General features: G+C 29.0%; 1 protein-coding gene across 5 annotated transcripts; it reads left to right on the plus strand.

Annotated features, from left to right (window-relative positions):
* The first annotated feature begins 2,527 nt into the window (after nt 1-2,527).
* Nucleotides 2,528-119,245, plus strand: LOC107445688 (dual oxidase maturation factor 1). 5 transcript variants are annotated; one of them, XM_087165745.1, is made up of 10 exons: nt 4,462-4,660; nt 16,518-16,681; nt 25,776-26,062; nt 43,612-43,669; nt 102,618-102,752; nt 109,867-109,929; nt 111,387-111,543; nt 113,004-113,215; nt 116,514-116,898; nt 118,344-119,245. In XM_087165745.1, exons 3-10 carry the CDS (start codon nt 25,895-25,897, stop codon nt 118,435-118,437), a joined length of 1,272 nt encoding a protein of 423 aa, XP_087021871.1. In that variant the 5' UTR covers nt 4,462-4,660; nt 16,518-16,681; nt 25,776-25,894; the 3' UTR covers nt 118,438-119,245. The 5 variants fall into 5 exon arrangements, with proteins under 5 accessions (XP_087021874.1, XP_087021872.1, XP_087021870.1 ...); XM_087165747.1 differs by having other exon boundaries at nt 4,468-4,660; nt 111,390-111,543; XM_087165748.1 differs by lacking the exons at nt 4,462-4,660; nt 16,518-16,681 and adding an exon at nt 2,528-2,611 and having other exon boundaries at nt 111,390-111,543.
* Nucleotides 119,246-144,179: the final 24,934 nt, after the last annotated feature.

Here is a 144,179-nt window from a genome sequence, read left to right on the forward strand (position 1 = left end):
GTTGCAAAGATAATATCGATTAATCGATGATAGACAATATGAAAATTAATATCTTTTATTGTCAAGCATGAATTTTAACAACAGAAGACTTGTTTTTTCATAACACACAGGATCTTCTATTGTTATTTACCTCTTTAACTTCTTAATTGGCAAACATTGAAAGATTTAGTAATTTGAGACCGATTCATATGAACGAATGCAGCAATTTATAACAAATACGAACGAACGAAAAAATAGGGCAATTTTTAATTATTTTGAAGATTATATATATATATATATATATATATATATATATATATATATATATATATATATATTTATAAAAAGAGGAATATGTACCAAAATCAATGAAAACTGTTAAATCAATTTAATCAATAAAGTATTGTTCAATATCACTGTACCACCTCAATCATTATTATATTACAGTAATTAACAGTTTTAAAGTTGTACTGCATTATCATTGTTGAATCAAATTTTAACTCTCAAACTTACTAATTCATTTTGAAAAAATGAACAGCTCAAAGCACAAATTTATTATCTCCACATTTTGAAATATCGTAAATTAATTGTGAAAAGCACCTGGTTCAGTCATAGCTCTTTACATTAAATTCCACTAACAATAAAGTCTGTGGTGCTGTGCATCACAAGTTTTATTGTTTTTAAAAAAATGATATTATGATTTGTTGTTTATTATAGTTCATAAGCTTGCTACCGAATGTATAGTGCAGCAGCGCAACCGGTCGGCCATGGAGGCATCCCCATTTTTTATTCTTTCATTATTGCACATGCATATGTCCAACAGTGACACGTTTCCCTGTAGATTATTGAACTCGAGCATCAGTGAGTGTCTCGGAGGCCATTTTGATCGGCCCGAAAAGGAACCGAGGGTCCGTGGTATTGCTCCTTGTTAAAATGTTCCATCGTAACATGCTTGACTAGGCATGCAGATCGCTTATTATTAAAGTAGAAGAGTCATTTCCCCTTTGAAAGGCTCAAATTGTGATGGTATGTCTTTGGATCATGGTCAGGTATGTCTCCATAGCCCATTATTATAGTCAGGTAATTGCCCATTCTGTAGCTCTAGTGTGACAAAAATAAACACCAACACTTATATATGTAGGTATCAAGCGGAAGAACAAAGCATAATTTAGAGAAGGACGTCGTAAAAATATATGCATCCGGGGTTACAGTAGGGTTCGAACCCGCTACCTTTCTATGCTTTATTTATTTATTCACGCACTTATGCAAGCTTGTGAACTCAATAAAAAATGGCTTTCAAGCCCTTTTGAATTTGAATAATAAATAGCAAACATTAGAGAAGAACATCACGACGTCTTATGACAAGATTCGAAACCTCTTTAACGTTCAAGTGTCCAGCAGTGAACTGATCGTAAAGACGCGGTTCTCAGTAGAAGAACGAAGTCGAGCATCTCTGACTGCGGCCAGTGAGCGGACAGGTGACCACTTTGATCATCCTACGTATGGACCGTGAGTGTACGGTATCAGTCCCCGTTGATCTGTTCTACTGTAAAGTGATCGACTTCACACGCAAGTCATCGGGCTACCAAAGCGAAAGAGACATTGCGATGTCATGTCTTCTGATCATCCTCAGGGATGTTTACCAGACCATCGCCAATAGCCCATTGTGAAGCTCTAGTACGACGTAAATAAAATACCCACCTACCTATTACCGCTTTAAAGCGTTTGCGGCAGGACAATACTCTACGGAATCCTCATGGAATTACGAAAATTTCATAACAGAGAACGTAAATGATGAAATTGGAAGATATGATGCAATATTTGGATCAAATAAATATTATAGCAAATTTAAGTTTGGACCAAAATGTGCTTAAAACAAGAAATAGTTAGGATTTTTTAAAAAAGAAGTTTCAAAATCGTTTATTTGCTTTTAAGCTTCAGATTCGAACCCGTTACTTATTTTGTCGCTCTTGATAACTCTATTCGACAGCCACAAAAATTAAAACTTTTTTAAATACTGGCGCATTTGAATGCGCTACCGCAATTTGGAGCGGAAGATGAATGGTGGTAGTAATCACCCGGCCTCCGTCCCATGATCCGTCACGGCCTAACCATGAGTGGATTTTTCAGGAGCTGAAACCACAAGAAACATTGCATTAGAGTGGATCGTGAGCCACTAAACCATCGGAAAAAATGCAGTTGTTGTAGTTCATTTACGTCACACTAGAGTTACACAATGGGCTATTAGCGACGGTCTGGGAAACATCCCCGAGGATGATCCGCAGGCATGCCATCGCAATTTTGATCTTCTGCAGAGAAGATGGCTCTTTCGCTTTGGTAGCCTGATGACCTGCTCGCGAAGTCGATCATTTTACTATCCCTACGCAAGTTGATCAAAGTGGTCACCCACCCGCTTACTGACGGCAGTCAGTGATTCTTAACTTCGGTGTTCTACTGGGAACCGTGTCTTTTACTATCAGTCCGCTGCGGGACTTGTCTTAGTAACATACCCAAACAAATTTTAATTTCATCGTACACTTGCCAATAACCCATCAGTTAGCACAACTAACGTCTTTTAATAAAAAACAGAAGACACAGTTCAGTATTTCAACGTTTGTACGTTTTGATAGAAGTAAGTAGTATCCAAATTAAGCGTTTGTTTGGTATTTGCTTATAAGTGCTGACGTTCCTTAGTGATTTCAAGGTGCAAATCTACGATATTCTTCGTCGCAGTGTGGAGCCTTTATTGTCCTGTTTGTCCCCGTCCCCTTGTTTTTGATTCTCTCATGCAGGCAATGAGGTTTTTTAGTTATAATGAGGCATTAATTCACGTCAAGATAGCTTAGAGACTAAGATAATGGATTAAGTTACAAAATGTCGCAAGTCCTGTTCCAATTCTTTCAGATAGTCACTGTGTTTGAAACTAATATCATACACGCTCAAGTTATTAAGGTTGATAAATATAAATTAACTATCTTTAATGTAATAACCAATCTATTATAACTGCTCCAACAACGAATCTATTTTACGAGTCACTTGTTGATACGATTTCGGCTTTGGAGACGGTGCTTTTAAATCTAGAGGTAGCTGGTTCGATTCACATGTCAAACATTACTTTATTAATCCCTCTTAGTAATTTATGCTATATTTCATTCAATTTGACAAGGGTAAGTAATTCTTTACATTAAATGTACAAACCTGTGGAACAATGACTAAAAAATTTAAAAAATATAAATGCAATTTATTTTACCACTGGCCTAGAACCATCATTCTACAGTGGATTGCACTGAATGCTACTCTAGGGTTAGTATGAGTCGGGAACAGAATACGAACGGACCAGTTATTGCTGGAATTTGAACATGGTCTCCTCATTAGGAAGCGGATGCTGTATGATTTGAACTATTTTGACAAAATAAATATGAGCCAGAATGACTAAGAGATTGCCAGTACTATAACAAGATTATGCAGGTTTATAATTCCTGTCATAGTGAAAAAAAAACAGTTTTGACATTTTTAAGCGATAGTCACATAAGAGATAGTCATATAGTTTTAGAAATATAAGCTGTAAAATTGTATGTGAAACTGTAAAAGATCTCCAACTGGAAGATCAAGGTCACGGACAGAGTTGAATAGAGAAATGTTGTGGGTTAGGCTGAGGCCCACCTTGGGCTTTAGTGTCAATAAAAAACCAAAAAAATTGTAAGTACAAAAGACAAATTTTGAGAAAAATACTAACCGCTCTTTAATTTTAAGAGTAACACCAATTAAAAGACAGTTTCAATAGTGTTTGAAGTATCTAATATTGCGTGTCCGATAAAATGATTTTGTGAACTTGATTCAAAATAAGTTTTTTTTCTTTTCAGTTTCATGTTAAGAAAAAGGCGTTAAGATATATTCGATATTGGAATCTTAAAATGTTTCCAAAAATAAATAAAAAGTAATAAACTATTTACGGGATATATACATAACAAGACACTGACAATAATTAGCTCTAAGATTTAATGAGCACTGCTAATGAGTCATGTTATTCGAAAGTGTTCTTTTGTTGTTTGTCTTGTGTCCATAGGCTGTTTCAAATAACCCTGTAAGTATAAGAAATTGGTGGACTCAGACGTGAAATAAAAAAGGTAAAGTTACAAAGAACTTTTCATTAGGTGTGCAATCGAAAAAAGAAAAAAAAACTTCTTAGCTCTCCTAATTATTGACTTTTGAATAGTGTACAGCATCCGGTAGGAAAACCCTACTATAGCAGACGACCTTTCTCAAAATTACTGCCATTTAAAGATAAATAGTGAAGGAAAAAAAATCTCAAATTATTGAAGATTTTTTATTCTTACCCCGTCTTCTTAAAATAAAAATTGATCCTGGAGCGTTACCTCATATCCGTTTGAGGGGAATTTATTTAATCTTGACATTTATTGTTGTGGTTTGGCATCACTTATCGAGTTGTCACACCCGAGATTGAGCGTTTGTCTGTCAAATGTGGAAAGATTGGCGGGGCCATAAATTATGAGTGTTTATCACTATCGTAGCGAAAGTTTTCAACATTTTCTAATAAGAACATTTATTTTTATCTTTATTACAATTTATATGTACTGATCGAACGTTTTAAGACGCATTTGATCCTAAAAAGTGTTGGAAATAGTTTAAGATCCGGTTTCAACTTTGATAACGAAATCTGGTATGTCGATGATTTTCTTAGCTTTTTTGATTGTTAATAATATTTAAATTTAAATCATGGAAAATTTGTTGAGAATAAAATTTCAATAAACTATAATTTTAATGACTAAATGAGAATTTGTAACCGTTTGGATGTTAAGTACATTGAAAATCATAATATTTTATCAAGCTCATGAAGTAATTATAAATATGAAATAATGAAATATAAATTATGAAAAATTTATTTCAAGTGTAATAAATACCTTTTCCTAATGTAGTAAAATTAATTTTGTAGTCTGGGATCTTTAATAGTGTTTTTCTTACGTAATTTACAGTTTAAACAAATGGTATAAAGTTTTTTAACCTTTTTATCATATAGTAAATACTTTCATGATGGTATTAATATTTTCAAGATGGTATGAATATTTTTGAGAGGGTATGAATATTTTCATGACGCTAATGAATATTTTTCATGACGATATAAAATTTTTCAAGACAGTATGGAAATTTTTTATGCCAATATTAATATTTTTATGGCAGTATGAATATTATTACTGTGTAAATGCTTTTCATGACAGTATAAATACTTATAATGACAGTATAAATGCTTATAATGACAGTATAAATACTTATAATGACAGTATAAATACTTATAATGACAGTATAAATACTTATAATGACAGTATAAATACTTATAATGACAGTATAAATACTTATAATGACAGTATAAATACGTATAAATACTTATAATGACAGTATAAATACTTATAATGACAGTATAAATACTTATAATGACAGTATAAATGCTTATAATGACAGTATAAATGCTTATAATGACAGTATAAATACTTATAATGACAGTATAAATACTTATAATGACAGTATAAATACTTATAATGACAGTATAAATGCTTATAATGACAGTATAAATGCTTATAATGACAGTATAAATACTTATAATGACAGTATAAATACTTATAATGACAGTATAAATACTTATAATGACAGTATAAATGCTTATAATGACAGTATAAATACTTATAATGACAGTATAAATACTTACAATGACAGTATAAACATTTTTCATGATTGTATGAATATTTTTTCATGATATTATGCACATATTCATGACAGTTTGAATATTATTCATGGCAGTTTCACAATATGAATACTTTTTTATGACAATGAGGATATTATTTCGAGATCGAGAATATTTTTTGCAATAATGTGAATATTTTTCATTAATTTTGAAAATCATAATGCAGAATTATTTATTGATTAATAATTGAAGTAGTTTAATAGTTATATAATACCATAAGCGAACTAGCAAGATTTTAACTTTTTAACATAACGTTTGCCTAAATGTGGGTTCGACTGTTATTTTCTTTGATAAATAATAGTATTGAAAGAACGAAAAAAAGCAAAAATTTTAGTTAAAATTTTAGATTTTGGAAATCTTTGCTTTAGGGGAAAAAACCTACTTTGTGAAGTTCGAAAACAAGGTTATTAATCTTATACAAACTTTTATGAAATTCAATGTAAAAATTGTGTCTGCAGTTATTTTCTAACTTAAAACTATACCAGCAAATGAGGCACTTAGAATTTTATCATTTTTTTCTCACATTCGGTTTAAAAAAATCCGTATTTTTTAATTTTTATTAATAAAAATAACCTTGTTATAAAGGTTGTAAAAATTTTTATACTTGTCAAAAAACTTTTTTGGAAAGTAAACACATTATTAAGTTATAAAAAATAATCAATAATTAAATTTTTTTTATTTAGTATTTTTGAAAAAAGTAATTAAATTAATTTAATAGTTATGTGCGATATTTTTAATTTAAATTATTCAAGAAATATAGTAAAAATGAAAAAAGAAAAATTAATATTACAAGGGATTTAAACTTTCGACCATTCTCATGACGAAATATTTGGAATTATATCTTATAAATTGTGGTTGTTTTCAAATCTTGAATGTAAAAAAACGATATTTATTCTGAAAAAATGCGTCTTAGTATTGATATCTCAGTTTAAATACTAAAGTACTCGATTTAAGTACTTAAAATATAATTTTCATTAATTACTTAGTATTCTTAAAATCTACACTCCATTAAAATTGCCATCTATTAAAAATGCACATAGTGAAGTTCACATGTAAATCCGATCATTAAATTAAAAGTTATACAGGAATAATATTCGCATTGTGTGATTTATTTATGTGCGGAATCAAGAGTTTTTCCAGACTAGCGCAGATAATGTTTACGCTAATAAGTATAGTTACGCAGATAATGTATAGCATTAATGGTTTACGCTAGCGTTAAAGTTAAAAAATTTGTCTCTCTCTCCTTCTATATACTAATTTGGTGATTGCTTCTTTATATTTATTGACTTGATTCATTAAATATTGTAAATTAAATGGCATTACGGTAATTTTCTAAAATGAAATACTATAAACCGCTTGATTATTTGTATAGTTCTAAAAATTACTGATTGATTCTAGCAACTGATTTGTTATTGTTTTGATAGTAGTAACTTGTCTTTATAGATAACGATAAATAAATAAATAGCTCCAATTCAAGCATACAGTTTGCATTGATACAAATACATGTTCTTGCCGAATTGGGGTGTCGGGGGTTCCAAATCTGAAATTAGTTTTGCTCCTAATGCTAAAGATTTTTTTAATGCATTTTAAGTCAATTTTTTATAAAAATGCACACATTTAAGAACGTTATGTGTAACAGGGGGTTGCATAAATGTTGCGAATGTCGACGAATAGGGGAGCATCACCAGGATTAAAATTGCATAGGAACACAGGCGTGTAAATGTCATCATACGCGGCTAAGAAAGCTTCCCTAATATGAAAGGCACACGAATAAACAGTTCATATTAGGGGAGGGTCCCTAGTGGCGTATGACGACATTTCCGGTGCATGGATTCCTATGCAATTTTTTCCGGGTGATGTGCCCCAACAATCATAGAAGTTTGTAGCAACATATACGTGACCCTCTGTTGCATAAAACGGTTTTAAACTTTTACATTTGGACAAAAAATAGATTAAAAATATCAGTTTGAAAAAGAGCTGTAGCTTGGAGGAAAAAAAATTGGTTAGATATTTAAAATCGTGGATACGGAAGTATCTAAGAATTTGTTAAAAAAAAAACTGATGCAACTGAAAATAAAAACAAAAGATTGTTTCCTAGTGTAATCTGTAGAATAACCTTTTTTACACTTAAGTGGTAACATATTAATTTAATAATAAACTGTAGAATTCATAGAAAACATCAATGCATGTATTCTTTTTAAGTTTGAAATTTAGAAGGAGAATTATTTTAATTTTAGGGGAAATTTTTCCCCCTTCTAGGGTAGACTTATACGATTTAAATTGCAATCCACGTTCTTCAGTTGATAAAAAAAAATCAATTTTCATTTGTGTAGATTTTTAAAATAATTTATTCACTGCTAAAATTTATGTATGTTCTATAAAGGTGCTGAAAGGTTTATGTAAATGATGCGGAAGAGCTGTTATATATGTATCTTGTTAAATCGAGCATCTTTAATCTTTTGATGGCGCCCTTGAAAAGTAACAATTCTTTATATATAGACAGCTGTTTCACACCTAAAACGTGACCAGAGAAATAAAAGCTTAGATTTCAGACATGCATCGCTAAACAAGGTTAAATTAGCAGCAAATGAGATATAAGCTCTCGATAATGTTTCCATTATCATTGTTTCTACAGAGAATGGAGTGCACAATGAGAAATCAGAATATCACAAAGGCTTCACATTTAGTCAATAAAACTTTGCTGAAGCTCAGATGTCAAAAAAATGTTGCAAATTTGTTTATTAAATATTTATTAAAATGTAAATTATAGAAAAAAAACTTGCGTAACAGAGTTTTAAGAAGTTTAACATTTTTAAATAAATCCTACATTAAAAAATACGCTTTTTAGAAGAAACGTTGCTATCCGTTTTAAGGCAATATATAGTTATACACTGTATATCCTAATGTAGAGTATATTAATGAAGTTACTCATAAAATTTCGGTATTAAAATTGTATTTAAACTAAGGTTTTAGTTTTATTTGCTGCTAATTTAATTAACTTAAACTTTAGGAATTAGAATAAATTGACTGTGTAAATTGCTATCTATTTTATGTTAAAGAAGCGTTTTTCAATGGATTTATTTCATTAATTATCATTTTGTCATTTGATTATTAATGAAATCGATGCAATTTATAAATTATTTTAACTGACAAATGTTTTTGCTTGATCAGAAAATAAGTTAATGAGTTTAGACATTTAAAAAGTTCATCTAAAAATTAGAATGTATGATAATGCGAATTTCGATGTCACAAATCGTAAAATTTAAAGTTTTGTTCAGATTTTTGATTTCGTTCATTTTTTTATCGCTTTTCAATTCTTGCAAAATAATTTGGCTAAAATAATATTGCAAAACAAGAAATGTTTTTTTCCCCAAACAAATAATGCAGTATTTTCAAGTTCCTTGAATATTAAATATTTCTACTTAATATGTGGCATCAGGCGTTTCAGAGAGTTCCTAAAGATTTAATATTTCGAATCTTTTAATTATGTGACAAGATATAGTACAAACCTAAGTATTACTCTTTAAAAAACTCATTTGGAATTAAGTTCATGTTCTAAAACGTTTAAATTATCGATGTAATGGTGGGTTTGCAGTGAGTACCAATGCATTAATTGCAAAAGCGCTCTTAACATGATTTTTAGAAATCTACGTTCCGCGCTTGCGCAGAAGACGCAATACGTCGAAACGTTGCCATGAGCACTTACTGTAAACCCACTCTAACCACGGTACTAAGTTTGTTTATTGTGCTGTGGATGTCAGTCGTTGCAAGAGATAAGTTATATATACGATTTTTCTTATTTGTTTTGTAATCATTGTCAAGTTGCTGGTGGTGCGTAATAAACCTAGAAAATAAAAAAAATATAAATAATAAATATGTTTAAAATTCCCGTGTTTAAAAAATTACTTGATTAAAATATTTCCTTGAAACAATATGTGATAAGATTTTTTCTCTCACTTGTAACAAGAATGAGTTTTATTATTGTAATAAATTATTAAAAAAATTGTTTTAATTTCGAATGATAAGGTTCAAAACCCAATTTTAAAATGTATCGATTAGTATTTTATTTCAAGTTTCATTATTCAGTAATGATTTAAATATTTTTTTACAAAGTATTTATTTTATTTGCCCATTTAATAACATGAAAATCGTTTTCTCTTCACAATTATAAAAGTGTGAACTAAAAGTTGTTATCGTTTTCACTTATGCAAATTTGTTTGCAAATATTTTCTATCCACTTTTAGTAGATAAAATCTTTTAAATTGTTTATCTTTTTCTAACATTGCTATTTAAAACAGTTTTTCCATTTGCTTTTTTTTTGTTTAAAATATTACTTTTTATTGATGAAGTCTATTGACAAATCTCAAATAGTGTTGCGAAATAAGCAAAACTAAAAGCAATTTTAAACAATAATTCCAGGAAACTAGAATTATTGCTTAATATTCTTTTTAAGAAAGGTTTGTTTCGGAGAAAGCAATAATAACGGAAATTAAATTTTATATCTTTATTTCATTTTAAAAGCAAACGATTTTTGTTTCATTTAAAAGTAGAAGTAATATTTGATAAAATGATATTTGAAATAAATCGGGTTATTTTTAGCTTTAGACAATGAAGACATCTCTACGAATTATATTGTGCTTTATGTTTTTTTTTATTAGCTTGATATTTTAACTTTTTAAAATAAAATCATGAATAATATTTTTTTCCGTAATAGGGTTTGTTATCACATTTCCTCCCATTTTTCAAGTTTCTATTAAACAATAGTATGTAGATTTTACAAATGGTGGAATAATAAATTCATATTGATAAAATGAGATGCATTAATGTTGTGAAAAACTATATCTAGTTAAAAGTAGATAAAACATCTTAAACGCACTTCAAGAAAAGTAGAGAAAAACCATTTTATGAGTTGTAATATAATTGAACAGGAAACAAAAATCGTCTCAGTAAGTATATTATTTTAAATTAAGTAATTGAGAATAATTTTTAACCATCATAGTTTTGACATTTTATACTCTCTATTAACAAATAATTTCTAGTTTATAAAATTAGAAAAATGTAATTTAAAAATTATATTGAACTAGATAAAAAAAATTTAAGTAAGCCGTTGAAATTGTTCTCTTTCATTTATTTCTGAACATTGTTTTTGTCTAAGACTTCATAAAATTAAAGTGTTAAAAAAAGTGTTGGATGATAATAATTTAATCATTTTAAAAATTTCAATTTTTTTGGAAGCACATCACAGTTTTTATGTTGGTAATAAGTTGTTTCAATGCATTGAATTGCTATCTAATGATAGTTCTGGTACTTATCTTGTTTGTCAAGTATTTCTCTGGAAGCAAATAATAAGAATAGCTTGGTGTAAAAATTTTGCCATAAGAAAAAATGAGATTTATTGCTGTATTGCACTAGATCTTTCAGTTATGTTCCGAAATATTTGCAGATTGCAAATTACTGCTAAAATTTAGTTTACATTTTCTTAATTAAAATTTCAGAAAAGCTATTTTTAAGCAAAATTTCAAATCGAAGGGAATTGAATTAAAAATCTACGTTTTCATGTGCACCAAATTGAAATAATAGTTAACGAAAGATTAATTGATACTTAACGAAAAATAAATGTTCAAAATTAATTTATGTTAAATTTAAAATATAATTTTTGCTAACCTTTAAGGCTATTTTTACATTGTTAACCGAAAATTATCAAGTTACTTTATTTTCAAAAACGGCCTTTTGCTGAGGTTGTTTTTGCGGTCTCGTGCTCCATTGTAAAAATGAGTGCAGAGGTATTCTAGTTTTGTTATATAAATGCAGATTCCACAATACAGAAGTATAGTTTTCCACTTTCTTTTTCCTGTTATATTTAGGCATTGTTACTTCTAAAGCATAATGATGATCAATTTTAGCGCAGCATAACCACTTTTGGCTGTATTCATCAATCAATGTATAGTAAAAACGTTGATTTAAAACTTATTTCGGTATTTAAGTTCAACATTGTATCAAGGATAAAAAAAAAATTTTGGCATCTATATGGTAAGAACAACTTCTTTCGGTTCTCAATCAATCAACCAATAAGTTTGCTTCTCTACTCATTGAATCATTCACCAAATCAATGATAAAAATTTATTTCAGTACCCTAAACTTAAACTTAAATTTTGTAATCGCATTAAAGGGAAACCTAGAGCCACTAATAAATTTGGAAAGCATTTAAAATTATTCAAATTGAAGAAAAGAAAAAAAAAAGCAAAAATCTGTAAGAAAAGGGAATATAAATTATGATTCGTCTGATAGACAAGTTTTTTTTTTACTCCATAATTTATGAAGATAAATTTATTTTATGTTACCGAAATACATATTTCAGTTAATTATGAAGCATAAATTCATTAAATCCAATTTTAAGGTAGAAATATTAAAAATAAAAAAAGTAACATGTCGAAATCGAATTGTTACATCTTCTGTAACCTTGACTTTGTAAAATTCTATTATGATATGTACTGAAGAAATATCTCTGCATACTCAAATCGGCAAAAGCTTAATTTATGACTGCAAGTCAGAGGGAAAAATTGAAACTGGAAATTGATAGTATAAACGCTAGCTCGAAGGTTATTCCAATTATTATTAGCTGATTCATGAATTAGTTTTTTTTACTAGAGTTATATAATTCTAATCTTCTCTTTTATGATACCTGACACACAGTTGCTTCCTTGATTTATTATATTAAAAACATTCCTCATACCTTTTTGCACTTTGAAAATCCCATACCCGAAATTTTGAAATTAGCTGCAAAATTATTTAATCAGTTATGTGGTGTAAAAAAATATGGAATGATGCATTTTTAATGACAATCTGTGAAAACTATTTGGAACTAAATAGTTACAGGTTGTAAATAACTGAATAAGAAACGCGAGCAAAAACAACTGAATAAAAATTAAATATAAACGAAAGGAAGCCTTTAGTTTTTAAACAATTAAAATAATTGTTTTTTTTTTTTTAGAATTTAAGATTTCTATTTTTGAAAGTTTAATAAATTTACATTTCCTTGAATTATTCCAAGAAAAAATTTTAGTTTTGTTGAAAGTTTTTGATCTATTTAAATATACCTTTTTTAATGCTAAAATATTTCAAAAATTGAAAAATATTTTTTAATAGTTATATTTTGTATTCAAATGTATTAATTTGAACTGAGCTTTCCGCAATTACGAAAAGTAAAATTCTTTTTTGTACAAAAGTAAGGCATTTTTTTTCTATGCATATTATAATTTATTAATCCATTTACTAAATCGATTAACTATATAAAAAATGAAAATAATGATCTAAAATATTCCTAAAATAAATTGTTCATTATTTAACGGCTAAAAATATATTTTTATTTGTGTTGTGTTAATACTTATTATTAGATATTTGTTTTGAATAACATTACAATTAGTTGTAAATTAAGAGTTTTGATGCTGAAATTTTAGTTTTTAATTATTTCATCGATTTGACAAATTCAATAAAATATATATTTCACATTTTATTAAAAGTAATATTGTTGATTAATATTTTAAATTTGTCAAAAATCGTTTTTATAATCAGTTAAAGTCAGTCAATTGAACAATGACGTCAGTAACAGGTTTTTTGATCAAAAGTGAAATAAAAATAATTTATATGTGCTACTACTTAAAGAAGTTCTAAAAAAAGTATAAAAATATAGTCAATTTTGGAAATTAGAGTTTTAAAAAATCTACCATTTCATGTATTTTTTTTAAAATTTCGAAAAAATAATAAAAATGGCGGAAGTGCAGAAAATAACTATGAATGTTATATTAATTCTATTTTGTATGATAGCTGTTAAATGCATTCTTTTATGCATTGCTAATTAAAGACTAATACGATTTGAAATTCGGTATACATCGGAAAAACAATTGTCTTAATTCCTTAGCTGAATTACTAATTACTTTGTCGGTAATTATAATTTAGCTTTATCTACCATTAATTACGTTAATGGCTATTAATATTAGTCAGTTAATTTCAAGTCATATAGGGTTTATAACATGCTTAGCGAAAAAGTTATTAACTGAAAACGAGCAGTGAAAATGTCAGAATAAATACCGTAAGTAGAACATACAAGTAATTTACTGCTCCATTAAATTTATTTATCAATAATTAAAGTTTATACACACTTATGATGATTTGGGAAATTAAACAATGTATAAGATGTAATTAAGGTTTGCCTGTGAAGGAAATAATTTTAAGTTTAATTAAAAAAATTAAATGATCCTTATAGATTTTTTAAATTTTATAGCTGTTAGCTATATTTACAAAACAGGTTTTTTTTAATAAAAATTCTTATCTCGTAATATTTGCCTAAAAAAATAATGAAATTCTGAAAAGATTTTAAAGCATTTATATTTTTCCATAAATGAACTAATATGAATCTTTTAGATGAAATTACTTTCCGAAATCAAATTTTCAGCTTGGTGTATTTAACATACATTGCACAAAACTTACATCGCATTCAAAAGATGATTTTGTGAATTTTATCTTCATTAAATGTGTCGAAAATGCAACAATTTATTTTAAATTGAGTAGAAATTTTTAAATAAGCTGGCTGTTAAAACTTCCCTGGATCACACTTTTTTAAATCAAATATTAAATTGCATGCAACTGGAATAATTAAAAAACGTCCATTTCAAATTATTTATTAAAAATTTATCATAAATATAACTTATCCCTGATTTTTAGTTGGTGTTCTAACCAAAAAACCTAACTATAACCCATTTCGGCCCATTGAGAACCGAATAAATCGCTTTCAGCAATTCGCTACAGGTACCCTGAATTTTTAAATCCATGGCTTCTCGGGCGACCTAGCATGTGGTAGGTTTAGATGGATGCCTACTATGGATTGGCCTAAGGTTCGATTTCTCGTGACAAAGATTAGGTATCTGATCGGACAGCACTTTTTTCAGTCGTGTGATAGTAGTGGTTTGGATTTCCCATGTGTTCAGCAGCTTCGGAGCAAGAAAAGTTTATACATAGTACGGAAGACGGTTGATTATTACCACCATATGCTCTTGGATTTACATCAGGTCCATATTGTGGTAGTGTAGTATACGCATGTGGACATCTGGATCATCATAATAGGGGAATTCCAAATCCTTTCCAAAAGTCAAGTGTAGCTTTAAAGTGAGATTAACAAGCAAATCTAACAGTGGTTTCTCGAACAGAGTTGTTCTGGCGTATCTACTTCATATCTTGTACGTACTTTCTGTCTTCCAATCTATCTAGCTTCATCAATTCACTATACGTTTTTTCTTAAGCGTAATGTTTTGAATAGTTTTTGATATTTTGAGTAGGTACTATCTTGAGCTTGAAGTATCATACCCGTATTCGAATCTTTGGATTGTGCGTCATTTTACATTCAATCCAACTACTTTGAGTTTTTTTTTCTGGAATATTTCGTGTCCGGAAGATTTTGCTTATCAATTAGTGACACAATTGCATGAGTACGATTCATTAATCAGAGTTAATTACGAATTAGGTAACACAATTGTTAAACAATCAAAAAAAGATTTGCATAACCCTGAAAGATCTACATACTACTTGAGCAGGACAGGCTAGTTGATAAAAAATATGCTATAACATTTAACCACTAGACTTTCTTCCTTCAAAAGTATTATACGAAGCATTTTCTTTCAAAAATCAATAATTTATTTTCATTTAATTTATTTAAAGGGCCGTCAGTATTTCCAATCATTACTTAATATTGGATTCTGTTAAGTTTATATATGTATTGATTTTGATTAGGAAAAAATATTAAAAGCGTTAATAATCTATTTCATTATATTATTATTTAGTGTGAGTATGAGGGATGAAAAATCGTGCTATACTTTTATGCAGATTATGGGCATATTGAGTTTGGAAAAAATGGTCCATGCATTGATGTATGTTTGATCGTTTGTTATTTATTTTTAAGTATGCGTAGCCCATGTCTGTAGCATTAGTTAGTAAACTTTGTGTTTTCCTTCTGCGTCTGATGCAAATGTGGGAAAGTTTCCTTTATAAATGTTAATTTTTCTTTATACTCTACTCAAAAAGCCCTCTTGTTTTCTGTATTAGTCTAAAAACTGCAATGATTCGAAAATGACCATTATTGCCTCAATTCTACTATTCCCTAAGGGATTTTCATTGATAGCTTTAAAGTAAATTAAATAATTAAAAAACAAATTCTGGAAATGGGTGTGTATAAGAATTATTATAAATGTGCAAAAACAATTGCTAAAAAATGTTTTCTGTTGTATGGAAATTTTTCACTCTTCATTATTATACATATATTTCATTTCAACTTTATTTCTAAGATTATGATCGATAACTCTTCTTTTTCTGTATAAATCCAGTTCTTTTCATCTGGTCAAGGTAGGGTCTTCGAACTCTCAGGTCCAGCTTTCGCAACTATGGATTACCCGATGCCACAACGAGCCAAACAGCTATTTAATCAATTGAAGAACCAAATGGCCTTCTTCATCAAAATTGTCCATTGCAAACTACCTGAAATCGCGATGAAGAGTTTAACTAAAAGGTTCGACAAGGCTAGACTGTCGTCAGGGGTCATTTAACGCCGAGTATAGGCTTCTGGAGCCCTTGACCCTATTTCCCTAATACTGCTCACGCACGCCTATTCGGAAGTGGGCCACTGCCGACCACGTGATTTCGAATCTTGCATTCCCCCTTTTTTCAATTTTTTTTCTTTTTGTTTTCTTTTCAATTTCTTGACTTCACTTTCACCTGTTGACGTTTCTTGTAGCAGACCACTTTCCATGCCCCGGTGAGCACAGTTTGGTTGTTGAGTCTCTCTCGCTAAGAGAAGTGGTTAATAGATCTTTGCACGCCGCTTGAAGTTTGGGGGATTCCCTTAAAAGATATTATCCATCTCTTATCATATAGGATTTCTTTTTCTCAAAAAAAAAGGTATGTGTAAATTATTTTAAAATTTGGTTAGTGAGAGAATTGTCAGCTTTTCTATTTTGTGATATTTAAAACTGTTGAATTTTATAATTTCCATTTCTTTTTTTATCGACTAATATTTTAAAAGTTATTATTAATTCTATAAATGTAAAGTTTAATAATTTTTTTTAATATTTTAATGAACGTATTACCTATAATATTGCAGTACAACGATTTCCGGTTCTAAATTTGATTTTTATCAAAGCTATACAATTGTAAAATAATTTTTTTTTAAATTCATCTATTTCCTTATTTTTTTTTTCCCTATAGATTGGCAAGTGATATTTAAATGTTTCAATAATTATATCCACAAATGAAATAAACTAATATCGTATTCTTTCCTTTTTATTTTTTATTCTTAATAAATAATTTGCTTAATTCTCTAAAATAGTAGTTTATTAATTTTTTAAATATTTTAGTCGACGAAACACCTGTAATATTGCAGTATTAGGATTTCAGGTTTTAAATTGGAGTATTTGTATCAAGGTTAATCAAATATAAAATATTATTTTTTAACTCATCTATTTATACACAAGGGTTTTTCAAGAAACGACAAATGATGTTTCTATAATCGTTTCTAAAAATAGGTTTTTATTCTTTTCCTTTTAAATTTATTTTTGATTCTTAGTTGATAATTTTTTTTTATTCGTCGTTTGAATTTTCTCTCTTTATATAATTAAAAAGTTAATATTGATCCACTTTAAAATTGTTAAACCACTCTTATAATTTTCAACTGCTCTTGATATTTGTTCAGCTTTATAAAGATAACTCTAAAATTTTTATACCCTGATATAGTACTAGGATTTAACATAATATAAAGAAAGCTGTTTAAAGAAGTATTTAAGTTTCTTCAAATGAAAAAAAATGGTATAAATAAAGACATGTTTTGTTTTTGTACCGAATGAATTATATGTTCATTATTTTCATGATATCAAGATTTTAACATACCTACCTATGTTTAGAATTAAGAAAAAAAGGTTACATTTGACAATGACTTTTTTTCATTTCTTACTACATATATATTCTTGTGAAATACAAAAAAGCTGTACTTTTTCAATTTTTTGTAAAAATATGGTCAGTTCATAATAATCTTTAAGCATAGTAGTCACGATAAAAATGAAAACAGAGCATTCAAAAAGTACCATACTTTGTAATATTAATTGTTAAAACCACCCGCGGGGATCATCTTTGAGCTCTGTGTATACATACATTCTATAAAAAAACCTGCTAATTGTTTTAATGTTATTCGATGTTTAAAACTTGTTGTTTTGAAATAAGTCTTCAAGTTGTATCAAAAAGGTATACAATAGGCAAAATATGTTTCAAAGAAACAAGTCTGTATTTATATAAATAGCACATTGAGCAGTATATTAACTTGTTATAATTTATAGTTTTTAATTTATTCTTGTTTAAACTAGTTAAAATGTAACTAAATATGGTATATTTAATATGGTAATAGCAAAGTTTATAATAACCATCAGTAAAAATGTGCATTAATTCGGCTTTTTTACAGCGTACACATGTCCCATATGAATTTATTCAGAAACCAGAAAAAAATTAATTTTAACGGATGCAAAAAATTAAATAAAAGTTGCCTGTTTGCAAAAAACACTAACCATGCCAACTATTCGAAGGACTAAGAATATTTAAATTTTGAAAGTTAATTTTTGCTAAGCAATTTTATGATTCCTTATCAAAGAAGAAGTAAAATCATTAAGATATAATAGAAAACAACTTAAGAAAAATTCTTTTTCAAGTTATCTCAAAAACATTTGAAATTTTAACATACCATTTAGTTAACATTGCGAGTTATTTTGGTTTTTTATATAAGAAGTTAGGTTTTTGTCTAGAAATTTATAAGCTGGAAAAAGAAGCTTAGTTAAAAAACCGTTTTGTCACCCATTCTGATTGTTTATTCTACATCTCCAAGAGATATATAATCTATAATGTATATATATATATATATATATATATTCTATAAGTGAGATATAATCTATATGTATATAATTCAATTTGAAATTTAAAAGTTTTAAAACGTGGTAAATTTGAGTTGACCATCGAAAAGTTGTTAATCATAAATATTTTCAGTTATTTTTCAATCATTTGCACATGCCGATAAAAAGGATTTCATAGTTTGTGTTTTTACCCTCTACACAAAACAATAATGGCAACACATAAATTTTTTTTTCGTATCATCCTATTGGTTATACGTTTAAAATATTAAAGAAAAATATGAAATAGGTTTTCTGTACCGTAAATGTAGATTTTCGCTGACCAAAAACAACTGACCAAGGAACCTGCTAACATAAATTATGGGTGATTTTTTTTTATGAAATAGAATTGAAATATTAATATCCCAAGTTTATTTTAGGAATTATGTTTTATGTTCAGTTTTTTAGTTAAGTTTTTTTAATTTATTTTTCTTCTGCATTTTTTCTTTTTATCTTGAATTATAAATTGAGTACCATCATCAAGGGATGTGTTTTTAGTATTTTTTTTTTAAATGGCATATATAAGCAAAACAAATTTTTGGTTGCTCAAACATATTTCAAAAAATCTAAAATTTTTTTATTATTAAATATGTTTGACTCTTTTATTTTATAATTCTTCATTCTTTACTTTAATATTAAACTTACAAGTGCTCCACAGTTAAACAAAAGTAACTACTCAGTTCCGTAAGAGTAATGTATTTTTAGTGAGATAGGGTAAAAACAATTTTTAAATTAGAGTTGCTAAAAATCCATAAATCTTGAGTTTTCAGTAGCTATTACTGTTTATTTGGAAAACAAGAACAAAGCGTTTTTCATCTAAGATCACCGAACTTTCTGACAACAGCTTTCATTGTAACCATGTTACTAAACATGTACTGTAACGTTTTAAAGTATTCTTAAAGAATTATAAACTGTGTTCAACCTGTTTAAGTTAATGGTCTGCCCATAACAGTTAGAAATATAAGTAAAAATAAGTAAGCCGTTTGTTTCTTGATGGTAGAATTAAACTTTAAAAATACCTCTCTTCAATAAAAGTTCGAATGGAACAAAAACTTAAAGTATTCTAACTACAAATTCAGCTTACAAATTACATTTTTACTAATAAGAACAAAGAACAATGGAACTCTCAGACTGTCATTACTAGTTACAAAAATACGATAAATGTAATTAATAGATAAAATGCAGAAAAGAAAGCCATAAATTTTGAAAATTGTAAATTGCATTTTTCACCGCACACCTGAAAATTTCTTATTAACCTCCAGTAATTACTGTCTGCTTCGCAAAATCTGCTTGTCTAATCATATACACCAAAAACTTTCTTTTTTCTTTCCGCGGCTTTTATCCAGTTTCACGAGATATGATTGATAAAAATCAATTCAAGGACAAAGCTTTCACGACATTTGTTTTTTAATCAGATATGCCGTTATGTGGAAGAAACCTATCAATTATTCTAATGAAAGACAGTTTTGTTTAAGGAACAAATAACCTGTGATTTAAAACTCTGATTTCTATCTTACCTGACCAAAAATAACTGTTATTATAACTGAAAAATAATTTTTCATTCTCAGTAGTTAATAATTCTCAGAAAAAGGTTAATAAGGTGTCCTACAAGCAAAGATATAGCTTACCTTATGAATCATATATTTTCGCATTCGACTTAACATTAGAAATTTGACTAGTGTTTTATTTCTTTTATTTTTCCGCAAAGTAAAAATTTTTTTCGATTTTTTAAAGCGAAGAATCATTGTGCTTGGTGATTATTTAATTGTTTGATGCCCTTTTGTATACTCTAACTTAATTTTAATTCCCACAAGAGGCAAACGCAATTCCGAGTAAAGGAACAAACTTTGCCCGGACATGCTATTTGGGGAGTAAGGTGTGGAAGCAGAACCAGTGATTATAATCATATTTATGAAATGTTTATTTTACGCAGTGAAAAATTGACGCAATCTTATTAAATTGTTCAACCCTTTTTTAGGCTTAGAAATTTTATAAATGTGGCATTATTTTCTTTGAAATATGTTAAAATTACAATCATTAAGACATAAAAAATGTTTTGCACCTGAAAAAATATTTTACTTACGAAAGAATGGTGCCTAATGCTATGGTGAACCATTGGACAAATCAATGTACAAAACATTTAGTTGAAAGCTAGTTTTTAAAGAAATTTGTTTTATTTTGATTACACGACTTGCAACTTCAATTCACCATAAAACATATGACTAATCTCAAATGGAATAATTATAAATTTTCATAAATTCTAAATTGTCAATAACCGTTTCAAGTTAAGACACTAGAGTAGTTAAAAAATTTCTCAACAGAAAGTGTTTATTCTAATTGCAATACTAATATTTTATGGATGTCCATAGATTCCTTGACAAAAACCGAAAAATAAAATTAGTGAAAAATATACAGCGTTTAGGAAATTATTTATTTTGTGCGATTAAAGTTTTACGTGTGAAAAGTAGGGAATAAAACTTTCCCTTTATTTTCTGTAAATTAACTACTTGAAATTCATTTGAGATGCATTTGTTTGGCACATTTGTAAGATTTGAGTATTCTTTCATCTGATTTCTTTTATGGAACTTTAAAAATTGAATTTCTCCAATTATTTTTAAAATCCCAATTTTGAACTTAACTAAACTTTTAAGTTAAAGACATATGCTGTGCATTTGTATTATGAAAGAAATTCTTAAAACATGTAAGAACGTGAAATACTAAGTTTAATATTTAAATTAATTTTTATGATGAATAAAGATAACTATTGTAAATGCCTATATTATACTGTAACTAAAAAAATGGAATTTCCTATAATATCTAAATGGGTTAAAATGGAAATATTCCATTTTTATTTTCCAGCTAATAATTAATTAAACAATTCTATCTTTAGTGCAAAAAAAAAACGAAGTTTACTGCTATCAGGAATGGTTTTTAGATTTTTAGTATTAAATTTGTAATAAAAATGATTAATAATAAATTTTTAATCATACCAGTATAAATTTAAATTTCGAAAATTTACCATTTTTTTAAAAAAAAAGTCGCGAAAACTGAATGATAAGCATGCTAAATTTTTCATTCAATTTGCATCAATCATAATAAAAATGAAGATTAGGAACAGAGATGATTGGTAATTATAAGTTTTGTCCATAAAAAATCAAACAAACTCTGAGAAGCCATCACAATGAGCACAGGCGATTTGGTTTTAGCTCGTTGTTGTCCCGAGCCTTTAGGAGATATGGGATCTTGTGTGAATGGGTAGATTACTGAGGAGTACTAATATTACTGAGTCTAGTATTTAAGATTTAATTGCCTGGAACATAAAAAACATTAAAACGCATAGAAATTTCGGAGGGCTGTAAAAATTAAAAATAAATATGTTTGCGGAGTGTCTCAAAAGTGTGACAATTTTTTAGGCAACATGCGTAAGGATTGAGGGTGATTGGAAACGAAGGTGGTCCTTAAGCTCACCAGATTTATTCACCTCGATTTTTCTCTGCTTGAAGCTCTCAAAGCTATCGCATACTATGAAAGTCGTAGTAAGACTAATCTGAGTTGCTTCTGAGATGCGATCAAAGAAACTCCCGATGTGTTTAAATGTGGGTGGTAATCAATGCTACGTCTGACTCTCCTGTATGCATCACACTTGATGATGAATACTTCGAGCATGTGTTGTAACATTATGAATAGTACTAACCTAGTACGCCATTTGAGCTTATATGAAATTACTTCCCTTTAAACGCTCTCGTGCGTGTTCTCTCAGATGTTCGTCTCGCGCAACCACTTTTTTCTAACGTCTCCGTTTAGAAATTGCTGTGCAATTCGTATTTTTTGCATGTCCTACACCCTTCAAAACAATTTGCCGAGACTTTTTTGAGACATCCAGTATTCTCCTGCACTTTCACTTAAAGTTACTTAGTGCTGCTGTTAGCTTTATTTTTTAATTAGAATTGTTGAGGACGTAAAATAATAAGTTAAAAACCTACATGAAATAAGTGATACAAATAAAGTATGCTATAATCTCAATTCCATAACATATTATATCATCATATACACAATTACCCACGCCTTATTAAAGTATTTAAACTAAATTTCCTATAGAATACAGAAATTGTAGACGTCTTATGTTTTATGCTGTTGTGGAAAGTCATTTTTGATAAGTTTTTTTTTCTTCTTTTGATAAATGCCTGCACAGCAGTTATGCTTGTAAAGTTCAACAAATAAAAGTAAAACTAGTTGACGTTTTAGTAAAATTCATCGCTGATTGGAGTTTTAATTAGTATAGATCAGTTAAAGACAACGGATAAAGAGAATGATGAAACTGGATGTTTACAAAACACAAAGTATTTAAGAAGTGAGAAAACGTGTTATAAGATGTAATTAAACCTTTTTTTGAGTACAATAGTAATTGTAGTAGCTATTCTTTTTAAACTTTGTAAATTATTTCAATCGTGACTTGATTTAATATGAGGGTTTTGTGATAACAAATAAAGTTAAGCAAGTTGTAAATGAATAAAAAATGAACTTTAAATGATATTAAAAGGATAATAACTAGAAATATTAGATTGTCATACTAAGATGCTTGAAAAGTTTCATAAAAAAATCATTAGTTATCCCTACGCAGCAATTTATAATGATTTTTAATTAAATATAAATACTATATCTCAATACGTTTAACAATTTGATTAATTTAAAGTTTTTTAAAATGCTCTTATTGCAGTTACATTTTTTTAAAAAAAGAATCAATAAGAAATTACAAAAGTCAGTATTTTAGATACATTGGTTTGAAAAATATTGTACCCTGAGATGTAAAAAAGTACAACCGAATTTAATTTTTCTTTATTGTTTGTAAGAAATAAAATATTTATCTAGGCATTTTTTCTTTTATTATACAAATATTCAGATAGAAATAATTATTTTGTTTCCACCCTATTTGAAAGATTTTTCTTAAATTTGAAATATTAGCGAAATATGTCCCGAATAAAGAGCTGAGAATTGTAAAAATTTAAACTTTGATTCACCCTTATTCTAGATAAAAATATTTTAATATAATTTTTCTTATTTATTTTTAAACGAATGCATTCTTAATTCTATTAGATATTCGTTTTCATATTAGATATTCTTAATGAAGTATGAACAGTTAGAATAATGTAATATTAATATAACAAATTAAGAATACATCATAATATAAGAATTATATTATTTATTCTTAATAATAATGCATGATTTAATTTTATTATTTCTTATTTATATATTATAATTTGTTCTTTTCTTCTTTATCATTTCTAAATTTTATCTTTTCCCAATTTTGTCTTTTGATTTTTATCGGTTCATTGCAAATTTACAAAAAATTTTATTTAAAAATAGGAATAATGGGTAAAAAAAAAACAATTTTCTAAAAATATTTTAAAAATTTCTTTTTATTTATAAAATTTTATACCTAAATTTTGATTTCCGATAAAAATGTTTTTAATCATGTAACGAAATTCATATTAAAATATTTTTAAATGATTAATAGATATTTTTGTATTTAGTGAAAATTTGCGACATTTTATAATAGATTTTGTGCTAAGAAACAACTAAAAGTTGCATTTCATTGATGAATCATTCATAGAAAGTATTTTATAAATTACTGTTTTTGCCTCACTGTTTATCATAAATTGTTTATGTAATCAACTTGAATAATTTAAAATAATCTTAAAATTATTTTTGATATTTTTCTACATTTCAAAAACTACTTATTTATATTTGTCATGTCATTTACAAATAAAAACGCTAACATTTCACAATTTACTTGATTATCATTGCCATTATCCTGGGAAAACAAGAAATAAAGTAATATCAATTAACAAATCATATAAACTGGAATTTGCTGTTACCTAACATTTAAAATATCCACTGCGATATTCAATTTGGGAAGAGTTCGGCGTTAAAATTACTTTTTTAAAACTTCAAAAAGAAAGTTATAAAAACTGACATAGAAATTATTAAAAGAAAATATAAGAAATGTACCCATTTATCTTGTATTATTTCATTGCATACAAAGATTTCTGTTGTTTAGATGTTTTCTTAAATAGAAATCTTACGTTATAATTTTAATTAATTGTAAGCATGCTGAAATTCCTTTTTGATAAAGACTGTCATCTATATTCATCCTATCTTCATAAAATATTCTCTTTTGACCTATTAAATATAATTTCAGTTAATGATGTATTTAGTAAACATACATTTAAACAAGACATACTTTTCATCATTTGGTCAAAGATAATGTCGTCAGACACTCAACTAAAAGTTTCATTTCTATTAATGAATCACTAATCGAAACTATTTCATAAATCATTGGTTTATAGATTTTGTTTGTGCAATCTATTCAATTAATTTAAAATAAACTGATTATTAAGATTATCTTTCATATTCTACTACAATTTACAAACTCGTCATCTCATTTACAAATAAAGCATTAATGTTGTAAAATTTACCTGTCTATCTTTGCCACTATCCCGAGGAGACAAGAAATAAAGCAATATCAATTAACAGATCATAGAAACTAGAATTCGCTGTTACCAAACATTTGAAATATCCATTGCGATATTCAATTTGGGAAGAGTTCGGCATTAAAATTATTTTTTTTACAACTTCGAAAAGAAAGTTATGAACGCTGATATAGAAATGGTAAAAAGAAAATAAAAAAAATATACCTATTTTTCTTGCATTATTTTATTTTCTACAAAGATTTCTCTTATTTAGATGTTCTCTTAAATAGCAATCTTACCTTATAATTTTACTTAATTGCATCTATGTTGAAATTCTTCCACGATAAAAACTACCATCTATATTCATACTATCTTCATAAAATATTCCCGTTTGACCTATTAAATCTACTCTCAGTTAATGATGTATTTAGTAAACATACATCAAAACAAGACATACCCTTCAGCATTTGGTCAAAGATAATGAAATACTTCTCCAGATACTCATTAATTGAATCATTTAATGTCACAATACTTCTAATAATGGCTTATATACTAAATTCACCTTCTTTTGACACAGTCTTTTACTTTCACTTTTAGGAGGATGACCCCATATGTTTGGTACTGAAATCGGTCCTTCAAGAAAGTGCCGAACAAGGAAGTTGTTTTGTGTTAAGACTCACTCACCTTTGAGAAAGTGAGGCTGATAATCAATCAGCATGCTCAAAGGTTGGTTTGACGCCTTCAGGGTGGACGGTGGTCCTACTTTGTATTCCAACCCGAACAGAACTCCTGTCGTCGAAGATATACGGAATATTCTCATCTATGTCACGTTTTCGACGCTCTTCATTGCTTTTCTGCTCATCTTTCCCGGTATACGGAAAGAGGTGGGTCTACCTTTCTTTTTATATGTTACATTTTTTAAAGTTTTTTTACGTCAATAGTGTCTGGAAAAAATTGCAAAAGTTTTTACTTCGCTTAACTTTAAGTCATTTAAGCAAGACAAAAATTAAATAAATATGATTTGTTGAGCCTTACTTCTATACCTCAAATCTGATTCTGATCATAGTTATAATTTTATTTCTGTCACTACTAATAAAATATTTGAACAAAAAGGTCTGTTCTAACCATTTAACTTCCTTGGCTAGATTCCATCTCAACACTATATTCAGAAATTCGCATTTCTCTTATGGAATTGGCATTTTTAATGAAAGACAAAATGAAAAATGAACTGTCCTTTCAATAGTACAAAGGATTGTGAAAGAAATTTTACCAGAGGTAACATTTAAAATATCTAAATTGTGACTACTCATGGATATCGAAAAATTATGCGTATTCAGAGAAATATTACATATATGCAGAGATATTCTTAACATTTTACAGCAAAATTTATGTGAATATGGAATAATAATCTTAATAAAGAAGGCAAAAACATTGATTTGAAAAGGAATGTAGTTCTAAAATTTAAACCAATTTCGAAAAAATGACGGATTCTAAAGGTGGTAAAATGTAAGTTTAAAGTTTAATTTGACTGAGTTGATGAGAGAAGTGTTCAGAATAATTTATTGAAAGTCCCAATTCATTGGAAGTAATAGCTTTGAAAGGAGAGGGTTTAAATTTCTTTTTTTTTAAAAATAAATATCAAATATATGATTCCCAGCGAAATGTTTGAAATAAAACACGTAATGGTCTTACAAAAACATTACATACGTTTTTTTCTGTTAGATTAACAGTTAAGTAAATAAAGAACGGTGAAAGCGAGACGTAGAAATTAAAAAGTTTCTTTTTACAGTTCTCTTTTTTTTCTTTTTTCTTCAATTACCAAAAGTATCTTTTTTTAAATTACCAAAAAAACTATAGATTTTAGCGAAAAAGTTTGGTAGACAAAATACATAATTTCCTTCTCAGAACTAAACTAATAGTTTAGTAGTTAACAAATAAGGAACATCCTTTTCCATTCAGAAATATAACTACTTTAACATCATATTTCCTTAATATGAAATTAACTACTTAACAAAGTGGAGAAAAATGTAATTGATTAGTTACAAAATATTTTGTAATCAAACTTTTGAAAATAATTCGTTTAATTTATAATTAAAATAAAAAGCAAACATTATTACTTTATATCAGAAACCCTTGTTATTGATCTAAAAATACAACCAGTCATAATAATTAGATAATTGTTAATTACTATTACTATTAGATAATTACTTGTATTCAGTTTGAGTACAGAGACAGAGAGAGAGAAGGGTGGCAAAAGGGGTAACAGCCTCATGCATCCAGTCGAAGGGGGTCTCCAATTAACGATTTAGCACATTTAAACTTAAAATTTGTTATTGCTCGTAGATTATTAGTATTACTTATATTAGGAATTCAAATGTTTCATTAGGTAAACGCTCTGTTTAGCTGCAATATTTTACGAAGAATCAAAAGCGATTTTTGATTTAAGGGGATTTAAGTTATTAAAACTTCAATATTTTTGCAATTAAGAATATTTTAATATTTACACAAAAATAATATATTTATAGAAAAATCATACATTTATGATGAAAATCATATATTTATATCAAAATAATGTAGGATTTTTTAATACAAATATCATTTCAATGCTTTTATCTTAGAATTTAATAAGATTTATTTCTGCCCCCTCCAGACATTGTAACTCTCTTTTCCCCGATTCATTTTTTCCCCAGGTAACCACACCCTTCTGCATTCCACGGCTTGCATTTATAGTACATTTGATTGCAATTTTAATCCTAAATTACAATTGCTTATAAACATACTTAAATTTGTAATAATAATTATCATAAATTATAATCAATTACATGTAATTATAATTATTACATCTAAGTAATTAAATTTGGCATATTTTTGTTATTTCATTTTTATTACGGTAAATAAATAGTAAACTGCTTTACAAAGGATTAATTTTCAGTCCAATAATTTTATATTAGTTTCGTTAACTTAATTGAGACTAAATTTATGAAAAAAAATGTTTAATGGACTTTTTAAAAATCGCAATTATTACAGTCAATAAGTGTTATAAACTGTATTTTAAAAAATAATCACTATTAAGGGATAATATATTTTGTAAAAGGTTATACTTGATCTAATACACTTACATTTCGATCAATCCATTTAAATTGAGTTGCGTTGACGTTCATAATTTAATGATTTGAACCCTTTAGTTCCCAACTGCCAACATTAATCATTAGAAACAGTCTCATTAAGGAACAGAGAGGTGTAATTCTCGAAGATGACTTATGTAATTTCGCCAGTAGCACGCATATACAAAATAGAATCACCCTAAATGCTTTTGATGAATAAAACATAACTATTATTCGTTTCATCATTGCAGGCAAATAAGGTCAAGAAATGTTTATTAGGTCCCTCCCTGTACTATAGAATCGGAGAATATTTTTACAATGAATAATAGTAACTTAATTTTACTTCGAAAGAAGGAGACTACACTTAAATGTTTCACATTTTCATTAAATTGACACTGCTAGGTTGCAATACAGTATAAGACAATTTCGCATTGTACTATTTTTATTATTTAATTCATTAGATTAATTATATAGTTTTTGATAATGTGTTTTTTGTACATTGTTAAGGCAAAGGTAGTCAAATTTTTTTTCATTTCCCACTTCTGTATCTTTGTATTATTTTATAACCGTCGTTGTACAATCGACCCAATTCTGAATTTACAACCATCAATGTTCCACTCCGTAGTCTTAATTTTCAGTTCAACCTAGAAGACAATTAAATTGCTGGATTGAGCATCGAGACAAACTAGCCTTCAAGGAGGATTTTTTGATGAAACTAGCCAGCAGTTGTGTTACATTTAGAGGAAAATCGCGAAAACCTCCTACAGTTAGCCCAACGGCAGGGGGATTCTAACCCACGATCCGTCTACCACTGTGAATATTTCAAGTTAGTACTGCTATAGGTGAGAGCCGAGGACAGAACACGCATCGACCAGCTATCGCTGGGACTCGAACCTGGGGCACCTCATTGGGATAAGGATGTTCCATCCCCGGAGCCACAGTGACTCTTCGCCTCTTTGTTATTATTTTTTTATTTAATAACAGTCGTTGAACACCCGAACAAATTTTCGAGTTTACGATTACTAATGTTCAAATTCGTAGTTCACTAATGTTCAAATTTTGTTTTCATTACTACTGTTCAAATTTTGAACCCAATCCAGAAGACAAGAGAACTCTTAGATCTATTATTGGGAGAAATTGCCTTTGTGGAAGACTTTTTGATGGAACTAACCAGCATTTGCGTTACATAGAGAGGAAGACCGCCAGAAACTCCCCCGTTTAGCCTGAAGGCAAAGAGATTCTAACCCATGATCAGTCTATCACTGAGGATAATTCACGTCAGCACTGTGGTCGATGCTAGCCGGATGCAGATTCGTATCGAAAAGCCATTGCTGGGATTCGAACCCGGTTCACCTCATTGGAAGGCGAACGCTCCATGCCCTGAGCCATCGCTGCTCTTGCATCTTTGTTGTAATTCTGTATGTTTTACAGAACCAAAACATAAATTCGTTAAATCTTTTGAACAAATTTTAAAAAAAAAAGTTTTATTTTATCATTAGCCAGAATTTAGAAAATATGCTATAACTATTTTCAGATTTACTGATAGATAATCGAAAACTAAACCAGTTACTTTTGCCCTTGTTGAATCATATTAAAGGTTTTTTATACAATTTTTCACAATTTTGTATAAAATTTTTTTCGCTATAACCTTTTAAAAATATGCGTAATTTGCAGTTTATGATACTATGCAGTATAAAAGTTGCAGTTTATGATACTGAAATCTTATATGAATCTTGTGAGACATGACATCTCAATACAGTATACATCAATTAAGTTTAACACATTATAGCCAATTCTAGCTCTTTCTACAGTAATTTGTATTCTCCATCCAACTCATTTCTTTGTGTCTCTATACTCAAATGTTTTTTTTTTAATAAATAAAACAGCCAAATTCTATAAAGAAATATGTCCATATTTGGAAATAGATCTTTATTTTGATTCCTACCTGCCTTTTATTGAGTGACACAGCAACAAATGACCTATCGCTAATGAGATTTTTTTTCGAAAATGAGAATTCCAAAATTCCCATTAATATACTTCATAAATATATACATCAAAGAGTTCAAACTGCATAATTTTCTCTGCCGATCATTTCAACCCTTTGGGCGAAACTTTTTCATCATCCATAAAGAAAGAAATCCTTGGCAAATTCACGCTCCAATGAACACTAATAACCCTTCGACCACCGTTATCTGGGCTGTTTTAAAAAAACAAAAATGTAATACAAAATGCGATGGGCATTAAATTGAGCACTCGACAGTTACGAAAGAACCACAATAACGTTATGATATAATTGTTCTGATTTTTGCTTATTCAGTCAATATCAATTGGCTTTAAATAAATGAAACGTCAAAGTTTGCCATGTTATTGAATTTTATTGTTTTTGTTTATTTTATTTGTGTAGCAGCTGATATAAAGTTTCATTTATGTGTTTCTTTTGTGGTCTATCGAGGATTAAAAACTCTTACATTTAAAGATGTTAGTATCATTGATCTTATTCGATTTTTGTTCTTTTTCGAATAAATGAAATGACTTTTTCAAGTAATAAAATATTAATTGTAGTTGTTTGGGAGACGCAATTAATGATATATTCAATGAAGGAATTTGGTACAAATCTGGAGGGTGGAATCATTGTTTCTTCCATATTTAAACCAGTGCTACAGCCCTTTGTGGGCCCTCGCTTTCTTTAACAAAGAGTTTCACTCACAATCTCACCGACTGTCTTTTTCCAGTTCTTCCTAAGATTCTCCTCAAATCGGTCCATATATCTCAGTTTTATACCATCTTTTTTCTTTTAATATCTTTCAAGATATTATTTATTTTCCTTACATGATTTTATTGGTTTGGTGGATGGAATCATATTTTTAATAATTATTTCAGAAAGGTAGAAAACAGATTCTTTTCCTACACATCGATAACTCTTTCTAGTTGTTTGGAGAAATATCTAGGACAATACTATAAAAATATTTTTTTTAAAATTTAATGACGGAATTTGATAGAAATTTAAAAGGAAGCTTTATAGCTTTTATTTATACCACCTTCTCACTGACTGTCTTAACTCCGGTTCTTGGCTTTCATAACCCTAAGATTCTCCTCAAATTGCTTCATACATCTCAGTTTTGTATGATCTTTTTTCTGTTATCTCTCAAGATTTTATTTGTTTTCTTTTCCTCATTTTATTGGTCTCGATTACAGAATCATAATTTCTAATTTTTATTTTATGAAGGTGTTAGTTTCTAATAATTATTAGTTAGTTTCTAATATATATTTCACGGAAGAAAAACAGATTAAAATTCTGAAAAATGTTCACAATTTTCAGTATTCACATTTTTAAGCTTTAATATAAAAATATATTTAAACATATATGCAAAGCCGTAATAAAACTAAATAAAGCACCAGTTTATTGATTCCGTGACTTTTTTGGGCTTTTCCACCCTCCTACTATTATTTGTATTATTTGATTGTGATCTTTTTCAACGATCGGATATTATGTAATCTTTTCCCATCAATTTTTGAGGCAAAATTATTTTTGCAATAAGATAGCTTTCTCCCGTTCTTATTTGGGGAAAAAAAGATTAAATTTCAAAAATATGTTTATTTGAGAATTAAGTCCAATAAGCAGAATATAAAATTTATGTTAAAGAAAAGGTACAGCTCTTATTGCATTGACGAAAAGCAATATTTTCAAAAACGTGAGTTCAATAACTTCAATTTTCAATTATTTGATTAAAAATTTATCGAAGAGAATATTACTCATGCGTTACGTTACAAATAGGATTTTTATTGAATTTTTGAAGATTGTCACTCGAAAAATCAACAAGAAATCTGACTTGAATCACCCTAAAAAGAATTAAATGCCCCCCTGATCGGTAATTGATATAAAGGGATGGCATGCTGTTTTGGTTGCTTGATTGCTTAATTTTCCGCTTTGGTCACTAGTAATTTCACCAAAATTGCGTACTTTACATATTCTTTGCATTGTAAAGATTGTAAATTTGATTCCCTTTATTCTTTTTCTGAAAAAAAAATCTAATAGTGACTTCTATACTGAAAAAAAAAAATGAAAATATGAACAGACTAGATGCGTCTTTTGAGTTACTGATCTTTTGGACCAATAACTTAATTCTTACTTCTGTATTATACTAGGTATACTTCCTATTCTGCATAATTTTACATATCTAAATTTTATATTTTTTTTTCTTTTTCACACGCTAGTAATTTTTTCTTTTTTTTCCCCTTGCTGTGAAAGACGAAATACTAGCAAGTTTTTTGTTCACTTTCGCTGCGTCTGGGGCGCTTCCCGAAATTAAATAAATCTATGAATATTCGACGAGGTTGAAATTGTCACGAAGCACCAAAGGAGTTCACGATAACTACAAATATCGTTCCAAGATCTTATTTTCCTCTTCACGAAATCTCCAATTGTTTGAAGATTTATTGCAAAAGTTCTAGAACACATTACATAAAACTGATGTTCTCCCTCCCCTCTGAAGCTTCTTTGCTATTCCTAATAAAAAAACAAAAACATTTCTTTGAAAGAAGCATCACAACGTAGAATCATTTTAGAAGCTGTTAAACTTTATACCTCGTTTTGCATTTTATTAATCTGTTATAAACTAGCGTAAAAAATCGTTTTTGTTTAAGAAATAGGCAATGTAAGTACAAATGTATTTTGCTATAAACTTTATTATTGCTAGGAATGTAAAAACTTCCTTTTAGCATATATTTCTTTCTCACGGAAATAGTTATATTTTCACAGTATTTGTAAGCTTAAAACTAGTCGTCTGTATGTCAATCGAGTGTAAATCAAGTGCTAGTGCAAATCAAGTTGTCGTAAAGTATAGTTTCATGATTTTTAATAAAAAGTTTTTAGATTTCACAGCAAAAAAGGGATGCACATTACGCAAAAAGATTTTTTTAATAATTTTTTACATTTTTTTAATTTTTTAAAGAACACTTTTTTAATAATTTTTGATCTAAGGTGGTGGTGGTCACATTAGTGTGACTGCACTGAGTATAATATTAGATGTTTTCATCGACATTACATCTTTGTAAGTATTAAATTTTTTCTAAGAATACCAGTTTTAAATCAAATCGTGAGGATTCTGCGTTAGTATTTAAATAAATATTTCTTATGGTAAATACAAAAAAATTGTAAACTTTTATTGGCAAAACTTTCAAAAAAGGGAAAAAATTGGTAACCTAGTTTACCCCCCCCCCCAAAAAAAAGTTATGGATTGTTAAATTTGATACATCTCAGACATACGTGCTTCATACAGATATGTACAATGCGGAAAAAAATGAATCACCTTGAATAACTTTTGATCTAATGGTCAGATTAATCTTTTTGTTTCGAGCGCCTAGCTTTAAATTTGCAAATTTATTTGTGCAGAAAATATTTTTAATTTTGCAATCAGACACAAAAATGTACTTTCTCTTATTAAACGCAACTTTTTTTCTACAATTATTTGGATATAGTATTTTCGAAATATGAAGGCTAGCCACAATCTGAAAAACATGGTTCCCATAGTTAACGCAGGTGAGCAATTGAAATTTCCGGTGCCTTAATGTCAATTTTGCTTTTTGTGTATTTCGCAATATCTCCCGAACTAATAAAGGAATTTAAAAATATGTTTAAACTTTTTAAAATTATTTATCCAATCATATAAAATATATTTTTCAAAAATATTTAATTCTTATTCTTAAATTTACTAACGATTGAAAAAGTTTTAAATGTAGTTTGTACAGTTTTTGCAAATCAATTAAATCGCTTTACACTGCAAAAACTGTGATGTATCTGTTATTCGAGTTCGGTGTTGGACAACACAAAACAGTTGTGTAAAATAACACAAATTAGCATCACATTGAACATTCATATACATTTTAAAGGGTATAATTAAATCTCAATATCTATAATTGAGATGCTTACACCGAATTCGCGTGCATTTACATAATTCATAAATCGTTTTTGCTTTTTGAAAATGCCAATTTCAACGACTTTGGTTATCTTCATTAGATTGTTAATTGCCAGTAGTTGTCATTAGATTGCTAATTGTCAGTAAATTGTTAATTTCCAGTAGATTATTAATTGTCAGTAGATTGTTAATTTCCAGTAGATTATTGTCAGTAAATTGTTAATCGCGAGTAGATTATTGCCAATAGTTTAATTTAAGTAGATTGTTATTCTAGTAACGAAACGGCGTAGTCACCTATTGCGGTTATAAATGTATTAATTGTCATTTAGTAATGGATACAGTAGATACTTATTACAGTTTTTCAAACTGATAGTTTTATTTGTGATAAGATTTAATATAAAGTGTGCAAAAAAAGTTATTAAATTCCTTTCACACATTGTGAAAGTTGCACACTGTCAATTGTATCTAATCCAGCACAAATTCATTAAATTCTTGCAGCGTTTTTGGTATTTGAGTTTTATGAAGTATCGTAACTTCAGTAATTTGTGGAAAGTGTATTAAAACATGATATAACACTATGCAAAGAAATTACTTAGCAGCCAACTTTTACGACTTTTGTTATATATTTCCCATAGTGGTAGTTGAAAAGCAGAGTAAGAGCATCAAAGTTATTAGCATTTTTTAAGACTTTTCCTAGCTTTTGCATTCATGAGTCATAATTTTCAGTTTTTTTCATGAATTCTTTTCTGATGTGGTGATAAAATAATTTTAAATTAAGCTTTTCAACCCTAAATAATCTATTAAAATATGAAGATGGCTACCATTACACAGTGAAACATTTTCGTGTATAGTTACCACTATTTTTCGTGGCGAGGTAAACTAACACCGATTGTATTATTAAAAACGTGCTTATTTTTTTTAAGCAAAATGTTTTAGCAATGAAGTCATTAAATTGATACTAATGAGCCTGAAAATAAGTGTTTTCTGTAAACATATGAACAGAAATGAATAAAACTGTAGCAGTGAAAAATAAATAAACATGATCTGTAAAAAAATTTTTATTTTATCTCAACGTCAAAAACGGCTACAACAATATTTTGAGTAGAAAATATCGTTCGCAAAAATCACAAAATTTGGCAGGAAGGAAATCTCATATCGTAAGATCTGGGAAACTTGATGGCCATTAAGAGTAAACCACTTTGTATCACACTCGTTTTCAATAAAACTACAAAACTTAAAACTGAAGTTACAAATTGTGGAATGAACTTGATTATAGATTAGATGTTTGTCATATAAAAGCAAAATTCACGTATCGAACAGTTATAAATGGAAAAATGGCATGTTCTTTTATTTTGTGTAATAGTATTTAGTAATAGTATCATGTAGTTATTGTTTCGTATAGTAGTATTTCGTGTATAGTTGCAATGCGTGTAATAGTATTAAAAATATCAATTTCTAAAATCCTTTTATTTATTGTGTCAACCCTATATTATATGACTTTTAGGAGAACTAAACCATCCTACTCCTTATTTTTATCTCAAACAACCATTAAGCCTTTTTCTCCAAACTCATCTCTTGAGCAATTTTAAGAAAATTGAAAAAAATGATTTTACTAATGAACTTTTAATGCGTTAAACCTTGAAACCGGCTTAACGCCTCGAATTTAATTTAATTTTACTCTTTTACATTATAGTTTCAACAGACGTTCGTCTCGAAATATAAATTAATCCGTCCGTTTCTAAATAAAGCTTCGAAAAAATTATTCCAAATCAGCAGACCACTCAATCTCTTTGTTATGATTGCGTCGGTCTCCAATAGGGTATCCCTTTCACTTTAAAGGGAGACCGTTAAGGTTCGTCAATGAAGCGCTGGATGCTCTTACGTGCTGCTAGCTCACTTTGGCCTTCAATTTCTATTCCATTACCAAACGATCATTTTCTCGTTGAAACGCTTTCACTAGTTTACGAAAATCGTCCTTCGGAAGAATTTGTAGAATTGATTGATAAGCGACTCGTTTTAAACAGGAGCAACTGGGTCAGTTACAGTTAATGTTGTGTTTGGGAAGTGAAACAAAAATAGGCGATAATTTTCAACTTATTTAACACTTGCAAAAGATAAATAGAACGATCATTGTATTCAAGGGTGAGAACTGAAGAAAATGAAATGTTTGTTAATTGGAGTTAGGAATTCTGAAAGAAATTCTTTTTGGGAAATAAAAGTAGCTAACCTTGACATTTTTGATGTTTAAAGTTTTCTTTAATCAGTAAGAAACTAAGTTTATCAGTTTCGCGGTATTCATTTTTTTTATAACTTATTAATGATTTACAATTGCTCTTAATGTAATCTTTTTGACTGACTATTGTAAAAATTTACATAACAGTATAAAGTTAGTTGCATTTGTCAGTAATATACTTTCCAAAGTACTTTTCATTTGTTTAATCGAAGTCAAATGTTTGTGTAAATCAAAATGTGTTGGTTTCCCCCCTTTTTTTTATTCTTTTGTTTTAAAGATTTAAAGTCAAGTTAACTTAATGGAAAAAGATAGTCTTTTGTTCAATCAAGTCAATTGATCAATACAAATGGATGCCGAATTCCATAAAAAATAGTTCACTATTAATTTAAATTGCTTTAAAATTAAGCTTTTTCTTCTCGAGCAAAATAAAATATAATTGAAATCAATGTTATAGATTGAAAAGTTTGCTAAGAAATTTGCAAAGTGCCATCCTTAAATTTTAGTTTCAGACAAGTTATGAAAATTGCATAATGAACCAAAAAAAAATTTTTTTTTTCTAGGTGAATTTAAGAGTTTTTAATAAAGTAAGGCATTAGTTAAAAAAATAATTTAAAAATATTGACACTGCTTACCTGGTATGGGAAATTTTTAATAAATTAGAAAATTCAGAATGTTTTTGCTTACCCGTCCGCATTACTATTCTATATTTTATTTCTATTTCCGCTTAACTAAATAATTTCCATTTATCGAAATTGATGTTCTAGGAAAAAGTTGTTCGCTAAACGTAATAGTGTCTGAACTTTGGATAAATTAAATTGTAAAAAACCAAATTTTTTTTATTTTATTATCTATAAAGCGCTTTGAAACCCCCTCACGACAGACCGAAGACAGAAGTGCTGCACCAGCGCAGTCATGAAGAAGGAAGAATCACGTGATTACGTTTATGTAATCACGGCTCTGAAGGGATTAGCATGTCTACATTGCGCTTTTTTTTAAGTCTTTCATTCAAATTTAATCTTAAGCATTGTTCATTATTTTGTACAAGTTTATAAAGATAATGTTAAAATATTAAAGTTTCAGTACCGACTTTTTAGTGTAGTTTAAGATATTGTAAATTAAGTGAAAAAGTATATTCAAAGTACCGATGTAATCAATTAATTCATTCCGAATGGTATTTGAATACGAAGCAACTATTTTAGATTTTACTTCTATGTAATAGAACAGTGATTTTAAAAGCCATTTTGCTACAATTCTTCGAACGTTATTTTCAATAGCTCATAAAAAGAACTGAAACAAAATGTAAATTGTATCTATTAGATTTTTAACTATCTGTATGACTCAAAACATGTAATATTTTGGGAATTTATATGAACTAAAAGTGTTTGCACTTTTTCAAGTGAATTTTACTGTGCAAATACTGCTATTAAATATCAAAGCGTGAACGCGGAAAGAAAGTAGTTTTAATTTATTTCTTGTTGCGGCATTGCTTTAAAAAATAAAATAAATTTTAAATTGTAAAAACAGTTAAAAGGAAAAGGGATAGAAAAACTATTTTAAAAGCAATTTTATTGAGTAATTTAAAGTAGCTTGCTTATTTGAGGAAAAACCAATCTGAATTTAATTGAATGAGATGTTTGAGTGTAATTCATTATCATTATTATTTATCTTCTTAATATTAAAATATCAATGCCTTAAAAACTGTGCAATTCACAAAACAATCAAAAATTATATTTGGGCATTACCATCATAACTTGTAACCAGAGGCGATAATTGGATTTTTGAAACACATCGGTACACTCGAAAATTTTATTTCCTTTATTTTTTTATAATAATAAAAAAAATGAAAGACATTTTCTGTTTTGGTCGAGTACTTACGATTGTCACTTTATAACTTGTTGAATCAACGATGAGGAATCCACAAACTTGATCTTCACAAATTTAAGAGGTCCTGAAGAGGTATTTTTTTATTCTAAATTAAAAGTAACTATTAATATAAATGTACTCAATTTAACTAAATGCTCTGTCAATTTTTCATTTAGCTTGAAATATTTTAAATTTTGTTTCTAAACTGAGGAAATTTTAAGAATTGATTAGTGGAAATAAGAATCGGTGCGTGCGCACCGGCTGAATCCCTTCAGTGGTCACATTTGGTTCGCTAGATATATCCCTTAGATTCGCTGCTAAACTATATTATAAGATTAGATTCACCACAAAGGCAGCCAAGTAACTGTTTTGGTAATGTACTTTTCGAACTTTTATTCTTTGGCTGAGTTAAAAAGAATCATGCTGAATGGATTTGCTACAGTGATTACTGATTTACCGGAAACGTGCAACAAAGCTTGAATCATAACCAATTTAAGAAGTTGCGCAGACGATGTCCTTCACAAGCATCACTAATCTGCAGTTTCCATGTAAGAAAAATATTTATTTTTATGCGTAATTGGTAAATTACCCGCTATTTTAAGACGTAATTTGCATTTAGTCACTATTTTGGTGTTTTTAGAAAATTAAATAATTTAAAAGTTCACATTAGTCGTAAAACGATGTTTGAAAGGTTTTAAAATCTAGATTTTCTAAAGACAGGAATATTTATATTAATTCATAATTTTTTTTAATGAAAAATAATACTTTTTATGTTAAAAAGATAGTAATAAATATAACATTTTCTTTAAGTTTGTTTAGGGAGGCTGTGTTATTAAATGAAACTAATTTTTAATTAGTTTCATTATTGGACCGAAGGATAGCATCTCAAAATGTAGGAGTTATTCGAATATTAACATTAATATATTTTTTAACATTTAAGTAACATGATATATCTAGCATTATATTATCATATAATTATGACATTATATATAACATATTAATATAACATTATATTATGAATATAACATTAAGTACATTTTGTAAGCATGATATGTAAGATGAAATTATTGCTTTCCCCAGTGTAACCACCCTGCATTGTGGAAATTATTGAAGGAAAGAGATATTGTCAATCTAATTATAACACTTTAGGAAAAAAATGATTATAAGAAAGATGTCTTTGTTTTTATTCCAACAGATGTTTGAAATGTAATATTTTATGTTAAAGTGAGATTTGAAGTCTAGCCATTCTGATTAATTACTATAAATTGTAAACTATATTAATGTTTCATACCTGGAATATTAAACAAGATGAAGGTAGATAGAGAGTGCTAAATACGATGATCTCGGGGTTTTAAAGCCTTCAGAAAAGTATATTTAATAAACAAAATCAAGGAATGATATTCATGGTACAGTATAATTCGGTTTTCAGGAGAACTCCTCCAGACATCAGTCTCGCGTCGTGGCGGGTACCATGGTTACGAGAAAGAGTCACTTACAATAGGGGCGTGGGGTGAATAGTTTTGTCTTGCTCTTGGCACAGGTCAGCGTGAATAAACCAATCGACACCTTCATTCCTCCTTTGAACCCCCATTAGAAATGTGCTCTTGTTACCATAGCAGCAGACAGCCCCAGACATTTTGTCTGGAGGAGTTCTCCTCAAAACCGCTATATACCATAGAGGAAACTGAATACTATTATTCCTTTTACATTACTGCGTATAGCGCCATCTGTTGAGTTTTAGAAATTATTAACATTGAGAAATATTATTAACAGAGAGAGTGAAATGATTTGAAATAAACAGCGCAAGAAGTTCCGGGGTAGACAATCGATAGAGAAAGAGCTCCATAGTTAGCTAAAGAATAGTTACTCCATATATTTTAAGTAAGAAATAAAATTTATCATCTGTTTTGCGTGTAAAACAAAAAATGTTAGACGGATAAAATTTTTTATAGAGGAAGATTGGGTAAGATCGGATAGCTAATATTTGAAGGCCATTGTAGTTAAACTGTTTGACCTAAAACTATAAGATTTAATACTGATAGTCATTGTTTAGTTGTATCATTCTTTGAAAAGTCATGGATGTGCTACTTTTTTTACATAAATGATTTTTTTTCTTAGGAAAATCAAATCACCCGGTTTTTTCCCACTAGTGGAGTAATGCCGGGCACACATGTTAACTGTTAGGGAAATTTAGAAATACTAGAATTTTAACGAAAAAGTAGCTGCCATTTCTATTTTATATGACTATATTACATTTAAATTGCACGCATAAGTAAGAAAATTATGCGTGTAAATAACGTGTGATGTACATAGCTAAAGTCGTACTTAAGGGGGGATGAAGGACAGGAAACTACTGAATAAGAAAATAAAAAATAAATTTCTTTATCTCTCCATTTTTTTTATTTCCAATGTCCACCTGCGTTAACGTTTCGTCAATTCAGGCATTTATACGGCAGATTTGTTGGCCACTCTTTCAGGAGCACCATATTAGGTGGGCCACCGTTGCAAGGACACATAGTACAGAAAATGAAAGAACATCCATGCCTCTCCCGGGATTCGAACCTAAAACCTTTCTGATGCAGGATCAGTTCCCTGATCCTTACTAAGTCCAGTCGGCTCTTTGTATCTATATAAAAACTACAATTCTGTGTAAAGGATTTTTAAAACTTCTACCTAATATGAAAAGAAAATAAGGCTTTTTGTGCTTCGAGAAAGGTGACCGCAGTAAATTTTGTCCCGTGGCTCGTAAAACTTTGGTTCAGCATTGGATTTGTTTTCTTCCTCCGTTGCATTGCAGCTTTCGTGAGCTCAACATAGACTCACAAACAGGATTTGGGGAAGTAAGACTGAGTAGTGCTAAGTCTTACCCTCTCCTCGAATGTTATTTATTCAAGAATATTAGAGTGTTTATATAGTAAAGCAAACTTATCTACACAGACGCCGTTGATTAATCAACAGCACGCCACTATAGTAGATCTTACTTTTTCATCTATAAATTGCAATTCTGCTTTTGTCAGCTGTAAAGAAAACTAATTTTGACACAATCGAGTTACAGGATCTCAACCCACTACCCGGTCTCAATCCACTAGCCGGTTTCACCCAACTCTCCGGCCTCACTCCTCTATCCGGTTTCTCCCCACTATGCTCTATGTGATTGAGTCAAAGAAACTAGAAAGGAAAAGAAGTCCAGATTTTCGAATACGTTACTAACGCTAGGAACTGCTCGGTGTAATATGTTATACCAATAGAAGAAAAACTGACAGGGAGAGAAAATACTCAGAATTAATCTAGCATCATATGTACTAAGATCTAGCCCAAGCTCATATGAAGCAAAGTGATAGTCAAGAGATACGTCACCTGTGAGCTGGTTGTTGGACAACTGAACATGTATGGTTGGGTACGCTGCCTCCCGCCTTTTTATTCCTTTTTATGCAAAAAGTGTATTAGCATATTTAATCAAAATGGATAATATAAATAGTTTTGCAAGGAAATAATTTAGTTAATAGAACGGTACTGTTTATCAATTATGTAAAAATGCAGAACAAACCATTAATAAATAAAAAGAGAAACTTTTTTCTTCTCCCCACTCCAGAAATGGTTATGAGAAGTGAGTGTAAACCCGTTTCAAAAACATCTGCTGTGTCCCTAATGTTGTTTTTTTCCTTCTTACACAAGGACCGCACCAAACCAAGACGGCCTGGTTTACATTATGTCTATGGAAGCTAGCCTTTTTCTCTTACGAATATTCTTTGATTGAGTTACCTTAAATTTCATTCTAACTCAATTTTTTTACTCTTTACCGACAAAAATTCTTGAATTATGAAAAGCATTTCATTTAGGGAAATTTAAATTTCCGAATTTCTGCGGACAATAATTTTCAAAAATGTAAAAAAAAGAAAAATTTTTTTTGTATTACTTCCCATGTAATAAAAATTGCCAAATTCGGCACACATATTTGGACTTCTTGAATGAAAACATAAAAGAATAATACATTCTTCTCTAACATTTATAATAGTTATAATGACCCTATTGTGTTAATTATAAAACTTGATTTAAAGAGAATATGACATAAAACTGATCATATAAACCTTAAAAATTTAATACTTTCAAGCTCTTTTTTGTATAAACTTTCTTGCTAATGATTATAATAAACATTTTCACTTTAACTAACAAAAAATTTTGCTATTTGCTTTTGACTTAAAGAATATAAAATATATCTTTGTGTTCATTTAGTGAAAATTCAACGAAAAGAAGACTTAGCGTTATTTATTTTGAATAAAAGTGTTTTCTATTTTATGTATTTAAAACGCATCAAAGTTTGAAAATTTGAAACGAAATAAAATTTTCCAATTTTAATTGATTCTCATTGTTGATTGTTAGAAATGTATATTTCTGGTTATAAGTAAAATAAAATATTAAAATTTGTCAAGTTGTGAACAGTTTGCAGAAGTCTGAATTTTAAAAAAGGAATAAAATTTCCGAATTTTAATAGATTCTCATAATTATTTTCATTCAATGTTGTTTAATATGTAGAAAACAATAATAAAACAAATAATGAAGAAAATTAGTAAAATTTACAATTTTTTTTTTTTTTTTTTTTTTTTTTTTTTAATAACGGCAGGCACTGAACTTTTCGTTCTTCGCCATAGAAGATGCCGGAATTGTTACTCATTTAGCGTTACCCAGTGGGCACCTGTGAACCAAAGTCACGGAGGCGAGCAACGTTACCCACGCCATACTGCCACAAACCCGTTCATAGGGTGGGCCACATTCACTCATTCACACAACAGAAGACAACACAGAGAGAGAAACATCCATGCCCAGAGCGGGATTCGAACCCGCGGCCATTGGCTCCGCAGTCAGACACGCTAACCACTCGGCCACCTGGCCGGCGTAAAATTTACAATGATTTGGACACTTTGTAAAAGTCCGAGTTTTAAAAAAGAACAGTAATATATTTCGCCCTTCTAGGGTGAAGTAAAATGTAACTCATTTTTGTAAAATTCTCGAATAAAGGAAATCATATCATTATATAACTATGTCACGAAAATTTCAAAAAGGAAAAAATAAGATTCATTTTTTCTTAAACATATCTGCATTTTTGTGCTATAGAAATATGAAACCAACTGTGAAAACTAAATCTAAAACATTTTGAAAACATAAAAGAATTTAACATTTTTAAACAAAACACTCCTTATTTGAAAAAAATTAGCAAGCAAATATTATATTAACACTTGCAAGCAAATATTATAATATTTATGAAATGCTTGTTACATTTTTAAATTGTTCCAATACTAATTTTTATATTTTTTTTACAGAGATGTTCAACATTAATAACAGTAACAACCAGTCTGTTCGTAGGAGCCACTATTTTACGTGAGTACAACCATTAGTTTTTTTTTCCTTTTTTTGCTTGTTTTTGAACACATCATATTTAAAAAACCTAAATATTTTATGGTGGTATACTATATTAAATTACAATTATTATACTACTTATAAATACTATATTAAGTTATTATACAACTTATGAGTACTACATTAAATTATTATGCAACTTATTGTCAGGAAAGAATTTTGGTTTTTGAGATTTATTAACTTATAAGATTTATAATAGCATCTAAACTTTTAAAATCACTTTTGCATTATCTACTTTTTGTTCAGTTTCTTCATGAAAAATGTTTTACATTTCTCTGTAAAAATTATATTTGAATTTTACTTTGAAATACACTATTGGTGCAAATCTCGAATACTTTGCAGTACAAATTTGAATATATTAAGCAATTTCTTCACATCATAATTTAAATTCTGTGCAATAGAATCAAGTACTCTCCATGATTTGAATACTCTACATTATAAATTCATTTGCATTATATTTTAAATGCTTTGTAGTATGAATTAGAACACCTTGCAGTATAAATTCGAATATATTGCGGAATGAGTTCGAATATATTGCAGAATACGTTCAAATATATTGCAGAATAAGTTCGAATATATTGCAGAATAAGTTCGAATATATTGCAGAATAAGTCGAATATCTTGCAGAATAAGTTCGAATATCTTGCAGAATAAGTTCGAATATCTTGCAGAATAAGTTCGAATATCTTGCAGAATAAGTTCGAATATCTTGCAGAATAAGTTCGAATATCTTGCAGAATAAGTTCGAATATCTTGCGGAATAAGTTCGAATATCTTGCAGAATAAGTTCGAATATCTTGCGGAATAAGTTCGAATATCTTGCGGAATAAGTTTGAATATCTTGCGGAATAGGTTCGAATATCTTGCGGAATAAGTTCGAATATCTTGCAGCATAAATTCGAATATCTTGCAGCATAATTCGAATATTTTGTGGTATAAATTAGAATACTTTGCCGGAAAATTCAAATTTTTGCAGTATTTATTTCAAATTTGAATAATTTTGCAGTATAAATGCGGATACTTTCCATGATAATTTATAATTTTTTACAGTATTCTATCTTAATTCGAAAGTATGTTTTTTGAACTGTGACGATAAGTGAAAACAACCGTGTTTGTCATGTTTTAACATTCAAAAAGTGTATTCGAATATTATTTTACAAAAGTAAAAATTATTTCTATTTAATGGGAAAAGCATCTGTTTTACGGGGAAAAAAACCTTTTATTAATAAGAGGCATTTTTTTTGCTTCATGTATTATTTTTTAAGGGTCTTTTTTTGTGAAGAAACGTTAAATATTTATTTTCGAGTGTTGATTTAATTTGTGTTTAGTTCTACAATCATTCTATTAGTTTCATTCCATGATCTTGCAATGTGTGATATAGCTGACATTTTACACTAGAGTTAAATGTAAGAGCTTAGTACTAATATGTCTATACTTCAACATAACAAGAGAAATAAAATATTTGATTAATTTTATACAAATTTAGACTACTTTTACATGATGAAAAAAAATATTTATGAAAATGAAAAATAATATAAAAAATTGAAAATTTGACTGTTTGACCGCTGAGCTACATTTTCTCAATTTTTTGGAAATATTTCGTTCTAATTTTTCTATTAAAGGTCTGAATAAGAACAATTTGATTAACTCTTGAAATTTTGCGTATTTCAAACGCAGCAAATCTAGCGCAACCTAAGAAATTAAATTAGATTCCTCTGTTATTTGAAGGTCAAACACTAAAATTTTAATATCTAAAACAATTTCGCGCTGAGATAATTAATTAAAAATTTAAAAAAAAGGCATTTATTTTCGTGTGTGTATTTAAAACTTTTTTTACTTATTTTATGTTTTATTTACCTTTTTTATTATAGCCAATGGCTTTTTATTAATAAGATATTGTTCATTGTATAAAAAAAAATCAGTCAGTGCAGGTCGATATTGTTTATAACTTACTTCAATCATTGCATAAGCCACAAACATAACTAAGTTGTTTATTAAATGCCTCCAAACGATGATCAAATTCGCGCCAACGCCCCTCCATCTCGATCTAAATTATTATTCTCGATTGCATTACTAACGAGTAAAAAAAAAACACTTCGTCGCCAAAGCCCGTAAGGAATGCAATCTAGAGAATTCAAATCATCAATTAGCGACAAAATTACAATAAACTGCCCATATTCAATCAAATCAGACCTACTACTAGCCTGGGGTGTTTGCCCTCATTGAAATCGTTTGGACTTCCGGCTTCATCCTCCTTGGCCAAAGTCACCCATCGGTGAGTGGCGTCTGGTCAGTTGATGACACCTTTACCTAGTTCTGGGTGCCCTACCCAAAAGTGTATCAACGTTTATTTTAACGTCAAAGTGAACTTAGTTAATTTCGTTCGATGCTATTTGTAATGAATGAATCTTTTTAAAGAGTTGGATGAAAAATTTTTGTGTAAAAATGTTACTGGATGGAAATATCTGAACAAATTTTCTTTTTTATTGGAACCGGATATTGAAATTTAGTTCTGTTTTCTCACAAAGCAGCTACTGGTCGTATAACCTGTTGTGCTGATGATCTTTTGATCTTTGTATACGAGTGTATTTGAAAACATAGCATTAAAGGAAGTGCCTTCCACCCGTCTATTTCTTATAGTCGAATGCATTTTTTTCCAGGTTAAATGCAAATGCATTTCTTGTGGGTATTCAAATTACGTTTCCACAGTATTTGCTTTTTATTTAATATGTTCTCAAATGATTAATATAATTTGTAGTTATCGGGTAATGTATCTTTTTTTTTATAAAATGACATGGGTCCTTAAAAATAAAGATTTTCGAATTTTTATTTTAACTGACATGAAATTTTTTAGTAAATTTTAAACCATTTTTCAGTTTAATTTTCAAATTTATGTATATAAAACGATTTCCATAGATAAAACCTTCAAAATTGTGTATAATTAAGTAAAAAAGATAGCAATGCTCATCCTTCTCCTCTCAAATTAAAGCAGAATATTTTCAATATTTATCTGCGGGGAGTATAATAAGAATGTAAGTTTACACAAGAATAAAATTTTGTTTGACTTCTGCAGTGTTCAAGAAATATAAATTAAAAAAGCCTTCCGGGGAATTTTTTCCTTATACCTTTCAAAGAATTTAAGCCACATAAAATGTAGTTGTAATAATTATTTCAATCAAGCAATACTAAGCAATCTTTCAAATCATTACTTTAATATTTTTGATGGTTTTAAGAAAGAAAGAGCATCAGTATAAACAGTATTAAAAATGACAAAAACATTTCTTATACTTTAGACGAATTAAAAATCACTTTATAGTATCCATTTTTGAAATTTATAATATCTATTCTTGCAAAGCAAAAATGAAAATAGTTAAAGTCATGTAACAAAACCTTATTTTTGAAAATAATTAAGCATTTAAACACATTTTACAAAAGAAGTACTATTAATACAGCTACTAGTATATAAAATACAGTAATAAAATATAAACAAATAAAACATAGTGACAAAAACTATAAGAAATGCGAACATAATTCAACCTGTAAATGGGGGCACAAGCGCATTTCGTGATTCAATAAAACTTTTTTTATTTAAGAGAAAAAATTAGTTTAATTTATGAACATACTTTTTAGGCAACAAATTAGCAACTTAAATATTGTATACAAAATAGGTTTAAATCAATAAGTTTATTAACTCTTTCACGCAGATTTTTTATTAAATATATTTTTCATAGTTTTTTCATTATTTTGTATAGGGGGTCGTTCAAAAAGTACGTACACAAAAATGGAGAAATTTTAACCCCCTCCCCCCTTCGTACATTACCGTACATGAGGTCTTACGTACATTTAATTAGTCTACCCCCTTTTTCATAAAAATTAAAATAATTGAAAAAGTCAAATTTAAATTTGGAGTATGCTTATAATGTACGTACTTTGTATAATACCTCCTCATCGTACAAAATAGCAAATTCCCTCCCCCCCCCCTTCGGGATGTACGTACTTTTTGAACGGCCCCTAAGTTATAGATCGAAAAAAGAAAAATATTATATTTAGCATTTCAATGGTTTATGATTATGAACACAACATAAAACATCGATGTCTTTTTTTGCCGTTAAGGTAAAATCTTCCAAACACGGCTCACTTCCAGCAATAAATTTTCAAATTTGCAGTTATTTAGATCTGAGTGAAACAGTTCTTCGTAATTGAAATGTCTTTACTTTACACAATCAATTATTGATATATTTTTGAATATGAATGAACAAAAAATTTTCAAACTACATTTTCGGATTTTATATTTTAGTACAGATATAATTCCTTTAATATAAAAGTTTTTAAAGAATACCGAAGTATATTTTTACTTGTTTAGAGCTTTAGGAAAAAAAATATTTAAGAGTCACCTGTGACTTATCTGAGTCAAAGGGTTAATGTTTTAGAATTCTAAAATTTCTAGCATTTAGAATGTTTTTTAAAACTCTTGTAATCTATTTGTAATAAACGAGAAATTCATTTTATATTCAATTATAGGACGAGCTTTTACGCTCTTTAGTAAGACCCCCATTATAGTAATCTTTCAATTATAACGACTTATGCATAAAGTACTTTTTACTGTTCCATAGACATAATGTTATTTTAATGTCCATTAGAACGTTCACACTGAACACCTTGCAATATAAATTCGAATACTTTGAATAATAATTAGAACTTTTCGCAGCATTCATTCTAAATTCAAATATCTTTCAGTATAAGTTCGAATATCTTGCAGAATAAGTTCGAATATCTTGCAGAATAAGTTCGAATATCTTGGAGAATAAGTTCGAATATCTTGGAGAATAAGTTCGAATATCTTGGAGAATAAGTTCGAATATCTTGGAGAATAAGTTCGAATATCTAGGAGAATAAGTTCGAATATCTTGGAGAATAAGTTCGAATATCTTGGAGAATAAGTTCGAATATCTAGGAGAATAAGTTCGAATATCTTGGAGAATAAGTTCGAATATCTTGGAGAATAAGTTCGAATATCACGCCTTATAATTCCGATGTAGTCACCAAAATGTAGTAATTTTATATATAAATAGTTTCAAAGAAATTACTTAAGCCATTTTTTTACGTTATTACGCAAAAAATGTAAAAAATACCTTCAATCCCCTTTGAATGAACCAAGAAAAAAATTTACCCCCAATATTCTTACCGTAAGTGCTATGTAATTTATGGTCATTCATAAGTTTCTTTTCAAGTAATACAACTAATTTATCAATCATACATTTATTCTTGAAAATTGTATTTACTTTCTCTATGAGTCTCCTTGCATGGTTTTTTTTTTCGAGTTAAAATAAACCATCTCAGCAATTTGTTATTTATCGAAAATCGCAGCCCCAAACCAGCATACTACAGCTTCATCAATGCATTTTGCATCTACGAATATTGTTTTAAATTTTTTTTATATTAATGTAGAGAAGTCGCGTTATTACCAATTTTTTTGTTAGTTACCAAATTTTTATTAAAGCAAAGCATCACTTTGTTAAAATTGTTGCAGTATTTTTCTTTTATCTATGAGTTAATATTTGCGGTATTTTTCTGCACACTCGCTTTAACGACTTCTCGTTATAACGTCCGTTTTCAATCTGACCATGTAGGTCGTTATGTCGAGCGTCGACTGCATTTTCATTTATGCTACACCAAACCATAAAATAACTATTTGAAATTCTTTTCATAGCTAACGAAAATAGGAAGGTTTCAAAAACTAGTGTGAAATATTGAAAGATTTAACAATTTTAAAATGATTTTGCTTAAGGGAATTTCAAAATTTGTTTAAATTGTAATATTATGAGCATGACTAATGGATATAATTATAAAAATGAATTGAATCAGTGTATGAAACAATGCATTGAATCAATACCGATTTTTTAAATTTCATTAAAAATATTCATTAATGAAATTATGTAAATTTATCTTTGTTTTTTTTCTCTTACACGGCGACAAAAAAGAGCCTCGTTACAACTACCCGAATGGCAACGCTAGAAAATCGACCAATGATTGCCGCTAAAAATGTCACATGCCAAAACTAGCTGATGTGGCTCAACATATATCGCTTTTAAAAACGGAAACTGAAATAACCAGAGAGAGCATTCTCATCAAATGTGATCTCTTCCGAAATTCACCCTATCAGCTGCGGCAATCTCATACTATTAAGCTAGGCAGAAGTGAGTAGTTTTTGTCGATAGATCTCTACTTAAGTATTTTGTCGAAAGCGCTTTTTTTCACGAATTCATATATTACGAATTTATTTGACGATTTTTGATTTATATCACGAATTTATTTGTTTTATTATTGTTATTAGTTATTCATTGAAAAATGAGTCTCAGTTGTGCTGTTACTCTTTAAGATTTTATACTATAGCACATTTCTAATAGGTTTAACGAATTACATGTCATTTATTTGAATTCAAATTTATTTTAATGACTTAGTATTCACTAAAAAGATGTAATTTTTTTTTTAAAAAAAGTTGTTATATGGATTTAAATGATTGTTTTGAATTCGTAGAATTTTGTGCATTTGCAATGTACCTAAGTTAGTAGCGAGCGAAGCAAACCATATAAGATTGCGTAGCAATTTTCGAGGGTTGGCGAGCGTTAGCGAGAAGGGGGCGCAGCCCACTAGTATTATTAATTTAATACAATAAGTAAGGCACATTTTAAAGGTGATTAGATTTTATCTATTATCCTATCGTAGTAGATCGTTATAAAGAAAAATATTTCATATATCAAATTTTAAATCTTAAAACAGTACAGTAATCGAAAATAATTACTAATATTAAATCGAATAGTATAATTAATAATTACAAATATTAATAATGACTTTAGCAATTGCGGCACATAGAAAAAGAATTGATCCCTTTTGTAATTTATTAAAAAGAGCTATTAAATGATAAGCATTAAGTATTTTATTTCTAAAGTAAATACACTATTTCTCTTAGTATGCAGGTCACGGATAATGTTATTTGCTTTTATTTATTCGCGGCGTTTTGAAAGTATGCTAAACATTAGTGTTTATTTTAAGCTAATACAGTTTAGAAACTTGATTATCCTTGATTATTTCAGTTGTGAATACCACTTCGTTTCGCTCAATCACCCATTTTCGAATTCTTTAACCGAAATTAAGCTTTTCAAAAGCGAGAATCACGTCCTTGACTCAAATTTTGTGAATACTCTTGTTTTTTGAAACAAACAAATCGTGGAACATTGAATTACCATAATTTCTCACAAAAAGTATATTTCGTTTGCCGCCTGTGTGAAAAACCTCGCTATAATTTCACTTTGATCTGATTTTTTTTTTGGTCTTAATTTGGAAGAATTTCAAAGCTGCAATTGTCATTTTTGTTCGGCTTAAACTTAGAATGTATCGCCCTTTTTCATAAATTCTGCTTAGAAAGTGCTATATAGCGGTACTATTTAGCAAAAAAGCGAGCTTTTGTTGACCAATTTCAGAAAAAATGGATCTGATTTCTAGGTCATTTATGATTTTGAACCAAAAGAAATGAATGATATTTTCAAGTTATTACTTTTAGTAATTTGCGATTTTTTCGCAAATAAAATTATTCTCCGTTGGCTGAATACCCGTTCCTTATATAGGGTAGAAAAAATACATTTTGAAGAGTCTTAGAACATATGATATTGTATGATATTGTATGTTCTCCAGTACATACTTAAACTTCCTGATTTTGAACGAAACAGAATAAAATTAAAAAAAAACAATTTCTCACGATGGAAGTTAATTACCATTTTTTTTATCTTATTTTATAACCGTCGTTGAACAACCGATCCAAATTTGGGTTTACGACTACTAATTTTCAACTCCGTAGCCTTGTAATTTTGAACCTAATCCAGAAGACAAGGGAACTCCTGGATCAAGGATTGAGAGAAATTTGCCTTCGTGGAGGACTTTTTGATGAAACCCACATTTGCGTTACATGGGGAGGAAAATCACTAAAGCCTCACACGGTTAGCCTGACGGCAAGGGGGCTCTAACCCATGATCCATCTACCACTGAGGATATTTTACGTCAGCACTGTGGTTGGTGCAAGCCGGATGCAGAATTCGTATCAACCAGTCATCTCTGGGATTCGAACCCGGCATACCTCATTGGAAAGCGAACGCTCTGTCCCCTGAGCCATTGTTGCTATAATTACCATTTTTGCCATGTTCTGGAAATCAAATAAACAAAATAAAATAATAATAAAAAAGCGAAATAACTAAAATAAATGGTCTAACAACAATGCACTCTTTAAAATTACTGTGCATTCCATATTATATGTGACATTATATATGACATATATAATATCATATATAATATGGAATGTATGAGTATATATGACATTCCATAAGGTAGTGCCATGAAATATTGCATTAGTTGAAGTTAAGCATTTTATTAGTATTTTGCATCATTGTTACTAAAATAAAATAAAATCATTCCTGTCTAACCACGGTGCGTTTAGTGGTAAAACGCAAAGGTTTTGAAATCATATTAATTAGAGGTAAATAATGTGCAGACGAAGAAAAACTAAACATTACTTTAATTAAAAATATTTTCCTGCCTTTTAATACCATACTGGAAATAAATAAGGAAAACTATTAAATTTAAGCAATTTTAAGCTTTTTAAAATACTGTGTACTTAGAAAAAGATTGTCAAAGGGATAGCAGAAATTTTTTTAAAATTAAAAATCTGTTTTTTTTCTTCTTTCTTTTCTTTCAAATAAAACAGTTTTGAAATTGATAAAAAAAACAAGCTTGGTATTTTTAATTGACCTATAACCATGAAATATGATCTGATAGGTCCATCTGCTTTTCAGAAAATGCTATTTGAAGGAGTGCGCTCTAAGTTTACAGTCAACAAATTTCTAAAATTTCAAATTGCATGACTCATTACATTTCAGCAAAACTTAATCCTCACAGTAAAAACGTAAAATGGAATTAAAATGATATTTTTAACATGGAAATAGGGTGGCATGAATGATGGTGCTAGGCAGATATGAAGAGGGCAAAGTGTTTTCTTCTTCATTTCAGTTGTGGGATTAATAGTTATTTCAATAGTCCTATTATTATTTTAATAAAGATGAATCGTTGACACGTTGAATAAACTCTTTATTCATCTCTGCCTAGTATGGTCACTTTCCATGATAAAACTATAGTTTCGCTCTCTTTTAAGCTCTTTTACTGCGAGGTTTACGTTTAGTTTTTTAAAAAAATGGGTGCTGATACCTTTAAAAATTTTGAAATTTGTTAACTGCTACAGCAAGTGTTATAATGTTATTAATCGTCAGTGGCATACTCGCTAATAACACTAATTGGAATTGCATTTCGATTGGTAAAGCGGATAGGCCTTTAGGGGCTTAAATAGCCTTTAATTTACATATTAAATATAAACAATATATTCAAATGACTGATATATTTGGTGGTATTTAGGAAATTATAAAACGTATTTACGTTAAAATTTTACTTTGTGTACGATAATTATTCATAATAAGTTAAAAATATGATTTCAGTCAAATTTTGAGATTTTTTTCTGGTCTAGTGAAGCTTTCAAAAGATAACATACGATTTCAAAAAATGTCCTTCCCTTTTTAGACCTTGCTTGTATTTTTCCACTCATTTGAAATTTGGTTGCATTAAAATTTTGAATTTAAGGGAACCGTAAAACAAGGATTCTCAAAAATAACTCTTTTACTCGTGTGTATTCATTAAAAATTTAATTTGAAATTTACTTGAATGGAATGATTAATGGTTAAATTGCATTAGTATGAATTAAGTACTAAATAATACTTAAAACGTTCACAAATATAAATATGTTTTTGTAGGAATGCCCACGAAAAAACAAAGAAAAGTCTAATTCTTTTTAAAAAATAAGTTTTCTTTCTAACAAAAGGCAGAAAAAAACAAATACTAACCTGAATAATTTTGGTTCGAATGATCGGATTTCCGCGACTTAAATGCAAATCTTAATGGTTCAAAGGAGTGACTTCAAATATGCTAATTAATTAGTATATAAATTTTAAATAAAAAAATATGCCTTTTAAACCTTTTTCAATGGCTTTGGATTTTAACCACCTTAATATGAAATTTGAAAAATATGGTTTGAATTCTTTAGTTAGGAGAGTGTTCTAAAATTTTAGATCCTCAAATTTACAAGCCAAACAAAAAGATTTAAACATGTTATTGTGAAATTTGTTTTTCCAGAGATCTATAATTTTTTTAGAAATCTTACTGCTTTTATTACTTTATTTTATAGAAGTAGAAAGTATTTAGGATTGTATGTCATACGAATTTTTAAATTATTTTAAACATAATTTTAAATGGTGAAATAAAAATTTTAATGGAATCAGCACAAAAGTTCTTGAGAAATAAAATTTTAAAAGTACATTTTTTAAATTTTATTACTTCTAATCTGCTGGTCTGATTTCATCCTAATTTTTTGTTTTGTGATTTGAAACTGCGTATTTTAAAATGATGTAAAATTTTGTATTGTACTCCACAATTCAAATATTTCAACGATTATTAAATAAAACAAAAAATAATAAATAAAAGAAAAATTTCTTACTCAGAATTATCTTCAGGCAAATGATTTAATATTTGTGTGTAAAATGTGTTGTAAAATTTCCAAAAATATCTGATTTTAAAATTTTATATCACCAGAATTGTTTGACCAATTCTGTTAAAATTTCTTGCTTTAAAATTAAATTAAAAAATCAATACCTTAAAACTAAAAAATAATGCATTGAATATAATATCATTCTAGGAAATATTATTATTTATAAGGTAAAAGATAATTATTATGAAAAAATATTTTTTATGCAAGTATCTTTATGTAAACAAATTTTTTACTCATGCAAAAAGTTAATTAATATTTAGAAATTATTTGTGCAAAAACTTTTTGTAGATATTTCGTGATATAAATTTTTTATAACTGTGAATTGAATATTTTACTTTAATTACAACCGATTTGGATTTCCCAAAAAAGGCAGACATATTGGATTGTAAAAATAATTTAACTGACTCTTATGTGTATCTTATAATACTGCAGTTATAAGTCATAGTGCTATTGAATAACAAAAAAGTGGCGGCTACTTTACACCAAGTAGTGTAAACATTGGTGTAGTAAAACACAACGCTGCAAACAATTTTTTTCATAGTTGCCACCATTTTTGGTGTTGATGTAGACTAAATACATTTTCAAGTGCAGAACTGTAGTTATCGTGCAATAAACTACATATAATCGGCAAAATAACAATTCTTTGAAAGAATTAGTGCAAATACATAACGAAAAATGTGTTATTTTTTAAACGAAATGTTTTCGCAGTGAAACTATAAGATGATTCGAATAAGCATGAAAATATGTGTTGTCTATAACCAAACAAACGAAAAATGACTTAATAAATAAATAATATTATAACAGTTAAGAAGTAAATTAAAATAATATCTGTCACTATATGCACTGTAAAAGAGCTATGTAGGGCATTTCACTACACCAATTTGGTGTAAAGCGGTTGCCACCATTTTTGGTATTGAGATAAACTAAAATTCTTTACAGTATAATGAAGCCAAGACTATTCTTAGCCAATTAGTTATATTCTTGAAATTAGTTACAAATTAGTAGTTTTTAAAGAAGTGAAAGACGCTTCTGCTGTGGAACGCTCCGTACCAATGTGTCAATAAATACTTTGCTCAATTATTCAATATTTAACCGACAATTTGAAATTATGACAGTTTTGGAAATTATTTGCATTGAAACGCTATGATGTCAAATTACACATTTAGCTCGAATTATACACACAGTCACTGTAGTAATGGTGTTAAAAATTTTCGAAATTATTGAAGGTTATTGTAATATTCTATGCATTTTTCTGTATTTTGCCATACACAGTTGACATTTAATGATTCAATGGTCATAGTAGCGCAGTTAAGGTTAAGGTTGAAGTATTTGACCATGAATGTGGTTGTAAAGACGATTGTCAATGTCAGTAAAACCATTTTATGTGCTATGTTCGCTCCAATGCTGAAAGTGGGATTTAGAGTTCCGGTCTACTGTTTCTTAAGTCGTAAAAAGTTTAATTTTCACTTTGATTGACATCTATGTCCTTGTTAACAGGTAGTTTTGAAGTAATTGAAATGTCCAGACACATTAACGATACATTTTAATGTGGGATTAGCCTTCAGTACAGGATTTTATATTCGAAAGGATTAAAGTTTTTCCGTTCTTTTTATTTATCATCCATTTGCACAAATTTTAATTGGGTAAAGCTTTTGAGGAATTAGGCGAATATGTATGTATAACTCATGCAGCCTCTTATTAAAAATTATTCTGAATTTTTAAATTTTTCTTGATGCAATGTGCAGTAAATTGCATTAATAATAACTCCTACAAAAATTACTAAGTGTTCTCTTTGAAAAAAAATACAAATTAAGCTAAAGTTTCAAAATTTTGAGAGTTTAACAGTAGTCAATTGAAATAATTAATATTTTAAGCAGATTATTATAATTGCTTGCAATTTTTTATCATCCCTTAATTTATTTCGACTTTCAAAAAGAAAATTTAATACGTGTAGGAATTAAAAAAATAATTTTGCATTAAAAATTAAATTAATAAGTTTATCCGCCTACGCATACTCGCCACCTCATGGCTCCATATTCACTTCTACATTCATGAACTCAACTTCTCGTGGTTCGAATTCGATACCTTCTGTAGTTGGCAGCGTTGTTCTGAATCTATGAGATAACTATTTTAAGAAGAAATCTGAGTTGAAAAAATCGATCCTGTATAAAAATTTTTTTTTTCTATTTTGTGAAAAAGTATTACATTAGTCAACGATAGAGAAAAGGTAATCGCACTTTCCAGCAGCGCTATTAATAAATAGTATTCAATTATACTTAATAAATTCAATAAATTACTCATATCAATGACATTTATTAGTTTTGTCAATTCTATTTAAATTAAATATTATTTTTTTAATATGAACCAGTTTAATTTCATTAAAATTTAAAATGTGGGTGGAAATTTCAATTTAAAGAATAAGAAGGCTTTAAATTAAGGAATTAAATTTTTAATAAATGCACATTTTTTAATAGAAAAAAATAGCAAGATGATAAAGATAGCCCCATGCATTGCATTTTGAAAAATAATTTGAATTTAGTTAAAGAAAAAAAAATTCTAAGCGATTTGTTAAACAGATTGAATTAAGCATTTTAAAGTAACCCCATAACTCTTCTTTCTTATTCATTTTATACAAATTAATTTTTGAGTTATCAAAGGTGAAATTCAAGTTTTAGGTTGGTTTTAGTAACATTAAAAATAAATTTAAAGATTAGAACTGTCAAAAGATAACTCCAGGAAAAAGTTTGAGCTTTTGGATTTTATTAGTTTCTGTTACAAAATTATGGAACTATAAAAATAATACATTTGCTTTCAAAGTGTCTCTTGGGCACTTAAAATAATCATTTTGAAAATTTGACTTATTTCTGTCAGATTTTTTCTTAGTCATGTTTTGTTCCGTTTTCAAAATAAATTCCTTGTTAAAAGCTTTGGTCAGTTTCTGTGATGAGTTACGTTCTTCAGTAACGTAAATAATGCGGAAACTAAAAACTGTTATATGATCTTCTTGACAGATTGGGCACATGAAAGAATATTTTCTAAAAGTTTTTTTGGAACATGCTTCTAATTACTCATTGTCCTTGATCCTTTTTGTTCCATTTTACAATCCCTTATAAACTCGCAATACTCTCAAATAAAGACAAAGTAATAAAAGCCAGTGAAATGAGTTATAACCCTTTCAGTTCGTGGTTTAAATTGTTAAGCAGTGAAAAACTAATTCCACTTATAACTTTGTTAAGGTCAAACTATTCAAATCAATACCGCTAGCATTGTTTACTACAGGCAATTAATTGAAGTTTATGATTTCTTATTCAACTGCTAACTAGTTTAATGGCAGCTCTTTTAAGTTGATGAGGAATAAAAATAATTGTGTGCAAATAATATATTGCAATTTTTATGTTAACATGTCACATAAGTAATCAAAACTGCAAACTAAATAACTCAATGTTATTCATTTTCTCAAAGTACGACACTATTTTTATGGGCCATTAATATTATTGATTTGATAAGGACTTCATAATATATATATATATATATATATATATATATATATATATATATATATATATATATATATATATATATATATATATATATATATATATATATATATATATATATATATATATATATACACACACACACCCGAATTTGGCCACTTCACGAATTGGCCGGCCAAATCGCGAAATGGCTAAGAGCGCTGTAAATTGGCTGGCCAATGTCCAATCTTTTCCTGATTTCGGGAATTGGCCGGCCAGATCGTGAAATGGCATGGAAGGATCAGCCAATGTTGGAAGAAAAAATCAATGGCACGTATTACTGGCTCTGTATAACCATAACTTCATTCTTTGAAAATTACTAGCTGCTGTACCCGCAGCTAATTACGGTGGGATGAGGCCTAAGTAAGAAATTAAATTTTTTAAATTTTAATTTAAAAACTTGTCTATTTTTTATATTTTTAAATTAGAAGATTTATATTTTTGAATTAAAAAAGAAAACAAAAGGGGCAATATTAGCAAATTGACTTTTTAATAAAAAAATATTAAAAAATTATGGTCCCACCGTACCACCTGGTATGTGAAAAAACATACCACTACAATTTTTTTCTTCTGTAAAGTAAAAGTTATTAGAAATAGCACATTCCCGCCGGAATTGCAGATGCGCCGCCTGCCGGGCATTCTTGAACGAGCACATCGCGTTTTGACATCGCGTTTTGAATGAGCACATCGCGTTTTGACATCGCGTTTTAATTGAGCACATCGCGTTTTGACATCGTGGCCACTTCGCGAAATGGCCGGCAAAAGTAGAATATTCACTGATCGTTTCAATTACATCATGTTTTGGCCGAGAGGCATGGCCAAAGTGCGAAATGACCGGCCAATTCGCGAAGTGGCCGGACTTCGGGCTTTGGCCGTAACATATATATAAATAAAATAAGAACACAGAGCTTCTTCGATGGCCAATTAATGAAACTTTCAAATGCTGGTGGGAACCTAAGAAAAATTTATTGCTTTTCGCACTCGTATGTTGTAATTTGTCTTTGTATGTTGTAAATTGTCTGAATCTAATGTGTATTTATTTGGTTTTGTATTTTTCTGAGTGTTAGCTCATATATATATAGTAAATCATATTTCAAATTACTAGCGTCTTGATTTATAAGTCTTGTGTTGTCTTAGATAGCATCATTCAGTGTTTCGCAGCAGTATGTTTTTCAGGTATATCAATTTCCATATATAGATACATTTTGATATGAATGAATTTGTTTCTCACTGTGAATAAGTTTTGAATATGTATTGCTGTAAACATGAATTGAATGTGTATTACTTTAAACATGCATTGTGTGTTGCTGTAAGCATGAATTGAATGTATGTTGCTCTGAGCATTAACTGAATGTGTGTTGCTATGAGCATGAATTGAATGCGTGTTGCTGTGAACATGAATTGAATGCGTGTTGCTGTGAACGTGAATTGAATGCGTGTTGCTGTGAACATGAATTGAATGTGTTTCTCTGAGCATGAATGTTTGTTTCTCTGAGCATGAATGTTTGTTTCTCTGATCATGAATGTAGGTTTCTCTGAGCATGAATGTTTGTTTCTCTGAACATGAATGCCTGTTTCTCTGAACGTGAATGTGTTTTTCTCTGAACGTGAATGTGTTTTTCTCTGAACGTGAATGTGTTTTTCTCTGAACGTGAATGTGTGTTTCTCTGAACGTGAATGTGTGTTTCTGCGAACGTGAATGTGTGTTTCTCTGAACGTGAATGTGTGTTTCTCCGAACGTGAATGTGTGTTTTTCTGAACATGAATGTGAGTTGCAGTGAACATGAGTGTGAGTTGCAATGAACATTAATATGAGTTGCAGTGAACATTAATGTGAGTTGCAGTGAACATGAATGTGAGTTGCAGTGAGCATGAATGTGAGTTGCAGTGAGCATGAATGTGAGTTGCAGTGAGCATGAATGTGAGTTGCAGTGAGCATGAATGTGAGTTGCAGTGAGCATGAATGTGAGTTGCAGTGAGCATGAATGTGAGTTGCAGTGAGCATGAATGTGAGTTGCAGTGAGCATGAATGTGAGTTGCAGTGAGCATGAATGTGAGCTGCAGTGAGCATGAATGTGAGTTGCAGTGAGCATGAATGTGAGTTGCAGTGAGCATGAATGTGAGTTGCAGTGAGAGTGAATGTGAGTTGCGGGAACATGAGTTGAATAGCTGCTTCTGCACATTAATTGAATTTGTGCTGCTCTTACCATGGAAGAATATTGCTGGGAATGTGAACGTGGGTTACTACGCCCATGAATTGAATATACGTTGCTGTGAACATAATTGAATGTACGCTGCTGTGAACATGAATTGAGTGTATGTTGCTGTGAACATGAATTGAATGTATGTTGCTGTGAACATGAATTGAATGTATGTTGCTGTGAACATGAATTGAATGTATGTTGCTGTGAACATGAATTGAATGTATGTTGCTGTGAACATGAATTGAATGTATGTTGCTGTGAACATGAATTGAATGTATGTCGCTGTGAACATGAATTGAATGTATGTTGCTGTGAACATGAATTGAATGTATGTTGCTGTGAACATGAATTGAATGTATGTTGCTGTGAACATGAATTGAATGTATGTTGCTGTGAACATGAATTGAATGTATGTTGCTGTGAACATGAATTGAATGTATGTTGCTGTGAACATGAATTGAATGTATGTTGCTGTGAACATGAATTGAATGTATGTTGCTGTGAACATGAATTGAATGTATGTTGCTGTGAACATGAATTGAATGTATGTTGCTGTGAACATGAATTGAATGTATGTTGCTGTGAACATGAATTGAATGTATGTTGCTGTGAACATGAATTGAATGTATGTTGCTGTGAACATGAATTGAATGTATGTTGCTGTGAACATGAATTTACAATACGTTACAGTCAACATGAATTTACAATGCGTTACAGTGAACATGATGGAATGTGCGTTGCTGTAAAAATAAATCTGTGTTGATGTGAAAATTAATTGAATGCATGTTGCGGTGAATATGAATCGAATGTATGTTGCTGTGATAAAATTTCAATGTGTGCTACTGCTAACATAATTGCTTGTTTCAGGGTATTAAATGCGTGTTTGGGTGAACTAATTGCGTGTTTCTATGAACTGAATGCGTGTTTCTGTGACCTGAATGCCTGTTGCTCTGTATTGAATCCGTCTGTGTTTTGAATGTGTGCTTCTAGGAAATGAATTTGTGTATACTGTTGCGAGAATGAATTGGTGTATGCTGATGCGAGTTTGTATTGGCGCATGTTGATGCTTGAATGAATTGTTGAATGCTGATGCGAGTATGAATTATTGAATGCTGATGCGAGTATGAATTGTTGAATGCTGATGCGAGTATGAATTGTTGAATGCTGATGCGAGTATGAATTGTTGAATGCTGATGCGAGTATGAATTGTTGAATGCTGATGCGAGTATGAATTGTTGAATGCTGATGCGAGTATGAATTGTTGAATGCTGATGCGAGTATGAATTGTTGAATGCTGATGCGAGTATGAATTGTTGAATGCTGATGCGAGTATGAATTGTTGAATGCTGATGCGAGTATGAATTGTTGAATGCTGATGCGAGTATGAATTGTTGAATGCTGATGCGAGTATGAATTGTTGAATGCTGATGCGAGTATGAATTGTTGAATGCTGATGCGAGTATGAATTGTTGAATGCTGATGCGAGTATGAATTGTTGAATGCTGATGCGAGTATGAATTGTTGAATGCTGATGCGAGTATGAATTGTTGAATGCTGATGCGAGTATGAATTGTTGAATGCTGATGCGAGTATGAATTGTTGAATGCTGATGCGAGTATGAATTGTTGAATGCTGATGCGAGTATGAATTGTTGAATGCTGATGCGAGTATGAATTGTTGAATGCTGATGCGAGTATGAATTGTTGAATGCTGATGCGAGTATGAATTGTTGAATGCTGATGCGAGTATGAATTGTTGAATGCTGATGCGAGTATGAATTGTTGAATGCTGATGCGAGTATGAATTGTTGAATGCTGATGCGAGTATGAATTGTTGAATGCTGATGCGAGTATGAATTGTTGAATGCTGATGCGAGTATGAATTGTTGAATGCTGATGCGAGTATGAATTGTTGAATGCTGATGCGAGTATGAATTGTTGAATGCTGATGCGAGTATGAGTGACTTGGTGTTTGATGATGCGTGAACGAATTGGCATATGCTGATGGGAGAATGAATTGGTGAATGTTGCTGCCAGAACGAATTATCCTTGTCAAAAGTCTAGGCATAACCGTGCTTTTTAAGAGATTTCCAACAGAAGATGGAATAGTGCTTCGGGTTTACTTTAGGATTACGATAAAAGAACAATTTCTTTGATCTACAAACATTAAAAATATTGCATATCGAGGGGGGGGGGGTATAAAAACTGGACAAAGTGCAATGATAAAAGATTCTCAGACCGACGAATCTAACTTCAAATTTTTGATTCCAATCTGATTAGCCACCACAATCTCCTTGTCTAATGTCTTGTAGGATGAACTAAATAATCATTACTGTAAGCAGATGACGATAAATAGAAAAAATCTCGGAAATCCTCTTCAAACATGCTGAATCCTCATACATAGTCAATTTGATCAAACAAATGACTCAAATAGAGCCCTTTAGGGTAAGGGTGGGTTCCATAATGAATTCAAACTACCACAATTATTAATTAAACAATTTATCGGTAGTTTATATGAGAATGAATTAATCTATGTTACTGTGAGAACGATAATGCTTGTCTAGTAGAATGTCCAGATTTCCGACTTGTTAAGTTTTTGAATGATAAACGCCTGATTCTTAAAATATTTTTTACAATGTGACGCAGTAAACAATAATTGTTAAATCAATTGTTGGTCATTTCAGCAATTTTTAAACAGCTTTAAATTTTTTCCTATTTTTTCACAAAACAAAAACTTTATATTGATTGTAGTTTTTTTCAAGTGGAATATCGTAAAAGTTTTTTTTTTTGGAGTTATTTAATTGCTAATGCGAATTTAATTTAAAGAATTACACTATTTATTCAAATAGATTAGCTGAATAATTGACTAAATTTATGAAATAAAGTTTAGAATTGTATAAAATTCGAATTAATTGCATGAATTGAGTGAAATATCGATTGAATTGAGTTACTGAATTGTACTAGTTAGTCCACTAAATGAAATAAAAAATTAAATAGTTAAAATAATCAATTTAGACAATGAAATAATGAAGTTAATGAATGAAATAAAGAGGTGAGTGATTGAAAGAATGAAGTGGTCGAATGAAATAATGTGGACGGATGAAATAATTAAATGAATGAATGAAATAATTAAATGAATGAAGGAAATTATAAAATGAATGAACTGAATTATAAAATGAATTAATTAAATGAGAAAATGAATAAGCGAAATAATATATTGGAAGAGTAAATTAAATAATAGAATTGAATGATTTTAATAAACTAACGATTTGTAAGAATTGCTGTTCAAAATGATTTCAATAAATTAGTAAATTATCTGAATGAGTTGAATAAAGGATTCCAAATTTGAGGTGATACTTCCATTTTTTTTCTCATTAAATTGCTCTATGTTTAATGCAGATGATTTTCATGTTTTTGAACATTGCCCGTCTCATAAAAATTGAAAGGGTACATGCTTTTATAAAAGTGATTCCTAAAAGTGTGTGCCTGTTCGGATGAATGAATGGATGTTGCTTTTCCGTTTGAGATAGATTCCTTTGAGAAGTTCAATAGTAAAGTGAATAAGTTGTTGCCTGTTTTATGTAAAAATTAATTTATGTGTATTTTTCTCAGAATTAATTCTTAATAAAAATGACAGAGCTTGAATGTAAACGAATTGATGCGTGTTCGATGCGTGTTTTGGTTTAAATTTAGTGGAGCATGTTTCGGTTGAATGAAGAGATGCTTGTTTCGGTACGACTGAATAAAAATGTTTGGTTTCATTGTGAATGTGATACGTGTTTCAAAGTGAATGTGGGATGCATGTTTGAATGAGCCAAGTGAAGCGCACTTCAGTATGAAGGAAGTCGTGAAACGTTATTCGGTGTTGATATTCGTACGTGCATATGTGCATACATACGTGTTCCAATGCTGCTGTATTGTTACATATTTTAAACTTTTGAACTTTATCTGAGAACTTCTCTCTAGAAATTAGTCTTACTAAAATCGTAAATTAATTTAGGTAAGAGTGATTTTTTATTTTTTGAAATATTGTCAATGTAGTGCAAGAATTTTTTTTTTTTTTTTTTTTTTTTTTTTTTTTTTTTTTTTTTTTTTGCAAAATTAGTACGAGTGAGCAGCAGTACGATTCAATGCAAATTAATCGATGCATGTTTCAGTGTAAATAAATTAGCGTCTGCTTTTGTTAGTTTAGTTAGTAGTGTGCTTTTGTTTCTGCTTGAACAAAAAACTAACCAGGAAGCATTATATAATTACGGAAAAAGTAAAGCTATCTTTATTTTTTTAAAAAAAAAATGCTAATCACTTTAAAAAATACTTAACATAAGTATACTTCATAATGCGGCGTAATTGTATATTTTATCGAAATTTGTAATTCTTTAAAAAATAGACAACTTTTAAAAACTTTTTCTCAGTTATGATGTGCTTGATTTTTGGTTCTTTTACGTTAAGCGGCTCAATTACTTCTTTTCTGCGCGAGAATTAACTGCTTGTTTCCTTGAACTGGGATTTTTGCGACCCTTAGCGCAAGTGAACTAATGCGCCTGAGTGTATGAGTTAATGTTCATTTCAGTGTGAATGAATTGATACGTGTTTTGGGAATGCAGACTTTCCAATTCTTAGGCTCTTCGAGAAATGTGTTTCTTGTTTGTATAATAACAATTTACTAACAAGTAAACGCTTTAATTTTTTAAATATTAAGAACGTCTTGAAACAAAACTCCCACTGGTGTTAAAAATTATGAGAATTTTTAAATTGGTCGATTATATCAATAACTTCTTAGCAGATTTTAATAAAATTTAGTTTGAACATAAGTTGTTGATATAATACAAAATAACTATTCAAGAGTTAAAATGTACAAGCATGATTGTGCGTAACACATACGAGGTCAAATAATATTAAAGCGTATTTATTATTCGGATGATATCAAATCGCAACATTTTTTAATAAATCAGAAGAATTTATTAGTGTGAATGAAATGATGCATGTTTTAGTGTGAATGAAGTGATGCTTGTTTTAGTGTGAATGAAGTGATGCTTGTTTTAGTGTGAATGAAGTAATGCTTGTTTTAGTGTGAATGAAGTGATGCTTGTTTTAGTGTGAGTGAAGTGATGCTTGTTTTAGTGTGAGTGAAGTGATGCTTGTTTTAGTGTGAATGAAGTGATGCTTGTTTTAGTGTGAATGAAGTGATGCTTGTTTTAGTGTGAATGAAGTGATGCTTGTTTTAGTGTGGATGAAGTGATGCTTGTTTTAGTGTGAATGAAGTGATGCTTGTTTTAGTGTGAATGAAGTGATGCATGTTTTAGTGTGAATGAAGTGATGCTTGTTTTAGTGTGAATGAAGTGATGCATGTTTTAGTGTGAATGAAGTGATGCATGTTTTAGTGTGAATGAAGTGATGCATGTTTTAGTGTGAATGAAGTGATGCTTGTTTTAGTGTGAATGAAGTGATGCTTGTTTTAGTGTGAATGAAGTGATGCATGTTTTAGTGTGAATGAAGTGATGCTTGTTTTAGTGTGAATGAAGTGATGCATGTTTTAGTGTGAATGAAGTGATGCATGTTTTAGTGTGAATGAAGTGATGCATGTTTTAGTGTGAATGAAGTGATGCATGTTTTAGTGTGAATGAAGTGATGCATGTTTTAGTGTGAATGAAGTGATGCTTGTTTTAGTGTGAGTGAAGTGATGCTTGTTTTAGTGTGAATGAAGTGATGCTTGTTTTAGTGTGAATGAAGTGATGCTTGTTTTATTGTGGATGAAGTGATGCTTGTTTTAGTGTGAATGAAGTGATGCTTGTTTTAGTGTGAATGAAGTGATGCTTGTTTTAGTGTGAATGAAGTGATGCTTGTTTTAGTGTGAATGAAGTGATGCTTGTTTTAGTGTGAATGAAGTGATGCATGTTTTAGTGTGAATGAAGTGATGCTTGTTTAAGTGTGAATGAAGTGATGCATGTTTTAGTGTGAATGAAGTGATGCGTGTTTCAGTGTGAAGGAATTAAGAATTGCGTGAATGAGTGCGTGAATGAATTGCGTGAATGAATTGAGCATGTGCATTGCGAATAAATTCCAGCGTATTTCAATATGAATGAATTATTGCATGTTTCAGTATGAGTGAAAGTATGTGTGCTTCGGAATAAATGTAATGGGTACGTTTCATAAGCCCATGGTTGTTTTTTTTTTATTTCAAAGAAATCAATGTGTGCTTAATAGCCATGTCTAGAATCAATTACTATTTTCTGTGAACAGGAGTTAAAGGCTATTTCAAATATAATTTATTCGAGTTTTTGCTTGAATTAATTGATCATTCTGAACCTTTAATGCACTGGCTAAATTGAAACGAATTTAATTTTTTTCTCTTTTGTGTGAATGACTTCCTACGTGCTTTTATATAAATGACTTTATACGTGTTTTGGCGGGAATGAATTGATGCTTTTTTTCTGATCATTTATTATTTTTCTTAATGAGTTTTTTGTAGATTAAATTGATGCATGGTTTTATAAGAAGGAATTGAAGTATGCTTCCATACGAATGAAATTTTGTATTTTTCTGAGTAAATGTATTTGTAAAGTGCGCAAAATAAGAAAGACGGACCACCCTGAATAACTTTTGATCTAATGATCAGATCTTCATGTTCTAGGACTCAACCTTAATGGTTCGATTAAATGATCTCAAATATGTCAATTAATTAGTGCAGACTACATTTTAAGTTACAAAATCAGACTAAAAAACGTACTTTATATGAATAAACATACCTTATTTTCCGACGGATTTCACTTGCTCCCCTCCAAAATATAGGACGTAGCCTTAATTTGAAAAATATGGGCCCAATCACTTTGTCAGGAGAGTTGTCCAAAGTTTGGACCCCTGAATGTTTTATTTTTTGCGCATTTCACCATATCTTGAGGACTTTTTCAATGAATTAAAGATCAATTGCACACAATTATAAAATTCGTTTATCCAAAGATAATTCCATGCAAAAAATAATTTTTAGTAAGCATTATATATTTTTTATTATTTCATTTAATGATAGTCGAAAAAATTTTTAATTGTAAGGTACACAATTTTTTACATAATTTTGAAGAATGTAAATTTGTAATTTTAAGTAACAATATACGAAAATTTAATTTCAAAAATACGATTTGTTTGAAAAATTCGATTTATCAGGAACTATTCAACAAATTTCGCTCAGACTTTGTATTTTGCCATGCAAAATTACGTTCTTTAAAATTATGTAAAAAAATGTATACCTTATTATTCAACAGTTTTTGACTTATTTAACGAAACAATAAAAAAAAATTTTAAGCTTATTTTTTACATAGAATTATGTTTGGATAGATGAATTTTATAATTGTGTGCAAAAGCTCTAAATTTTCTTAAAAAGTTCTCAACATAGGGTAAATACGCAACGTAAAACTTTCAAGATTTGGTCCAAACTTTAAACAGCTCTCCTTTCAAAGCAATTTTAACCATATTTCTCAGATTGCTTCTATTCCCTATATTTTGGGGTGAGAAATCCGAATCCGTCGAAAAAAATATATGTTTATTCTGAGAAAGTACGTTTTTGTAACTGATTTCGTAACTTATAATATCGTCTGCACTAATTAAATAGTATGATTGAGGTCACCCCCTTGAGTCATTAAGATTGAGTCCTTCAATGTGAAGACCCGATCATTAGATTAAACGTTATTTAAGGGTGTCCGTTTAGTTTTTTGCCACTGTTGGAATGCATTGATGCATGTTTCTGTAGGTAAGAAATGGTGCATACTTCTGTGGATGAATGATGCTGCGTGAATGAATAGATGCATGTTTTCGCGTGAATGAATAGATGCATGTTTTCGCGTGAATGAATAGATGCATGTTTTCGCGTGAATGAATAGATGCATGTTTCTGCGTACATAAAAAATGCATACTTTTGTGTTCGCAAATAGATGCATTCTGAGTGCATGAACTGTTGCATTCTTCGTGAAAATTTTGCGCATACTTCTGAGCAAATGAACTGATGGATGCTTTTGTGCGTATGAATTGATGGATTCTTTGGCGCGAATGAACTGGGGCATGATTTTGTGTGAATGAAATATACTTTTATGTGAACGAAATGAGCATACTTTTGTGTAAATGAACAAGTTCATACTTTTGTGAACGTGCTGATGTAAAATTTTGTGAGAATGAATTAATATCTGCCTCTGTGTGAACGAATTAATGTCAGTGATTCTTAAAATTAAAGTATTGAAAAATTAAAGTAAGATAAATTTGTAAATACGAGCAATATGTTGTTATATACTTATTTAATACCATTAGAGTCTTGGTATGTATTAATCACTAAAATAAAAAATTTAAATTTATACTTAAATTCCAAAAAGATATTACCATTTTGGAATCTGTGAAATCCCTTTCTTAAATTACTGTGGGTTTTTTTAAAGTTGAGGTATGAATTGAGGTAGGATTGAAATAGAAGGCACAAAGACAACTTTTTTTGATAAAATTTATTTTATCTTAATATATTTTAAATTGTGAAAATAGTAAATTATTTTTGAGTAAATTAGTTGGTATTTACAAGCCCCAGAATAAATTTTTGCATATCTCTTAAGAAATCTGAATGTGTTTTAAATGGGAGATGTAACAGAGTTGAACTTCTATGTTTGATTTACGTGATATTCCTGTGCAATTCCACGGCAATAGATGATTTTCACCATAAAATTTTTTTATAAATTTAAATTTATTTCTATCCTTTCTTATTCTATACAAAGTGTATTTAAAATTTTTTTTTCAAAACATCATAATTATGAAATAACTGTTCATTATGAAATAGTTATTTTCATATATTATTGTTACAGTTATTAATTTCACGTTACACTAAACCATTGCATTAATATATGCGAAAAAAGTAATTTTAAAAATTCTTCGGTACACCCTACCTATGTAATTTCTATTGGCAAAACATAAAAGTAAGGAAAATTATAACTCTTTTGTCAATGTCTTAATCCTAACCCAAGACTATTTACTCATTTAGTCTTTAAGCGAAACAGTTTTCATACCCTCTAAGACAGGACAAGACTATTTTTTAATCAAAAACAGTTTTTCATATAACACTTTCATAAACTACAGTGACAACAAACTAAAGCTGCGCAGCGAAGACAAACTACATGTATTGAGTAAAAATTAACAATTGTGGTGCTAGTCCAGATAGTAGTTACTAAAAGAAATTTTGCCTTAATCATTTTACACTGAATTCATTATTTCTTCTTTCAAAAACATTTTGCTTGCGATGAGATTCGACCACTTGCAAGAAAAACCGAGTTTGCCTTTCATGATATATAAGTTGGGAAATCACCTCCAGTTGAGCAGTCTTGAATTAGTTTCACAGTAATTTTCGACATTTCCTTCATTACTTTGACACGTCAAACATATGTCTCAGCTATTTGATATTTGAAATCATTATACGATTCGCTTGTTTTCCTAGCCAGTTGGCATTAATTTTCATGCTGTGAAGCAAGAACCAGGATTTAGGCCCAATAAAGGATGACATATAGTGTTGTATTGAGTTATGTAATATTACAAAAATAAGCTTCAAAAAATTTGGTATGAGATAAATTTTTAGCAATACTAATCCTCGTATTTGCCATCTGCATTGATTATTAAGTTTACCTTATGAAACGAATTAAAAATAATTACACTCTAAATAGCGAATAATTAACTCCTTTTTAATTAAATAAAGCCTGAAGCTAGTAAACCTTATTAATATTATCTTTCAAGCGTTTGAAAAAGCAGAATCGTCTATAGATTAATTTCAAACAATGGCTATTGCTAAATCAATAAGAAAAATTCATTTTCAAACCTCTTCACTGAATATAATTGAATCATGATTTTTAGAATCGGGGCCTACAATTGCCCTCTGTACCCACTAAAAATAAAATTAATATAAAAATTTTTCGGTATTTTTTTCGGAAGAAAAAAAAAGGATATTTCTTTTAATGTGTATATTTTTATCTTAATCTGATGGGTATCAAGATTCGTCATTTTAAACTGTGCCCGATTTAAATTTTCTCGGTTCCATCTGTGAAGCAAAATGCATAAACCTACAACTCAAATGGGGTTACATTTTCCCTGGAGAATCTGAATCTGCAATAAAAATAAGGATTTATTTTTAAAATTTCCAGCTTGCCTTCGCCCTGACCCCAGGAGACGGGGTAAACGATCGACTTTAGTGTCTTTGAATAAATTTAAAAATAATATTGAATGGAACTGTTTTCACTTTTATTCGACTCGCTTCTTTTTATTTCACCTCACTTCAGTTTTATTCGCTATTCTCGAGAAATTTGACCATTCCCAAACTTTTTTACACCCTGTATAGCGGGCTCTATAATTTCTGCCCTTAATATACGTCTTTCAAATCCTTATAAAATTAATTCAAAAAACTACACGCATTTGAATGTCAAAAAATTATATTTAAGCCAATTTTCGCACTTAAGTATTAAATGTGACTCTTCATTTCTTGATTCTTTTGATCACAAAGATTTTTAAAAAAAATTATTCATTAAAGGTGATCATTGCAGAATGCTTTGTATATTATAATAACAATAATGATAGTAGTAATAATAATAATAATAATGAAAGCATTTATGTGCTCTATATCACCAATAATATAGAAGTAGTAATGTTCCTACCGATTCAATCTCGTAACTTAGTTCGATTGTTCATTTAAGCATATTAGAAATAAATTATAGTCAACATTACAGAAAACACCCTGCTGTAATTTAAATAATTATCGAAAATTAAAATAATAAAGCTCTACGTATGAAAATTTAATTTTATCTAAAATGTTGAGCATATATTCCGCCGAAAAAATGTGTTACTTGTTTCTTCTAAAACCCACAGATATAAAATTTAATTCCCAAAAAATATTTGATCCTTAAATAAAATTACTCGATTTATTTAATAAAGCAATAATCATTTTATAATTCAGTCATTTTAATAAATCAGAATAATAGTAATATTCATTGAAAACATTTACGGAGGAAAAACAAACTTTATACTATTTATGTCCATATTTTATAAACATAGCTTCAAATTGTGAGTAAAATAAGTTTCTAATAACGAAATTGGCTACCTAAATGCAAGAATAATAGAACACCTCATATTAAGATATTCTGAGAATTCTTTCGTATTCTATAAATATTTCACTTAAAATATCCTCCAAAGATGTTTGTTCACTTATAACAGCTTAATTCAAGTGATCATCTGTATGAATATTTCATGAATAAGAAGCCTGAGAACCTAACCTTTCTGGGTCTTTCAAAAAAAGACTGACAGTTACTTAGGGTTTGTGTTAAGTAAGATGCAAATTGGACAGATATTAATGGAACATTTCCTCCCTTATACTAACGGAATAAAAAGTGTATAAAAAAGGTATACAACGCATATACGTGTGTGTTGGAACTTGCTTGTTGGCCTAAAAGATACACGTAGCAGTTTAAAATAACTAAGAAATGACGAAATGCTTGCCTCTAAAATAAAAACATTTTTCATTTTAAAGTGTTTTTATTATATTAAAATATTTTTTATGGGTCAAACGCATTTCATGTAAATTGTTTCTTCCAAAAAGTAATTTAAAAAAAAGAAGAAAAAAGGTTTACAAATGCAGTTTTTATTCCATTTCATTCAGCCTATGGAAAAAATTATGTTTTTCTCTTTATCAAATCTTAAATGAAAAACACAGAGCCTTTGAACTTCTATCACAGAGGAAATCCCCTTTACGTTTTTCAAAAGTGATGCGTTTTACATTTTTCTCTTTAGATGCGGCGAAAATAAAACTATTTTCTTTAGTGATATAAATATATATAGAATTCATTTATTATTTTTTGTTTGTGACAGTTATTCCATTTAAGCTTTTTAAAAGAAATAATCTTGGTAAATGTCAAATTCATAAGTATAGCAAATAATTGCATTCAAAATAAGGACATTTAACGTACGGCTTAACTTTCTCAGCCTCTGCTTTTTTTATCAGCTGTTATTTATATGTAATGAAAAGGAGTGCTTACGTTAGTTTTTTCCTCTTCAAAAAAAATGGGTAGAAGTAAAGGCTACTTTGTTTAGTTTTTTTAAAGTAAATTATTAGCCACGAAAGAAATATTAAAAAAACTCGAGCTTATAGTACATAAATATGTTTTAAAAGAAATTTTACCCGTGCAGTGTCACTTATTCGCACCTATATGAGGGTAATGGGTGATTTCAGAATTTTTTTCGATTGATTGTTATATCAATCCAGAATATTGACTTTCTTTTAAAAGTTATTATACGCATGTATCAACAAACAATAAATATTATAAATTGATGTTGCAACAGAAAGTGTGCGCGATTATTGTTTGAAGAGAATAAAAAGGAACTATCTATAACAATAAAATGAGTAGTTTGTGTGTGAGTCTGGAACAGTTTGTGCTAGGGTTCGGAAATTCAGACAACGGGTTCAAGTAAAAAATCGCATGCATGATAAGGATGTCTGAAAAATTAATTTTTTAATTAAATTTTAGTCATTTTTATAAATTGGACTGTAAAATGATTCTGTTTTTAAGTTTTAAAGGTAAAAATCAGTGAAATTTGCTCGTTGACTGCTATGTTACATTAAAAACGCAGTTCATTGTACGTTCTATCTTAAATGATTTCAAATTTTAACCATTATTTAATGCCCTTACCATTGATTTTGCGTTATTAGCAAAATACAATTTTAGGAGATCAACTCATCAAAATAAGGATTAAATGATTTTTAATCGGTAATTTTTGCTTGGACCATAAGAACCTAAATTCACTGTACCTGCTTTAAATAGCAGTATATTTGGTGCTTATTAAATCAGTTCCAATTACCACAATGTGCTCGAGTAGTACCTATTACTGAATTACGAATCATTAATGTCAATAAATAGTATGGCAATTATTTACGGTCCCTTTAAACGAATGAATATCTTTTAAACCTTAATTTTACTTTTCAGTGCATAATTTTTTTAAAATTAAAATTATCGTTAATTTTATATTTAATTTTCAAATAAACAAGATTCTAAAGCGTAACTATAAAAAAAATACATAGTTTCAGGTAACTAAGCATTCGTTGATATAGTTCACAAATGCCATCCGCCTTAACTCTCGATCTTACCTACGTAGGGACCGAGGGTGTGCGAAATTGGTCCTCGCTAAACTGTATTACCGTAAAGTGCTCGACTTCACGCGCAGGTCGTCGGGCTACCGAAGCGGGGGTGCCATCCCCTCCGCAGAGGATCAAAATTGTGATGGCATGTCTTCGGATCATCCTCCGGGATGTTTCCCAGACCGTCGCCAATAGCCCATTGTGCAGCTCTAGTGCGACGTAAATTAACAACAACAACCGATCTTACCTAACATAACGAATAAAAAATAAATGTCATACTTGTAATTATCTTCTTTCAATTCTCAAATTTTCCGAAATTCTTCGCAATTTTCTTCATTTCATTAAATAAAGGTGTGAGCTAGCAAGCATCACTGATATTATATCTTTAGAGCGATAGAAAATGAAAAGCTTCAGAATTTCAATTTGTAACAATGCCTAGTGCTAAACCTATACGAAAATTTCCCTTCTTAAATATACCTCACGAATAAACTAATTAAATATTTTAATTATTTCTATGGTTGTCTTTCGGAGGTGATGCACGAATGATTCTGGAGTTATGAAATTATTACACTGACAAAATATTTTTTTTTATTATGGGCTTTTCTTTACCCAGTGCGAAGAGTGGGTATTCAGCTAGTTAATAAAATAGAAATAATTACAACTTCGTTTTTCAATTGGATTAAAAAAAATTCTGTTTTTGTTATACCTAAACCAGAAGACGTTGCTCTATTGAGAGATGAGAGGGCGAATTTTTCATAAAAGTAAAAAAAAAAAAAAAAAAAATAGAAATCATTAAGTGATAAACATAGGAAATTAGAAAATAATCCTATTTTTTAATACTAGAACAAAAAAAACATACTTTTGAATGTTAGAGGGGGTAATTCATCATGTAAAAAATTAAAGAATTATTTCCTCCTTTTATTTTTTATTCAAAAAAATGTAGATTTTGAAATTTTTATGATATTTTCTTTTTCAAGTTCTGTGTTTGCTTTTTTGCTTATGACGGAAATTGTTTTGGGGAAGAAATTGGAATAAGTTTGCATACAACATTTAAAAACAATTGTATCTTCTATTTCTCCTCCATTTGAGTTCGAGAACTCTAGCTAGTTGGAAAGTGATCGAAATGTTAACTATAATTTCCCTTTGGCCAAAAATTCGTTTCAGTGATAAATTCTGCAAGTAGTGATCCGGAAACGAAAATATTTAAACTTTAGTTGTATTCAGGTACAGAGCTATAATTGAGATTTGAGCTCTCTAACTAGTCAAAACGTGATCAAAATTTTAACCAATGGTGATAATTTCTCTTTGGTAATACTATTGTGATATATTTTGCCAGTAGTTGTTAGCAAAGTCTTGAACTCTATATTTTTTTTAATCAGCAAAGGAGTTCCAGTTAAAATTTGAGTGCACTATCTAGTCGGAAAGTGGTCAAAATTTCAATTGTAAGATTTTATTTTTATGCGCATGGAAACGAGTTAAGACACATCTAGTAAAATAGATGACCTTTGTCAATAATATCAAGCATCTTTTTTCATTGTAATAACAGATATAGCAAATATATAAGTTCACAGGCATTGCTATAATACTCATTGTAATAATACTCATTGTAATTAAACCTGCTGATTAAACCTTCTGTTTTGTGAACCTGAATAATTGTAAACTGTATTTTTTCTCAATATTTTAGTAAAACAAATGCATTGATTTTGGAAATTATTAATTTCGAAGATCGATCAGAAATACGTTATTTTATTTTAGCTATGGTTATGCTACCTCTATTTTAAACACTTTGTCACTGCATTTTGTTTTCCTTTTCTAGCCTTTCTCTTTTCAATTTACAACTTAAGAGTTATTTTTAGATTAAAGAGGTTAAAGCTGTTTTCTCCAAATGTTAGAAAACTAAATGAATTATTTATTTTAAATTAAATTTTCCGGTGGCATTGGAATGTATATAAAGCAAAACGTAAATATGTAAATTAAATGTAATGCTTATAAATACAAGTTTGCACAGCATATATATGTTGAATATTTTTAGTACTTCTTTTTAAAAACAGTACCAGTGTATGTACTAAATAAGACTAAAATACATGCGTATGTAACATCCAATAAGCGGGCGAAACAATCCAAGAGGAACTGCGAAAGCTCATCGGTGGGTTTGGTGAACTCAGCGAGAAAGGGTTGCGGTTTCTATTGACCAATTAGAGTTTTAAATGTGTGAGCCTAATGTATATACTATAAGATTTCACTGAAGTACATGCCTAATAAAAAACCCTAGAGTAGAGTTTTGCAATTAATATCTATAGTAAAATACTTTAGCAGGAAGCAGAAAATTCTAGAATAAAGAGTTTTAAAAAAAATATTTAAATCAAATACTTTCTGAATGACATAATCGTGTAAATGTAGTAAATCATTTGTCAAACATTACATATTGAAAAATTTAATTCTTCGAATTTTCAGGAGGTGATATTGATTGGTTAATGCTTGTATTTCACTTTAATATTAATAAACGACCCCTCATAAGAATTATTTTACTATTTTTAAAATTTCTCAAAATATGCATTTAACGTTTTACCTAAGAACCGTCTTATGTATGCAAACTAAACTCTAAAAAATTTTTCTGCATCTCAATGCAAAAAAAAATTATGGCAATTATTTTAAACCAAAGTGTTGTAGTGAAGCGCAATACATGACTCTCCTTTTTGTTATTCAAAAACATTAAAATTTATAATTACAGTAAAATAAAACACACAAGTGTCAATAAATTTATTTTTACTGTACAAAATGAAGTAAGAATCAATTTAGAGTACATAGATATGTAACCGGCAAAGTTTAAAATCCGAATGCCTAAACATTGTATATAATGCCGAAAACTAGCCGGCAATACATGAAACGATTCAGATATCACGCATTTCCTAATCATTCTTCAGAATGCTAAATGAGAAATTTCTAAGTATGTAAAAAAAGTCTCCAATTTGTTTCGAATGTAAAGAAGTATAATTCAAAATGTCATTCAAGCTTACCCTATTGCAGAAAGTAGGTTAATTTTAGTTTCTTTATCATTAAAATTTTGTTTCCCTTAATAAGATAGGCATAAGTTTTGTTTTGCACAATTTTAATTTGAATAAATTTTTCTTGTAATAGAACTCTCTTTATTTTTTCAGAATAACATTTGTATTTTTGAGTAATGCACGTCATGGATATAATGGCCTTATTAAGACCGTTTTTCTTACTTTGCATAAATAACATTTGTCATTCTATAGAATGCCTTAGGAAAGTATTGATAATTTTCGGATTTCATACTTTGCCTGAAAATGCCCGGCATTATATTCGATGTCTAGGCATTCTATGGAATGCCGCCGTCTCATACATATGCGCTAATTCTTCAAACAAATTTTTTGTTAATAAATTATACACATAGCACAGATAGAATATAAATTTTTATTTGAACTAGGCTTAATGAACCCGATAGAATGTGTATTTGAACTAGGCTTAATGAAACCGATAGAATATTTATGTGTATTCGAACTAGGCTTAATGAAACCGATAGAATATTTATGTGTATTTGGACTAAGATGAATGAAGCCGATAGAATATTAATATGTATTCGAACTAGACTTAATTAAACCGAAGCGGATAGCTTAAAAATTATGAAATTATTCAATATAATTGACAGATTTATGTAAATCTTCTTAAGATAGTATAATTATACAACTAAAAATATGCTTGCCTTTTAAAGTTGTTTACATCGGTTTCTGCGTAATACTCAGCTTTATGCATGGTAAAAACAAATTTCACACACTCGTGCTCAAAATGTAAACAAACTATCGATGTCTTCTGACGGTTTCCAAACGTACGACAAAATTGGCGAAAATGATTCTAGAGTAAATGCATTTGACCACGATCAACTTTCTCATTTATTGGAGTTTCGATTTAACTACGCCTTTCAAAGCTTGAATAAAAGCTTGATTCGGTAATAATTGCAAATAACACACAATTTTTTGAATTTTTCAACACCAAATTCAAATAGGCATTACATCAGTGTTTGCAGCTCATAGTTATGAAACCCGAGGTATTTAAATCACTCAAACAATTGCTAAATTTTTCATTCTTCAGATTATGTGATTTTATAATTTTGTTTGATATTGTTCCTTTTAAAATTCTTAATATATTAGGATTAAGTCTTTTAGAAGGAACAATATTAAATAAAATTATAATGTCTATTAAGAAACCAATGTTTATTACGATAATTTATTATAAAATGCTTATTAAAAATAAGTTATTTATGTTTATTATGAATTTTTCTAATAAACATAAATAACTAATATAATAAGCAAGCCTAAACTATTCAATAATTTTTATATTATATTTACATACATGAACTCTGCAAATTTAATGAAAACAATCCCGTAAGAAAACTTTTTACTTCGTTTAAAATTTTATAATATTAAAATTTTATAAATTTCAATAAATGCTTTAGGTGCTATTGAATTCGAATTAATTATTAGTGCTTACAAGTTACAAAAGAAAGAAACCTTTAAAATTCTGGGAAATTTATGATTAAAAATGATAATGAAATCATATTTGTTTAAATTCTTATTTAATAAAAAGAAATTGTTTAACAGTTAAAGCTTAATACGTTTCTCTGAATTAACCATAAACTACAATTTACTCGGATTCAAATATTTTTTTTGAAAAAAAAAAAAATATCATACAGCTTGACGCGTGCGGAAATTTTAAAAATTTTAAAGAAAACAATGTGTGTCATACTGAGGAACTTATTTCGTTTTCATAATTTTTTTTTAACTTTATTTTGTAAATATTTTGAAACAAAGAATAAAAATATAAAAAACTGACATTCACTAATGAGCTGTGAACACCATCTTAGCCTAAAGCAACTTTTAAGGAAATGCTCGCTGACTTGCATCCTTTTCTGCATCAGCTACTGAAATTTGTATGAAATGCTCTACATTTCGACAATGATGTAAATAGATTCATTATACTCCAGCAATTTAACTCAAATTTGGAAGTTTCTCTTTAAAAAAGAAATGTCCGTTTAACACAATTTTTTGATAATCGCTAATTCGCAATTTAGGAATAGCAAAATATTTTTAAATAAACCAGAAAGTTACTTAAAATATTTTAATTCATATCTTTTTGTTTTATTTGAAAAGAAATTTTTAAAACTGCAAAATTTAGAGATGCAATTTAAAATGACGCAATACTGCCAAACTATGTGACCGTAAGTGTATTATTTTTGATGCATTTATTGTCATATAGTCTTTCGTTACAAAAAAACATTCTTTCAGTTGTGTTTCCTTTATTTTCTGCGGATTATAAATTAATTAATAAGCAATTAAACACACTTTGCGTAAATCTATTTTTGAGTTTAAAGCTTTAAAAAAAGCTTGATTTTTAACTGAATACTAGATACATGTGTGTGTTCACAAAATGACAGACCCATTTTGAACGCAAATAATATTAATAAATCATTTGAAAATAAAATGTTCCATTTGCCGCATTCTTATTAGAAAAACAATGTCTTTTTTTAATTAAAAAAAATCATTCCATCTAACAGTTCCGTGTTTCACCACAATGTAGCGTAAAAGTATTGTAGGAAAAACAAACGAAACTTTTTACTTTCCTTCGATTAATATTGAGTAATTTCATGCCAAAGTTTACTATGTAAAGATGACCTGACAATAAATATTACTGGAGTTAGATTTCCACCATATAAACCATAGAATTGTGAATACCATGTGAAGCTTTTAATAGTAGTAAAGGAATGTTTTTGTATTTTTATAAATAATTTTTTTAACACTATTGAATTGCAAATTGTTCTTCCAACTATAAATCAACAATTTGGTACTTGCAACTCGAGATGAAGAATATGTGCTTAGACCCAACCATGTAATTTTTATTACAGGGTTGGAACTAATCACGTGCCTGTCAGGTTAACACTACAGCAATTAAGTTTGGTTTATTATCACGTTGAATCAATTTTCGGAACAGATTTAATTGGATATTTGAAAACTATTCCATGCGCGTGTCAAACCTGATTGGATTCTTCACAAACGAGGGACATGATTTACTCACAATTAAGCAGCTTGCAGGAATCCAATTATATATGAATTCTTCAAAATATTTTTGAGTTATCATTTTTAAATGTGATTTTGGTTCAAAAGTTTTTATATTATATTAACAAATAGTGTTACTAAAAAAATTCATGTATACTATTTATAACTGAATATTAAAATCTGTGATCTGTAGGACAAAATTTTTGACATTACAATGATTTTTTTATAATCAGTACAATTCAAAAGGAATTTTTATACGATGAGATCCTTTTTGGTTCGGTTTTGTTCTACTTTGATTAATCCAGAAAAACACAAGATATTACACTTCATTTTCCTGTATAGCAATGTGAGATTCGTAGATAATTGCAAGTACAAAGTTGTACTTTTTAAACACAAAACAATTATAAATACTTACTGCTTATCTAATTGAATTTTGTTTTGTCTCATTCGATTCATCATAAACAATTAAATCGTAAAATATACTTTACATGTTCAAATTACCCTATTTGAAAATGAAACAGTTTACAGTGCACAAAATGAAAAATGGACTATCCTGAATCATTTTTGATCTAATGACCAGATCTTTACGTTCTAGGACTTAATCGTAATGGTTCAAGAGGGAAAGCTTAACCATAATAATTAATTTGTACAGACGATATTTCAAGTTAAGGCAACAGATTAAAAAAAACTCTATTTTACTAAATAAAGATACCGGAATAAACATACCATATTCGGATTTATAACCCCCAAAATAAGGGGGTAACCGCATTCTGGGAAATATGGTACCCATAGTTTGATCAGGAGAGCAATCATGGATCAGAAGATCCAAAATTTGGACACCTTTATGATAATTTTATTTTAACCTTCTTCCCGTATCTCGAGAAACTTTTGAAACAAATTTAATAATTTTAACACACATTTTTAAAATTCATTCGTCGAAAATATGAATGAGTTTTATAAATGCACTAATTTTAAATATGCGCAATTAAAAAATACGAAATGTTTTAAGTTCAATTTCTTATTCGCGCGATTTCACTCAACTTTCGCATTTTTTATGTAAAATTAATTTTTTTTAATTATATGAAAAATTATATACCTTGCAAGTCAATACTTTTACGAATATTCTTAAATCAAATATTGCAAAATAATAAATATTTGTTCAAAGTTGTTTTTTGCATGGAATAGTCTTTGAACGAATAAATATATACAAAAATTACAAAATTGCAAAGCAAAAATTTTTCGATTCACTCGAAAGGTTCTTGGGGTAAGGTAAAATAGGCAAAAAGTAAAATTACCATTAAAGAAAATAAATTTTGGATCGCACTCCTGATCAAACTATGAAGACCACATTTCCCAGATTGCGGCAGCTGTATTTTGACTTTCAGAAATCCAAATCCTAAAAAAAAAAAAAAAAAAAATGTTTATTCAGAGAATGTACGTGTTTGTGTCTGTCGTAATGTGATTGTGTCACATTTCTCAATGTCAAAATGTGTGTCCGTATGTGCATGTCAAAAAAGAACATTTTATAAATTAAAATCCCTTGCAACTGTTTAACTGTTCATTCTGTTTACTTGTAAAGTCTCATTCGTAAAAAAATACATTGAAAACAATACCTCAATTGCTTGTCTAGAACAAATTCTCTCCCTCAAATCACCCCCCCCCCATTTCCCTCAAAAAGAGGGAACGCGTATAGAGGAGAGCTTTCAGGTAAGATTAATTCAAGCATAATAAAGTTTTCTATGAAAAAAAATATTTGAAATTAATTATTCCGAAGAGAAACCTAAAGATCTAGTATTCTTAGTGAACTACTATTCGAAAGATCAATTAAAATATAAGTATAAATTATTATTCCAACTTTTTAACTTCTCAAAAACTGTAGAAATCATGTAAATTGCAAGGTATTTATGTATGAATTTTTGAATGCAATATATTCTTCATTAAAATTGATTAAGCATTCATGGTAAATATTTCTATAAGCAAAGATTAGTTATTGAACAGTTAATAGAATAATTTAAACTTAACTGTTACCTTTCACTTTAAACTATACAAATAATTCTAAAGTTCATTTTGCGCACTGTAAACTTTTTCTTTTTTATCTAGGCTTATTTGAATATGTAAAGTATATTTTACGAATTAATTGTTTATGATGAATCGAATGAGACAAAACAAAATTCAGAAATGAAGTGTAGTATCTTGTATTTTTTGTGGATTAATCGAAGTAGAACACAACCAAACCAAAAGGGATCTCTTCGTACATTCTTTTTGAATTGTAATGATCATAAAAAGATCAATGTTACTTAAAAAATATTTGTCCTACTGACTCTAGTTTTATACATTCAGTATGAAAATTTGTATTGAAACGTTTATTTTGCATTCAAACAAAGCCCAGATAGAATAAAATAAGTATACTCCAAATGGAAGTACTTTTCATACATAAAAACATCTGCAAATTTGGAACGATTAGTTCGATTGATTTGTGACCAGTTTCATTCACTTAAATTCAGATGTGAAAAAGAGACAGTTGCTGAATTTTGCTCTTAATTCATGGAACCCTTATAGCTTCTAAACTATAAATCCAATCCCCCTCGAATTCCTCGAATTCCAACTTTCATTCAATTCAGCTTGGAAGACTGCATTTGAAAGAATACCTCACTTGTCTGACTAGAAAAAAATTTGATTCTCTCCCATAAATTTCTTCAAAAAAGGAAGAAGAGTAGAGGAGTAGAGGATATTATTTATAGGGAAATAACAAAGCTTTCTATCTGGAAATATCTTAGGTATATTGGACTACAGACGAAAGTTTAATGACAACAAGTAAGACGGGAGATTTAATGCAAAAAACTGAATTTAAAATGCTGTTCTGAAATAAATTTTTGGGTAAATAAAAGTGCATAACGCATCCATTAATGCAAACATATTTTTTATGAAAAATCTGTATCAGCTCTGATTTTATAATCTCCTGACATAACATTTTAAAATAAAGCACACAAAAAAAAATCCATTCTGAATTAATTCCGAAGATTAAACTTATTTTCAGAATGAACCCTATTTATAATATCCGGGTTTATATTTTTTCATATAATTTAAAAGAATTCAATTTTACATGAGAAAATACAAAAGTTGAGTGAAATCGGGCGAATAAGAAATTGAATTTAAAAAATTTCGTATTTTTTAATTGCACATATTTTAAATTCATGTATTTATAAAATTCATTTTGGACGAATGAATTTTAAAAATGTGTGCAAAATTTATTCAATTTGCTTAAAAAGTTTCTCGAGATATGGGAAGAAGGTTGAAATAAAATTAGCATAAAGGTGTCCGAATTTTGGGATTGCTCTCCTGATCAAACTATGGGCACCATATTTCTCATATTACGGTTACCCCCCCGTATTTTGGGGATCATCAATCCGAATATGGTATTTTTATTTAGAAAAATCGAGTTTTTTTAATCTATTGCCTTAACTTGGAATATCGTCTACACAAATTAATTATCATGGTTAAGTTTTCCCTCTTGAACCATTAAGATTGAGTCCTTTTATATGGCTACTTTTAATAAGATTGTTTATTTAAGACTTCGTGTTCTTTGGTTTTAATTTGTGGAGACAAGAAATAAGTTTTTTTTAAAATTAAATATTTCTACAGCTGCCCTTAATTCTAGTGAAATCTTCTGTAAATAGTAGTCACGGATGCCTGGAGCTAAACAAATTTTTTAACTTCGAAAAAAATCTGTTTAATGTATTTCCACAATTCTAATTTTTACTACGAAACTAAACAAAAATTTAACTGCAAAATATATTTTAAAATTGAAACAAATTTCAATGAAATACTTAAAGTCTTGCCTATTACAATTTCAAATGGTAAATTTAAAGTTTTCACTTTAGGCTCTATTCTTGTAGATTTCCATCGTCAGTATTTAAGTGCTAACATTGTATTTCATTAAATATTTGCATGAAGACCATTCTGTACTCATCGCCTTAATTTATGAAGTCAAAATTATGTACACATTAGCGGCACGTGATTACTAGGTAAGTGAGGAAAAGAAAAACGCTAAAAAAATCAGAAAAATTACTATTTCCGAAAGCAAAACGCATAAACATGAAACCAGTTTGTTTGCTATATGTTTCTGATAATTGCTTTCTGGCAGATTTTAGCAACGTATTTGCTTTTCTTGTTTAGGTAAACTTTGGCAACCAATAACAAGTATACTTTTTTCCAATTTTTTCATACTTTTTCTGTATATTTTTTTAGTCCTATGACTTTTGACAAGGATTCAAGAAATATGAATTTAGCGTGATGATTTCTCAATACTCTGTAAATAAAAGCAAAAAGGTAATTATTTCGTTTCAAGACAAAGAATTTAGTAGAGAGCGTATGGAAAAAAAAGTTAAAATTAAAGATAACATAATGAGAAGTTGTAAAACATATGATAAAAATAAATATACAAGAATTTCCGCCATGCTGCGTTTGTGATTATATTCAATAACTCAAAAAAAAAAAAAATCTGGAATTTATATGAAAGCCTCTAATTTCACATAAATTTCGGATTTTAAAATCCTTAATTTAAGTAAATCTTTCCACAAGTCCTATTAGTCCCTTTTCAGGGACATTTCTAGAGCTGCATCGTAAATTCATAGAAATTATTTTTTTCCTTTTATTTATAAATAAGACATGATTTTTAAACCTTTACTTCTCTTAAAATTCATTTATGGCATAAAGCAACAAGCTTCCGATTGATATTCTTTTTTATTTCTAATATGTTTTAATTTACCCGCTTTTGTAACTGTGTGGAAACAGGAACGTTGCTGTCAAAAATTCAATCACTTCCCGACAGTCTAGAGCTCTTTAAATCTAACTGGAAGTCACCGCTCAGTACTGATCCTAGTAGAATTCATCGTCACTTCACAGTTAAATGAAATTTATCGTCAGAGGGTATTCCGACAATTTTCCAACTAGAATGTTTAACACTCTCTTAACGTTTCGACTGCCACACGCGTTTACAGTCCTTCAGGTCACGAGTACCGCTGTACGAAGCGTATTCTGCTAAGTGTTGCCACCGATAGTTTAATAATGCGAGTGACTGGTGGTCACAAGAATAATATCTCTCTCCGTTTGTTTGTCCCACAGTGGACTGATCGTTAAGACACGGTTCCCAGCAGATCACCGAAGTCAAGCATCGCTGGATGCGGTCAGTCTGCGGCTGGGTGACCTCTTGGATCAGTCTGCGTAGGGACCGTGACTGTACGGTATTGGTCCTCGTTAAACTGTGCTGCCGTAAAGTGCTCGACTTCGCGTGCAGGTCGTTGGGCTACCGAAGCGGGGGTGCCATCCCCTCTGCAGAGGATCAAAATTGTGATGGCATGTCTTCGGATCATCCTCAAGGATGTTTCCCAGACCATCGTCAATAGCCCATTGTGCAGCTCTAGTGCGACGTAAATGAACAACAACTCTCCGTTTGTTTCATGGTATCATATCTGTTTATCATATCTGTGTCCCTTGCTTCGCATCTGTTTCTCATCTCGCCACTTTAAGCGATCAGTTTGAATCTTTGCCGAGTAAAGAGGAGTATAACTTAAAATCTCTACACTAATTTGTTGAAATTTCGACAAGAAAAATAGGAAACTCATTTCTAAGTGAGTCAAATAGCAGTGAACAAGAAAGCTTTTACGAGGCTCACAATAATTTTCTTAATCAAGCATTTTTTTATTACTTTTAAAACAATTCAATAGTTTTGCTGTTTCCTGAAAATATCTTTTGAAATACATTCGAATATTCTTCGCATGTAGTCGAATAAGCGGCACCCTAATACGGGTGACGCGGCAAGATCAGAAACTTTGCTGTCACCCGAATATAGGTGACGCGACAGTCAACGTGTTAAGGCTCTGAGCCTAGTGACAATACAGATTTTGATCGTTTTTTTTAACATTGCGTGCAGAATTTGTCATTCTATCACCCATTTGAAATTTATCGACTATTAAAATTCAGATCACTTTCCAACGAATTGGAGCTCAAACCTCATTTAGAATTCGGTGTTTGTTGACATCACAAGTTTCAATATTTTTTTTTACCACTACGGTCAGCAGAGTTATTTATTTGTTGCAGGCATTTGAGTAACTTATTTATTTCAGGGGTTGTAGTCTAAACTTTTCGGACAATGGTTTGATAAAATTAAAAGTGGTAACAAAGATGCTTCATGATGCATCTACTTTCGGAAAAAATTCTCAAGTCCTTGACTACCACAATTAGTTAAAATTTAAAGGACGTGAAAATTGAAAAAGCAAAAATTCGACGCTCATACAGTGCAAAAACTGTGGTGTACTATATCTCCGAATATGATGTTGAGCTACCCAAAACATTGTGTTATGGAACGCTTTATTCCTGGTTAAAACCAAATCTAACTTTCATATCCGATTTAAATGGTGTAATTTAAATCTAAACACTTAGAATTAGCTCACACCAAATTCTCACTCTTTTACACAAAACTAGAATTATTTTCCCTTCTAAAAACACAAATGTCCTGTTGATTTTTATCACCGGAAGTTAGCGATAGTTATAGAGAATTGTTAAGGAGACTTTGTATTTGTTATGATTTCTTGTGATTTGATTGAATGATTTTGTTGTTCACCGTTGAAATAGTTATGTACGTTTTTAACTGCTTAATTGGAATAATTATATTTCATTTTTTAAATATCTGTGAGCTGCATTAAGTGATTTTAACAAGCTTTATCTCTATCAGCTGTTAAGCATTGTTTGTGTTCATCTTTATATTATCTCTGTTATATTCGTATGTTTGATTTAAAACTAATTTTATTTCGAAGATTAATGTTTACATCATTCTAAACTCAAAATTCTTACTTTCTATTGTATCGCAATGATACATTTACTGTCCCTTATGTATATCTAATTTTACTATAATTATAAATTGTAGTGCTACTAAATGGGGAAAAAAAGGCGGCGTTTGCATTATGTTGTGGATAAAGTAATTAATATATTGTTCTTATAAAATTGTTCTTATACATTAATAAAAGAACAATTAATATATAATTAATTGTTCTTTTATTATTATGACACTACTTGGTGTTCTATGACACCAAGTAGTGTCATAGAACATTCTTGGTGTAGTAGAAGTGAACACCACTTTAGTTTAAAGTAGTTGCCCCCCTTTTTGTTACTAAGACAGACGAAATCTTTTTACAGTTTAGTATCTTACATGAAATAATTAAAATCTCTTCAAATGCACTTACCATTTTTAAATCCAAAAACATTTACCTAATTTAAACCTTTCAAACTACCCTCGCCAAAGGAAATTCACCATCAATCAAATTATTTCAAATATTGAGACCGGGCCATGGATGAGTTTAATCCCTGCATAGATTTTCTAAAAATAATTTTATTTTCTATGTTAAGAATTTAAAAACTTCTATCATTAAAAATTTTTATATTTTGAATCTTTCATTCAGAAACATGTGAAAGGAAGTAATTTTAATATGATGACGCTAATAAAGTACATAATTTATTCTGTAAAATAGGAATGGATTATATTTCATTGATTCTTTCAAAGCAGTTTTTGAGAAAATCTAAAATTATTTAAAATATATACAAGGTATGCTATATTAGGCCGAGGATATCCTGGTTGGTAGAGCGTTGGACGCATGTCCAAGAAGTCGCGAGTTTGATCACCACCGGCCGAATACTCCGTGTCGTAAATGGTGACTGGTGTAAGTTAAATCTGTCGGGTCACTAAGTCCTCCATGTCCCCATAACAAATCCTACCTCTAAGGGTACTAAATTGGAGATTGATAATTCTGATTTAGATCAAAATTACGATATGTGGATGATTGAATGGATGCATGGATGGGTCCGTCCTATAAACGGATTGAAACGTGTGTGTAGCTTAAGTCGTATTCTTGGCCATAGACGGCGCCACTAAAAAAAGAAATGTACTCTCTGCTTTAAATGCGCCTGGTAACACTGAGTAGGCTTGCTAGGTAGGCAAGTGGCATTAAAAATAACAGCAAATTATTTAAATTCGGAAAATCTCGGAACGATCTAAGATGCAGTTGTTGAGAGAATTTGTGTTATGAGAAAGATCCTAGTACTCTTGAAAACAAGTAATCGATGGACAACCCCGGAAAATCTTTTATTTAGCCTTAATTTTAGATGCGAAGAAGCTAATTACAAGAGACGAGCAGTTCATATGTATATTATAGAATTATATATTTAGTATTCTTAAAGTGGTGATCAAAATTTTAAAATTGACTAAGAATAAAAAGTTTACGTAAGCGAGTAATTTACCGTAATAGAAATAAATACCTAAAATAGTTTTTTTTAAAATTTAGTTTTAAAAAAAAACTAAAAAATTTGTACTCATTAAAATAATTTTTCTGTGTAAAATTATAATTTATATGAAAATTATAGATTTTTAACATTTTTTAACAGGTGTAAATTAGTTTTTCTAAAAACTTCTAAAAAATACATTTCATTCCTAATCGTAACTATATTTGAAACGTTTCCCCTACAACAGTATTTCAATCCATAATTTTAAAAAAAGAAAGATAATTAACCAACTTAAGCGATATTTATACCGGTTACTGCTGAACTATAGTTGAGAGAAATCATTCAAAGTTCGTGGCATATTTTTGAATGGTTTTTAGACTAAATTGGTTAACAAAACTTTTGTTCTAAATTAAAGTGCAGCCGTTTTTTCTATTTAGTTCACTTTAAAAAATGTTTTTCCTGAAAGTGTCTTTTTTATTACTTATGTTACGTTTTCTTTTTTTCTTTTTCCTTTTTAGTTTAGTGTTTTTTTCCACTCTGTAAAACATTTCGGTGTATAGTTGACACCGTTTGCGGTGTTTCGGTGAAATAAATACATTTTTAAAAACCGAACTGTAGTTGTACGAAAAGCTTTGTGAAACTGTCGTAATAGTTATTGTTTTACAGAATTAATGTAAATATATTATTAAAAATGTGCTTGTTCTTTAGACGAAACGTTTTTGCAATGAAACCATTATTTGATTCTAATGTGCATAAAATATGCGCTGTCAGTAAACAAAGAAACAAAAAAATAATGCTTTTGAATTTTGCTCGCAAAAAAAAAGAGTTAAAAAGAACTGATATACATTAATTTAATGTCTGTAGCTCGACTTATTACAAACAAAAAAAATACATGATAAAGTTAAAGCTATTTTACGAAATCATTGATTGAAAGGAAATAAAATTGTTTCATCGAAACGCAAAATAGTTTTGACTTTCATTAAGAACTTGCTTGTTCAGCACTATTGCTTAACAAATTTTATAGACTGTAGTGAATATGACAAGGAAAAATATATAAATTCTGTAATTAATACTTGAAATGCATCTATGCATTTCAAGTATTAATTACAGAATTTCTAATCTCAAAAAAAAACCTAAAAGAACCCGTCAAAAACTTTATATTTTTGTGCTTTCCTATTTTTCTTCGTAGTAGAGATTTGTGAATTTATTTAAATAAATACTGAAACAGTTTCTAAAAACTGGGTTCTGTAGAGAGTTTTATTCTACTTGTTAATCGTAATAATTATTTCTGTGTTGAAATGTACAAGTTTATAATTATAAAGTTATCTTTAGACCAACGAAGAGTTCATCCTGACAAACGATTGCCATCGAAATTTAGGATTAACGTTATAAAACTGACAAGAAGCTGAGCTCTGGAATAAAAATAGTTCAAACTTTTACCAATAGATGGTGGTGTCTGTTCATGACAGCTCTCATATAAAACATAATTTAAATATTTAACTGAGGGTCTGACTACAGCTTCCTTGTCTCTATCAATCGCACTACCTACCCCCCTGAATAACTTTTGCAGAACCTGGTCGTTTCGGGATGTGTGCTTGTTCCGCTCGTTCATCACATTCTAAAATATAGTATTATAATAGTCTTGTTTAAGTAATATGCTTGTACATAGATCGAAACAGTCTGGTATTTCGATAGTACTCGAATATCAAATTTACATGTACTAAATTATTACAAACAGTAATAAGCACAATATTTGAAGTAAATACATTTCTCTTGTATGAAATGTATTGAACTTACAAAGTACTCTTTACTTACCATTTGCAACTGACACGTGGTAAGCTTCAAATTAAATTTTAGCATGATCTGTTGAGCAAATGCCTTTTATATTTATTCATTTTAGATTATCATTGTCTATAAAATTTAATCTGACATTTAGAACTTACTATCGATGCTTCCGCCCTTTTTTTGTTGACATTCTGCGTTAATTTGTGAATCATTTCCATAGCTTTTCGGAGAAAAGATACTTTTCGGTTCGCCGGGCACCTGCGAAAAAATGTAGATCTCCGCCAACTTTTTATAAAATTTCTTTTATTTAATTTATTTTCAAATACATAAAAATTAAAATAAAAATATTAAAAAGAATTAAAAATTTAAAAAAATTTAGTTTTATTTCCTTGCTTCCCGGTAACGGAAAAGTACCGAGAAAGTTATTGGAATCCCATTTTCTAGATAAGTGCTATCCTTCATATTTTTGGTGTCCGGAATCCAAAACCATCGAGAAAAAGACGTTATTATTTTTTTAAAAAAGTACATTTTTTCTGTCTGATATCGCAACTAAAATATCGTCAGCACAAGTTAATTAGCAACAGACATTATTGATTTTTAAGAATATTTCAGATAGACTCCCTCGGAACATTAAAGTTGACCCTTATTACGTATAAATCCGATTATTAATACAAAAATTTTTTTGAGTAAATCTTTTTAATTATTTTCCTCTCTCACTATTATGCAACTCTATTGAATGTATACTAAACATAATTGGCGACAGTTGCCCTTACATCTTCGAAATTCTTACTATGCATTTTTGGATGCATATTAAATTCAAATAAGTGAAAAAATACACCTAATGAAAGTAACACCCTTCAATAAACTATGCATAGTTATTCGTAGTTATGTAATAAAAACTTAGCAAAAAAGGACTATTTAGTATATAATCCTCCTTGACATTTTTTTAAAATTCCTTTTCGAGCATTATTAAAATACAAAATAACATTTTTTTTTCTAAAAGTAAAAATAAAAAAACAAATCTTGCATATTTCCTTGAATTTTATAGTCTAAACATGTTTAAACAAAGCATTTATGTTTCATTTAATGTTTAGAAATGTTTATCTTAAAGGTAATTAAGTAGTGAAACTAGATTTTATCACGTTTTGATGTTAAGGACACGATTGTTTGATTACTTGAATGCTTAAAGTGACTCTTTTTTTCATTTTAAAAGCTGTTTTTTATTATTTATTTAAACCGTTAACATGTTACAACTAAATTTTTTAAAAATTTTACTTTTTTTTTCTTTTTCATTGTTAATGAATAGCGTCAATATTTACGAAAACCACGTAAATCTCTATATAGTTCTTAATTCAATATTAAAATTTGTTTGCATTCAAAACTTTTGAAGGCTTTTTAAGGAATTATTCTTTAATTAAAATTAATACTTTTATAAAGTCGAATAAAAATTTATTAATTTAAGATTAAAATGCTTGACTAAAAATTGAAGACCACAGGTGAAGAATGGTTTATGTCCATATGAGCTGATTTTTATTGTTTGCAAAAGAAAGGTTTTTCCGAAGTGCAGCCCATTTTCACTGTGTAATTACATTTAACGGCATTTTTGTAAAAAATGGACATTAACCGTTTTTTCCCTAAACCGTTTTATCATTTGCTTATAACTATAAAGGTTGTTAATTAGTTGTAAATGCTGATTAATTGCTTTGACTAAAATTCATTTATGATAAAATTCTTTTATATTAAAAATGTATTCATTTATTGATATTGAAAATTATATTAAGAAAATTAATGATATTCATGTATGATAAAAGCATTTTATTAAAAATTATATTAAAAGAATTAATGATATTCATTTATGATAAAAACATTTTACTAAAAATTGTAATAAAATATATTAAAGATTACTTATAAAATATGATTAAAAGTATTTGAGAGAAAACTATTCTTAAAAATACTTGATTGAAAATAAAGATTATTAGTCATATTTTAGATTGAATTCTGCTATATAAAAGATATCAGCCATTTTTCTTTTACTTATCCATTGACTTTTAATTAAGGAGCATAACTTTTAGGGAAAGAAGTAAATAATCGTAGATTGTTTGCTTCCTTTATTTAGTGAGAAGAATTACTCGTAATTTTTCAATTTTATTAATATTCAGCATTTTGAAGGTAGAAATACAAATTTCAGTAGACAAAATTCTACAAAATTGATTCTTATGTTGAAAAGGAATAAATCGCTTAAAACGCTTAGAATCATTTGGAACACTTTATTCCGTTATATTTCAGAACTTCTCTTTTGGTGATCAAGAAAAAAAAACATTTTTTTAAAAATTTAGACCAATTAGAGTTATATGTAACGTTGTCAATCATTTGAAACGTATGGGTAACAATTTGTGATTGGCTGAGAGGCAAAATTTTCCAGGAAAAAACTAAACAAAAATTTCCATTAAAACTGAACATGATCTCAAGGTCTCTTTAGCAATCGAAATAGTATATGTGTCTTTTTTCTAATTGATCTTAACTATTAAAGTATTAAAATTAGTGTTAAATGACCATATATTTTGTGAAATAATTAGCTTTTAAAATATTTGTTAGCTAGTCACTTTTATCAAGTTATGCTATTGCATACTAAATTTTGAAAAAAAAAATTTAATAAACAATAACTTCTTTTTCTGAGGAGTTATTGCTAGTCAAAATTTTGCAAATGGTCAAAGAATTAGATTAAATTTTTTTTTTAATTTTAAAAATTTGAATCAAATTTACGCTACTTTTGTGTAGTTCGTGTGTCTTTAGTCTTTAAAAAAACAGAACAAAACATTGTTATTCATATTAATACGAAATCAAAATTTCTTCTGTTACAAATATATATAATAATGTTTTGAATTAATTACTTCTCTTATTCTTCTTATAAAAAATATAGCGCTCTTTTAATTGTTAAAAAAAAACTGTTAGGGATGTTAAAATAGCAAAAGTAATTTCAACCCCTTTTTATTAATTCTTTTATCATCATTTTTAACAATAAAAGGTGTATTTTAGAATTAAAACTTTGTTTTTCATCGAAAATAAAGCTACAAATAAAAGACCTGTACCATCATATAATAGTCGAACAGTTTTTCTCTCGTTTACTCGGTCAGGAATTTCTCGCGCTATTGCAAAAAAACATTTAAATTGATAATTGACCCGTTTCATTGCAAATCCTGAAAGAATCCGATTTATTGAAAGTAATTAAGATAGCAATTGATGTTCAAAGTAGATAGAAAGCTCTCTTTAAAATAATTAGAAGTGAAAGATTTTATTACAGTTTGTATCAAACTATTTAAGAATTGAATATATTACTATCGAATCGGAGAGCGGCATTGACTCAGATTTTTGAAAAATAATTGTTCTTTTTATTACTCTCTAACATTTGAGATAAGAAAATAATTTTTTTAACATCCCATAAAAGTAAAAATACTATTTGTGTGAAACTTAAAAAACTCAAAGGCTATAGAAAGCTTTTTAAAAAAATAACTTGTACTAAAGAAGCTTTAACTTACATCAGACTATTGAACATATGATTTTATTATTGAATTATGAAACAACGTTTTCTCGCAGGTTTTTGAAAATCAAATAACTCTTTTTGTGAAATATTAACATTAGCTACGGAAATAGTTTGGTATAACTATTAACTAACCAACTATTCGCAATAATCACCTCCTAGTTTGCATAATTTCAATTAAAATGTTCAAATTTTTAAACACTTGTTGTTTTTTTAATTCGCTTACTTAATTCTTGCAAGATGTTTTTTTCAGTGTAAGTAAAATAAAGCAGAAATTTTTAAAACAAAATAATTTTTACAAAACTTTCATCAGAATTTAAGACATCACAGTTCATCTATCTTATATTTAATGTATCTTTTTAAATTACTTAAATTCATTTGTTTATAGCTATAAAAGTTGTTAATTAGTTGTAGTAATTGATTAGTTACTTCAGCTGCGATTAGTCAAAATAGTTCTTGAAACTTTGAAAATTTCATAGTTTTTGTATTGTATGTTATTTGGTTGAAAGTGTCATCTCTTGTGACGTGTATGTGATTAAGGAGTGTCTCAAAAATGACCTATGACTGGAAAAATTGATGAAAGAAAAACGAAAAGAGATAGAAACATCGATTTTCAGTATTCTACTTATTAAACCATAAATTATTCTTACCAACTTTCAAAGTTACTTACAAAAATATTCAACTCCATTCTATCTATTAATTGAAAAAATTTGCAAAAATATGTTACAAAATAATTAAAATTTGTACAATAACGTAGTGCCGCCAAAATAGATGCTCAATATTCTTTAAGTACGAATGGCTTTTTATGCTGTTGGAAATGTTTTAATTCTTCCAGTCGACAACGCACTCTGTTGAAAAGCGTTGTAACGAAATATATATTTAGTTTCCTAAGCAGAACGCAGCAAATAGTACCTTTCTATCTTCCATTTTTCTTTGACTTTTCAAATCAGCAATCAAATCAACAATATTTAAATTATAAAATCCATTTCATGTTACTATATAGCGTAATACGTAATTGTCAATTTAGGCGACAGTTTTCGAAAAACCTGTTGGTTAATCAACAATAGATAAACGATAACGAAAATCAACTTCTCGATACAAGAAAAATCATCTAAAAAATCTGATAGACCCAACAACATCCAGCTTTCTGTATTTATTATTTTTGTAATTGTAAGTAATTTTATTTATTGATATAAATTTTCAAACACCAGAATGAACTGTAAAAATCAAAGATATTGAACCATACATCAAAGAATTAAGTTAAAAAATACCCCTTAAAGACGAATCACTTTCAATTCCATGCAGTTAAAAAATATAATATTGCTTTAACTATTGTGAATGAAATATAAAATAAAAATTATAAATGATATTGGATATCATATAATAAACTTTTTGAATGAAAAAGATTTATTAAAAATAAGATACAAATAATGATTCGTCAGAAGTTGAAACTGAATAACATTACAAGTTCAGAAACTGTAATGTTATTCATTTTTAAGGCTTCTTTTTACCCTCTTTTTTTAAAAAAAAATATATATATAATTATAAATGGATAAAATGTAGAGAAAAACAGTGTTTTCAAAATCTTTACTAGGAAATACTAAGGTTTAAATTCGTTTTTGATCGCAATGAAAATTTATACAAATATTTACAGGAGTAATATTTGAAGGGAAGTTTTTAAGCTTAAGTTTTTTAAGTTTAATTGAATTAACTGCCACAATACAATAATGAAAATCACTAAAAAACCACTTTAGAGATTTATGCACCAATTCATGAAAGATTACAATGGAAGAACTTGAGCCGTTACAATGATAAGCCACATGCTCCCTAATTGTAAAATTTTTCACCTGAGTTTTCGAATTGTTCATTACCATTGTTTCCAAATAGATCCCTTACAAATTTCTGTCAGCGAAATAAACAGAAACATTTCTCATGTAAAAATTAATTTTATTTAACCAAAAACAATCTCGCAACAGTTTAAAAAAGAGGCTGATCATCATATTACCCCAAACCAGATAAATCATGTACATGAAGACACAAACTGTACTAGTTTACAAAAACATAGAGCATGAATAAACATAAATTGCTCTACTATTCAATCATGCAAACCAACCTTCAATTCTTTTATGATGCACCTCTCTCATAACAAGCTGGTATAAATGCCAACTTGTGCTGTGGATTTTAAAGATTTTACATAGTAGTAGTATAACAATAATTAAAATAAGAATTTTCTAAACAGGTGCATACTTCACCAACAAATAAAAGCATAACTGCTGAACTTATAGATCTTTTATACATATTTTTGTGTGATTGATTTATAGTAGTGGGTAAAAACACTTTTGCAAACTTTAGATGTTTTCATTTCCACCATTTTTAGCAATAATTGTTAGATTTTAAAAGCACTTTTGTGTTTTTTTTTTCTTTTTGGCAGGAAAATTAATTTTAGATGCCTGCTGTTTATTTTTTGACGACATTTTTTAGAAGGATTCTAAATAAATGTAATTAAAGAATCCTTTATGGTATATCCTGCATATTTAGAATCTTAGCCTGAGTTAAGTAAAAAAAATGTACACACATGGGATAGCAAACTAATATTTAAATAATAAAATAAAGCACTAACAACATATGGAGAATAACTTTCGGGAATTAAACAACATAAAATATGAAATTTCAGAAGAATTTTCGATATTTTCCTCACACGAATATAATTTTACACTCCCTAGAATAGGTAGTTTTTAATTCACTGTTACAAGAGAATACCTTATGACTTTAGAATCCACAAACTATATGCATACTGCTGAAAGTATCAATACTCTAGTACTGAAAGAGATTTGATATATTGAATTTTTAGGCTTTAATGAGTTTTTTTAGTTATTGATGAAATTTCAATGTTTTACCTCTATTGTGTATATTCTGCAGACTTCATTTTTGAAAAAATACATAGATGAAAGGTTTACGGAGTGACCTGACCTTTCTGGAAACTTTCATTTTAAAATACTTTGAGATTAGGGAACTTTCGAAAACTTTCAGCCATATAGTATTCAGGCATTTCTGAAGATTTGTTGTCAAAATTTGCACTTAATTTTATAATTTTCCAAATATTATATTCAATTTACCGTTTTACATGGAATAAACGTATCCATGAATATTGAATCATCACGTAACAAAATTCATAGAAAGGACCTTAAAAATTTATTTAGCTTAGAACTAATAAATATATATGAGTCACTTACAAAAATTCACAACAGTGCGTATCTGCCTTACAGTCCTATAATAACAACGTGAAATTACAATGCAAAGCATATAAATCAATTTCAAAATCAATTATGAGAACAAATTATAAGAACAAATTTCAGTACAAATTTAGGTATAATATTGATTAAATAAAACATAAGTATCGGATGCAGCGACACCGGACCCAAACTAAGGCACATTGTATACTGTAAGTAGCGAAGTTAAATGTTGCCCTTTACTTAAACCTTTCTTAAACAAAATGAGAAGACAGACGATTGCAAGGTTGCTTTGAATTTAAATTAAAAATCAAGTTCAGCAGCAAAAAAAGCAGGAATTGATTGCACTGTTATTCGAGATAACTAAACAGGGTTATAATTAAGTTGAAAGCAAAAAACATGAAAATAAATAATTAAATGAATGAATAAAAAGAAAGAGCACTGAGCCTTGGGGTTATGGAACCCGTATTTGTCTGAAAAGGTAAACTCTTTGAGGGAATGATACAACATAACATGGGAGAAACATGAAATATATTTCATTATAACTGGGGAAGGCAATTGTTCTCGTTAAAAAAAACTATTTATGTACATCACGCAAAACAAGAAGGAAAAAAATACGTTAGCTTCTGAAAAATCGAATTTTCAAAAAAATCATCTCCTAAAAATTCGATTTCTCAGTAACTCAATATGGCAAAATACAAAATTTGAGGGAAATAGGTGCTATTTCCCTCAAATTTTGTATTTTGCCATTGTAATCTTGTATTTTTTAAAAAGATGTAAAAAAGTTTGTATGCCATACAATTCAAAATTTGACAATATAGACCTTTTTCGAAAATTATTAGATAAAATAAATAATAAATATTTACTGAAAGTATTTTTTTTCCACGGAATTATCTTCGGATAAACGAATTTTATAAATGTGAGCAAAAAATTTTAAATTCAATGAGAAAGTTATAACGAATAATCAAAGCGAAATAACGAAGTAAGCAAAAAGTAAAATTAGTATAAAGTGGTTCAAACTTTGGGTCACATTGCAAGCAAAATTGTGGAGGCCATATTTTCCAGATTGCAGCTTCCTCTTATATTTTGGGTTTTCACAAGTCTGAATTCGTCCTGAAAACGGTATGTTTATTCAGAGAAAGTACGTTTTTGCGTCTGATTTCGTACCTTAAAATATTGTCGTTGCTAAGTAATTAGCATATTTAAAGTCGCATTCTTGAACCATTAAGTCCTAGAACGTGAAGATCCGATCATTAGATCAAAAGTTACTTGGGGGGTCGGTTTATTTATTTATTTTTCTTTTTTTGTGGGTGCACTACATGCGTAATTTATCAGTTTGATGCATTTTTTTTTCTTTTCTATCACGTGTTTTGTTAGTAGCCTATAATAAAATTAGTTATAATAAAAATTAAAGTAATAGTAATATGAGACTGCAAACTTAAGTTGGCATTGATAGCCATTTACTGATAGGCTTACTGTTGAAATTTTTCATGGTTTTATCTTGCCATTTACTTTGAACGAGAGCTAATTTCATTCAAGAAGATCTCACTTTTTTCCTAAGTTCTAGTTCACCAGTTTCTGCCAGCTTATTTTTCGCTGTTTTCCATATTGTTTTGTAACTTTATGCGTGGCCTGCCACCCTTTCTTCTTCACTTTTGACTTTAAAATGCTGTTTTATTCACCAGGTTTTCATCGCCATACCTGTGTGCATGCATGAAGCTTTAATTTAGTATATAATGTTCTCTAAATTTTTGTTGTAATTTCTCATAATATTCTATTCTCTAGATTCCTTTTTCCTTTACTGCTCAAAAGAAGAAAAAAAATTCTCAAGATATGTTTCCAGTTTTAAGATTATCTGTTTCTCCACATATGATTCTTTCATTATCCAATACCCTCTACCATATGAAACTAATGATCTTATTAATTACATCAATATATTTATTTCACTGTTTACATGTTTCGATATAAACTGGCTTCATTGTCTATAATAGCATCTGTAATTCATATTGATTCTATTCTTAATATCAATATTTATTTTAATAATTTTTACAATTGTTGCCAAATATTTAAACTGAACAATTTGCTCGAAAACTAAATTATTAGTCTTAATGCAGGAGTTCCAGGCTAGGCTTAAAGCTATAAGAATTCCAGCATAATTTAAATAATTCCGTCCATTGGTTCGACTGTTTATAAAAGGCGATAAAATTAAGTAAATCATTTAATTATAAAATTCAACAACTTTGTATGAAAATATTGTTGTATTGAGTAATAGATTTAAATACATTTTAATCCAGTTAGAGTCAGTACAACCAAATAGAAGTAGAAAATTTAAAAAAAAAAATAAACCTTAGAACCTCGGGTCAAAAATATGTTGTTAGTTGCTTAAATTGAAACAACACTAACTCTAATATTTAGAAGAATTTAGATTTGGAACAATATAACTGAAATGTATTGGTGTCACTAGCGACATATTTAAACATATATTTATAAATATGACCTTCCTAAAAAAATAGTTTTGTTTTTGTATTAAAATTCTAATTCTTGAACTTTAAAATATGATTAAAAAATAAAATTAAACTTCTTTATGTTTAGTTTATCTTAAACGTTTTTCTTATCCTTTTTTTTTTCAAATACGAGTTAGATTTTAAGCATAGGATTGCATTAGAGAATTTATTTTAGTTTCCGAATCTTGGCATTAGGCTAGAAACATTACAAATACGATTATCAGGGTAAATTACAGAGACATTTCCAAATCAGAGGCTGAACTCCGTCACCAAATGTAATAAATCAATTTTTGTTTGCACAATTCTTATTGGACGATTCCTATCCACATCCTACTAGAAGCGTATTTCTATTGATTATCTGCAACTCTTTGATCATTGATAGATTTCCAGTAGACAAGTAAGTGAAGTGATGTCAGCGTAGACATCTCTATACTTCTAAATATTTGTTGAAGAGTATAATTGCAAAATTGAGGGAAAAAATTTAACAAAATATTTTAGTCATTTTTAAATTGTTAGGTATTTATTTTTATTTTAAATTTGTCACCATAAAAGACAAACACGTGAAATCAATCTTTTTCCTTAAGAGTGACTTCGCACATACATCCAGGGAAACTTTTTACAAAATTATTTTAGTAATATTATTAATTTATAAGTCTAAAAACTAATTAACTACGCATATCACGCATTACGTAATAATGTTTCGAATCTAGAATTTTCTTCCGTAAATCTCTTTGTTACTAGCAATAGTAACATTAGTGACAAAAATTTAAATAGCGATTTTTTTTTTTTGTGAACATTTAAACGAAATTACGATTGAAAGAATTCGAGGTTACGGCGTCTAACATTTTAGCACGACTTGATTCAAAAATGATTGTTTGCATTATCTGAGCTGATTATAATGCGTGCCGAACTGGAAAAAAAACTGACCTTCAGGGAAATTTACTGATCACGTGCCACTGTCCATTTAAAAACTGTATTAAAATTTTCTCCAACGCAATTTCCCTTTTTAATTTCATGTTATTAAACTATATAAATTATTTTAACTATGTATTCATTTAATGTTTCATCAGAGGACTTACCTTTCTCTTATAAACACCTGTTACTTGAACACTAAGCAATATATTGATAATACTATCTGGCTATCAGGAGAGTTCCTCCAGATATCATTCGTGTTTCTGTGGTCCACACATCGAATACGGATGTGGTGTTAACTGTTTCGTATTGGTTTAGATTGGAAGACTCTTGTTATATCTTAAATTCTTTCTCATTAGAAATTATGTAACTCTAGTTACCTTAGCAATAGTCAACGTTAGATTTTCAGTGGGGAGTTCTCGTGATAGCTGCATAGTAGTGACTCCTCTTACTTTGTTTGTATCGACTTTTAATTTTTTCTTATAACTCAGTTTGCTACATTACGCTATTTTTCTTACTTTGAGAAAGTAATGTCTTTTGTATTTGACAAAATCTAGCCACTTTTGGCTGTTGTGCAATTAAATTTTTATTCAATTATAACCAATCTCTTTATTGCCTAGATTTAACCCTTATAAGCTGAATTTTTATAAAACATATTTTTCATATTTTTTTTATTATTTTGTATTAATTTAAGACAAAATAAGTTAAAATTATTATATTTAGTATTTTAATAATTTAAGCTTATGAAATACAGCATGAAACACTGGTGTCTTTTTCTGTGTAAAGATAAAATCTTCTAAGCATAGCTGACTTCCAATTTTTTTTCTTCAAATTTGCACTTATTTAGATTTAAGAGAAACATTTATTCATCATTGAAATTTCTTTTATATTTAAAATCAATTATTGATAAATTTATGTATATGAATGAAAAAAAATGTCAAGCTACTTTTTTTAGGTTTCATATTTCAGTACAAATATAATTCCGATAATCTAACAGATGTTTTTTTATTAACAATTGGAGTATTTTTTTTATATTTAAAAATACCAAAACATATTTTTACTTGCAACTAGAGTGTCAGACAAAAAATGTACGAAAGGGTGTTTCATCTTTGTTTTAGGATTAAAGCATGACTGTTCATTTTCAATGCCACCCTAACTAGTTGTATATCCATATTTAATGCTGGTATTTATGAAATATTTGTAGATTTTAATTTTGAAATTTATTTTACTTCCTAAAACAAATGGTCATATTTAATATTTTCTGAAATTATATAGAAATTAATTTAAAATAGCATTATTAATGCTCAATAATAGTTTTTTAAGAATTGAAACACTAAATCTCTAAAACATTACAACCAAGTGTGGTGTTTATCTTATTAAAATTGATTATCATGCTGGTAGATTTGTAATAAATAATTGAGTAGTTATTGAAAAATTAACGAACTATATTATTCATTAGTTAATTCTAAAAACTTTAAAATTAAAATAAGTTTTATGCAAAAAAGTTTAATTTGAGCAAAGGAATAAAAAGGAAAAGAATAGATCCCCTGAAAATATAACTTATGATAACTTATCACGAAAGGAACATAAAAAAGTAGAAATTTTCTCAAACAATATGTATCGATATCAAGAAATGTTGGATAAATTAAATTATAGAATTTATAAAAAATATTTCTGTTCCTTAAAATTCTGCGAATTAAAATAACGTTTTTATCGTAATAAAATTAAAAGTTGTATCATTTACTGACATTATGAGAATGAGAGATAGTGTATAAAACTTCTTTGTTAGGATAATTAAATCAATCCGATTTGAAATAAATTGATGCACGTTCATTTGGATCTACTGTATATCCCGATGTTGCAAAGATTCTGGTTCATATTTTATTTAATGAAGTAAAACTTCTGCGACTAGTATTTGTCAATTTTTTTTTCAATGTTTAAACCTGAGACTTTCTTATGGTATTATATAATGGTATGAAAAAACGATCGAGGATTTGAAAAATAATTAATAGAATAAAAAGGTGAATTGAAAGGTAATAGTAGTTGTCCCACTAGAGCTGTTGGATACAGTCCGGAAAACAAGACATACCATCACAATTTTGATCTTCTTCAGAGAGGATGGCTCCTCCGCTTTGAAGGACCGACGACCTGCGCAGGAAGTCGAGCACTTTACGGTAGTACAGTTTAACGGGGAATGGGGATCTTCATTCTCTAAGCAGGCTGATCAAAATGGTTACCCACCCGCACACTGACAGAAGCTGGTGATGTTTGTAGAAGTTTCTAAAGAACACAAGATTGTATGCTTTCTTTTAGACATTTTTTTTTACATCGAAAACCTTTTTGAAAATTGCTCATGTGCGATAAATACTTAAAGGTAGATTACATTACAACATGAGTTCCCACGCACGAATTTTAGCTCCACATCCTCCACAATTGTTTACTTTATTATTTTATTTTGTTTTCGGCAACACTATTCCGTCCCACTGTGCTACACTGTACTCCATTTTTTTCTAAATAACTTTCATTTTTCTTTTGTTTTATGTTATTTGTTCCTTTTTCAATGAATGAATTTTTTAGCCTATCAGTTCTCAACATTATAAATTAAGACTTATCTGCTGAAGTTTTTGTCCCTCTTCTTTTGTTTTTGCATCAGATTTTGATACCATTTGTTTGCGTCTCTTACCAAGAATACGTACTGTTGATAGTAAAGATTATATATATGTAGTATATAATCTTGTATTTGATTCCTGCAGTCATTAAACTCTATAGTTAATTAAAGTCATGGACTCTAACAACAGTTAATTTTAAAGTATTTGAGTCCTCACATTTGAAGCATGTACCAGAATTCAATTTAAAAACATAAAACCGGGCTACCAAAGTGGAAGGAACCATCCCCTCTGTAGAGGATCAAAATTGCGATGCCATGTCTTCGGATCATCCTTAGATATTTCCCAAATCATCACCAGTTGTCCATTGTGAAGCTCTAACGTGACATAAATTACCACTATTACTTCTAATGTATATTTTTAGCTTTTAGGATGGTTTTTTAAAAATTAAACTTTAATTTTTTTTTCTGTTTATTTTTCAGTGACGAATTATGGAACTGATTGGCACGTATCTGAAGCTTCTATCAGTTCTCCATACAGAGCATTTTCCAGAGAAAAGCTGTTCGCTGATATAAGTGTCAGGATAGGCTTAAGCAGTGTTAATGTAACATTACAAGGTAAGCTCTAAAAATATACTAAAAAAAATAACTGAATTGATTTTCTATAAATATATACAGAGTGTTCCTCAATCAACACCCTTAATATACAGAGTATAACAAAGGTATTGATCCATCAATAAAAAAGGGGATAAAACTTGTCCTGACAATCAGTTTTAACGAAATCTGACGAATCACTAGCAAAATCATTCACTGTAAAAGGAGATAAAAAAATTATAAATGTCTTTTTAGATTTTTGATGAAACTGAAAAGTGGTTTTAATTTTTCCTTTAATTTGCCCATTAAGCTTTTCAAACAGATCTAGTTAAATCTATTTTAAGATGTATGTCAATATTTTTAGATTTAAAATTTAGGTCAAATGCAAAAATCTTATTTAAAAACATCAGAAATTATTAGTCTTCTGAGCAAACCACATAGAAACCTTTACCAGTTGACAACACGTAAAATTAATTGAACATGCATTTTTTTTTTATTACCCGAAATACACTGCTCAAAAAAATTAGGGGAGCCATGTGCTCCCCTAATTTTTTTGAGCAATGTATATCTATGCATATATATATATGTATATACACTGCTCAAAAAAATTAGGGGAGCACATGGCTCCCCTAATTTTTTTGAGCAGTGTAGATTTTTTCAAAGTATATTATGAAAATCTTAATTTTTACCCTAAGTTTGTGTATAAATAATTAACATGATAAAAATTTAAATTTCTTTAAAATTATTTTATAAATTATTATAATTGTTGCATAATATACACATTTTGCCGATATTTTGATTGAAAATGAAAAATAAGATTATCAAAATGTAGGTTAAATTAAATAATTGCGTAATTGTAAAGAATTTTCAGCTTTCGAACTTCTAAAACTATGCATATTTTCGAATATCCTACATTTCAAATAATACATCATCGACATGAAATGAAAAAAACTAAGCCCTAATTAAATCTTGTATTGAAAATTAAAGCATGTTTTTATAATTTTCACTTCTCGCTACAATCTGTTAAATCCTATAATTATCGAAATTTTTAAAAGCATTGACGAAATCATATGGGTCAGTCAAGGAATTTATTTAATCAAATGACATATTAAAAAAATAACTAACACAAATTTCAAAACTATTAATCTCACGTCTGGTGGTTGCATAAAGTGTTTATGCCTAATCTTTTATTCTACGAAATCCTTTCTCACACTTTCATCTAAAATTTAATTTCCCATTTTTTCCATTAAAAAAGCGGATGACGGTAACGCCCGAACAATGTTAGGTTAATGTTTGAACACACCTTTCTTTCTTTTAAACAATTGTTGCCCACCGCGCATAGCTATAATCTCAAAGAATAATCGTTTTATTTATGAAAAATAAAAATATTTGAAAAGTATCGAAAATTTGCATTTTTTTTCTTCCGTCGGCTGCATCATCACGGATACGCCCCTACATCATAGAAATTTTGATTCTATACTTTATTTACTTTTGATGATTTTCTTTTGTTTGCTCTCTGTAAATTACAATAAATTAAAAAAAACTAACTTATTTTAAACCTAAATCGATTGAAGCCGAACAAATATACCGTTTTAAACATGGTGCGTAATATTTTTAAGTAGTGCTTAAAGGTGCTTATTTCCGATTTTCGTTTTTTAAAAGCCCTCAAAGGTGCTTTTTTCATTGGGTGTTTTTTAAAAAGTGTTTGATTTTCCCTTTTCGAAAAAGAGATTTTTTTTTTCTTTACCGTGTCTATTTTCACCACGTATTATGCAAAAATTGCTTTTCAGATTGGTTTACTCAACGTTTTCACAATTCAGTCTATTTCGGCGCACCGTCGGTCCATAGCGTATGAAAGAGCCAATCATTTTACATGTTTGATGAAATACTTGCGAGTCCGCAAAAGCGTCGATTGTGCTGGGTTTGGTGAGATTCTAGCACTCTTATGTGCCACTCTGTTGTATTTTATAAGATATTCGCAATTTCAGGTTTCATTTTCCACCCTCATTTTTCGAACCGAAAAATCTTTCGATCTTTTTATGGTGGTTAATATAATCAAGAAAAGAGTTCTTCGTCAGAAACTAGTTATTTTATCATGATCATGTAGTTTTTTAACATTATTTTGCATTTTGTTAATGTATATAGTGCTTTAAAAAAAATTTGAGTGCTTAAAAAGTACTAAAGGGTTTTGTTGGAAGATTCGGCTACCCATCCTGTTAATTTCGTAAGCTATATTTCGCAATATGCAAACACACATTTTTATGAAATATCTAAATACCAGTTAACTTTCTTCCGATAAAACTAAAAGGTCAATAAATGGATTAATTATTTCATTGACAGTGGGGACAATTTTTTGGACTGTCATTTTTAGTCTTTTTTTATCGAAATGTACAAGTTCAAGAAAGTCATTTATAACAAGGGGTCACTTAAATGTTAAGACAAACTTTTATGAGAGTTAGGGCAAATCATCAGGATTAAAACTAACATAGTAACCCAGGCCTGAAAATATCTTCATTCACAGCTCGAGTCGCTACCCTATTATGAATTGTTTGTTCGTGTGCTACAGAATAGGTCATAACACTGGATAGGCAACTTCTTTCGGCTTTTTTTCTAGTGTTCTAGTTTTTCTAGTGTCTAATTTATTCTAATGTTAGCTATATCTATGGTTTAATGTATTATTTTTTATTCATTTAAACTTAATTTCCACACTACTACATATGAATGATTTAAATGTTCATATGGAGCGTCACTTTGTTCGAGCTCTTTCGTGGTGAGGCTTTTAAAGAGTCGGTAAAAATACCAAAAATTCTAAAAGCTTTTGTTTTTAAATGTCTACCGCTCTAAAATATTTTTCAAAAAGCATAGTAGTTGGCAGGCCTGATAAAAGGAAAGAGGGGCCTATCCGAGTATGAGGACATTTCCGGTTCCCAAGTAGCCTGATCGGTAGGGTGCTGGGCCCATGTCCGAGAGATCGTGGGTTCGAACCCCGAAGTCTCGCTGTGTACTAAATGGTGACTGATACACGTTAAATCCGTCGAGTCGTAAAGTCCTCCATGTTCCCATAACAAATCAATACCTCTGGAGGAACTGGATTGGAGATTGATCGTTCTCTGATTCAGGTCAAAATTACGATCTGTGGATGTATGAATGGGTTCGCCCTATAAACGGGTGTGACGTATGGGTTTGACAGAAGTCGATTTCTTGGCCATAGATGGTGCCACTGGAAAACAAAAACAATCGCACTCGTATTTGTAGAAAACCCCTTATCAATCAAAGCTTTCTTTTAAAAAATACAACTTCTTAGTGACCTGCGTCTATACTCCCAGTAGCCCCCTCCCCTTTTAATCCATCTGAGATACAAATCCCAAACTTATTGCTATACTTTCTTGCATAGAGTGTTCAAAATTACTCTTTTTTCGTTCGTAATTTATTGCGTTCGTTTCCCAAACCTCTTTAAGTCTGAATTTTTATTGATAAGTATAAGAAATTTCGCATTGTTATTCACCTCTCTCAAGTTATAAAATAATTCCTTTAGTGTTTCTTGAGAAATTTTAAATAATATAAAAAAACTGAGTTACTGAAGCTTTTACAAATTTATTTGCTTAGTACAAAATCAAACTATTTTTCCATAGTTTACAATATCTTTTTTTTTATCACAAAACACATAAATATCAATTATAATTAGAGTTTACTGAAAATATAAAAATCAAGGATTTCACCAAAATTAACAGATATTTTAAAAAGTTTCTCTACACTTCTATTGGTTAAAATAATTACTTTTTTAATGATTTTGTTTATTATCAAAATAATAGAATAATTACAAATTTTAATCGCGAAACTTTAAAGGTCCGGTTAGAAAAGCGATCTGATTTCCTTTATGATGACCTACGGGTTGAGAAAGAAACGAAATTTCTTCATTAAATAATTAATATTTTTAAATTTCTTTTTCTTTATTTTATTCATTAAAATGTATTCTTTTGAGCCTAGTTACCATGTTTTACATTTTAATGCTGCAAGTATTTTTATTGCTTGTAAAGTTTATAAATACTTACTGTGTTAATAGTTAAAGCTTAGTAAAATTTAGAATACATTTCAGTGAATAAAATAAAAACAAAAAATAGAAAAAAAACTAATTAATTTATAAGTACGAAAACAGCATCATACATTAAAATGAAAATAGTCCTCTTACTCTCTGAATAACGTATGAATGCAAAAAAAATTTAGGAAACAAAAGAACAGAGTTACATTAAAACTTGCAGATTATATAAAAAAAGAATTTAAATACGCCGATAATATTTGCATTGATATAACACATTCCATACTGGTTAAACACACCAATTATATTTTCATTGATGAAACTTCCTCCTATATGTCTGATTACATAAATCCATTTCCTTTTCATTGATAAAGTATTAGTAAATATACTCACGTGTGCAACTAGTCTTTAATTATTCATGTTGTGTAAGATCTGTATAATCAATCTAACGAATCACTTCATGGAATAAAATATATCGATTTGATTTCTGTTTTAATTTCTATTAATCACCTTATGAACAAAAGACAAAATAAGATTGATTCACAATCAAGGACAACTGTGGTCTGAATTTATTTCGAAGGACAAGTGAACATACCGCGGTTAATTATTCACACGAAACACATATTTAAATTTGCAATACAGTTATGTAACGGCAGCTATTTAGATTTCGGGCAATTATTTACCATCCATTTTAATTAAAAACTCGTTCTTGTAAGATTCTTGTATTCTATTCTTTTATCTTTTCATGACCGATGATAGCTATTATTTGCAGCTGCAAATTCCTCTTTTTTTTCCCTTTAGTCAGTTCAATCAATTGTCAACAGTAATATATATATTTAATTTTAAACTGTTTGTGTACGCAAAAATATTTTAAATATTTAAAAAATTTTAATACATTTTTATAAAATCTCTAATTGGCAGGATTTTACCAAATTATTAAAATCGATGAAAAATTCTCAATTTTTGCCTATTTTTATAAGCCTAAACTGTAGCATAAATTTTAAAACTTTATTTTTCGGAATTATATTATAGTTTTTCGTTGAAAAGGTTAGTTAAAGGTTTTTGTCTAGAAAAACTGAAAAGCTTTAATTTTAAACTAAATATACTATCTTGCTAAAAAAAAATATCATGACTTTAAAAACGGAAAAATGGTTTAAATATTTAGCAATTTAGTAAACTTTTGTTTTTAAAATCGCCGATTTAGCGAGATTGTTCCACCAAGATGAAATGTCAATATATTTTTTTAATGTTTGCTTTTTCATATGAGCACAAAAAGCACCATTCATTGTTGTAACTTAAATATCAAAAATATTATAAACGCTCTTTTTCTCAAAATTGGGACTTGTCTTCCTCTTGATATTTTCTATCACTTTCGTAAATAGTATAGATATCGTTGACTAAAGATGGACAGAACTTACTTGATATTTTGTGCTGTTTCCATAATTAGTACAGAAGTGCTAATTAGAGATAAACAGAAATTAATCTTATATTTTGTGCCATTTTTAAAATCAGAATATATATTACTGGCTAGAGATAAACAGAACTTACCTGATATTTTGTGCTATTTCCGTAATTAGTACAGAGAGTGCTAATTAGAGATGAACAGAAATTATCCTTATATTTTGTGTCATTCTTAAAATCAGAATATATATTACAGACTAGAGGTGGACAGAACTTGATATTTTGTGCTGTTTCCATAATTAGTACAGAAGTGCTAATTAGAGATGAACAGAAATTAATCTTATATTTTGTGCCATTTTTAAAATCAGAATATATATTACTGGCTAGAGATAAACAGAACTTACCTGATATTTTGTGCTATTTCCGTAATTAGTATAGAGAGTGCTAATTAGAGATGGACAGAAATTAACCTTATATTTTGTGCCATTCTTAAAATCAGAATATATATTACAGACTAGAGGTGGACAGAACTTACTTGATATTTTGTGCTGTTTCCATAATTAGTACAGAAGTGCTAATTAGAGATGAACAGAAATTAATCTTATATTTTCTGCCATTTTTAGAATCAGAATATATATTACTGACTAGAGATGAACAGAACTTACCTGATAATTTGCGCTATTTCCATAATTAGTAGAGTGCTAATTAGAGACAGACAGAAATTGACCTGAATAACTGTTACAAACTCACAACCCTTATAAAAAGATCATAATTCTAAAAAAGCATTGACTCATTTGACCAATGCTTCAAAATAGTTAAGTGCTCTGTTACAATGTATGGAAATACTCTATCTTGTTATCGTTGTCTTTGTAAGCTAAGTTTCGAATAAAATTTACTTATTAAGGGCAGCAATAACGAAAAACCATTATGCAATATTTTAAACTTTCATTCTTGCATTGTATAAAGGTTACTATAATAAATAAAAAGGTAAATCTCAGTCTGTCGCCAATAACTCATCATGTCAAGAACTATGTTAAAACAATCGATATTATTTAATATTTTAAATATTTATGACATGCTATTCAAATAGCTATCTTCAAATAGTTTAACTCCAGTTGTTAGTATTGAATTAGATACTAAAGTGTCTACCCGGCTGTTTCTATTTTATTTGTTATAAGTTTAAAAATTATTATTTTCTTGTTAAAATTAATTCATAAAATTATTACTAAACAACACTGAAGCATAAAAGAAATTATGAACAACACAATTTTTATTGATTTTAAATGTGTAGAAGTTTTAAGTGGTATTTCAGAGAATTCGAGCAAATTAGATTTAATTATATGTTGACTCATGCTTTGTTTATATTTTTTAATCCTTCTTAATATGTTGCTAAAAAAACAGGTTTTCTATATCTTCCTTCATTGCTAACTACACTTGGTTCTTTATTTCCCCGAAAAACACTAATAGGCTGTCAGTACCTTCATTCATTCATTTAGCTCCCCGAAATTTAATACTTAGCAAAATTAATGATGTTCTACAGTTAAAAAATACTAAAATAGCATCTTTTCTCGTGAAATCTCAATTTTTTTCGTAAATGTTTCTTAAAATCTTCGTCCACTAAATTTTTTCAATCATTTGTTTATTTGAATAAAAATTGAAAATGCCGAATATTAAAAAATATTTCTTTCTCTTACTTTTCAGCTAAACCAATTCACAAGAATAGTGATGACATAAATTACAATGAAAGATTTGGATGGATGGGACGTAAGTATAAGGAGTATCAACGGAAAATTTTAAAAGCATTCTCGGAATATCTGAGAATCCTAATGTCTGTAACCTTAACCATAATATGGTGAAAATTTTACTGTAACCTTAATGAACTGCTAAATTGAATCATGTTTCTGTTCAAAGTTGAAAGTAGCATCGTGTTATAAAGTTTAAAAATGACGGTAACATTTTTTTTAAATTTAACACCATATTTTGGGTCTCAGCAGATTCGAACAATGTTATATAGTTAAAAATGCTGTAGGGTTTCTATCAATTATGCATGCTTACTATTTTTATTATTATAATAATTTTGCTAAATTACTACTGCAACTTCATCCGCAGACTTGTTTTTGAAGGTCTAATTTAGTTTTGAATCACTATAAAACCTCGTTAAATCTTTTTCGCCAAAGAGATTCATTTTTAATGGTGTGAGAAGTTAATTCTTGATATTGTTTTAGAATTTTAAAGCTATTTTCTTTATTTCATTTGAGTACGTTGAATAAACACAGTTTTCTTCATAATTTATTGTAAAAGAAAAGATACATTATTGTAAAAGCAAATATTATTTTCAAAAATTTTTTTTTCTATTTAATAATTTTTAAATTGAGACAAAATACCTTTATCACAAATAAGTCAATATATTACGAGTTACTTTATAATACTATAAAGCAGAGATCTTCACACTGCGCTCGGTGCATATCCTAGCACTGCACGAAACAATTTCCAATGCTTATCAAAAAAGAAGAAAATGTTTAAAATTAAAAAGATAATGATAATAAATTAAAAAGAACCTGGTGGCTCAGAGATGGCTCAATTAGAAAGAAAGTGGGGGCTCAGGGGATAGAAAGTTCGCCTACCAAAGAGGTAAACTGGGTTCGAATCCAAGCGATGATTAGTAGATACTAATTTTATGACATATATATATATATATATATATATATATATATATATATATATATATATATATATATATATATATATATATATATATATATATATATATATATATATATTTATAATTGATATTTTAGCCAGGTAAAAACGCTATCAAAATTTGTCAAATCACTAGTAAGAAAAAATTGGATGAAAGCCTTCAAAACCAGTTTGACTGCCTGAGAGAACTTTGTTTTGTTTCTAATAATCTTTTCTCCCTGTTTCCTCCAGCCATCAAGAAGGTTTCATTTCGGCCTCCCTCGGTCAAGCACAATGACATTTCGATTACGTTTTAGTTTTTTCTTCGCTTAAATATTAACTAGTGACACCTAAATTGCATATTTGTTATAGGAATTTGCAGTAAATTACAAATAATGAAACGTTTAAACTGTTCCTCAATTTCTTTTTCAGTTTTTTCTTTTCTTTTTTAAACCTAATTGCACTTTTTTTTTCAATTCCCTCTCGTATCCTTGCTTTTGAAACTGTATTACTCATTTTCTTTCTAATCCTACTTTTCAAAGCAGCTAGGCAACTTCAGATGGAGTTTCGAGAAGCGTTAGTGAAGGGCCTGCCTTTCCCCATTTTGACCATAGCTGAATATCTTAGTCAAAATATGGAAGGATTCTCATGGGGTGGAAAGTACCGGAAAGCTGGATACTATACTTGCATTCTACTGTGGTAACTTTTATTTTTGAAACATATGTATGTAGTACTCACATTTATTTTTTTAAATCAATGAATTTCATTTCATTGTAATGCTATTATCGAGACTTGCAATGCAATAATCTATACAAAGTATAATAAAAACAATCTGATGTTTAAACACAATACAGATGTAAGTTGGAAAAAAGTTATATTGTCTGGAGTAGTAAAGGCCTTTAAAAATAAAGTATGTTACATCTTAAATAATTTTTCAGTTAATGATCTCATTTTTGATTACTACGATCTAGTCCAATTGGATTAATTAAAAACACAAAAAGTTTTCTTTTTTAAGCATTCAGATAACTTACTTCAGAAAAATAAGACAAAATCGCTATCTGGAAATGAACTAGCCCCAATATTTAATAAAGAGGTTAGTCAAGATGTTAAATCCTTTAAATACGAATTCAAAATTTTAGTGAACTATGTTAAATAGTTTTTCCTGTCTATCAGTTTATAAATTTTCGTAAAACTTGGATTTTTCACTTAATAATATGAATGAACAAAAATTAACTGTCCATGTTGTTGTTTTGATTACCTCAATACGCATTAAAGAAACAGATAATTTTTATTCATGGGCAGCTTCTATGCACTTTACTTATAATTTTTAGCTTTTAGCTGTTCATTAATTTACTTTAAAAAAAATTTTGGTTTATTTTTATGAATTATTACCCTCTGGTGCGTTGCAATGCCACCTATCTGAATTGCATTTAAATGAAAATAATTTACGTCATTTTAATGTGGATTTTTGTTCATATGTTAGGGAGAAAAAATTAACTATTTCCCATTTCGTTGTAAGTATGCATATTCAGGAGCTTCTGGACACATAATATTCTTTGTCCCTAAACAAAAGTTTCACAATGACATCAAGTAAAGATTTTAATTTTTGTTTGAACACACGTGCGGTAATATCAAGATGATCCGATGACAATTGTCCAGGCAACAAGTTCTTTAATTTCATCTCACATAATATTGCATGTGAATATAATTAATAAATCTGGTCGTCCATATGCGCGAACATGTGTCATTGCATCATATCATTATTCATTCATGTGCCTTGGAATCCGTAAATGTTATCGGTAGTAGAATAATTTTCCCAAAATCATTTGGATTAATGTTATCATCATTAGTTATTGTATCCCTTAATCAAATGCATTCTTCCGAACGCAATTTGATTCGATTTATTCTAATACAGAGGAAGCGTTTGGTTTCAATTTTCGCATACGTATCGACAATGTACTAATAAAATAATTGTCCCCAGTTTAAGATACGATTTTCAACGATTTGGTGAATCATTATTTTATATGCCTCGAAGTGTTTATTTTGCTGGTTCATTAAGTTTTGAGATATCTCTATGATACGCCATGTAGTTGATGTCTTGAGATGATTGTCTTATGTACGAAATGCCTGATAAGTCACCGTCTGTTTCTTCCAAACAGGACAGCCTTTGCAATGTGGATGCTGATGAACATCCTTCTATGCATGGTTCCTAGATACGGCGCTTACATGATGTTTTTGACTGGAATTCTCATTCTGTGCTGTAATGGCTTATACACCCTGTTGCTGCCAAAGGTACCCCTAATTATCCACTTCGAATCCCAGGTGTTGCGCTTCACATATGGTTGGTGCTTTTGGCTTCTCATGAGCGCAGGTAAGCAAGCTGCACCAAAAGTGCGTTTTAATTTGCATTTGGAGAAACAATTTGAAAGCTTGTACTTTATAACATATGTAAAAAAAAATTGATATTTGATTGATTTTTTTAAACTTTTAATGACAAATACATTTGGATTGTAATATGACATGTGATATGACAGTGCACAAAAAAATAATAAATGGACAACCCTGAATAACTTTTGATCTAATGATCGGTTCGTCACGATATCTTAAGGGTTGAAGGGGGTGACCTCAAATATGCTAATTAATTAGTGCAGAAAATACTCTCAGGAATTATTCAACCGATTTCGCTAAAATTTTGTGTTTCGCCACATAAAATTGTATTTTTAAGATGACGTAAAAAATTGTACACCTTACAATTCAAAGTTTTTTTTCGATATCAATTTAAAAAAAATAATAAATATAAATAAATCTTTATTAAATTATATTTTGCAAGGAATTGGCTTTAGATAAGCGAATTTTGTAATTGTGTGAAAAAAATTTTTTAATTCACTTTACAAGTGCTCGAGCTGTGGTGAAATACACAAAAAGTAAAACGAACATTAAAGGGGTCAAAATTTTGACCACTCTCCTAATCAAACTATGGGGTCCATATTTCCCAGATTGCTGCTACCCCCTATATTTTGAAAGTCAAAAATCTGAATCCATTAAAAAAGAATGCATTTTTAGTCCGAGAAAATACGTTTTTGTGTCCAATTTCATAACTTCAAATATTGTCTGGACTAATTAACAAGCATATTTGAGGCCACCCCCTCGAACCATTACGATTGAGTCCTAGAACGTGAACATCCGATTATTAAAACAAAAACTATTCAAGGTGTTGAGTTTTTATTTTTCTTTACCTTTTTTGGACACTGTACGTCAACATTCATGCTGGGTAATATTTAGTGCGAAAGACAGAAGTTGATCATCGTTCGATTCACTTGAAGAATTGAAATATTTCTCAGAAGTATCCATACTTACATAGAAAAATATTGACTTTCAGTATGCAGTAATGAGGAATAATATATGTAAAAAAATTTCTTCAATTCTAACTTACAACAAAGATTTAGATGGTTAACATGCACTGATGACAAGGTTGTAACATTTCGATAATTAATGTCATTTTTTTCATGTTTTTCAAAGTGAATTTTTTTATATTAACAACAAACATTAATAAAATATATATTGATCATTCTGTTGGATGACCTTTTGCCACCTTTCGGTAAGTTGAAAAATTCCACGTTCGAAGAAGCTTTGATTTTTAGAAGCGAAGAACTGGTCCAACTCATTTTTAATAACCTGATCGGAATCGAAAGTTTCACCATTCAAATGGTTTTGAAGGGATCGAAACAAATGGTAATCCGATAGTGCTAAGTCAGGGCTATAGGGTGGATGTGGCATCAGTTCCCAATTCAGCTCCATTAATTTTTGACGGGTTATCAAAGATGTGTGGGGTCTGGCGTTATCATGATGAAACATAACTCTTTTGCGATTGGCCAGTGCAGGACGTTTTTTCATGATTTCTTCGTTCAATTTCGATAGTTGACGACAGTAGACATTTGAATCAATAATTTGATTCCTTGGACGACCACTATGTGGTGCATCTTGCACATTAAAATTTCCTGCACGAAAGCGAGCAAACCAACGCTGACACTGGCGTTCAGTAAGGCAGTCCTCACCATAAACTTCACTCAATTTCTTCCGAGCTTGCACCGCATTTTTGCCCTTTCGGAAGTAAAACAATAAAATATGACGATAATGCTCTCTTTGAGTGTCCATTTTCAACTAAAATTTTTAACCAACTTGTTGTTTACTAATGACGCTCTGGTTTTGACTAAAGAAAGTCTTAAGTCTAATCTTTAAAATAGTATACCATAATATAAGCTACGCAATCACTACTACATTAAATATGCAATTCAAGTCATCTATGAGAGAAAAACGACATAAATTATCGAACAACCCGATATATTTAGCAATGATTTTGAACTTCCATTGTATCATGAAGACCTTATTTGAATAGTTATCCAGAGCCACTTACTGAAAAAAGAGAGATAGTCATATTTTTATGTTCCTACGAGTCATTTCTATATTATTTTAAAACTCGCACACACTTCCAGTTCCTTTTTACTTTCAAACAGTCAAGATAGGAAAAACAGACACCGCAAATCGGACAAGATAAGAAAAATAATACATTTATTAGACTTTAGGCTCTGTATTTCAAAATGTGACACAGTCGTTCTCTCAAATAAGGATTGTATGTATTTACTCTTCACAATTATACACAACAGTTCATGAAATTTACCTAAGAAGTATTGATACTTATCAACTTATGCGGAAATTATTCTTGAAAATACTACGCTGTCGTATCTACCCATTAGTTTCAAAAAGTAATAAAGTTAATAGCAATTTACTAATAGCATTTTTTGCAACATTATTTCACTTATTATAATTTACAGGACAAAATTTTCACAAGACATTTATTATATTTTTGTACCATATTACGTATACATACTCATAATTAACCTCAAATAATTATATTTATTTTATATTTTATTAAGAAAATACTTTTTGTTTACCGAAAGGAAACCTTTTTACTAAATGATAAAAATACTGCAAGAAACTAGATACTTTGTTAAGAATACGATCAAATTTTTTAACACAGGTCCATCAGATTTTACAAAAATTATATATACATAATATATATTTTTTAAAATACATATTTTTTGAATTTGAGATTTTATTATTTTTGTATCAGTATGTAACTTCTCCTTTTTTTATTTTATGAACAACAATAAACGTCAAAAATTACCTAGTACATGATATTCTGATTTTTTATTTATTATCATCATCGTGATCCATATCTAGTAAAAATACATTAGTGTATTTTATTTTGAAGATTTGCGCATTTTGCAGACAAATTTGCGCATTTACTCGATATTAAAAAAGTAAATGGCTTGATTTTTCTATTTATCAATAATTATATCCATACCCCTCCACGACTAATGGTATTGTTAAATGTATGCTTTATTTTGTTGTTAAAAGTGTGCTCTAATATTTATTTTATAAAGCAAAATGCGTGCTTTTCGGTTAATAAAATTAAATACAAGCTTTCATGAAGATGTTTGTGAGAATCACAGAAATACTGTCCACAATCGTTGTTGATATTTATTGCAAGTTTTAATTTTAAAAAATTGAATTCATGCTTTAAGTATAGTTTAAAATTTAAATTTATTATTCAATTTGTAGCAAAATGTGTGTTTTCAGTTTGATTTGCTCTTTTCTAATTGTTTTAGGAATGCTGTCCACTATTGTTGGCCTCGTGATGTCCCTTTTAGATAATTTCTATCCAAACAAGTTCTCCACTATTTTTGAAGTGGATTATGACACACCATACAGATATTTTGTGGGTCAAGACTCTGCCATCATTCCATCTCCTCTGAAAGAACACCCCTCTTTGGAATTGAGCAGTACAACTTCATCTCAAGAATTCTCGAAAATCGGATCACCCAATAGATCTCCTCTAGGACTCATCAACGATGCTTTTGAAGAAGAAGACGACGATAAGTGCAAAGAATATGGAACAATTATAAACGGAAAACGAGCTGTCAGTTTAAAGAACTTCGGGAAATTTGCGCAGAAAGAAGCCAACAGAAAAAAACACGTTTCATACATGTCGAGGTATGTTTATCTACATTAGCGAGATCATTTTCGACTTTTTTTTTTATTTAGATAAACAATAAACTTTTAACTGTTTAAAAAGGCATTTTTACTATTGGATTTCAAATAAAGTTTTCTGCTCGAATTTAATGGAATTTTTCACCCAAATCAGCGTTTAAGCCAAAATCCAGAATTTGAAAGGTACCGATAAAATAGTTCTGGAGAAATTACATAATGAACTATCTGACTTTTACTATAGAATATGAGACTTTTTATAATAGCTTGGGCAAACTTTTTAATGTAAGTCTCTAACTATTCAATCGATTCACAGTAAATTATAATTTTCGGAATTTTCTAAAACAAAATTACACAGAAAACTTGGTATGGAAATTAAGTATGCGTGACATATTTTAGTTAATATCTTTTTCTTTTTTTTTCTTTTTTTACTCTATTTTTTGACTAAATAAAGACAATCAAATATTTGAAATTCTTCGCCAAAAGTTTCCTATTATTGAATGTTAGACCTTCTTTTTAAATTTATGCAAATCATTTCGAGTTTCTTTACATATTTGGGGGTTCAAAACGTGTAAAAATTGTCAAGTATCTAAAAACATACGTATGAAAGATTTTCAAACGATACCTTCAATGATACTAAACTCGAATCGCAAATTTCTTGACCCAGTAGCGACGCAGGGGCAACTTCAAAATCTTTAAAGGAATCTCAATTTTTTATTGCAGATTTGGATTTTCCAGAAAAATTATCACGATTTGACTTGCTGGTTTTAGTACTTTAATTCATAGGGGGCGCTTGTATTGCAAAAAGAAATGGTGAAGAAATTGTTCAAAGTAGCGATACCTTGAGAAACACATGTCAGATATATAGAAAATGTAAAAATGGAATTGTTAGATGTTCTAAACATTTTATCTATTCATGCCACACGTGACCACCCCCCCTCCCTTTGGTGGTTTGGAAGGATGTAACTACAGCGCCGCCTATGAATCAGAATGCAAGAACCTGCAAGTCAAATCAGTGCATTCTTTTTTTCTGGAAAATCCAAATGTGAAATATAAATTTGGGTTGTCTTTATAACATTTTGAATTTTCTCCACCCTTATACCAGGGCAGAGATTTGGTACAATTGAATGCCTTTTTCTAATATTTCACAAATGTTTTTTTTTATTTATGTCCTGATGGATAAAATTATTTAATAAATTAAAATTGTTGTGATTATTCAAAAATTATGATTAAAGTTTTGATCTAAATATATATTTGATTATTCTCATGATTATATTGGGCATTCTGAAGAAATATTTCAAAGGAAAAATAAAATTATGTACTTACAGACGATTTAAATTATCTTGTAACCAATTGTGTACTGTAAATTATTAGTAACAAATAGCCATATGGAAACGCATGCTTATGCAATTACTATTAAAACTGCTACTGATTACTTTTTTTCATTTCAGAAAAATAAACAGTTTCTCCGGACCCCACATTCCAGTTGGGCATAATGGGAAGCAAGTAAACATTGATATGAAATCTTCAGCGGCGCTCTGGTGATCTACAAGTTGATAAAAACAAAAAAATCTTTGACGATTCCTGAAACGAAAGTTCCTAAAAAACTCGTGGTGTGTACAGAATCGCTACATATCAACTTAACCCATCGCCATTAACTCTCATGAAAATGTGTGGTGTTTGCATGTGTTTTGTGTTTTTTTTTGTTGTACAAACTCTTTCCGTACAATCTGACTTCAAAACGAACTATTTCACGAACTAGGACGAATAATTTTTTTTTTCGCGTGAGACATCCTTGTACTGTACAAGAGTTGATTTGTGTACTCCTTATTTTATTTGAAATGCCAAATGTCCTAACTTTATATGTATAATCCTAGCTTTAATTTATTAATTTGCTTGTTAAGACACGAATTAACCAGCATCGTATGCTGCAAGAAGATATGAATTAACCATCAGCATTGAATGTTGCTACAAGATATGAATTAACCGGCATTGAATTCATGTAAACATCAGTTGTATTTATTTTTGACAGGAAGTGTCTTGAGAAAGGATGGTTTGTTAATTATTTTAAAATTTTCATTCGATTTTACTATTAATCACTGCCAATGACTAGCCTGAAATGTGTGATCCAATTATTGATATTTGTTGTAGAGTGCCGTCCAAAGAAAATGTGTAAATGCCAAATAGCTTGTGTATTGTATATCGTGTCTTCTAAAATTGTTGTGATTTTAATTGATTTTTTTAAATGATGGAATTGAAAGCTGTGCTTCATTCTCTAGTCATGAATCGATAATGACTGGAATCGTTGACTTACACGTTTCTGTATCATTGTGAATAAAGATATTTCAAATTACCCGAGTTGGGTTTTTTTCTTCATAAAATGAATTTATTCCCAAGACAAATGTATGATGGTTTTTCCTTGATGGACCAACATGAATAAGATGGTAACCATCATGACCATCCATCAAAAACCATCATATTTTATGATGGTACCAACAAGACTGACCACCATCACCTCAGATTATGAATTGGAACTACTTTATGTTGGACCAACATAAACAAAACCACCATGGTTTGATGGTATTTTCCGATGGTCCAACAAAACAAATCCATCAAGAGCCAACATGGTGTAATGGTAATTTTTGATAGCCCAACAAAAAAATTAATCAGGAACCAACATATGTTGTTGGTCTCAACTTATACTCCATCAAAAACCATCTTAATTCTTAATGGTACCATTAAGTCTGATCATCACCTCATGTTAAGAATTGGAACTGATTTATGTTGGGCCAACATAGACATAGATGGTGTTTTTCAATAATCCAACAAAAAATCCACCAAGAACCAACATGGAATAGAATTGCATAAGACTTTCAAGCTTTCATTTTAGAATTGCTGTATGATTCATTATTTCATATTTTTTTATAAACAATTGAGGCAGTTATTTCCTCAAATAATAAGTTTTAAAAAAATCGTAAATGCAAGCTTGTACTATAAATTTTTAAAAAACAATACAAATAATGAATCCTAAATTATTGTGCTAATCGATTAACTAAAAGCATGGTCTACAAACCCGACTGTTCTTAATATCATTCTAAATCGGAAATTAATCGTAAGATTTTAGGCAAAACGAAAAAGCTCCATTTTTCGAATAGTTCAGAAGAGCATTTCTAGTGAGAAACACCATCGATTTATCCTTAGGCAATAAGATTTTTTGCTTATTTTGCTATTAATAAGTGAAAGTTTCAAAAACCTATCTGGAAACATTACTGAAATACAGATTCGTTCAAAGAAAAAAAAAGAATAGTTCATTTTTAGAAAAGTAGTAGCTTATTGATATTGCTTCAAACCCTTTAATTAGTTGAATTAAAGTTGAACAATCGTTTTTGGCAGCATTCCTAATTACACACATTTGTGTAAATCGGGTCTTTTAACAATATGCTCGTTAATGTTTCATGTAAAAGAAATAATAATGCAAAAGTGAGGTAAATATAAAATTACTGTGGTCAATCTGCAGTAAATGAGGCTATGCCAATTCTATCGAAATTGATAGCAATTTTACAAGATGGCGGCCAACTGAGAGGACGCAAGAGAAACTTTTCTTTGCAAATTCTCTTTCATCCCCATAAGTAATTTAAAATATAGAAAAAGTGAGTTCAGTTTCAATCGCAAAAAATATTTTTCTCAAATTTCACTTCTCCATTGAGTAATCCTAGTTATCCTGTCATAATTTGTTTTCATTTTAATATATTTTGTATATTTTTTTCTATACTTTGCTATACATCAAGTAACTTTACGGAGGTAAAAGAGAATTTACAATGAAAACTTTCCTTCCGTGGTATAACGTACTCTTAAGGTAGGATAGAAAAAATTTATTGTCTTTTAATTTATATTATTGTAATACTAACGATACTTTGTATTGTAAAAGTTATACTATAAACTTCATACTTTTACATACATAACTCCTTAGAATTTTTTTGTATTGGCATCAAAAAAAGTTTCATTTTACCTCGGTGAAATTATACTTCGAATAGATTGCGCGCTAAAAAATAATTACTACTTGAAACATAGATTTTAAAAAAATTTTGAATGAAGATTAAAATAAGCGTTAAAAAAAGATTTATTATGGGTGCTTGAAAAAATAGACTTATCCTGAAATGTGCTTAAAAAGTGGACATAGCTCAAAAAGTGCGTTTGAGTTTCGATGGCTCAGGAGGTAGAGTGTTCGCTCCCCAATAAGATGTACCAAGTTCTAATCCCAGTGGCTGCTGGTCAATACGAATTCTGCTACCAGCTATCTTTTAACCACAGGGTTAATGTAAAATACCCTCAGTGGTAGACGAAGCATGGGCTGGAATCTTCTTGCTAACTGGCTAATGGTGAGAAATTTTCATAGTTTTTATCTTCATGCCAAGCAAATACGGTTTAGTCCCTATGCTTGTTATCGGAGTTCCCTTTCCTTTTGTGTTGGATTAAAAGTTACAAGAGTAAATTGTTGGAAAATCACTGCGATGTAATGTTGGTCATAAAATCCTTAAAATGTGCCCAGTGCTCAATACTGGTTATTAAAAGTGCGCGTTTAAGAAGAAAAAAAATTTATTTACGGATATGAATATAACATTTGATTCTGTTTTTAACGACTATTCTGAATAGTGAATGCTGATTATTTGAAGTGTCTTAAACAATAAGCTAATTTTTATATTGATTAGGAAAGCAGCTTTTTCAAGAATATCGTAAAATAACTGCAAAAACTTGGGTTCATTGTTTAACATTGTACTCTTTATATTATTTCAATCTTAGTAGGGTATTTACAATTCCTTTAATAAACATTTTTCTTAAATACACCCTTTGAGCTATATCTATTTTCTTAAAGACTCATGTTGAGCAATCTCTATTTCTTCAAACACGTATTTCAAATCATATTTATTTCAATTAACGCATTTCAAACTATATTCATTGTTCATAACTTGCATAACAAGCTATGTTCATATTTTTAAATCCTTAATCCATTTCCATATCCATTTTCCAAACGCGCATTTTAAGTTTCTAAAATAAATTGCCGACGACATGTTATAGATTTAAAAAGATTAATGCAGAAAAACGAAAACGAAACAGTATCCTAATCCAATAAAGTGTTAATTCTTTTTTTAAATCGCAGAAATTAAGTCTTATTTGCCACCTGTACCCATACAAAGAACTTAATAATAAAATTATTCAACTAATCAAAATGTTTTAATCAGTCTTGTAACAAATCACCAAAACACTTTACGAAAAATCAACAAATCGTGATACTAAGGAGCGATTATCAGAAAATTGCACGAACACGATTTCTCATTTGAACAATACTTATATTACAGAAACAATTATCCACTGAATTCTCATCATCACTTTCAAAGTTAGTTCTTAAAAATTTTTTTCTCCATAAAGGAATGAGAAACTGAACTCTAATCATGATGAAAGCGCTTCAAAACAATTTCATTACAAAACACAACAAAAACTAGATCAGTACGTGGTTAGAGCCACTACTTTTCCTTTCAAGACATTAAGACACGTCAAATCTCGCCAACCCGCCAGTTTTAATCTTCATTCCTCAGGATATAGTTCACAGTTACAGTTATAAAAAAAATTTATTAGGAAAAAAGGGAAGAGATAGGGGCATATAGAAACACGTGAACAGAAGTAAACAGCCCGGAAGGCAAAATGGTTGTAGTCATTGCCTTGCCTGTAGCAGTTCGCCAACCGCAAGGCCATCCACTCCCAACATGTTCTTCTCATAATGGACCTTTGATTAAAAAAAAGAGTTATCTGAACCTATTTTTTTCTAATTGGATATTGCCAAAAAAGACTTTTTTAATTTGTGCTTAATAGCCCATAAATAATGAATTGTTTTGTTATTGTTTTAAATTAATGAAGCATTCCGAAAGTTATACGTGCATAATGAGTCTATGTTTTCTTTGTTGCTAAATAAAGTTTAAAATTATTCACATGTTCAAAGTGTGAGATGTTTACATTAGAGATTAAGTTAACAGGCGTGAAAATATTGTAACTAAATCATAAATTAAAGTTCAAAATTTTCTCAAGTGGAGATGAAACCATTGGGTTAGATAGTTCAAAAAAGCCCCATCCGTGTCTGAAATACATTTATATAAACATTTCAAATTAGATTACTAACTTTACTGCTAAAAAATTACGCTCTGATCAAATGACTCTTTTTTTCAATTGGTAATCAGACTTAGAACTTAATTAGATAATTTATCCATTAATTAATTCAATTTCCTTTAAAGCATCTAAGAATTCATTTTCGTATAACATAACGAAAAGATTACTTACTTAATATTACAAGTGCGCAATGGGCGTATTAAATATATTGCCGTATCAAATGATAAAATAAGCCGCTTGCTCTTGGGTTGTTCGCCACTGGCTTGCACCGACCACAGTGCTGACGTGAAATAACCTTAGTGGTAGACGGATCATGATAGATGGAATCCCCTTGCCGTCAGGCTAACAGTGGAAAGTTCTCTCCATGTAACGCAAATGCGGTTTAGTTCCCGCAAGAAGTCCTCCACGAAGGCAAATTTCTCCCAATGCTTGGTCCAGGAATTCCCTTGTCTTCTGCATTAGGTTCAAAATTACAAGGCTACGGAGTTGAACATTAGTAGTTAACCCAAAAAGTTGGGTTGGTTGTTCAATCACGGTATAAAATATTAAATTATAAAATTCTAGTACATTTTCCCTCACGAGTTTTAAGCATTATGCATATTTATTGTTAAAATAGTACTATTCTCCATCATAACTGAGCATGATTTTCTGACAAATTTCCCCCCATCCAAAATGCCTCTCGGGTTTTTCTTCCTTCCGCTTGGGCAAACTAGACAAACTGAAGATCTCTCCCCTTTTTCTGCTCCTGCTTTGCTTTAAAATTCATTCGTTACCTTCAATATGCTATGTCATTTGAATTTATCGCAGTATAACCCCTTTGGACTCTCGTGACATCATACCTTAATTCCAGTTCATTCAACTCCATTATACTCTAAATAAGTAACCACTTTTGCCTATTTCAAAGAAAAAATAATTTGTCGCGAACCCTACAGTACTGCCTTGTATTTTAAAAATAAAAAGAGAAAGAGCTTGGAACATTACTAGCAATAGTAGAAGCAATCTTGATTTAAACTGTTGCTTTGGTTTTAAAATATTCGTAACAATGTCACTAACTTACTTTAAATTTATTTATTTATTTATTAAATGTAAAGTTCGTGGCTATATGGTGATAAGTCATACTTTTCTTAAGAGGATATTTTATATTAAATTCTCCCGCAGAGTCACAAATAGTTACTTTACAAATACCAAAAATTTTATAAACACAAAGTAGAAACATTTTATTGCCTTTTTGGAATTTTTTTTCATCAAAAACGTTCTCCTGAAAAAAATGAAAGTGCTGTTTATCATTGTTTTATCTCCAAGATTTTCTAACATTATTTCATTTATTAAATTAAATTATTTAAAAAATATTTAATTATTCTTTTATATAACATTATATAAGAAAATATTTTTGCATTTTGAAGAGAAGTGTTGAAAAACTGAAAATGGAATTGAATTAAATGAGTAAATTTATCAAAGCAGAGAGGCATTTGGAATGAAAAACTATCTGCTTACGCAATCGTATTGGACCGGAAAAAATCTTTTTTTTCTTTCTTTTTTTTTAAAAAAAAGCTCCTTAATCAAATAATTAGAGTTTTTAAATTGTGTTCCTACTTTCACCATGACCGGAAACACTTTAAATAATCATCTAACATAATAGTTATTGACAAGTTTATCCAAAAATTTGTTATCGAACAAAAATTATAGGATTAAATGCTTTATGCATAATTTTTTCTTCTTTGTCCCATACAAAGTTAAAGACAATTCTAGATTCACCTGTTTTGCTTCGGTTGAAGAATGGATTTTAGAAGATAAGATTTTTATCTTATTGGCATTTACGTTTAGCAATTGATGATTAGCATAAGATAAAAGATCGAAAGCCATCCAACTATGCGTGAATGATTTTGCTGACAAGTGAAAATTGATTTCATTCAAATTTTAAACTCTCTTAACTGCAAAAATGTGTTCTAGTGAAATTTTTTATTAGTAAATCTTTTTACCTTTAAAAAAATTTAAAACATTTAAGAGAGTAAAAAAGAACTTGAACTCATATAATTCTACTATTTTAATCACCCATAAAACATCACTACCAGACTTTTAAAATAACACACAAACCTATAACTTACCTATATCTAACCTGCAACATATTCACAAGCATTCTAAGTAACCATCTTTGGTCTTGATGTCGAGCTCAACATGACAAAATATTTTCTTCTGTCGGCGCAAGGACTTTTTCGGATCCTATTTTGTTTTCACGTTACACGAAAACTTTTAACTTACCTAACCAGTAACATATTCTCAAACTTTCAAAATGACCCATCTTTGATCTTGATGTCAAGCAAAAAAGATTTCTTCTATTGGTGCAAGGATTTTTTCGGATCCTATTTGTTTTTACGTTACTCGAAAACCTGTAACTTACTTAACCAGTAACATATTCTCAAACTTTTAAAATGACTCATCTTTGATCTTGATGTCAAGCAAAACAGATTTCTTCCATCGGTGAAAGGATTTTTTTGGATCCTATTTGTTTTTACGTTACTCGAAATCCTATAACTTACTTAACCAGTAACATATTCTCAAACTTTCAAAATGATCATCTTTGATCTTGATGTCGAGCAAAATAGATTTCTTCTATCGGTGCAAGGATTTTTTCGGATCCTATTTTGTTTTCACGTTACACGAAAACTTTTAACTTACCTAACCTGTAGCATATTCACAAACTTTCATACTTTGATCTTGATGTCAAGGAAAAAAATTTTCTTCTTTGGGTGCAAGGACTTTTTCGGATCCTATTTTGTTTTCACGTTACACGAAAACTTTTAACTTACCTAACCAGTAGCATATTCACAAACTTTCAAAATGACCAACTTTGATCTTGATGTCAAGCAAAAAAATTTTCTTCTTTGGGTGCAAGGATTTTTTCGGATCCTATTTGTTTTTACGTTACACGAAAACCTATAACTTACCTAACCAGTAACATATTCACAAACTTTCAAAATGACCAACTTTGATTTTGATGTTCGAGCTTAACGTGACAAAAAAAGTTTCTTCTATCAGCCTGAGGAATTTTTTTCGGGTCCTCTTTATTTTTACTCTTTTGAATGAAAACGGGCTCCTATAATGGAGTATTTAAGACCAATTTAAGTATCGTTTTTATTTTAGAAAAAATTGAAAATTGCTAATGTTTTCGACGGAATAAAAAGAAACAGTTCAATTAAAAAAAATTACCAGGAGTAATTAAATTATAATATTTAAAAATTGAAAATTTTATCTCAGGAATTTAGTTTTATTATATTTCAATTGATTAATAAATTTCGAAATCTGCACAAAGCCTGAATAACAATGTCATTTCAATCACGTTAGCTTCAGAAAAGCTTGCTTTATTATGAGTTAGTATTTCCTTTATTAAATAATTATTGCCTCTAAACGATTTTGTTCAGGAAATTAAAAAAAGGTTTTTTACCTAGGATGTAATATCGAAAAAAAGATCGATATTTTGCATCGTAAAAGTATCAAAGGTAAAGAACTGATTCTATCTCTCTCGTAACAAAGTATTGATACTCTTCTATACTTTACTCGTGGGTTGAAATAAAGAAAATTTAGACCCAGTTCCGAAGAACCATGCAGTGATTAGAAAACAATACCGTTTACATGGCTCTGCTTGAATTTTTTTTAAGGTGAAAAAATGAATTTAAATTAAAAATTATAATACAAAAAATCTGTTATGTCCTCGATTAGGAGGAATATACTATTCTGTGACAAAAAAAATGCAGAGATCAAAACACGAAGCAGAAATCATAAACTAAAAAAGAATATCATTCCTTTACATTAATAGCTTGTCCGGGGACTGTACTATAATTATTGTATGGTGATTCGAGAGAAATGTTAGTGATCCTCTAACTCTGGACCGCCTATTATTTCGATCTCTGTTTTATAGAATTGCTTCTACATCTCAAATTATGCTATATGTTATTATCATCGATATTCATGAACATATCCGGTATTGTTTTGCGTTTTAGTAAGCCCATTTAGCAGTTTTGGTAATAACATGAATAACTGCTGCTGGTAAAGGCCATAGTTCAAGTATTTCCTGAAACAGTTGAATTTAGCATCGAATAAACCAGAAATCCCACATATTTCATTTTGAGAAAAATATACGTAGCAACTATTTAGCGATTTAAGATTACACCTAACTGTAAGAAAAGTTTAGGAGTTGTGAATCGGAAGAGTTGTAGCAACTAAAGCTATGACTTGAAAAGTCCATCGCTACGGGCAACTGCACAGTTCCTTATTGAGCCTGAAGTAGCAGACTTTATTGAGTAGATGTAGAAGACGCAAACATATTTCCCCCAAAAAAATTTATATAAATAAAAATAAGAAACACTCGTCAGAAAAATCCTTTTTCAGGGAGAACACTTCGTCACAGCTTCATGTGGAAAATTTTTGAGAAAAAAAAAAATCTGAAAAAATTTTGCAAAAATGTGTTTTGGTGGTGAAAAATGTCTCAATCTCCAACTACGATGCAATCGGACATCGAATTTAACATGGTTTTCCGAAACTCTTTCACCAAAGAAAATAAAAAAGCAAGAGTTTTAGCGCCTTACACTTCAAGCAAAGCTATGATTTTAAACTATATATGCCATCTCGCAGTGAAAAATTATATAAGCTTTAGAACGGACAAGCAGCGTAAACATTTTAAAATTTATTAAACTTATTTTAAAACTCGAAAATTTGGCGACATTTTTCCTTTTAGATAAAAATTATCATAATTATTGCTTTTTCCCTAATCTTTATGAGCCCAGGCAATGCAGCATTAGAGTAAATTTTTAAATATTAAAAGATTAGACCACAAACACGTTTCATTTTCTAAAAACTGGGGCTTTTTTCCATATGAATATTTTGTAACATTTTCAGAATAAGCAAAGAAGGAGCTAGCTAAATTTCAAACTTGACCTAACGGTCATCAGTAACTCAGGCAAACTTTCAGCAATTATGAAAATAGCAATTATTCTCAAAAAAGCGCCATTTCATGCGACGATAGAGCTTTCGAAAAACAGCCCTAAATGCTTCCAAGTAAGTTGTCGTAGACCTGAAAATAAGCACTCGCCACATGGCGAGTCAACAGAAAAAAGTGGCCACTCAAATAAGCAACCGATCATTTTTCCCACTCTTTTTTTAAAAAATTGTTTAATGATGAAGGTACATCAAGTTCAAAAAAATGAATCGAACAGAACAGCACAGAAACTCTGAAAAACAGAATTTTTATTATGTGTGTTAAGTTTTACTCAGTGCACTTTCCCACCAAATATTTTAGTTCTATGTCCTGTCACTTTGAAATTAGGCTTACATCCTTACCATCTTGCGACTACTGCATACCTGCCAACTTTTAATCCCTTCTATTATAATTTTTCCCAGTGGTAGTCAAATGGAATTAGAATTTCAATTGTAAACAAAAAATACGTTGTATTTGAAAGAGCTTTAGCTGACAACCATAATAGTAATACGTGTTTATATATATACGCCTACTTTTTTTAAGAATAGTGGTAATCAAAATCATTTTAAAATTAATCTTATAAAAGAAAACATAGTATATATTTACTACCACTTTAAATATAAAAATAACATTTTACGCCAAATGCGTAAAAGTTGGCAGGTATGCTACTGTATTTCTACTATTATATTATTATATAAGTAAAATAGTAATAATTTTTATTCAAACAATCGATCAAAAAACTGATACCCAGTTGATACAACCGAACAGAAATATCGATACCAACCCATACTACTGGAATACTTTTCAATGTCTTTTTTTTCCTTCTAATACAATTATTAAGCTTTCAAATCTGTAGAATAAAAATTAAAATATACATATATATGCAACACTTTTGTCAACACTAAAAGAAAGAGAAATATGAGATATGAAATATTATGTTTTTCTTCCAATTTAGCAAATTCCAAATATATTATTTTAAATTCTAATTGAGCTATAGTATTTAGGATTATTATTATTAGGTAACGGACACATGTAACAATTGGAAAAAAATGCTTCAAAATCTTGATAAGTACCTTTTCGATTGCGGCAACAAATTGGATGAAAACGAGAGGAAAATAAACAAGCGATGTTGAAAACAACTGCTTCGGACAACCCACATTCTTAAATTGACCTTTCATTGTATGCAAATTAAATTAGTATCTTTTTTCAGATTTTGAAATTGAATTAATGTTATATTTCTGCTAACACTATAAGTATTATTAATAAGTGTAAATTCCTTGAAATACTAAATGTGACCTAACTCAACAAATTCCAACAAGAATAAAATTGTTCTAATCTAAATTGAAATTTTGAAAAATTTTAAAATGTTTATTATTCCCGGGTATGAAGGTTAGTTTGTAACTTAGATAAACATTCATGATTGCATTGTATTTATATAAATAGTCTCGCTGGACACAGTCAAGCAACGAAGTTATTATTTTATTGTTAAACAAATTTTATTGTTTGAATATTTCCAATAAATTCTGATTTGCATACAGATTTTTAAATATAATAATAACAATGATAATAATAACTAAAATAACTTGGGGCAAAAATAATAATTATAAATATGTAGAGTAATGTTAAGGTAATAATTAAAATAATAGAGTAATTAATATAACTAGTAACTAAAAACATGTAGAGTAATAATTATAATAGTTGAAAAATATTATAAAGTTATAATTAAAAATGTGGAGAATAAAAATTACAGTAATTAATTAAAAATTAGTGGAGTAATAATTATAACAATAATTGTAATAATAATTAAAAGTATAGTTAGAGTATCAATTATGATGATAATTAAAATTCTGTATAGTAAAAATCATAAAAATAATTAAAATTGCATCGTAGAGATAATGATAATAATTGCATTGATAATAACTTAAATTGCATAAAATAATATTATTACTAAATACGCTACTATGAAATTGTCATAAATATTTAAACATTTTAAGCTTATAGAACATTGCCACTATTGCTTTTTTGATAAAATGAAAGAAATTAAAAATGACTGATTTACTGAAACCTTGAAAGCGATTAAGAAAATTAAAATTTTAGATTAACGAAAATAAGCACTTTATTGTTTTACAGTTCAAATCTCTAATAATAAAAATACCATTTGTCTCGACTTTGACAGTCCATTTTCTTTCTTCCTTTCTTTTTTTAGTTTAATAACTATAATTTTTGTATCATTTATTGTATTTGTTATTCTGTAGGATTGGGTTAAAACAACACGTTATGATCTCGGCGCAAAGCAGAAAAAACATCAATTATTGAAACATTTACAAAAAAAAAATTTTTTTTATCCTAACAAGTTTTGGCCAAGGTTATATCACAGGCCCCTCTGTACTTAAAATTGTTGCATCATAGTTCGGTGAACTTAGCAATTTCATACATCCGCCATCATCATCATCATTCTGTCAAATCTTAAAAACCTTTTTTTTTTTTCGGTTTTGTGCTCAAACACCTTATCTAAACACATAGTTTAAACATTTTTTAGTTCTGGTCTTCCTCCAGTATAAAATGCATAAATGAAGTAAATTTAGAAAATCAAAATTTGCATCAAGTAATAAGTTTATGTTTTGAAGAACTCCGAAAACTTTATGAAGGCCAGTATGCTCTTTATTTTTTTCGGTTACTAAAAACGTTCTCAAATTCATTGTTGGACAAACTTAAAATTTACTTCATTTTACTTCCTGGTTAATTAAGCGAAAGGATACAGCATGTTTATCAAAATTAGTTTTAGAATGAATGAAAATATCGAAACGAAGATTAAAAAATATTGTTATCCATTAAAAATTACTTTATATAGAAATTCTAAGCAAAAGCAGTTTTAAAATGTATGTAAGAAATAACATCGAAAAATGGATTACAAAACATCGTTTTTCCATTATAAACAGACTTGTTTCAAAATTCTAAGCAAAACCAGCTTAATAATGTAAGAAAATATCAAACAGCGGATTACAAAAGACAGTAACTAGCTTGTTTACCAAAATTAGTTTAAGAATGCATAAAAATATCGGAACGGGGATTACAAAACATTGTTTCCTATTAAAAAAGGCCTTGTTTTAAGATCCTTAAAATGTATATAAGTAGAAATATCGGTAGGTGGATTATAAAACATCTTTTTTCCATCATAAATTGTCTTGTTTTAAAATTCTGAACAAAACCCGTTTCAGAATGTGAAAAAAATATCGAAAAGTGGTTAACAAACACAGATTCATATTTGAAATTGCCTTGTTTTGAAATTTCAAGACGGATTATCAAAATCCGTCTTGGATTTTGATAGTCCATTTTCCTTCTTTCTTTCTTTTCCATTTCTTTCCTTTTTTCTTTTTTTTTTAGTTTAATAACTATAATTTTTGTATCATTTATTGTATTGTTGATTATCAAAATATTTTAACCCTCTAAGCAACTATTGAGTTTAGAGAGGGAATACATACTATGTAGTACCTTGTTTGGGGAAAAAAGTTTCAGAACGTTTAAAAACTGAGAATATAATATTTTGGAAATGAAATTTTTCTTTCTTTTTTTAAATGTTATTTCATACCATGCTTCCACTCCGGTTTCTATTGTGTATGTTACCGTTAAAATGTATATTTCAGTTATTTAACGAAATAATTAGACAAGTTCTGGACCTTAATAGCATCATCTTGTATATTTAAATATGTAAAACAACAAAAAAATCTTGCAAAGAATTAGGTTCCCCTAATTCTAACGCTATTCGAGCTTCACAAAGCCTGTGCGAAAATTTTTGCAACAAGTCTCAGTATTGTTAAGGGGTTGAATATAAGATTTGTGTTACGATTTATGTAGAACAAACTCTATGCAAATTATCTCTAATGTATAATATGTGGAACACTAATAAGTTTGAATCTGTTAGTAATATGTAAACTAATATTCGTATAGAAATGAATCAAAACTAAAAAGATAAGATTTCACTTATTAAGTAAAAGGTATCATGTGTTTTTTTTGAGGAACTGAAACGAAAATGAAACTTTTTTGCTGTGATGCTATTTTTTTTTTTTGGTTTTGCTTATTGTTTAGCCTTGAGAGAAGGTGAAAACACAATCATCAGGTTATTGATCTTTCCAAGGACTTAAAGTGACTAAACAGCACAAAAAAAATTCTTGGCGTCCTCCAAAATAATGGAATTCAAGATGCATTAAAGTAGACCACTTGCGGAGCTCCCTTCTTTATTCTTTGGATAAACAAAAAATAAATGATGTCGAAACATTTTGATGCAGTTGGTAAGTAACTAACAATCAGAAAAAAGCCAGCAGTCACTGTAAAAAATGGATTATCACAAAATTCACAAAATTTTACTACTTATTGACGAAGCCGTTTCCTATTAAATGCTCCAAGCGAACATTTCGTTAAATAGAGAAAAATACAAACTTCATTTATGTGAGGATACGAATTGCGTAAAGAACATTCTTTTTACTAAAACAAATCGACTAAAAAATTGAATATAAATTACAACACGTAATAAAAATTGAGGGATACAACACGCAATAAAAATGGATTATCACAAAATTCACAAAATTTTACTACTTATTGACGAAGCCGTTTCCTATTAAATGCTCCAAGCGAACATTTCGTTAAATAGAGAAAAATACAAACTTCATTTGTGTGAGGATATGAATTGCGTAAAAAACATTCTTTTTACTAAAACAAATCGACTAAAAAATTGAATAGAAAATACAACACGTAATAAAAATTGAGGGATACAACACGCAATAAAAATGGATTATCACAAAATTCACAAAATTTTACTACTTATTGACGAAGTTGTTTCCTATTAAATGCTCCAAGCGAACATTTCGTTAAATAGAGAGAAATACAAACTTCATTTGTGTGAGGATACGAATTGCGTAAAAAACATTCTTTTTACTAAAACAAATCGAATAAAAAAATTGAATAGAAAAAACAACACGTAATAAAAATTGAGGGATACAGCACGCAATAAAAATGGATTATCACAAAATTCACCAAATTTTACTACTTATTGACGAAGCCGTTTCCTATTAAATGCTCCAAGCGAACATTTCGTTAAATAGAAAAAAATACGAACTTCATTTGTGTGAGGATACGAATTGCGTAAAAAACATTCTTTTTACTAAAACAAATCGACTAAAAAATTGAATAGAAAATACAACACGTTTTAAAAATTGAGGGATACAACACGCAATAAAAATGGATTATCACAAAATTTTACTACTTATTGACGAAGCCGTTTCCTATTAAATGCTCCAAGCGAACATTTCGTTAGATAGAGAAAAATACAAACTTCATTTGTGTGAGGATACGAATTGCGTAAAAAACATTCTTTATACTAAAACAAATCGAATAAAAAAATTGAATAGAAAAAACAGCACGTAATAAAAATTGAGGGATACAGCACGCAATAAAAATGGATTATCACAAAATTCACCAAATTTTACTACTTATTGACGAAGCCGGTTCCAAATTGAATGCTCCAAGCGAACATTTCGTTAAATAGAGAAAAATACAAACTTCATTTGTGTGAGGATACTAATTGCGTAAAAAAAATTCTTTTTACTAAAACAAATCGAATAAAAAAATTGAATAGAAAAAACAACACGTAATAAAAATTGAGGGATACAGCACGCAATAAAAATGGATTATCACAAAATTCACCAAATTTTACTAGTTATTGACGAAGCCGTTTCCTATTAAATGCTCCAAGCGAACATTTCGTTAAATAGAGAAAAATACTAACTTCATTTGTGTGAGGATACGAATTGCGTAAAGAACATTCTTTTTACTAAAACAAATCGACTAAAAAATTGAATAGAAAATACAACATGTAATAAAAATTGACGAATATAACACGCAATAAAAATGGATTATCACAAAATTCACCAAGTTTTACTCGTTATTGACGAAACAGTTTCCTAGTAAATGCTCCAAGCGAACGTTACGTTAAATAGAGAAGAATACAAACTTCATTTGAGTGAGGATACGAATTGCGTAAAAAACATTATTTTTACTACAACAAATCGACTAAAAAAAAGGAATAGAAAATACAACACTTAATAAAAATTGAGGGATACAACACGCCATAAAAATGGATTATCAAAAAATTCCCAAAATTTTATTCGTTATTGGCAAAACCGCTTCCTAGTAAATGCTCCATGCGAACATTTCGTTAAATAGAGTAAAATACCAACTTCATTTCTTTGAATTGCATAAAAAAACATTACTTTTACTGCAAGATATCGATTAACAAAATTGATTAGAAAATACTAATTGTAATAAAATTGAGGGAATAGGAATAGGGACTACTTCAAAGCTATAAATCGAGCCAGGTAATTCTGCTTAATAAGAGGGTGTACTTAACCTTGTACCATCTCGTCATACAGTGAAAACGAATTTAAGAACTGTTATAAAATTGTTGGAGGAATTTTCACTTTACACTGTGAGGACATGCAAGTTAAAATGCTGTTTCTGCGAACAATTGAGAAATCGTGGTTAATTTCTATAAAATAAAAAGAATGATTTAATTTTGTGACGAAACTACTGACCAAAATCGTGAAACAAGTCTCAATATCTGTTGAATTGTCAAAATTTAAAGATTTTTATTTTTTACTGAGTTACTACTGAACATTTTTCTCTTTAAAATATCTTAATAAAACTATTTGAAATTAAATTTATTGTGTGGTTTTTATTAAACTAACAATATTTGCTTAAAATATTTAAAAATAAAAGGTAGCATAAGAAATTAGATTAATAACCAAAAAAACAAAATTTGAGACGTTTTATAAATATTTTTACAATATCACTATTAACCGAATCCTAGAGCTATTCTCTCGGCGAAAAAAAAACTATTCTATCGACGAGGGAAAAAAAACATCGAAAAACATTGAAAACAAAGGACAAAACGATTCAACATTGTGCTATAACACGCTGAGAATTTGTCAAATGATAAAGTATTAAGCTTAATAAAGTGTTAAACGAAACCATGTTTTCTTTCAATTTTATCCTTAGTATGATGTAGTCATACTAAGAATTGGAAAAAATAATAAGCAAAATCAGATATAATGTTTTTTAGCATTTTTGTAAATGCTTTGGAGATATGGTATACAAAAATATACAAGTAACAAAACGAAAATCTGTAGTAATTATAACTAAAAATTTATAACAAGAAAGTTTTATCTCACTATTGAATATAGATGATTTGTTGTATGATGATATGTACTTGATAATTTTCAAATAAACTACAAAATTATTTTTAAAAAATCATTTTATAACCTTTAATATGATAAACATTGGAAACTTTTACTACTTAAACACTACGTCGAAGTGTCAAAAAGATCTGTAATAATTAAAATAATTTAAAAATAGATTATGTCTTGTAATTATAACAATGACTTTATTCGCCTTGAACTTAATTAGCTTACTTCTGAATCCAATGCGACAAATAATTGTGTCATTCTCTTTCTTAATTTGTCACTGAAACAAAACCTCTGTTAAAATCTGTTATGAAATTAAATTCTTGAATTTTTGCGAGATCAATTTGAATGCTATTGTTTTAAGGTTAAACTCATAAACACTCCATATCTTAACTTTAAATATTACTTTAAAATGTTAGTCGTCTTCAGAAGAAGAAAAAAGTGTGTTTTGAAAATATGTTTCTTGCCTTAAACGTTTTATTTCATGACTTTTAGTGGTCCGTGTTAAATTAAGAAAGTAATGATTATCAAAGAAAATAATCCAGATTTAAAAATTCACACGATAGACACTACTTTTAACTTCCTACGTTTAGAAAAGACTTTCAACAACTAACTTTGGGTAAAAACCTTTAACACTCGAATTTAAGTGTTTTCTAACTATTTGAATTTTTATCGGAATTAAACAATTATATTTTTGGAGCTTATTTGTAAGTTCAAATTATACTTTTCTGCATAAAAAATGCTTTTAAAAAATCATGAAAGACTAAAGAATTATCAAAAAAGTTGCTTAAAAAATAAATATAAGTATAAATAAATAAATAAAATAATTAATTAACAATAGATTTGTAAAAGGATTTCTGAATTTAAAAAAAGAATGCTTAAAGTATATTGAACTTTATCAAAAAGATTTTTGGTGCACACAAACAAATTTCCAATTTTTTTTAAAAATGAACTTTATTTGAAAATCATGATTGCAAAATTTTCATTGGTACTGTTAATGCAGAAATAGCTCGTATATATTAAATTTATTTTGCAAAATATTCCTATTATGTTACCAAACAGAATATAACATACAAACAGAACATAAATGCAGAAATATTTTGTTCATATTAATTTCCTAATACTTATTAGAATTATAGTACTATGTATTTTTCCACTTTAAAAAAACTAGAACCAACGGCTATATTCTTTAATTTATTCTCAACACAAGTGGAACAGAACATAAGTGGTAGATTTAAGTTCAATCTTATATTGCAAAGTATCACAATTATATCGCGTACTTTTTTTTCTTCTTTTTTTTTACTTACTGAAAAATTACTTCATTTTATTTTACTTCAACATGGTAATAGCAGAACATAAATACAGAATTATTTCGTTCATATTAAATTCCTAATGCTAAGTATTAGAATTATAGTACTGTGTATTTTTCAACTTTACAAAAACTAAAGCCAAAAATATTATAATAATTAATTAAAGCTATATTCTTTAATTTATTCTCAACACAAGTGAAACAGAACATAAATGGTAGATTTAAGTTCAGTCAGTGCAAATAAGTATCACAAATATATCGTGTATTTTTTTACTTACTGAAAAATTACTTTCTTTTATTTACTTCCACATGGGTATAACAGAACATATATACTGAAATATTTCGTTCATAATAAATTCCTAATACTAAGTATTAGAGATATTTAAGTTCAGTCTTATAGTGCAAAGTATCACAAATATATCGTGTATTTTTTTACTTATTTAAAAATTATTTTCTTTTATTTTACTTCAACATGGTTATAACAGAACATAAATACAGAAATATTTCGTTCATAATAAATTCCTAATACTAAGTATTATAGATTTATAGTACTGTGTATTATTCCACTTTCAAAGAAACCAAAACCAACGGCTATATTCTACTTTATTTTATTCTCGACAAGTGAAATAGAGCATTAGTGAAGGATTTAAGTACAGTCTTATTAAATTTATAGTTAAAAGTATCACAATTATATCGTGTATTTTTTCACTTAATGAAAAATGACTTTCCTTTATTTTATTTAAACACAGATTAAACATAACATAAATGCAGAAATAATTCGTTTATTAAATTCGTATTATTAATGTAAAATATTAGAATTATAGCACCGTGTATTTTTCCACTTAGAGAAAATTAAAACCAGTCGTTCTTTTCCTTCATTTACCATCAACATAAGTGAAACAAGGTGTAAGTGCAAGAATATTTTCCTCTTGCTTAAATTGTTGTGCAAAATATTGGATATCTTGTACCATATATTTCTTTTACTTCGGTAAAATTAAAACTAACAGAAATTTTCATTTATTCTGAGTATGACTAAAGCAGAACATTAGCGAAAAAGTCGTTCGTTCGTATTCAATTTATAGTTGTCAGTGTTGGAATAATTCCGTATACCAATTGTAAAAATTTCAATCAATCCCATAGCGTAAAATACGTTTTAATAAGAGACGATTTTAATTTTGAAATTTAAATAATAGTTAACAAGAACTTAGTTGTATGTAAAAAAATTCATTCTGAGATAAGATACCGATTTATTATCCACTTTCGTTCGATGCAAACGATAGTATCACGCACGTGTATTCTATAATAAGCTTACGTCATATTCCGACAAGAAAATTCGAATTACGGCACGAATTTCATCAAAAGTTCATCGAGCAAGATAGTAACAAAAGCGGCTATTTTCTTTCAATGTCTATTACTGGAATTCCCAATCATTTGTAGCATAGAAAGGGATTCGAAGTAACCTTGGAATTGTCAAGAGATTGCTGCGATTATTTCGCAAACGATTTTATATCGTTAAAAATTATGAGTTCACTATTTACAAAGACCTTCACCCACCTCGTAGAATGGGAGACATGTTTCACAAGTTCCCTAAACATGAACTCCTTGAAGATGGATAGGAAATATGTTAAATAAACAAAGAAAGCATGCACCGACTCTCTCCAAAGCTTTAAAAACTTTTATAAAAAACAGTAAATGACATTAAATTACTTTCATTAATCAAATAGAAGGTGTTCGTGAAAAGGAGTTTTATTTAAATAGGTCATTTAAAATCGTATAATGTGGTATCAAAAATATAACTTAAAAGTCCTTTTCAATACGTGAAGTTGGAAACAAAATATTCTTTTACAGTTCGTTTTATATTTATGCGAATTATATCTGAAATCAATTTTTTTCCAGAAATTAACAGCTCAGGGTCACAGCCAATACTTGTTGACTGTAATAAATTAATTTGATTTCTTTAAATAATGAATATAAATAATCTCTTTAAATTGTATATGTAATATTTGCTAAACGTTTTATTATGTTTAAATATTTTAAAAAAAACTAACAATCTGTCGTTGATGAACTTTTACTTTATTTTAGACTTAGTTCAAAACACGTGTTTACGAAATTTAAAAAAAATAAACGGACATATGATTTGATTCCGTTTTTCAAACTTCTTTTATGAATGTCGTTCTTTTTTTTAAAGAATAAACTAATGAATGCAAATAAATTAGTATTGTTATATCTTTCATTTGCATAAATCACATTTTATCAAATTAGTCTCTGTTTTTTTGAAAAAAATATTCAATAGTTAACAGTTGTTTATAAAACGTTGCTACGGGTGCTATAAATTTATAATAGTGGTAGTAAATTAATTTAGATTCTTAAAATTCACTTTATCGTTCAGAGTTCAAAATACAAGGATATCACTTCAAAATTTACAACTGTAATATCCCGGGATCACTTAACCAGGACCACCCCGATACCGGGACTTTGCCTACTAATGATTATGTTTAGTAAGTAAGTGTTAAATGAGTAAAGAAAGTATGTTAATATAAGAAGGAAAAAATTCTTTGCTTAGTTGTTAAATTTGGGTTGATCATTAAAAAGGATTTTTTTTTTTTTAGGCTGTGTCCATTTACGTAAACACACATTTTTAGGTGTGTCCAGTTTCATAAACACATATTTCCAGCGGTGTCCATTTTCGTAAACACACATTTCTAGTTATATCTATTTTCATAAATATTCACATTGAGTTGTGTTCATTTTCGTAAATACTTGTTTTGAGATGCGTCCATTTTCGTAAATACTTGTTCTGAGATGTGTTCATTTTCGTAAAAACTTATTTTGAGCTGAGCTGTGTCCACGATAAAAAGTTCACCAACAATATGTAATTTGTAGATTAAAATAGTAGGTAAAAATTTGTGAACCGATGTTCCATAATACAAAGTTTTCTCGAAACAATGTGAACTGATGCCGAGAAATACATGTGTTTTCCGTTGTAAGTTCCCCTTTTGCCTTTTTAACGTTGCTGTTTATGATAATATATACTGTTCTTAGAATGTCATTAAAGTCAAAAGTTGATTTTTAAGTTCTGCTAGAAGTGATACGAATTGTTCTACGAGAAGTAATATGAGTAGTTTTTTTCCTTTCTTTTTTATAGAAACTAGCATTTTAAACGTATTTTTCTCCATAATAATCTTTAACTCACCTCCTGTTTTATGGAATAATGTAATGTAATTAGTGTTGTAATTTTTAATGGCAAAATACAAAATTGGAGAGAAATCGGACCAATAGCGCCTGAAAAATCGACTTTTAAGAAAGTCGTATTATAAAAATTTAATTTCTATGGAATTATTCGACCGATTTAACTGAAATTTTATTTTTATTTTTTTCATATAAAATTACATTCTTTAAAATAATGTAAGAAATTGTGTACCCCACAATTCAAAACTTTTTCAGCTACTTTATAGTAAGTAAAAATAAAGTAATAAAAAAAATAATTACTAAAAGTTTTGTTTAATATTGCATGGAATTATCTTCAGATAAACAAATTTTTATAATTATGCACAAAAAATTTTCGTTTCACTTAAACTTCTAACTAACTATGGCAAAATGCGCAAGAAAAAAAATCAACATTAAGGGGGCTAAACTTTGGACCAAACTATTGGGACTATCTTTCCCGAATTGCGACTATCCTCAATATTTTGTTGCTTTGAAATCCAAATTAGTCGAAAAGAAGGTATCTTAATTCAGCGAAAGTATATTTTTGTGTCTGATTTTTGAAAACTTAAAATATCGTCTGCACTTATTAATTAGCATATTTGAGGTAACCTCTTCAATTCATTCGGATTGAGTCCTAGAACGTGAAGATCCAGTCATTAGTTCAAAATTAATTAAAGCTAATCCGTTTTTTTTTCTTTTGTGCCTTGACAGATTTGCGTTTTATATTTGAGAAACAGCTTTTTTTTAAACATAAAGCGTGTGATATGAGTAATTTTATAAATTTGTATAACTTAGCTACTTAGCGTTTTGATCTATATTAAAAAATCGGAAGAATTGTGTGTTATACTTAATGTTACATTTTGCTTTGCTATGCAAAAACTGTTAGACTTAGAAACTTGCAATTACGACGATGTGTAAAAAAATTTCGGAGAATACGATGAAATGAAAAAAATTGACATTCGCTAATCATTAATTATTAAACTTACTGTAAAAAACACCCTGGTGGTCATTCAGCAATTATCAATAATGCAACTACTGAGTTGTAATTTGGCATGCAGAAAGAGCTATTTTTATTTATGAATTTACAACAAATTTTTTAAAAAATTCCAAATTGTTCGAAAGTTATTCCAATTTTAAGAGCTTTCATCGCTAAATTTTTCTCAGTTACTTAGCTTTAAATATTGGGTATTCATCCATTTTATTTTATTTTATAATCGTCGTTGAACAGCCGACCCAATTTTATGAGCTTACGACTACTAATGTTCAACTCCGTAGCCTTGTAATTTTGAACCCAATCCAAAAGACAAGGGTTCTCCTGGATCGAGTATTGGGAGAAATTTGCCTTTTGTGTGGGACTTTTTGATGGAACTAACCCGCATCTGCGCTACTTGGTGAGAAAGACCACGAAACCCTCCCACGGTTAGTCTGACGGCCAGGGGACTCTAGCCCATGATCCGTCTACCACTGAGGATATTTCACGTCAGCATTGTGGTCGGTGCAAGCCGGATGCGGAATTCGTATTGACTGGAATTCGAACCCGGTTCGGCCCATTGGAAGGCGAATGCTTTACCCCCTGAGCCATCGCGGCTCGCTATTCATTTATTTTATACCCGTCGTTGATCAGCCGACCCAATTTTTGGGTTCACGACTACTAATGTTCAACTTCCATAGCCTTGTAATTTTGAACCCAATCCAGAAGACAAGGGAACTCCTGGATCAAGTGTTGGGAGAAATTTGCCTTTCGTGGAGGACTTTTTGATGAAACTAACCCGCATTTGCGTTACATGGAGAGGAAGACCACGAGAACCTCCCACGGTTTGCCTGTCGACCAAGGGACTCTAACCCATGATCCGTCTACAACTGAGGATATTTCACGTCAGCACTGTGGTCAGTGCAAGCCAGATGTGGAATTCGTATCGACCAGCCATCGTCGGGATTGAACCCGGGTTCACCTCAATAGAGGGCGAACGCTCTATCCCCTGAGCCATCACTGCTCACTATTTATCTATTGCAGTATTATACTTTCTTTCTAACGAGATCTTCATTTATAAGCTAGTTGATGTCGAAAATAAAAAGAAAGAGAGAGATTACGCGTCACCAGATATAAAGCTCAACATTGATATTGAAACTTTAAAAAATATGTATTTAAAAAAAAATTTATCTGAAAGTGTTGTGACATGTTTTCTAATGAAACTGTTTATGAGTTTAGTTACCGAGCAAAATTATATTTAAATCATTTCTCCTTACTAAGTCACACAATCTACATTCTTTAGGTTAATTTTTTTTTCAAGTACAGATGATAATTTTTCAAACCATAATCGTTCATTTTGTTACAATTAACGTATTGACAAAATTTTCTTACCAAAAACTACATTAATTAAGCAATTTTGTCAATAAAATGTTCTTAGGAAAATATCGAATTTTTAAGAGGAAAAAAGCAATGGTTAATGAAAAGTATTCACGGGATTGTTAAGCTCAGCGATCAGGTCCCCAGTCTTTCTTTTTTCTTAAAAAAAATTTTACGACTTAAGAGTGTTTTTCAAAAAATACTTGCATTATAATTTTAATATCACCAATTTTTAAAAAAAAAAATTTCGAGCGTTTTTTATTTGTCAACTATATTTATGTTAAAAATAAAAATCAAGTCATAAAATACTATAACATTTTAATAAATTCTATTTTCCTTTGACTGTGCTCATAATTGTAGATTATAAAATGCTTTTTCATAAATGCGAAGAGAATGATAAGAATAATTTTCAGCAAAACTTAATTATGTCACTAGCAAAAAGTCCATTACATTTCTTTCTTTAAAAAAATGCATTTTTCTTCTAATTTTGATTATAAAATGGAGATTTCATTTTAACGACCTATATATGAAACGAAGTAAACATTATCTGATTGTTCGTTGAAGGGTGAAGGTTGAGATGACAAAAGAAACTTAAACGTTAGGTGAGAGAAAGTTGTGAAGGAATTGAAGGGTAAGATTTTTATTTAAAAATAAAAAAAACAATAATAACTATCGATGCGGCCAAGGACGAAATCATCTGAAACTGGTCCTTATTAAAATGTCTATAAGTATGCTTAATATTGGAAAGTAAAAGGGTTTAAAATCTTCCCATCGTGTTTATCCGTGGCCCCAATATCTGCATTTATTAAGATTGAAAAATAAATAAGTTTCCCCTTCTCCCCACCGCCACCATAAAGGATGAGATTATATTCTATCCTCTCATAAGTGTCATTTATGCAACATGAATAAATAAATCTCATATGTTAATATGAATTTGAAATGATGCCATTCTTGACCTACAAGGACATCTTTTATTTTCGTAATCACATTCAAAGGTCTTATATTTAAAAAAAATATTATAACTAAATAAATGAAATACATAAATAAAAAGAGGGAGAGAATGATAACAAGAAATTTAAAATGTAGCCAAAGAGATCCAAAAATAACCGGAAGTTATTTTGAACCAAAAATGAGACCATTCAGTGGTCTTATATTAAAAGATATATAAATAAAAATATTTAAATAAAAACATATAAATAAATAAATAAATGTAATAAATAAATAAATGAATGTAATAAATAAATAAATAAATGTAATAAATAAATGCAGTAAGTAAATGAAAAGAGAATAATAACAAATAATTTAAAATGTGTCCAAAGACATCGAAAAATGACCGGTATTTCTTTTGGACCAAAAATGAGACCATTCAAAAGTTAATTAAAATTAAAAAATCCATAAATAGAAATATATAAATAAATAAATTAATGTAATAAATAAACAAATAAAATTAATAAATGTATTAAATAAATAAATAAATGTAATAAATAAATATAGTAAGTAAATAAAGGGAGAATAATAACAAGAAATTTCAAATGTGTCCAAAGACAACAAAAAATAACCGGTATTTATTTCGGACCAAAAATGAGACCATTCAAAAGTTAATTAAAATTAAGAAATACGTAAATAAAAATATATGAATACAAATATATAATTAAATAAATAAAATAAATAAAATAATGAAGTACATGAAATAAGTATACTCATTTTGAACCAAAAATGAGACCATTCAGTGGTCTTATATTAAAAGATATATAAATAAAAATATTTAAATAAAAACATATAAATAAATAAATAAATGTAATAAATAAATAAATGAATGTAATAAATAAATAAATAAATGTAATAAATAAATGCAGTAAGTAAATGAAAAGAGAATAATAACAAATAATTTAAAATGTGTCCAAAGACATCGAAAAATGACCGGTATTTCTTTTGGACCAAAAATGAGACCATTCAAAAGTTAATTAAAATTAAAAAATCCATAAATAGAAATATATAAATAAATAAATTAATGTAATAAATAAACAAATAAAATTAATAAATGTATTAAATAAATAA

Source organism: Parasteatoda tepidariorum, chromosome 6, assembly GCF_982258835.1.
Source record: "Parasteatoda tepidariorum strain Cologne lab strain chromosome 6, Ptep-v5.0, whole genome shotgun sequence".
In the NCBI taxonomy this organism is placed as follows: Eukaryota; Metazoa; Arthropoda; class Arachnida; order Araneae; family Theridiidae; genus Parasteatoda; species Parasteatoda tepidariorum.

Excerpts from the sequence above, each read along its gene's own strand:
- LOC107445688 (XM_087165744.1), top strand. The coding sequence starts at position 25,895 with ATGCTCAAAGGTTGGTTTGACGCCTTCAGGGTGGACGGTGGTCCTACT. Across the intron at positions 26,063-43,611 it reads TTCCCGGTATACGGAAAGAG|AGATGTTCAACATTAATAAC; the intron begins GTGGGTCTACCT and ends TTTTTTTTACAG. Across the intron at positions 109,930-111,386 it reads AAGATTTGGATGGATGGGAC|CAGCTAGGCAACTTCAGATG; the intron begins GTAAGTATAAGG and ends TACTTTTCAAAG.